Source organism: Neovison vison, chromosome 7 (genome assembly GCF_020171115.1).
Source record: "Neovison vison isolate M4711 chromosome 7, ASM_NN_V1, whole genome shotgun sequence".
NCBI lineage: Eukaryota > Metazoa > Chordata > Mammalia > Carnivora > Mustelidae > Neogale > Neogale vison.
The window spans coordinates 93311944-93455008 of NC_058097.1; the positions used below are offsets into that span (position 1 = coordinate 93311944).

The 143065-nt window shown below is 45.7% G+C and overlaps 3 protein-coding genes and 1 long non-coding RNA gene across 8 annotated transcripts; 2 read left to right on the forward strand and 2 right to left on the reverse strand.

Moving 5' to 3' along the window:
* The first annotated feature begins 3165 nt into the window (after nt 1-3165).
* On the forward strand, nt 3166-27720 carry POU2AF1 (POU class 2 homeobox associating factor 1). 3 transcript variants are annotated; one of them, XM_044257679.1, is made up of 5 exons: nt 3166-3497; nt 21515-21645; nt 22109-22151; nt 22235-22500; nt 25619-27720. In XM_044257679.1, the coding sequence occupies exons 1-5, from the start codon at nt 3482-3484 to the stop codon at nt 25919-25921; spliced, it is 759 nt and encodes a 252-aa protein (XP_044113614.1). In that variant the 5' UTR covers nt 3166-3481; the 3' UTR covers nt 25922-27720. The 3 variants fall into 3 exon arrangements, with proteins under 3 accessions (XP_044113614.1, XP_044113613.1, XP_044113615.1); XM_044257678.1 differs by lacking the exon at nt 3166-3497 and adding an exon at nt 8320-8850; XM_044257680.1 differs by lacking the exon at nt 3166-3497 and adding an exon at nt 20145-20306.
* A 36616-nt stretch (nt 27721-64336) lies between these two features.
* Nucleotides 64337-74853, reverse strand: COLCA2 (colorectal cancer associated 2). 3 transcript variants are annotated; one of them, XM_044260593.1, is made up of 5 exons: nt 74367-74853; nt 72395-72489; nt 68206-68260; nt 66596-66825; nt 64337-64998 (listed from the first exon to the last, which is right to left on the reverse strand). In XM_044260593.1, the coding sequence occupies exons 1-5, from the start codon at nt 74371-74373 to the stop codon at nt 64627-64629; spliced, it is 759 nt and encodes a 252-aa protein (XP_044116528.1). In that variant the 5' UTR covers nt 74374-74853; the 3' UTR covers nt 64337-64626. The 3 variants fall into 3 exon arrangements, with proteins under 3 accessions (XP_044116528.1, XP_044116530.1, XP_044116529.1); XM_044260595.1 differs by lacking the exons at nt 72395-72489; nt 74367-74853 and adding an exon at nt 70201-71623; XM_044260594.1 differs by lacking the exons at nt 72395-72489; nt 74367-74853 and adding an exon at nt 69147-69556.
* On the forward strand, nt 72468-74611 carry LOC122913948. Its single transcript, XR_006385753.1, has 2 exons — nt 72468-72523; nt 74289-74611. It is a non-coding gene; the product is annotated as an uncharacterized LOC122913948 (long non-coding RNA).
* Nucleotides 74854-83579: 8726 nt separating the features above from the next.
* On the reverse strand, nt 83580-117129 carry C7H11orf53 (chromosome 7 C11orf53 homolog). Its single transcript, XM_044260596.1, has 5 exons — nt 117017-117129; nt 107394-107503; nt 88704-88746; nt 85679-85983; nt 83580-84473 (listed from the first exon to the last, which is right to left on the reverse strand). The coding sequence occupies exons 1-5, from the start codon at nt 117024-117026 to the stop codon at nt 84072-84074; spliced, it is 870 nt and encodes a 289-aa protein (XP_044116531.1). The 5' UTR covers nt 117027-117129; the 3' UTR covers nt 83580-84071.
* Nucleotides 117130-143065: the final 25936 nt, after the last annotated feature.

Here is a 143065-nt window from a genome sequence, read left to right on the forward strand (position 1 = left end):
AAGCCTCTGCCTTTGGCTCAGGTCATGATCCCAGGGTCCTGGGATGGAGCCCCGCATTGGGCTCTCTACTCAGCAGGGAGCCTGCTTCCCTTCCTCTCTCTGCCTGTCTCTCTGCCTACTTGTGATCTCTGTCAAATTAAAAAAAAAAAATCTTAAAAAAAAAAGAGAGAGAGAGATGCCAGATTAGAAGAAGAAATCTATATTGAGTAAAACAGATAATATCTAGAAGTTTACATGTAGAATATACAAAGAATTCCTAGCCAACAAGAAAATGACAGCAACCCCACTGGAGAAATTCACAAAGGAATAAAGAGTCATTTTAGAGAGAAGGAAGTCCATAAGGTAAACAAGCATATGAAACAAGCATATGAAGAGAACAAGTATGTATTACTACATATTAGTATTAGTAATGGAGAACAAAACCACAATGAGCTATCACTACACCTATTAGGTTAGCAAAAATTGGGAAGCTGGATGGTGCCAATTTTGGTTGAGACATGGAAAACCATGAAGCAGGTGGGAGTCCTGGAGAATAATCTGGTTGTATTTTGTCAGCTTAAATATGTGCAGACATAGTAATTCTACCTCTGGGCATATAACCCACAAAAGCATTCATGTCTATAAAATGATGTGTCAAACTAGTCATCGATACTTTGATTGTGGAGGGAGAAGCAGGAGACAATCTGATTAAGTAAAATGCCGTGTGTGCATTCCATGGGCTTCTGTGAAGACATCAGAAGAGACAGATGGGATGTCTACCCAGCAATGTGGATGGACCTTAAACATGGTGCTGAATGACAAGCTCAGAAATAGTGCAAGTGCTTATAAATCAACATGAATAAAAAAATCTGTGCATGAAAAAAGGACACATTTTGTAAGGACAGGTACAAATGTCTACAAATAAAGGGATTGACATCAACCAGATGAAAACCTGCTTTGACTGGCATGTGATGGAGTTGAGTGGCAACAAGAGAAAGACTAGGCATGGAAGATGTGGGTAGGGAATGAATGAATGAATGAATGAATGAGTGAATGAGTGAATGAAAGAATAAGAAACCCATGGTGATAAAATGCCATGGCTGAAAAGGATTATGAAGGCCCAAATGGAAAGGGGGAAAATAAGGTCTAGTCTGGATGATGGCACATAGTGAGTACAAGCAGATAAATGCTGAATGAAGGAAGGAATGAAGTCTGTCGTAAATCCTTTTTGCAAAGCTAAGGATTCTTTTGCAGTATGAATCAGTGCTCTTTACTGAATTATTTTAGATGTTTTGGTTCTGATATTTGAAAGTTTTTTTAAAAAATATAAGCACACCTCAATTTGAGACATCCAGAGGCATTGAAAGAATGTTTTCTTCAATTTCTTGAAGCATTGCATACACATGGACACCTCCTTCCCTTTTGAACTACATCATGCAGTTTGGATTTGGATTCTCAGCAACCCCAAATGTCTTCCCAACAAATATTGGGTATTTTGACCAAGTCTTGGTTCCCAAAGACCTGCTTCTATGTAGTCATTGATATCCAGAGTCTTTGCTGGAAGCACTGAGCTGGCATCTGGTTCCCGAGCTTCAAAGCTGTCAGAGGCCACAGGGCTTAGAGTTGGGCATGACGGTGGGCCTATCTCCTGACCTTTGTTTTTTACCTGCTGCTGTATAAGATCTGATTTGTCAGTATACCTCTAGATTTGTCTTCTTTCCAGAGGACAGAGAATTATCCCAGATTTTCCATTGATCTGTTCTAGGTTTTAAACATGGCTGACATTTGGCTTTCATTGCCTTCAACTTAACAAGTATCTGTCAGTGTGATTCTTTTAAGCTCTGGGTGGTCTGACAGCCAGCCTATCACCTAAGAGCCCCGTGACATCGGGCCAGTTAAATTTCCTGAGCATTTGTTTCTCTGAACCATATGGACAGAAGTTTCCTCACAGAGTTGTGGTAACTCAATCAGATGATGTAGTCAAGGCTTTACACAATGCTTGGTGCCTAGTAAGTAGTTGTTGCTGCTTCATGGAAATTAATATGCAAGGCCATGAGAAGAGACCAAGATAAATAAGAAAAACTTCTTAATTTCATAAAACTTGGAGAAATAGGACAAAATGCAGAACAATGCGAGGCAGGACCAGTGAGGCTGCATAAAACTTGGAGAAATAGGACAAAATGCAGAACAATGCGAGGCAGGACCAGTGAGGCTGCATATCCTCTTAAGAACCCCGTGAGACATTCAGAGAACTGCTTCTTCATTTTATAAACAAGGAAACAGAGACTCAGAGTTACAGGACTTGGTGAAGAGGACACAGCCAGTGAGTGGCACAGCCTTGCTGGGAACTCACCCCTCCTATGACCGAGCCAGGGTGGATGGGTGTGCCTTGGTTTCTAGTGGACAGAGTTGTGTCAGACAGCTCTGAAGCAGTGGGGGGGGCAGAGCAGCAAGGGGTCCTGCGCTAGGGGGCCAGAGTCAGGGGGTCAGATGATTGGGTCACTGGGGCCTGAGCATGTGGATTCAGACATGCAGTGGCAGAAAGCTTCCAAACTGGGAGGGAGTCTAACCCCCATTTGCTGTAAAGTGGTGAGCTTCACTACTTTTCCTTTGAGAAGCTTTGTGCTAGCAGGTGGTTGGGTACTAGGAAGGAGGCCCTGTTCATATTGTATCATTAAAGAGCACGGGTGTCTCCTCCTCTCTTCCCTGAGTGAGTTGACCTCTTTCTCCATGGGCGTATGGACCGCTGGAACCAGCATCCCCCATATTTAGGCATGATTAAGCTTCGCCATTTTGGTAGTGGCTGGGGTACAAGGGAGGGACTACTGTGTTTGAAAATGGAATAAACAGAAAAGCAGTATTAAAAGAATGAAGAGGTTGTTTAGTGAGGCTTGAAGAAACGACAGGTGTTTCCTCCTGTGTTGAGAACCAGTGACCCCTGGGAATTGCATTTCCTGTTGAGCAGGGCCCATGGCGGACTGAGTCCTGCTGACCTGCCTGTGGTAGAGAAGGCTGAACGGGCACCACAGGAAACCCAGAGATGTCCAGGGGTCTTTTGGGCTCCTCATGAGTGTGGAGGGCCCCAAGACCTGATACGCGTGCTCGCACAGCTCACGCCCACAGACACGCTCACCCTCCCCACGCGCATCACACTGCACTCTGGGGCCATGTCTGGATGGCCAGGGCCTTCTGCGTTGAGCTGTTGTTCGGATCCAGCTGGTTGGCTCCATGAGTCCAGCGGTCTGTAGCCGGGGGCCCTCCGAGGGCGCACACAGTGGGGTGACAGGCAGCCTTGCTGAAGAAAAAGTGCGCCCGTGCCTGAGGTGGGAGGATGTGATGACGCGGTAGCCCCCGCGCAGCGGGAACTCGGGCCTTTAAAAAGCTGAGGAAACAGCCTGTGAGCAAAGCCGTGGCTACACTGGAGGAAAGCACACCCAGGCCTTACATTCAAGAAGCCAAACTGTCTGCTTCAAAGAGAAAAGGCAACATCCTGTCACAGGCCATGCTCTGGCAAAAACGTAAGTGGTTCGGCCGTGGCTGTCAGAGCCCTGTCAGCACAGGTAGGCGCCGGGAGCTCCCCAGCGAGCCTGGGACTTCTCGGAGAGGATGTGGTCATGATGGAGGCCACCGGGGTCTGGGTCCCCAGCCAGGGAGGGGCAGCTCAGGGGTGAGGTGGGCGACGGAGCCCGATGGAGAAACCAACCTGTCAGAGGTGATGCTAAGTTTCCAGGCTGGAGGGGAACGAACGAGTGTTCCAAGGTGGGACAGCTCATCGTGTCTCCGCCGTGAGGCATGAATCACCGTGGGGAGGAAAGGCCAGCTCATGATTCACACAGTGAAAAGCCAAATGTGACACCGGTTTGGGGCCAAGAGGGGGAAGCCGTGGAGACCTTTCCATGACTGGCTTTATTTTTCGCAAACAGCTGCTCTTGAACTCGAGGTGCCACTCCTTGGGCCTGTTTCACTCTGGGTTGCTTGGCTTTCTGCTGAGGGCATGATTTGCTGCTGCAAGTGCCCTGGAAAGTTGGCTTCGCCAGGCATGTCTTGGCTCGCTCCATGGCCCTGCCTCTTGTCATTCTTCTTTGTGCTCTGTGGCAAGGCTGGTGTGTCCCCGTGTAAGGGGGCAGCGGGTTTATCTTTAACCTCCGTGTTTATCCCTGGGGTTGGATGGAACAACCGTGAACTTTATTTTCCATTATGTGGGATCAAACAGAGACTCGTGTTATTAATAATTGAAAGCATACAGTGAGTATCTACAACATTCCTTTCTTGAAATAACAAAGTCAACTCAACAGCCTCACGAGACTCGAACGTTTGGGGGGCTCGGTTCTGTACTTCCTCGAGAATGAAATATTACCAAAAATTTCAAAGGGGCTTAGCTCTTTAAAATGCCTTTTAATGAGTTTATGTACACCCTGCTTCAAGCAAACTTAATGTAAAAAAGAATCTAGATTTACAGAAAAAGATAAATTGGGGAGTGTTTATTTTAGTAAAGGATATTCTCTTGGGGGCCTTCAAGTTCTGAAAATATACTTTCACTGATTAAAACATAACTTACAGCCTCTTTATCACCAACTCATTGTTTCCTTTATTTCTTGTGTAAATTCTCTGGAATTAAGCTTGTTAATATATAATTCCAAGGAGCGATTTCAAAATTTCTCCAACTGTGAAGTCTCTTTGTTTGATACTGGCAAGATGCAATTTTTTTTTTTTTTTCATAAAAAGAGATGAACTTTAATTTGGGCTTGAGAGCTATGGACTCCTTCCAAGAGAATCAGAGATACACTGACACGGGCAGTGCACACGGCTACCTGAAGGAGAGGGGAACAGCAGCCAGCCCCAGGGAAGTTGGGGCTGAAGGCAGATGGGCACTCCTTTCTTTACTGGAAGCTGATGAGAGTCCATATGCCCTTACCCTTAGCGCTGAATAATGGTGGGATTTATGTGAGCTCTTGAGGAACTTTTGCCTTGGTTCCTACTTATTCAGAGCAAGTCACTTTCCTTTTTTATTTTTATTTTTTTTTAAATCTTCAGGTTTCACATGAGTAAAGTGGGGTAAAAATTATACCCATTCCTCAGAGCCACCCTTACCTTGGTAAGCTGAGATGCCTCCACCATGGTATGGATGGCTTTGGTTTCCTTCAGTGTCTGAGATATACCAGCTGCGTCCCTGCCTTCATGAGCTACTGTGTTCCCCACTCTTGGTTATGCACTACATTCTTCCTTCCTTCATTCCTCTGAAGAGAGTAGCAGTTGTTTTGTTTTGTTTTGTTTTGTTTTGTTTTCAAAAGAGATGCTGGAGGCATGTTTCCTGCTCACACCCTGGACGCCAGTCGCGTCCAGCAAATCTCCATCCTTGGGAGACCACGTTGTAAGCTCATCTGTGGAATAAGTGGGGTGAATAGTTCTACACATTCAGATGCACACTGTCAAAATCCTCTTTAATTGTCCTTTGGCACCTCAAAGGAAATTAGGAAAGGGCCCCGGCACTGGACCCATCCCCTTACCCAGGATCCAAGTAAAACCCTTGGTCAGGGGCACTGAGGGGACCTGGGTGCCTGGATCCTGTGGGGAACCAGTAAAAAAGGGAAGCATCGTCAGCCCACTTAGAATCACCTGATGGAAGGGCACAGTTTGAAATCAGACGCCAAGAGTGCTGAAAAGGCACTTTCTTTTTTGAGAAAACACCCTCGGGCCATGATCTGAAATGACTGTACTATGGCGTTCTGGAAAGGGTTAAGAAAACACCCACTTTGTAAATGCTGCCTCCTCCCTACCTGGCCCAGGATCCCTGTTTGTGGACTAAACGTGAACACTGACTTTGATTCAGAGCAGCTCAGACCTGCTGGCACACAGAAGTGGAAATCTGCAAGCCCCATTCATGGTTCTGAGCTTTGCTTCACTGGCCGGCAGATTCTCCTTCTGGGTCCCAGACTTGGTCCTGTAGGCCCTGCGTGGATGTGAAGGCACAGCCACACCAACCAGAGGCCCTTGTTCAGGACAACTTGTCACAGTGCAGTAGGAGCGGCAGGAGCGAGGGTGTGAGACAGGTCTGGGTTTGAAAGCCGGCTCTGCAAGCTCATTCAACCTTTGCTGATTCTGAAAAATCTGCAAAATGGGGGTTTTCATGCCTGCTTTAAGAGGTTTTATTTGGAGCGAAAGTAGGGAATGGGGTAGTGTCATCAAGTCTTTGGAGAGTGGGGAGGGTGCACCTTCCATCGTCCGGCACGTCTCCTGTGCCCATCTAGAGGGATCAGAGTTCTGCTAACTTCCTTCCGGTCTATGCTTTTCCAAACACTTTGATTGGAGCCGTTAAAAAGGCCTGATCAAAATATTCTTGAGTGATAGAATCTTTCAAACGGTGTTCCAAGGGTCTAAATCAGAGGTCTGCAGACCACAGTCTGAGTGCCAAATTGGCCCCATCACCCATTTTTGCAAATAAAATTGTATTGGGACTTGGCCATCTCTCTTTGTTTGAATATTGCCCAGGGCTGGTATTCCTACGTCAGAAGCATTGAGTAGGTGCTACAGAGAATATATATATGGACTACAAAGCCAAGAATATTCACTATCTGGTCTGTTAGAGGAAAAAGTTTGCCGTCCTCTGGGCTAAATGATTTGGGTCATACTTTACCTGCTATTTCCTTAGGTTTCTCTGTATCCTATGCACAGGGCCAACACCAGTGGGAGATAAAACCTGCAGTCCATTGATTAAATGATTTGCATAAAGCCATAATTTGATCTGATGGACTTCTTCTGTAATAGCTATGGAACTGTGTACAATAAACTCAACACATTTCTAACATTTGTTAGAAAATGAATGAATCACACCTTGCTTTTTATTGTTGTTATTTGTGTAAGGGAAAGACGTAATGTGATCATGAAAGGTGGGCTGACTGATTTTCTCTGAATTGGCCACTTGTCTTGATGTCCCGTAGACGTGGCTCCAGTGTGCAGGGAGGGAGGCACGACAGGAACACGAAACAGTTAACTGTTGAACGCTCACAGCACAGATGTGCCTTTGCTCCCAGATGTCAATGGAGTAGAGGTTCCCGGTCTCAAAATTCTCACAAATGTAGAGCTCTGGATCTACTCCAGGGTTCCACTGAATAGCCGATTTCTGTAGGGAAGCTAAAAAACCAGTTAAACCTAAGGAAAACCTGTAATAACCCTGTAATATCTGAAACCCCATCTATTGCAGAAATTCAGGAAAAAGTAATACAGGTTTTGTGGAGCACTGCTCACATTTCTGTTGTGTGTCACAACCTTTGTCCCCTTTGTAAGCATCTTTACTTCTCACCAAGTTTATTTACTGACTCAGTGGTTCTTGCTGGTAAGAACAAGTCAAGTCTAAAGGACAGACACAGACTCATAAGCCCAGAATAAAGTGAAATAAGGGACAAACATCTACCAGGCACACAGATTAGTTGGTAAAAGAGCAGTAATTTTCAAGGTGGACCCTTTACGTCCTTCTCCTTCTATTTGCTAAAGGAAAATGCCAACTTTGTTTTTCTCTTATCTCCGACTTTGTTTTTCTCCACAAGTCAGAGGTTTGGAAATCTTTCTTTCAGTTCATATCTGCAAATCCGTTCTATGGTGAGGAACAAAGAAGAACTAAGGTGGTCTACACTTACTGGCTAAAAATCTGCTCATTTAATTTGTTTAGAAGTTCTGTGGATTTTTGCTTTTAAACCTTTCCGTTACAAAATAAAGGTATGAGGTTCTTTCCCCCAACCCTGACTTCTTTAAGAAGTATATTTTCCTACTATGTCCACCAATTTCTGACTTTGATCCATCCAAAGTTGGCTGATTGATTATCAACGTAAGTTTCACAATTATGAAATAGTTATTGATGTTCTAGTTTTCTCATTTTTGTAGAACAATTGTTCGATACGAGCGGGCCTGCCAGGGATAGAGAGGCCTTTACTGGAATCTTCTTGTCCTGGTTGTATAATGCTACAGACAAAACATTGTTGTTGGAGGCAGGAGATATGGAGTTTACTTTCCAATGTTATTAGGTGCGGGGCTCCCAGCAAACCACCTAGCCACTCTGGGTCTCAGCATCCTGGCTGTAAAAAGGGAATTGCCTTTACGTGGCTAAGAGGCAGGGAGATTGAACTTGACCCAAGTTCTTTTCCAGCTATAACTGCAGAGCTTTCATGAAGGCTTATACAAAATAAATCCAAGTTTCAAACACTAGTCTTTAGTCTAACAGAAAGCATTCCTCCCACTGCACAGAGCAGTGCTTTTCAACCGTGGCGACAGGTCGGAGTCCTCTGAGAAATTTAAAAAATACGAAAGTCCAGGTCCCAACCCAGAGGTTCTCATTTAAGTGCCCTGGGCATTAGATTTTCCAGTCTTCCCAGGCAATCTGAATGAGCAGCCAAGGTGAGAACTACTGACCTAGAAGTTGCAGGGAACGGCTTCTAATATACCTTTGAATGGTTTACCTATGCGCCCAGCCCTTTCTATCCTTTCCATGGGGACAGTCCCAGCTGTGGGGCACGAGCACTCACTTGGCACTCCACAGGGCACCGAGTGATCTGTTGCATCGGTCTAACAGCATTTGGTTGCTAGTGAAGAGACCTGAAACAAGATGGATTTAAACAAGACAGCGGTGCACGTTCTCTCACACCGAAGTCTCCAGTAAGTCGGGCGGGACTGTGTGCAGACTTCTGTCTTTCTGGTCGGCTGTCCTAGGCATGGGGCTCTTGCTCTCCAAGTTGTCTCGCAGCTGCCACTTTAGCTCCAGCCACCACATCCATGTTTTGGACAAGGAAGAAGAAGAGCAAAGAAAGGCAAGGACGTCACACCTCCTGCCACCCCACTACAACTGCCGACACCTAACGGCCGCTTGGATCTACAAGGGAGGTTCGTGTCATTGTGTCGTGGGCACACGGACACCCACCCCCATACTGTGGGGTGCAGTAGTAAGAGAGGTGAGGGCTGATGTGGGGTGCGGCAGCTGCCAGTGTGTACCACACTTGGGATGGATTCTCTCCTTTAATCCTCTCAGAGCTCCACGAGGTAGGTTCTGGGCTAGCTCCATTTCACAGATGGCAAGATGGAAGCTTGAAGATTAGGTTACTAAGTCAGCCTGAATATTGTCTTACAAAGCTGTGCCGTGTCTCTGCTGTGGGCCTTGGCTCACCCCGAGGGGTGGGAGGGTGCTCTGGGTGAAGGCACAGGCCTTCCACGTCAGGTAAAGGAGCGGAAACCCCAAGGTTCTGGGGCCTCCTTCGCAGACTTGGTCTGACACTTCACATTGCTTACTGCAAGGAATAAGGTCTCTGCGTCTATACCTCCTCTACTGGGCTCTTTTGCAGATTTTTCAGCTGTAGTGGGAGGGCATGAAGGTGAGAGAGCAACTAGACTCTTTCCCCCCAAACCCAGCCCATCTGGCAGCCTGAGCTGGGACCCCTCAAGGCTTCTGCCTCTGTGGTGCTTCTTTCCTTCTGAAGCGTCTAGACTTTGGAAGAGTCAGACTATCCCTTCACACATGTGCCCAGGTGTGTGCATGTGAGTGGTGTGGTGTGGAAAGCAACATATAGATAACAGGGGTTTATTTGGAACCATAAAGTGACGGCTCTGTTCTCTCTGTGCCGTTAGTGGTTTAAAGCTTAGCCTCTGGGGGAGGCGGATCCGAGTCTGAATCCTAGACCCAGGCCTCACTGGTCGTATGGTCCGACAAGCCCTTCTGCCCCACTCTGCTGCCACTTCCTAAATATGTAACAGGACCACAGTTCTTAGTTCTTTGCTTCATGGGGCTGTGGTAGGTCCTTACTACTGCTCTTCGCATGAAGTCAAGGCTCAATAATAAATATTAGGTACTATTCTTATTTTCCCGCTCTCTCTCTCTCTCTCTACCTCTGAGAATAACACTTATGCACCTAATTATAGATGGTGATTCGTGTGGCCTCTGAGTTCTGCATTTCTTGTGAAACAGCACCGGCACACATTTCCAGTCTTGTAACTTGTGGTGGGGTTCGTGATTAGGGCTAAGGCTGATGGCTGAGATGGCCATTCTGGGACCAAACCGGGAACTTGGGCCGCCATTTTCTACCATGCCTCATTAGGCAGCAGGCTCATACTGACTGACAAACTGTGTTTGTTTTCTTTTAATTCACAAGATTGGACTTGAGGTTTATAATCTAGCTGTCAGGAGACTGACCCTTGAATTTTGCAAGAAATAGCACAAATGATACTGAAAACTGAAACAGCAATGTGCTGCCTTTCTTAGTAATGGTTTCATTAGTATCACTTTCTGGGAAGCGCCGGCAGCCAAAGAATGATAAACCAGAGTCATTCTCAGGCCAGGTGTTGGGACCAAAAAGGATTTGACCACCCTTAAGAAAAGCTGAATTACTTTTTAATCCTCTAGAAAGACTCTTAGATTTAACAGGAAGATAGGAGTGTGCAAAGATTGCTACCACTTCCCTAGGACTGCTAAATGTTGGGGAGATAGAAAAGAGTTAAAAAAGGGAGGAAGGAGAGTTGAAAGCAGGAGCAAGTTTTAATGCTGGATGAAGGCAACACTGATTCAGGAGAGAAAGACATAGAAGGAAAATCGATCACCCCTTTGTTGTCCCATGCATGTGTGCAATGACCCGATAATGGAATTATTCTTAGTAGAGAAATCAAGCAGTGACATACATTATCTTCAGTGGGAGGAAGGGGAAGATGGAATCAGGGACGGTATCTCGAAGCATATAGCATTGGATATAGACACTCAAGAATAAATGACAGTTAGACTTCTTGCTTAGATTTTGGGAGATGAAGAGGCATGTTAGGACATAACATACGAGCATTGGGAAGGAAACCCAAGGATGTCTAGGCTGGTGTTTACATTTTTTGACACAAATGTCTTTATTCAAGCCAAACCTGCTGTAGAACTCCAATACGAAAATAAAAATGGAGCAGTTTTGGGGGGATTCTGAAGCTCTGATTGCTCACTGACACCCAGACTCCCCTGATTCCTTCTCTTTATTGGCAAGTACTGGTGCCTCCACTGTATTCCAGGGTTTTTAGATCACAGCTTGACAACCGTGACCCAGGCCAGTCCTCTACTCCTTCAGCCAGATCCCTGATAGCCGGTCACAGGTCCTTGGTTTAAATGCTTCTGGGGTCAGGACCACACTCCTGGAGCAAAGTGAGTCACCGTGAAGCATGTCGTATTGGGCTCCATAAAGCTACGAAGCTGTGAAGGTCATGTTTTTAGTCTATTTCAGTATCTTGTGAACAAAGAAAGGGGTATGTTCCTCAAAGATTGACCTGGTGACTCCTTTCCCAGGCTTGCTAGTCTAATAACTTCTTCACAGTCCTTCATAGGGAAATGTCCCCACATCCTGAGACCATTGGTTAGTACCCAGAGACTTGGCAAAAAAGCTCATCTTGATTGGCAGTTTATCTCACATCATGAATCACCTACAAGGGCTGACTTCACTCACATAGTCTATGCCCAGGTCGCCACAAACCTTGGGGCTGGAGCACTTAGATCTGACCCTGAATATAGGCTGGTGCTGGGTCTTCTTCTTCCTCCAAGGAATTGGTACCAGGAAAAGTTGATTTCTTTACTAAGAATCTCTTTGATATGGAAAATCCCAAACTAGATATTGTTTAAATCAAGGAACAAATAAGTGCGTTTCTTCTCCTTCAGCTGCCTGACCATAGGTTTTTCCTGTTCTCGATCAGACTGGCAATTCTAGATTCAGGCTCTGGGTCTTAATCTAATAAGGAAAGATATTCTGTCTCCTCTGCTCAGTGTCCTCACCCTGGTGCTAACTTGCTATAGAATTTGGGTGGGCACCTTAGGGTGGGCTCACCCCCAATAAGGTCTTTTTCTCTTAGTGTAGTCTGTCTCTTTCCCCATTCTGATCCCTGCTGCTCCTGATAAAGGAAAGCCAATGCCCAGTATATCAGCCAGAATTCTGCCTTACTCAGATGGGTGATAAAAATTCCCTCCCTGACTGCCAAAGAGCCTTCCTGTGTATACTGCCTTGTTCCATCCCATATGGGATATGTGCTCCTAGGTTTCTAGGCCTTTGGAGAAGTACCATGACTATGGCCTCAGTCATTGCTCTGTCCCTGTCCTTTGGGAGATACATAAAAGTTCCCTGAGGGGCTACATCTGAGGTCAGGGACAAAGGCATGCCATCTTACTCTGCCTCTCAAAAATCTCTAAGTTGCTCCTACTTGGAGTTGCCCTTTAAAAACTTAACTCTGCCCCAAGCCTACTCCTCTGCTGGCTTCTAAAGAAAGAAGTCCTTCTGCTCAGTTCATGATATCTCTGTAAGACACCAGTGCTAGGATTCTGATGTCTCCTGTCCAGGCTTGTCTTGTTTGCAAATGAGGTCCTTGACTAGTTTCTCTGCACCATCATGGGCCCCCTGTTTCCTAAACATGGCTGTCCTGCTGGTTGGGGACACCAGGCCCAGGCCTGAGGGATGACTTCTAAGAGCACAATGAAAGAAGGCTGAGACAGGCCTTGCTGGTAGCAGAAGGCTCTGGGTTTGCTGATAGGGAATTCAGTATCAGGATATAGCAGAACAAGGGTGAGTTAGAACCCCACCAGGGCTAGCTACTTCTCTGATGAATGATAGGCTGAGATCCTAGGAAATACACCTGTTTGGTGAGTACCTGTTATGTACTAAGTGCTTAACTATGTTAGTTTAAAAAAAAAAATCCTCACGATCATCCTGTGAGATGGATATCATTACTCTCATTTAGTAAACAGGGAAACTGAGGCACATACATGCTAAGCGATTTGCCAGGGGTCACACAGTGATAAGCTACATAGTAGGCTTTCCAAACTAGGTCTGCTTGAGTCCCAACAACATTATACCACTTTTCAATGCCAAGGATTTTAGGGTTCCATTAGATGCTTTTCCCCACTCCCAGTTGAAATAAGTCCACCCTTAGATGGAGGTAGGTTCTTACTTCCCTGAGAACAGTTGTAGCCTGACTCAAATGCTCCTACAAATATGAATCTCAGGAAGTTAGATTTGAGACAGTATAGAACTCCTGGAGACAGCCGATTTCCATCTTGGAATTGGAGTTCCTAGGGCTGGTCTTCCTCTAGTGGGCTAATTGGCCAAGATAGGAAAGGACGAGCTGGTGAAACATCTCTGGGGTTCATTTAGGGTCCCTAGGCTGAGGGTGAACCCTGAACATCCGGGACTGCTTTGTATGTGTTGGGCAAGACTTATATTCATGGTGTGGGTTGAGCCACCCCCAGACCAGACTCCCTGCATTGGGGGTGGAGTGACCGAGCCTCGTGCACTCTCCTCTTTATGAAGCCCCCACAGACTGGGGAACCCCTGCTTGCTACTCATGTAAGTCTCACTGAATCAAGTGGAGGTGGAAACCAGCCCAACCTGCCAGGACGCTTGAGCCATGAGGTAGATAGAGTTCTGTCACAGTTTGTGATTCTAGGTCTGCTGATGCATTTATTTAATTAATGTGTATCTCCCACTTGACTAGACGGTGAGCTCCATGATGGCAGGGACCTGGTTGACTCTCTTAGCCAGTATTTGTTCAGGGCACGTTCTGCCAGGGCTCTCCGAGTCTTGTCCCCTCGTCTGGGAGTCAGTGTATCTCAGATGGGAGATTTTTCTGCTCCGGTGACCCCAGTTTCTGTAAGAGAAGGGCAGATGCAGCTGGTTTCTCAGGTGGACCTATCCACTGTCATTTCAGTCAAAAGTACCAAAAATAAAACTTTGCGGGGAATTGCTCAGGTCTCTCAGTTCTCGTCACTCATGTGAGCAGACTGCTGGTAACCTTCTCAGTGACTTCTTTTTCCTCTCTCGGATGGGAAATGCTATTTCTTGGGGAAACTGGCAGTCAAGGGAGAGGGGATCAGGGTGGTCCAAGCCTGGACTCTGACATGAGGAATGAGGGTCAGAATGGGGCAGGGGACATTTGTTTATTGATCTCTGGGGTTATCCAGAGAAACAAAGGGACTTGCCCAGGCTGGGGTCAGGCAGGCAGTGAGGAACTGAGCTTAGAATCAGAGGTCTTGGGTTTAGCTGATGATACACCTGTTTACGAGTGTGGACTTGGGTAAGCCACTTAACGTCTCTGGGCATCGTGTTCCTCATCGGTGGAAAGGAGGGTGAAGACCTCCCCTGCTGATTTCAGAAGCTGTGGCAAGGCCTCAGACGAAATCATTCATGTCGGTCATAGAAAATTGTGCAAAGCTGAGTTCCTGGGGGTTAAGGTTGTGACCAGGGAAACACGGGGACCTTCAGCGTACATGCATTCACCATGCCCGAGTCTTCACGAAGAAGAGGCAGAACACGGACACTGTCCCCGGGAGTAGAGAGAGGAATACAAGAACCTTGTGTGCCCTGCTCGCTCTGCATGAAGTCTGGAGGGAGGTGGACACATGGTACGGAATGCACTGAGAGCCCCTGGGGAAAAGGCTGTCTCGGCAGCAGTGCCCATGAAGACAGTCTGAAGGCTCTGGTTCTAGTGGCCTTTTGGCTAACCTCACTTGATTAATCCAGGCAATCCTGAGGCTGTGGAGTAGAAACTTGGTGGAGGCAAGTGGGGTATAAGCAAATTGGCTACTTAAGCCCAACATAATCCGAGAGGAGTGTGTGACCACCCTGGGTGGCCATTCCAGGCCGGCTGGGACTTCCCTTAAACAGGGATCACTTGGCTCCTAGACCCTGTGCTCTGGGGCTCTGTGGTTCTAAGACTGAACAAGCCTCTGTGGTCACCCCAGATGTACTTTAGGATCCTCCCCTAGCTCTTCTTTCTCAGGTTGTTCCCTTCAGGCCCACCCAGGTCTGTAGCTCTTCTCTATCCATTCCCAGTGACCACCTGGGATCATGGCAGGTCAGTCACTTGATGGTTCTAATCAAATGATGATTGATCAAATGATGGTTGACACTGAGCTCCTTGGGGCTGACAGGAATGTGCCTCTTAGGATGGGGCCAAAGAGGGGAAATGTCACTACTTTCCCCTTCTCTTCTCTGATCAAACCAGAAAGTCTGGGATCACCCGCCATCTTGGAGCTCTCCTGATGGACATACCAGTCTACATATCAAGACCCCGTGGCTTGTTCCTTTTTGGCTGCCCCAGCAATGTTACAAGCAACATCAAGTTGTAATTCAGTTGAGGTTCCACTTTCTTGTATCTTCTGAGCACCCTCATCTTTTTTTAAGATTTATTTATCTGATAGAGAGAGTGTGCATGCACCAGTGTGCGTGCACAAGAGGGGAGATTAGCAGAGGAGGGAATCTTCAAGCAGACTTCCTGCTGAGCATGGAGATGTCCAGGGGCTCGATCTCAGGACCCATGAGATCACAACACAAACCAAAATTAAGAATCAGACCCTTAACCGACGAGTCACCCAGGCACCATTCCTCTGAACACATTTAAAGGCACTTTTTTGTTGATCTATCTTTTTCCACTCTGCCCTGGGTGTTATCCAGATTGCTAGAATATATGAGTGACGTGGTGATACTTCCTGGCCGCAGAGCCTTTGCAGCTCAGACATTACTGGATGGAAAGCCTGCATTTACATGCATATGAGATCTCTTTGTTGGCCTCCATTAAAAAAAAAAAAAAAAAGTAAACTGCAATCTAGTGTAAATAGGACGGGAGAGCCTTTCTGTAGCGTGTCAAGTCCGGTCTTTGGCCAAAGCCCAAGTTCTTTCTTCCTGTCTGGAAAAAAAATCAGCCATTGTCCACAAATGCAAAGAACAAATTTGAAAACTCTGAGATCTTTAGCAGAAGACAAATGCTCATATCAGTTTTTCAGTTAAGGATGTGGATAATCCTTTGGCCGACCTGAGCTAAACTTTCCCAGGAGCCCTCAACTTTCTTGGGCCGAGAACACAAACAGATTTTACATTAAAGTGAAAAGTGTCAGCAACTTTTATGACTTTGCTTTTAGTTAGAAGCTAGGACAAGTTTGTTAGCCCTAGGCTTGAATTCCTATTGTTCAATTATTTGTTTTTGGTTTTGCTACACATAAAGAGAAAATTATTTGTTTTTCTCCTTAGAGTCGTGGTTTTTTTGTTTGTTTGTTTGTTTGTTTGTTTAAATAATACTGAAGTTTCAGCAGCAAAAGAGAATAGTATTTACTGTGGTTACGTGGAGGAATCCACAGTGTCTCATGTGTCCTTCTGGGCTATAGGAAGGTTTTGTCTTTCAAAATGGTCTTTTGTGGCTTCAGGCTTGAGCTCACCCAGTCAGTTATAAATGGAAATCCTTTTCAGTGAGCTAGATTGTCAAGATGGGTGACATGGGTGCCTCTTCCTGGCTCCCTGAGGAGAGAAATGCAGGTTGTATCCTGAATCCCAACTAGCCTTTAGAGCAGGGATTTTATTTTATTTTATTTTATTTATTTATTTGACAGACAGAGATCACAAGTAGGTGGAGAGGCAGGCAGAGAGAGAGGAAGCAGGCTTCCTTCTAAGCAGAGAGCCCAATGCGGGGCTCGACCCCAGGACTCTGAGATCATGACCTGAACCGGAAGCAGAGGCTTAACTCACTGAGCCACCCAGGTGCCCCTAGAGATCTTAACTGGTGTTCACCTACTGCCGGGCCCTAGTGGTTCATGGGAAATCTGCAAAAGGACAGCGGCTGGGAGAAGGGTCTTCTTTCCAGAGGATCTTGGAGGCTGTTCTAGGTAACACCCATCTGAAGAGGCTCTCTGAAAGCTGCCTGGAGAAGTTACAGTGAAAATGCCCGAGTGTTGGCTCCACTAGGAGCCATTAGGAGGGACATACATCCTTAGCTGAGTAGCTCCCTCACTGTGGTGTGAATGTGGTTTGCATGGGGTCATTAAATAAACAAGTGCCGACAATTTTGCATATGTGCTCGGTGAAATTTGTTATATCTTCTTCAAGGAACTGGAGGGCCATGTTTATTTAAATCAGTAGAATCCATACATTCCCTCAGCTCGGTGCAAAGACGCACAAGCAGAGTGACCAGTTGGCTTGGTCTGTCATGGTCTGTGCTCTCCAGAAGAACAACAGCTGTTGGACTCTTATTTTTGTGATGTGGAGCATGTCTGGGTGTGTGGCAGGGGGAACTGAAATGTCTTCTGCTGACTTTTTATACCTTCAGATTTTTTCGTCGCTCGTTTTGAAAAAGGGAAACCCTCACTGGGGCCAAATTTATAGGTTTTTCTGTAAACGAGTTTTTTTTGTTGTTGTTTTTCACCCAAACTCCACTGGTGACTGACTTCCAGTGGTGGGAAGGTAATGTGGCTGAACTTCTTGCCGTGATAAAGGAGATTCCTAGCAAGACTCACCTTTAGGTGGAAAGACTTCTTCTCAGTGGCGGACACTTGGATGCTCCCGGGAGACTTAATGGCCTTCATACCACAGGAGAAATGGTGAGGAGGCGTCAATCTTGGAGGACATGCTACCTGGTGCTGCAGTTTGATGAGGGGCTGTTAAAACCTCCGGTCAACTCTGCTCTGGGACACTGGGCTTTCATCCTCTCTGCGCGTGTATTACCACTTTGACCTTCTGGTTTATTTTCTTTGCCTCTTATTATTACTTTGAGAAGTTATTTTAAGAATCTTAAATTTTTTCTTTGAAATATTCTAGTTTAGTTTTCTGTAAGCTAGCTCAGCTCAGGGATCCAGAAGCCCCGAGGCAAAGCAATCATCATTTCAGACAAAGTTCTTTTCCTATTCCAAATGTGTATCTGTGGACTGGTGGTGGTAGGGAATACAGTGTTTACTGTAGAATTAGAAACGTTTATTGTTGCTTCCCAAAGGTCGGTGTGCAAGGCACTGATTCCAAGTTTTGGCTTTGCAAATACACTTGGCCATGGGGGTCCTTTGGGAATTGTCCTGAGGCTTCTGATTCCAATGGGTTATGGCCACTTTGCAAAGACACTGTCGGAAGCACCCTCGCTCCGGCCTGCACACTTGCTGTCAGCTGCAGGATTCCCTGACAGTGGGTTGTGCACTCACAGGTGGGGAGGCAGGAGATCCTTGAGAGCTGTGGGAGTTTTGTGACTGCAGCAGGAAGAGGTGGGGACTTAGAAACTAGTCTCCATATGGCTGTTGTGCTGGGCACACCTGTTGACACTGTGGGTTCTGAGGAAGTCCAGACATCAGAGGCCGATACCCTCTGCTTGCAGCACCTCCCCCAAGCCCTCTTTGTTCATTGATTCAAAAACAACAGGAGGCAGGAAGCTGACACTTGACAAGATCCTGGAAATGCCCAGCTGGGCCCTTGGCAGCCGAGTGTTTGATGTGTCCACTTCATGGGAGGGAGTGGGCTCGGGAGTCCTGTGGCCCTTCCCCAGAAGTGTACATGCAAATCAGAGGGGGTTAGCCTCGTACTTGTTTTTGAGCTGGTCTGAGGTGCTTGCCTGTGGGATCGAGCCTTTCTTGTCCCCCAGCTGAATCAGGAGTGTGACCACACTGCGGAGACCCCCATATAACTCTGTTCCTGAGTTTCTCCCAAGTACAGCCTCAGGCTGTGCCCCAATCGCAGGCACACAGCTGGAGTGATTCGGGTGTGAACGAAGCCGATGTGGCTGTGCGCGACTGAGAATGAGTGAGCAGAGTGTGGGAGGGCAGGTCGCCCTGTTCTCTGGGCCATCAGGCCCCACCTGGGTGGGCTCTGGGGCCAACGCTGGGCATCCACGATCAGGAGGGGAAGTGGCACATGTTCCATGTGCAGGGGTGAAGCACCCAGAAAGAGAGTTACAAGGATTCAGAACATGTCATTAAGAAATAGCAGGAAGGATGGCATGTTCATTCAGACTCAACAGGAGACCTGGTATCTGTCTTCAGATGCTGGACAGGGATACTACTACCAACATGAATGATAATACTAGCTCGCATTTATTTAATGCGTCCTCAGTGCAACTCTGTGTTAAGCATTTACTCTAACTGGCACGTACCTTTAGGATCCTCCCTGTGCAGATGAGAAGGCCGCAGACAGATTATGAATGGTGAGCGGCATCAGAAGGCAAATGCAAGGAAGAATGGTGTTTGTTACCATGTGGCAGGTCAAGTCCGCAGAAGGGCTTCCAGATGGTGTCACTCCCCAGAGGAAGGCAGAAGTGGCTAGGGGCAGGGAAAGAAGAGAACCTGTAACATAGGTGGACGTGGCTTTGGGAGCACCTCCTGTGTTATGGCAGTGTTTCCGAGCCACCACTGTGGGACATGAATGAGCGAGGCCCAGGGGTATTAAAAAATCATCTGAGACCTCTCTACCTGTAAGTGACGGCCTGATTTGAATACAGGCTATTTTAGGCTCTCGAGTCCATTGTTAATGCTACTTGTAGGAATACCTGCTCAGAGGTGGTCCTGGGGCTCTCGCCCCAGGCTGGGTCTCTCAGCTCCACATTCTGGCATCCGTGTCCATTTCACGCACCCTCACAACTGTTCCATTGCTGTCTCCCCCAGTAGATGCAAGAGGCATGCAGGCAGGGCCCACTGTGGTGCCATTCAGTAACGTGTTCTCAGTGCCCTAGGATAGTTGAGAGAATGAATGAGTATCGGTAGAGATCCCTTACAATGGGGGAAATCAAGAAGAGGATGGATAATCAATCTATTAGGATGTTAGAGGGGGATTCTTGTATGAGATCGGAGATGAATCATCAGTGGTTCTAACCCAGCAGAGCTTCAGAATCTGAAGGACTTTGAAAATAAAGATTCCGAGGCCACGTCAACATCCCCCAGAATGAGAACTCCCTGGAAGCCTGGGTAACCGCATTGTGCATGCCTTCCCGGTCAGGTCTGCTGCTCGCCCGGGTCAGGAAGCCGCCTTGCACGCATCTGAGTCAGGGGTTCTCTGCATCGTGTTTCTCTAGGGCTCTGCACACCCCCTTTCCCTCCTCCTGCTGCCTGTCTCTGCCTGCTAGGCTTCCAGGTCAGGTTGTGCGTGTGCCTGGAGCATGGCTGGGGGTCTGGTGCTGGGTCAGGCCTGGGTTCTTATCAGCTGGGTATTTACTAAGCAAAGTTCAGCCAGAGCCGCACTGTGGTTCCGGGTTTAATAGGTACCCAGGCTTTCAGGCTTTTGATCAGAGCCCAGGTCCCTGGGGCCCTTATCGCTGGATGATAAGGGACTCCCTGTGTGAGTCCCCTGGGCCAGTGGTACTCACTCTTCTTGGCTGACCCAAGCCTGCCCTTTAAAGGCCCGGGGCCCTAGACTGTGGGCCGTCTGGGTGGGTAGACGGTCACTGCCCAGCCATGACCGCTGCTGGCTTGCTCTCCCTGGCCAGGAGGTACCCTGTTCCGGCCCAGTGCTTTGGCCTCCCAGCTTTGATGACAAAAGGCACAGCGAACCTTCTCACAGCCGCAAGGCTAGACACCTTCTGGTCCCAAGTATGTGGCTCAGCATCGGGTATGTGTCCTCTGGCCTGTGGGCTACAGAGAACCCCAGGAACCAACCACCATAGCCCATTCTAAAGGTCTGGGCACATTCTAAAGGGCAGCACATTTCAAATCACCATCCAACCCGTTAATCAACAAAGACCTTACTGAGATTGCTATGGACATGCTATCTGGGAGGTTATCGAGAAAGAAGGTATAATAGCTCACCTTGACAAGTTCATAATCTAGTTAGGGGCATAAGAAATTTACAACCAAAGGGTTACTCATTATTATACAGCAGACTGCAAACTTATTAAATGCTCACTCTACACCTGATTTTATACTAAACACTTACTATGCTTCCCATTTACTAGGCCAGTGACTCCTTATGACATTCCTTTATGGAAAATCGCAGAGAGGGTTAGTAACTTGATGGAGTCACACAGCTAGAACGTGGCAGGGGCAGACCTCAAGGCCTATACCATAGGGACTCAGAATGTCTGCTCTTAGGCCAGCCTCTAGAGCCCCCTATGCGGACCTCCACATAGGTCTAAGAGGTTGGAGGAGGAAGCCACTTCTGTGGGCAGCCAACCCCCAGGAGGGTTGTGCTAGGTCTTCAGCCAGGACCGGTCAGGAAGCTGAGAAGTGTAAGCAGGAATCCTGACCATGGGAAATCTCAAGTAAAGACGAGGATATGAGGGGCGCCTGGGTGGCTCAGTGGGTTAAGCCTCTGCCTTTGGCTCAGGTCATGATTTCAGGGTCCTGGGATTGAGCCCCACATCAGGTCCTCTACTCAGCAGGGAGTCTGCTTCCCCCTCTCTCTCTGCCTGCCACTCTGCCTACTTGTGATCTCTGTTTATCAGATAAATAAAATCTTAAAAAAAAAAAAAAAAAAAAAAGACGAGGACATGAGACATGCAAGGAACACGAAGAGAAGTCGGGGTTCATGCCCGGCCAGAGTCAGGGTGTATGTAGCACTTCGTGTGCAAACTGATTAGAAAATGGGTTGAGCTAACACAGGCCAGGACTTTCCATTGCACATGAAGTTTGCAGGCCTTAATCAGTGGGATGAAAAGGAGCCATAGAAGGTTTGGGGCAGGAGGAGGGGTGATACTGGGGGAAACTGTCCAGGAAGTCTGGTGGGTCCTCTGTGTTCAGGCACAGCTGAGGGCAGCGGGCGCCCTGGGGTGGGGGTTTGCCCCAGAGGGACATGAGCTCCAGTGACATTGCTTTTCACAGCCACAGCTCCAGAACAAGCCCCAGCCCCGCCCCGGCCATACCAGGGCGTCCGCGTGAAGGAGCCGGTGAAGGAACTGCTCCGGAGGAAACGTGGCCACGCGAGCAGTGGGGCGGCTGTCACACCTACGGCGGTGAGCGGGCCACCGCGGCCAGTGTGTGTGTGCACACGCATGTGCGGCTTCGTGCCCCACAGGGTGGGATGGGAGCGTGTTTCCCTGCGCTATGGGATGCTCTCTGAGGCCAGGCAGCTGACACATTACCATGGCGCAGCTGATGAAGAACAGACCCAGGGTGGAACGGGTCAGGGATCCCCGTAAAAATAGGAAGAAGGGGAGGGGCTGGCTGGCTCAGCGGGGGGCGGGGGGGTTGGGCGGGGAGGAGAACTCCCACAGTTCCAGCCTGAGCTGGTGGCTTCCCACGGTAAGAGGATCCTGCCAGTTCCCTAAGTGCACAGGTTCTTGCTAAATGGAAACACGAATGCCCCGAAGTACGGGGGTGACAGTTGGTGGGTGGGTTTTGCTCCTCGAGGCAAGTTTTCCGAGGAGGGCCGGTTGGAGATAGCTGAGCTGATCCCGTCTTCCCTTCTCCCTCTAGGTGGTGCTGCCCCATCAGCCCCTGGCAACCTACAGCACAGTGGGTAAGCGCTCCCGCAGCCCTGGGGACGCCCCGCAGGCCCGTCCGGGGGACACCTGCACCTCTGCTATTTCCTTCTTCCTGCAGGTCCTTCCTGCCTTGACATGGAGGTCTCTGCTTCCACGGTGACCGAGGAGGGGGCCCTGTGTGCCGGCTGGCTCTCCCAGCCTGCCCCGGCGACCCTCCAACCCCTGGCCCCGTGGACACCCTACACGGAATACGTGTCCCACGAAGCTGTCAGCTGCCCCTACTCGGCAGACATGTACGTGCAGCCCATGTGCCCGAGCTACACGGTGGTGGGGCCGTCCTCCGTGCTAACCTACGCGTCGCAGCCGCTTATCACCAATGTCACGGTACGTCTGACAGGCTCAGGGCTGCACCGACGCAGGCCAAGGGCCCCCATGGGACGCGGGCTGACTTCCTGACCCCAATCATTCCTGCTACTGACCTGCAGGATAATGGGGTCGTCAAGCCCACCCTGTCCTGCAGGGAGGCCAGCTCCTGTTCCCAGTGGCCTACAAGAGCTGCCACAAAGAAAGCTCAGGGCCACCCCGTCGTCCCTCAGGCACTGCAGGGTTGGGGTGTTCTCCAGCTATTCTGCCCTTTATCTCCTCTGCTGCCCCCAAAGCAGCAAGTCTTGGTTAGAAGTTCAAGTTTCAGTGAATGGGGTATCAGGGAGGTGTGCACGGGGCCTTGGACCAGAGTCTGCGTTCTCGTTCTATTCAGGTAGCTTGGGCGGGGGGCGATTGTTCCCTCAGCAATGAGATTTTCCAGGTGAGCTTGAGGCTAAGTAACAGGTGATACAACTTTTCAGAAAACTACTTTTTTTTAAGATTATTTTTAGGGGGACTCCTGGGTGGCTCAGATGCTAAGCGTCTGCCTTCAGCTCAGGTCATGATCACAGGGTCCTGGGATTGAGCCCTGCATTGGGGTCCCTACTTGGCGGGAAGCCTGCTTTTCCTTTTTCCCTCTCCCATTTCCCCTGCTATGTTCCCTCTCTCACTGTGTCCCTCTCTCTCAAATAAATAAATAAAATCTTTGAGAAAAAAAAAAAAGATTTTTAGAGACAGAGAGAGATTGCGCATGTGAGTGGAGGGAAGGGTAGAGGGAGAGAGAGAGTCCTCAAGCAGACTCCTCGCGGAGCACAGAGCTCAGTGGGGCTCGATCTTAGGACCCTGAGGTTAAGACCTGAGCCAAAACTGAGTTGGATGCTCAACCAACTGAGACATCCAGGGACCCCAAAGAAAACTACTGCTGATGAAGTCAGACCCACCCGCAGGACAACGTTTTGAGTGCTGCCTCTAGCTTCAGATTGCCTGGGTTCGTATCACTGTGCTTTCACTTAGGAGCTATGAGACCTGAGACTGAGTGACTTAATTTCTCTGAGCCTTGGTGTCCTCATCAGTGAGTTAGGAATACTAACAAGAGGGCTGATGTCAGGATCAACTGGGATGATACTTATGGAGGACTTAGCATCATCCCTGGCATACAGAAAACATTCCATAAATGTTATTATGATTGGCTAAGGTCAGGCAGCAACATTAACCGAGGGCAGCCTCCAAGTGCCAGATGGGAAAGGAATGAAGAACGCATGAGAGATATTTTTACGTGAGTGGTACCTGTTTGATCAAAGGAATGGGAATCCCCCAAGTGTTGAGAGGAGAAGAGGCCTACAGGTACAGCTGTATCCAGCTTCAGTTCAGGGAAGACTGGGGCAGGCAGACTCAGGAGTAGCTGCAAAGCCCACATTGATGCGGGAGCTTGCTTGGGTTCCCTGCCTCCCACCCATCTCCTTCAAGGGCTCAGCGTCATTCTGACGCTCCTGCCTTTTCATCACCATCCAGGCAAGGGCCCCCAGAAGCCCTCCTACCCCATGCCCCCTGGCTACCCAGTGAACCAGTTGTGGGGCCTACATGATGCTGGTTAGGAAGGAGTGAATTCAACACCTTTCCCAAGCAACTCATTTCCGTATCAGGAGCTGTGGGTGGGGGTGGTAGGCGCCATTTAACTGGTCCCAGTCATTTCAGTCCCAAGGATCTCAAGGATTTCATTATTTATCTTTCATTAGCCCCAACTCCTACTGTGAAAGGCTCTATGTATCTCTATTTATTAAGAAATTATTTATTTGTTTTACTGCTTTGTAAACGAATTCATCAAAGCTGGTTCAAGCTACCAGTCAGCACTCGTGATGAGCAGGAGATAAGACCTTGTGTAGCACTGGGTTGACGGAATTCCATCTCTGAGCCAAGAAACCATGCTGTTGCAGTGACCTGCATGGGTTTATGACTCAAAAGGATTGCCCTGTGCATTTTTGAAGTACTAGAAACAGTAAGGCTTTGTCGGGAGGCTGGAAGGCCTCAGAGATGTTTCCCAGCTCCAGCATTCTCTAGGAAAACACCCTAGAGACTTGCTACTCACACTGCAGCCCGTGGAGCAGCCACACTGGCATCACCAAGAATCTGACTGGACATGCAGAGTCCCAGGCCCTACTCCAGACCTCCTGGACCAAAATCTGCACTGTCACAAGATTCCCAGGAAACTGAAATAAGCTCGTCCCATTAAAGTGAACTCTAATGGTTTGTTCTCAGAACACAGCGGCCACTGGACAGTGGGAACTAGGGGCAGCAGGGGGAGATCTGGGCCTCGCTCACATCATTTCATGCAGGGACCTTCCTTTTCCACCTGCTTCCTCAGCTGTAGGAGACAGCAGGAATCCAGGCCCTGCCTCTCATGCAGGCTTGACCTCAGGTTGCTGCACAGGGGAGAGGCACTATTTGCAGGGCACCTGAGAAGACGGCCCTGGGACAACCAGGGGGTGCCCAGCTCAGAGACAGAGGAGGATGAGGACATGGAAGGTGCTAGAAGCTCTAAGGAAAGTCTTGTCTACTAATGGAGTGGTGCTTCCCCAGCACCCAGGTCTGGCTCAGAGCACAAAGGAGGGGCGTGGAGCTGTGTTGGCCCAGGTGGACTCCAGGATATCAGAACTGCCGTATGGGGCCAGGACTGTCTTTGTGTCTAGGCAGGACAGTGACCACTTTTGGGACACAGCTACTATGCCATAGGACAGGCTCGTTTTCACTGATTTTTAAGATGTACATGTCCCCCCACCCACATTTTAGTATACCTGAAGTTGGGATGGAATGTGTATTCAATAAAATCTGGAAAAGTGTCTCTAATCAGCTCGGCCCTATGGGATCAGTCTTATTCATAACTCTCTTTACAGAGGAGAAAATGGATGCTTGGGGAGGTAGCATGAGTGAGGACGTAGCTAGTGAAGGACAGAGTCAGGGACCCAGCTGAACTCTGTGTGGCTTCTCCCTTGGGGGAGACTCTGAGCGGGTGGAGACAGAGCCCCTGGAGGGAGACAGCAGGCAAGGGGCATGGAGAGACCCCCATGAGGACAAAGACAGTCAAGGATAAGTGGGTTGCCCCACTTTGCTAACCCTCGGTCCTGTGTCTTCTCCGTCACAGACAAGAAGCGCAGCTGCACCCACAGTAGGGCCCCAGCTGGACGGCCCGGAGCACCAGGCACCTCTCACCTATTTCCCGTGGCCTCAGCCCCTGTCCACGACCCTGCAGTACCAGCCTCCGGCCCCAGCCCTGCCTGGGCCCCAGTTCGTACAGCTGCCCATCTCCATCCCTGAGCCAGTCCTTCAGGACATGGAGGACCCCAGGAGAACCATGAATTCCCTGACCATCGACAAGCTGCTTTTGGAGGAAGAGGATGGTGACGCCTATGCACTCAACCACACGCTCTCCGTGGAGGGCTTTTAGGGTATACTCCTGCCTGGGAATCCTGTTTCCTGATGCTGGGATTTAAAACAGGATTCAAAACAGGGAACAGGATTCACATCTGTTTGGAATGGTCACATTATGACAGTACTTGGCACCCCCAACTAGAGTGAGAGACTTTCCCTCCTCCCTCCTTCCCTTCCTTCCTTTCTTCCTTTTCCCTTCCTCTCTCCCTCCATCCCTCCCTTCTATCCTCTCTCATTTCTTTATCCATTTCTGTTTCTTTTGGAGAAGGAATTATAGGGATTTTAGTGATGATATTGATGCCACTGTTGCAAACCTATGACCCAGATGCTTTTTTTTTTGCCTCATTTCATTCACTGGAGCAAGCAGCAGCCTGGCTGAGCTGTCCTCAGGCCTGTGAAGCCCTGTCCTGCCCTCTGTCATTTTGAGATGGAAGGGGTGTCCTATCGTACCTCCATGGGCAGACCCCTGCCAGAGTCCTTGAGCTGTCCATTCCCACAGCTGCTCCTTCGTTTGCGGTTCTCAGGGCCGGCCAGACTTACAGTCTCAGGCAGCAGAGTCTCAAGGTCTGGGGCTCAGGGAGGCTGGGGAGGTAGTGGTCCTGGGAGAAAAGGGAACGTCAAAGTGGGTCAGGGCTGGGTCAAGGGACAGAGGAGGGAGGGGAAGAAGGTGTGTCTATATGGGGGTGGAGGGCAGGGCTGGGTTGGGTTGAAAGAAGAGGCTGAGGACCCATTTAGCCCCAGATTACTGGGTTATTAAGTAGAATAAACTCAACAAAAATATTGGTTTAATGGACAGTTTTGCTGTTCTCCTTGAGGACACCTGCAAGGAAAGCTGGGCTCCTGTAACCAGGATGCACAGGTCTGACTGCCTCCTCCTATGGGCAGACCCTCTGTGGTGCTTGCTGGGCAGGGAGCCAAGACCCACCAAAGCTCAGGGGTGACTGCGTCCTTGCTGCCTCACTGTGCTTCTTGTGTGTCTAAAAAAAACTCCATAAGCCACCGTGATGTGGAGCCAAGGCCTCCTTCCTAAGCACCGTTCTTCCTGGGGCCTTCTAGAGCCTCAGCTGGAAGAACAGCTAGGTTTAATTTAGATTTTTATTGTTTTGCTGGGGAATTGCAGATCTGCAGGTGCTTGGGCACAGGTGTCGCTGGGGGTACAGGGCTGCTGACAGGCACTGTGCTTTGAGATCCGGCACATCCGTCTGCCAATACCAGTGTGAGTGTCAGGCAAACACGCTAGTTGGTGGAGTCCATGTCTAAGTGACAAACTTTTCTCAGAAATGATGGCTTCATGGGCACATTTTCTTTCCCATCTTCAGTAAAAACTCCAGAAAGCTGCCTTTTATTGGATTTTTTTCCTGCTTTGGGATTATTGGGACCCACATTTCTCAGCATCTGCCTTTTAAAATCCTATTACAAATATCTTGACTTGTTTGTATTTGGACTTAATATTTAGATTTAAAAGGTTAAAATTTTCAATACCAAATTTACATCTTTGTTAGTAGTGATGTTGAGTAGACAAAGAAGAGGAGGTCTTAGGCCCATTTCATTTCCTAGAGAAAACACTAGGCAAGATTTTTCAGCTTATTGTTTAAGGGTTTGAGATAACAGAAGCGATCTCCATGAGGGAGTCTCAGCTGGGACAAACTAGCATAGAAATAAAGTACTTTAAGTATTTGCTAAGATTTATACGATGACTTTTTTTTCCTCCTTAGCTTGGGGTACAAGGTCTTGGTTGTAATAGTTTCTCTAGGTTTCTTTCTGGTTTTTCCTGCTAAGATGGAAACATTTTAATAAAGATTCGCTCAGACTTTTCTTTGCTGGAGTGTATTATTTCTTATCAAAATAATCCCTCTTAGCTTGCAGTCCCACGTCAGGCAAGGGGAGTGTAGGCAGGAGCCTACAGGAGTCTTGTTGACTTTGCAACTTGATCTACGGCAAGGGAAGATGGAACCGGCCCCACTTGCCCGCTGTTCGGTTCCTGGGGCAGAACACATGCGGCCAGGAGGCTGGGTCTCCAGGACAGCAGGGATCTGAGGCAATGAAAACTATTGCCCTTGGTGCTATTCCTGTTACATGTGTAAAGTCCCATGATGCTGGGTGTACAGAGGGCAGCTCAACCACTGGTGTTTCTATCAGAACCTAGGGGCCTGGGACACGGTGCAGAGCCCTATGCCCAAAGGAAGCTGTCTCACAGGGCCAGTCATCACAGTGAAATGGAAATTCAAGAAACCTGGCCGTCCCCTCTGATGTGAGTCCTTGCAGTGAGTAACAGTTTGGAAAGATCTCCTTTTCCTGTGATTTTCTGAGTTACTAACAACTTCTGAGTTCACTGCCTTCAATGTTCATTCCTTTTTTTTTTTTTAATAGTTCGCCTTTTTTTTTTTTTTTAAATATATTTTATTTGAGGGAGAGAGAGAATGCACAAGCTGGGTGTGGGACTAGGGGCAGAAGGAAAAGCAGACTCCCCACTGTGAAAGGAGCCTGATGCGGAGCTTGATCCCAGGACCCTGAGATCATGACCTGAGCTGAAGACAGACGCTTAACTTACTGAGCCACCCAGGTGCCCCAGTAGTCTACTTTATTTTGCCATGTATCTTGTTTCCAAATTTTGAGGGATAATAGTACATCTAGCTACTTAGCTCACTTTAGATTATCTTCATGGTTATCTTCTTTCTTACTCTCATGTAGATCATAATCCAGAAAAAAGACATGAAAGTAGGGTACTTTTAGGGTCCCCCCCCCAGTTTTACCAAGGAGGATCTTTTAAAAATGCATTTTGCATTTCTTACCAGCTTTCATGATTGAAGTGTGAGCCACTTGATCTGCAGTACGGGAGATGAGGCTAGCCTGGTCTTGGTGGGAGCTCTGCCAGACGGTGTTCCACAAAGCTGCCCATTTCTAGCCGGAAAGAAACAACAAGGAGAGGATGAGTATGTGCTAAGACAAAGAAGCTGGTCACCTACCAAATAACATCCCCAAGGGGCTCAAATTCTCTGATCCTTCCTCTAAGTGGAAGTGAGAGACTTATTCTAAAGCTAAACATGACTTTTTTTAAAACGGGAATTTCTTAAAATCAGGAATCATAGATAACTTATTTTGTAGTAACTTCCTTTGTGAGTCAGATCTGAGGCACTCAGTAGTTCCTCACTGAATTGAATTAATGACATTCCGTTGAAGGAATACGGATATGGATGAGACAGTGGATTACAGTGAAGCCTCCTTTCTTAGACTCACAGACATGTGATGCATCTCAGATGCCTTTTTCCCCCCGAATGCTTGCGTAGAAACTTTCAGAAGCTGGTGTTCTTAATCTATTTGTTAGTTCTTCCATGTACCACTATGGCTTCTGTGGAAGGGCTTTAAAATTTTTCATTAAATTAATTTCATTAAGAACACTCAACATACTTCCAAGCGTATCATACAGTATTGTAATCTACAGGCACAATGTTACAGAACAGATCTCTAGAACTTGCTCATCTTGCATAACTGAAATTTATACCCACTGATTAGCAACTCCCTTTTCCCCCTCTACCTAACCATTGGCAACCACCATTCTATTCTTTGCTTCTAGGAGTTTGACTAATATAGGAAAAAAACAAACAAACCTATAAGTAGAATCCTACAGTATTTGTCCTTCTGTGACTGGCTCATTTCATTTAGCATAATGTTCTGGAGAAAGAGAACTGGCATATACATACAGTGGGTATTATTCAGCCTTAAGAAGGGCAATCCTACAATACATGACAACACTGATAAAGGAATTCATTTACTCACTCACTGAATCCACATTGAGTTGCAACTCTGGGTTAGGTAGTCGTCATGAATTGTTGTAGATGTCTACTCTGAAGTAGTTGACAAGACCAGTGATCTCTTTCTGGTATGCATGTCTATTCCTACACATGTATATATAGTTATTGATCAATTATATCTCTGCATTAGTCTATGAGTATCTGCTATAAAATGGTCACAATAACAGAAATTTTAAAGATGAAGTAAATATAAAATAGATAATATTTTAATTATTTTCATTTATTACAGGTATAAAAGTTCTTTTAACCTCATTAACTATATTTAGAAGGAGAAGTACTGTTGAATATGTCTAAATTGATTTTTTACATCTTTGCAATACTCGAATTTGAAGATCTGGGTCTAAGTTCAACTGACTTAAATACTTTGAGTGGATGTCATAACTGAAAAAGATACTCTGCAAAGATTCTGAGATCCAAATAAAAATAGTATATTGTTGGCTATGATAAATGAATTACAAAAATCATTTCTTAACTCCTTCCTTTGGTTTTGCAAAATATTTTTTTATTTTTGTTTTTTTAAGATTTTATTTATTTAACTGACAAAGAGTGAGCAAGATACTGAGAGAGAGAGCACAAGCCAGGGGAATGGCAGGCAGAGGGAGAGGGAGAAGCAGGCTCCCTGCTGAGCACAGGGCCCGATGCAGGGCTCAATCCCAGGACCCTGGGATCATGATCCGAGCCAAAGGCAGATGCATAACGACTGAGCCACCAAAGCACCGCAGTTTTACTTTTAAAAAATATTAATTATCTATGCCCCTAACATGGGAGCAGCCAACTACATAAGCCAATTAATAACAAAATCAAAAAAAACACATCAACAATAATACAATCAATAATAGTAGGGGACTTTAACACCCCCTCACTGAAATGGACAAGATAATCCAAGCAAAAGATCAACAAGAAGATAAGACTTTAAATGACACACTGGACCAGATGGACATCACAGATATATTCGGAACATTCTATCCCAGAGCAATAGAATACACGTTCTTCTTTAGTGCACATGGAACATTCTCCAGAATAGATCACGTCCTGGGTTACAAATGAGGTCTCAACTGGTACCAAAAGACGGGGATCAGTCCCTGGATATTTGCAGACCACAATGCTCTGAAGCTAGAATTCAATCACAAGAAAGTTGGAAAGAACGCAAATACGTGGTGGCTAAAGAGCATCCTACTAAAGAATGAATGGGTCAGCCAGGAAATTAAAGAAGAATTGAAAAAATTCATGGAGGGGCACCTGGGTGGCACAGTTGGTTGAACATCTGCCTTTGGCTCAGGTTATGATCTCAGGGTCCTGGGATCAAGCCCCCCACTGGGCTCTCTGCTCAGCAGGGAGCTGCTTCCCTTCCTCTCTCTGCCTGCCTCTCTGCCTACTTGTGGTCACTGTCTGTCAAATAAATAAATAAAATCTTAAAATAAAAAAAAATTTTAAAAATCTGCAGGTAGCTTATTTTGGGCAGTCAACTCATTAACCACAAAAGAACAGAAAATTTAGTATGGTTATATTTTTTAAAAATATATCATTTCTGAGACTTCACATTAGAACCACCTGAGGGGGTTTAAAAATCCCTGCATCAGACCGAGACTCCGCCCAACTCAAACAATTGCTCGAAGTGGGCACCAGACCTCAGGAGTTTTTAAAGCTTGCCAGGTGATTCCAACATGGCGCCAGACCTGAGAACCGTGGCTCATCTAGCTTTTACCCTCCAGTGGTTTGGGGTTCATTTTCTTGTCTGAATGCTGAAAAGCAGATCTCAGCTGCAATGTGTGTGTGACACCTAGGACCAACGCTCTTCTACTTATTTATTTATTCTTATTTTTTAAAGATTTTATTTGACAGATGGAACACAAGCAGGGCGAGTGGGAGAGGGAGAAGCAGGCTTCCCGTTGAGCAGGGGGCTCGATCCCCGGACCCTGGGGTCATGACATGAGCGGAAGGCAGATGCTTAACCACTGAGCCACCCAGGCGCCCCTATGCTCTTCTATTTAATTGGAGCCGGGTTTCTACCAAACCAGGCAGTGTTACAGGTCATACTGCATAAGCTCTTCATTAGATAGGGAAAGCCCAAAGGTCTTATCACCACAGCAGCCTTCTTGAGTGGAAAGGCTTCGTTGAGAGATAGCAGCTAAGGCCATCTTAAATGTCAATTATTTGACAGCCGGAGACTTTCTCTGTTTGTAGACCCCTAAGCAAATGCAAGAATGAAACATAAAGGCAAGAGTAGAATGTTTGGAGCCTTCTCCATCGATCTCACCTGGGTACTTTTTTAAAATTAACACATAATGTATCATTTGCCCCGGGGGTACAGGTCTGTGAACTGTCAGGCTTACACACTTCACAGCACTCACCGTAGCACATACCCTCCCCAGTGTCCGTAACCCCACCACCTTCTTCTTTCTGCTCTCCCCACCCCCCAGCAACCCTCAGTTGGTTTCCTGAGATTAATAGTCTCTTATGGTTTGTCTCCCTCCCCTGTCCCATCTTGTCTCTGTGCTACTATCCAAACCCTGTGGCTTTTTGCTATGAAATGAGATAACACCATTTTGGATGTGTGGTATATACACGATGTAGATAGATAAATGAATGGATGCAGACTTACAGAACTAAATATATTTCACGGGTTACACAGACCCAAGCCAGAAAGCTTACCCTTTCGTACTTCTGTTGGCTCCACGAAACTTCATCCTTCAACTGACCTACGTCAGAGGGGTGTGTATATGCAACATGGGGCGCGCAGACGCTGTTTCTCAAGGGTCTTGAGTGTCAAAGTTGCCGTCACGATTCGGAGCCTTCCATGGCTCCTGTGGGCCCAGATTTTGTTTCTTCTCTCAGTCTAGGGGAGTATCATTTCTTAGGGTGAGGAATTCTGAGGATTAGTAGGTTGTGGCCGCAAGCCCTCTACACAAGCTTCTGCGTGGTGCTTTCTCAAAGCGAAGGACGCTATGATGGTTCATGTTCATTATGCTCCTTTTTGCATTCGTTTTGATGGAGTTTTCACCCATTCAACAGGTGCTCTAGAGGGTTCGATCCCGTTACTCAAGTCTGACAATATCTACCTGGAGATAGCTTGGATCCCACCAGTTGAGGGCTCAGTCCCACAAGAATGCCCCCCCCCCCCCTCAGATGCCAGTCCTAAATTCTGACCCCAGGGGCTCTAGTTTGGAGTCCAGCGTATTTTACTTAACCGCAGTTGGAAGAGGTGCACAAAGCAAAGGGGGGGGGGCCTCACCCTTCTCCCCAAACCTTCAAGTGTTCAGCAATCCAGAACCTCTCCGAACCCCACCTTTTTAAAAAGAATTATTTAGGGGAGTGCAAAGGGAGAACAAGGCCCACACGGAGCAAGAAGACTGATGGGGGGAGGGGCGAGATCCCAGGACCCGGAGATCTGACAGGAGCCCCAGACAGACGCTTAACCTTAACCGACCGAGCCCGAAGGCGCCCCCACGCTTTTGTCTTTTTGTGGAGGCTCCTTAAAGATTCACTGATCGACAAAATCATCCGCCCTGGCGATCAATCCAACTTCCTGCCCTCTTCCCTTTCAAGAGGTTCTAGCGGCCAATCACAGGTCGGTTCCTCCCTCAACAAGCCCCTCCTCAGGTTACCTAGGGAGCGGTCCTAAATCACTTCATTAACAAAACAAAAAACACCTTATCCTGCTCACTCAGGAAATTCCAAGGGTTTGGGGAGCACTATGCTGTGGATAGGATTAAGGCTGAATTTCTGTTTGTTTGGTTTTTTAAAATCACAGTATTGTAGTGAGTAACTTGATAAATCAAGAATTTCTTGCCTTTCTTGTTTCCTGGCATAGTTAACATAAATCAGAATATCTAAGAGGCTAAAATTAAATGTATTGAACACCTTGGTCAATTTCAACATATAATTCAGTTCTTGCAAATTATGAGTACCCTATCCTGTAGATTTGATTTAAAAAAATGCATTTCAGAGGGAAGAAAGACGCGGTCGGTATGGTGTTTTTATGAGATCATTCAAAATAGGGATTTCCCTTTTGGTGAAGGGGATTCTGTTTTGTTTTGGACTTACATATCCACATTTCCCCTTTGAAACAGAAATCTACATGCCATTTTACTAAACGGAAAAGCCCAGAAAGAGCACAAGGGCTTTGGGGAAAGACGCATTAACTTAACTACCCACTCGCCATGGCAGACTTGTATTTCTGTCTTTCTGCTTAGGGAAGCAAGTCAGGATAAAGATTTTTTTCGAGTTGCGCATTTGGCCCTCTTGACCCCGGGGGGAACACTGGCGCTGGTCTATGAACTTGAAGACAAGGAGGCAGAGAGGAGATTCCCATGATGATGAAGGGGCTTTTGAGCTAATCTGCCAGCTCACCGCGGTGACTCAGCAACAACTCACAAGGACAAGTTCCGAGTCTCTGCGTTCCGGGCTGTGTTCTGATTAGATGCACTTTCGAAATGGAATAAGAAACTCTTTCACACATGGAAAGCCATTGTAATCTCATGTGAGGCAGTTACACAGTGAAAAGAACAGGCTAGAGCAGACAAAACTAGGTTGGAATGGGTATAATATATGTAATAATATAATTAAGTACCCATTGTAATGTCTGACATTTCTATCAGAAGCCTTTCATAAATGTTCATTCCTCCTGAGTAGAAGGTGAGAAGATCATCTTTCATCTCACACTTAGCATTTTAATACAGCTCACAGGTATGCTAGGCATACTTCGTAAACAAAATTTAAAGGTAAATTAGCTTTCTTCTAGCTGATATTAAAACAGAAACTCCTGGTTACAAAATAATTTACCTTACTGTTTATAGCAGTTGCTTATCATCAGTTTTAGGTCTGACGTGAGAGTATCTTTCATGTACTTAAATAATGTAGTTGTCATAACCCTAATCATACTGGTGAACCCAGTATTTAAAATTAAAATGTATGCAAAGACTTACCGGAAACGCGGTACATTATTCTGGAAAAGTTCAGTGCCGTGACACGGATTCATCAGAATCTCTATCAAGATAAAAAACGTTACTATCACTCCCCAATTCCCTCCTGCCCATCTCTGCTGCCACTTCCCGGGAGGAAACCACCAATCATTTTTCGGCATAGATTAGTGTTGCCTGTTGCAGAATTCACATGAGCGGGGTCACACAGCGGAGGCTCCCTTGGGTAACTCTCCAGTCACTCAGCAGGATGCGTTTACATTCATCTACATTGTTGCAAATGTATGTACCTTGTTTCTTTGAATTACAGAGTAGTTAGTATTCCATTTATGGAGTAGTTAGTATTCCATTGCAAGAACATACCACAGTTTGTTTGTCCATTTTCCTATTGACCGACCCCTGGGCTATTTCCAGTTTCTGGCTCTTATGAATACACTGGCTAAAAATATTCTTGTACAAGTTGGTTTACTTTGTGTATGTCTGTGTGTGTACACATACGCTCTTATTGATTTTGGGTAAGTACCCAAGAATGAAACTACTGTATCATACAGTATGTATATGTTTAGTTTCATAAGAAAGCCGCCAGATCTTTTTCTAAAGTGGTTGTGCCATTTTATCCCACATCCTTGCTAACATTTGGTGTACTTCTCTTTGGTCTTAATTTGCATTTTGGGGGGCTCCTGGGTGGCTCAGTGGGTTAAGCCTCTGCTTTCAGCTCAGGTCATGATCTCAGGGTCCTGGGATTGAGCCCTGCATTGGGCTCTCTGCTCAGCGGGGGAGCCTGCGTTCCCCTCTCTCTCTCTGCCTGCCTCTCTGCCTACTTGTGATCTCTGTCAAATAAATGAATAAAATCTTGAAAAAAATTGCATTTCTTTAATAAGTAATGATGTTGGGCACTGTCTGACACGTATTTATTGTTCATCTTCCTTTGTGAAATGTCTGTTCAAATCTTTTCCTCATTTTTCAAAAGGCATTTGTCTTCTTACTAAATTATAGGATCTTTATGTGTTCTGAATACAATTCTTTTGCCTGATATATGTTTTGTGAATATTTTCTCCCAGCTGTAACTTCTGTACTCATTTTTCTATTACTATCTTATGATGAGTATAAGCTCTTAAATTTGATGCAGAATTTTTTTTAAAAGATTATTTATTTATTTATTTATTTGACAGACAGAGGTCACAAATAAGCAGAGAGGCACACAGAGAGAGGAGGAAGCAGGCTCTCTGAGAGAGCCCCATACCATGTGGGGTTTCCATCCCAGGACCCTGGGATCATGACCTTAGCCAAAGGCAGAGGCTTTAACCCACTGAGCCACCCACGCACCCCTCAGAATTTTCTTTTATGGGTATTTATTTCTGTGTCTTATCTAAGAAATTTTTGCCTAACCCTCCGCCATCCCAAGCTGTTAAGATATCCTATTTTCTTCTAGAAGCTTGGTAGTTTAGTGTTTTATATTGAAATCTAAGATCCATTTTTTGGTGGGGTATAAGATAGGAATCAAGGTTTTTTTTCTAATACCATTTGTTGAAAAGCCTTTCTTTTTTCCATCAGATTTGTCTGATGTTTTTGTTGAAATTGAGTATCTTAGAAACCATTCAATATTTACCATTATGTATGATATTGGTGAAAGATCCCCCCCGGGGCTCCAAGCACCCCGGAATGGACCCCTTCTCAGGAGGAGACCCCCGGACCCAAAAACCAAGCCGAGTCCACTGATCAGATGCAAACAGCACGAGGTTTATTGAGTTGACACAGGTACCTGCGGGCGATCAAGTCTTAGGAAGACTCGCGCGCCAGCCCTTTGTTCAGGGCCTTTTTATGGGGTTTGGGGAAGCGAAAGCATACGTACAGAAGCAGAAACATAGTTACAAGGTTCTTATTGGCTGGTTTGAATGTAAGGCATACTCGGTGTTTGTAGATTGGCTTTGAAGGACCCCGGCGCGCGAAGAGAAAGGTGGGGAGGGGGAGTGAGGAGGGGGAGTTGGACCTTATTACTCAGCAGAGAAACATCCTGCCTACGTGACTAGGCCCACGTACCTAGGCGACCCCCCTTGCCTACATGACTATGCACATAAGGTATCCTGTTTAAAAAGGAGACCAGTATCACCCCCTAAAAGCCAAGTGGTTACAGAAAGGCAAGGGAGTGGTTAAACAATTAACTGGGGGAGGGGTCTAACAGGGGAAGGGCGAGCTTACAGAAAAGCCAAGAAGCAGTTAGTTAATCAATGGCTGGGGGGGGGGGTGTCTATATGCGGAGTCTTTCATTCCCCCCTTTTTCTTTATCATGGATAGAATCTTATATCCATTCGCTCTGGTCCTGTACCAGGTCAGTTTGGGATCCGGTCTGTCGAATTAGCTGATATTGCTGTGTCACCAGTGGTTTTGCAGCCCCAATAGCGACAATAAAAGTGGGATGTCCCACTACAGTAGGTCCACTCTCTGGGTCTGTGAAACCCGGGGCATACATAGAAGGTAAGTGTTCTTAACATACTTTGTTGACTTCAGTCCCCATAGCTTCCCCAAGGATTTAACCCGAGTCGCCCCCGGGGGGAATGGTTGTGAAGGCGGCTTTTGTAGGTCAAAGTAATTTTCTACGTCCTAATTGGCTGGAGTTCCCATTGCTAGCTTGCAGATGTTAGGGTGTACTAGCTGCAGGGCTTGCAGATGGGCTTGAGGAACTGAGTTATGTGTCTTTGGAAATTGGGCTATTGATAAGGTAACTTCTTTGTTGTAAATCTCAAGGACATTTGCAAACAAAGGGAGACTCCTGCCTTACAAGACTGTGATCTCTGCAATATAAACATTTGTTCTTTTTTTTCAGGGCAGTCAGGGGTGCCTGTGAAATGTCATACATATTACCAAGGGGAATGGATGGAGAGGGGGTGCAAGGCGCCAGCCCTCGCTCCCTCTTCAGCCAGCCTCCTGAACAATTTTGACCCTTAAATCTTTAAGGTGGTTGAAGGTGGAAGGTCTTATCTTCTGTAACTTCTTCCTGCTGAATAGGGGCGTAGAGCTGTCCCTACCTACTCAGGTCAACATTGATCAGTGGAGGAATGTATAGGGGAGTTACGAAAGGTGGAGGCAGCTGAATCCAGTGCTGACAGTGAAAAAGTATCTTTGCGCATGGTAAGGATCATCTGTCGTGTTGAAGTCATTGCAGCGATGGAGTCTCGGCACCAAGTAGAGAAATAGCGAACAAAGCAACATATTAAGGTTAATAAGGCAACAAGAATGAGAAGCCCGAAAAGGAGATTTGGCCGCAGTCCTCCTCCAAACCAGTAAGCTTACCAATTGCTGAGAGAGAGAGAAGGATCTTGTAGAGCCTTAATCTGGGCATTCTTATCCTTTATTAATCCTGTGACATTTTTGTGATAGTCTGGGATGTACACACAACATTCTGTCTTGATAATTGCACATATGCCACATGACATCCTCTAGTCCCAAAGATGGAACAAAAATGGATGCTAAGTGATTATACCATTTAAAAAATAGATCGCATCCATCTTTGTTTTAAGTTGGGGAGATTAGCTGGAGTTGTAATGGTTTTAGTAATGCGCCCATGAATCCAGGCAAATCCTAAGGTACAGCGACCTATCCACCCTGGAGGAAGCCAGGGCCACAGGTTTGTTTCACATATCCACTGGGTTCCATTTGGAGCTGGCCATCTAATGCCAGGTCGCCTTGCCCAGTCAGTAGCAAACCAGTCAGTGGCCTGGAGTACTATTACTTGGGAACACATTTCTAGTGATAGCCATCCCAGATATCGTGCGTTCTTTGCCCAAGTATCACTCATATGATTCTTTTGTTCCCAGCATAAAACTGCCTTCTGACTGAGCCGTCCAATCGTGGGTGTAGGCCACAGATATGTATCCCAGATTTGATATATACCATCCTTAGTATAGCGATAAGGAGGGTTCTGTAACTTAGGCTCATATTTGATTGGGGAGTTATGGCTTGATAGCAATCTCCTTTCCTTCCAAATAGCTCCATGGGCATGTAGTACCAGGAAAGCATATTTGGAGTCAGTATAAATATTAATTCTTAGGCTTTGGCAATTGGAAAGTGCTAGTGAGCACTACGGTATACCTAGCTTTTCTTATTCTTTTTATGAAAACTACTGTTATCAGAAAACCAAGTGTCATTCCTATTTTTAACAGGGGCATCTTAAATCTGGCCAAATAGAGTAAGCAAGATCAATAACCTCTGAACAGTTTTGCTCTATAGAGAAAGAAGAACAGTGGTCAGGTTCAGGCATACAGGTAACTAGGTTTAAACTTTGACAAGTTTTAAGTATTATTTCTGGCATATCTGTAAGTATAGCCCAGTATTTAATAAGTCGGCCTCCATCATCTATTAGTGGCCTTTGGCTTCTAAGACAAATCTGGGCCTGATGTAAAGTCATCACTGTCAGGGACTGTCCCATCGTGAGCTTTGAGGCTCTTTTATGAGGGCTGTTCTAGGTTTCACTAAAGCATCTATTTGCAATTGCACCTCAACAGAGGTGGCCTCTAGGATAAATATGACTAAGGGATGAAACCAATAAGAAAACCTTTGAGTGGGCCAGCCTTAACAATATCCTGACTACAGAGGATCACTGGCAAGTGAGAAAACTTGTCAAGAGATAAGGGGAGTTCCCCATGCATCATTCAATCCACTCATAAAGAAAGTGGGGTCATCCATTATCTCCATAAGTCCATAGTTAATCCTATGGGGTGTGGTATGCTGGCTTTTAGGCAATTTCATTATTTTAGCCACACACAAGGTGTTAGTTAAGTTATACAATTGCAGGGGAATCAATCCCATTTTTCCAGTTGTTTAATCATGTGCCGTGGGGTCTGCTAATATCCCCACAAAATAAGATCGACTATTGTGCAACTTCTCTGAAGCTTACCTCAAATTGTTTAGCTTAGGTAAACATTTAAAGACAATCAAATCTAGAATTTAACATTCATAAAGGTGTGTTACTGAAACCGAATTTTTCTCTCTAAAATAACCCTCATTTCCAGAGATAGCCAAATCAGGACTAATTCACTTGTGAAACAAGTCCAGTTTTAACAAACTTGGCCCATTATTTACATAAGCTCAGCAAGAACAGTGAGTGTGATCAATAGATCTTTTAGAATCTGCTTTGCTGGAACTTTTTGTAAGGAATCTCTAGGTTGAATTTTTAGTAGCCTCTCCCAGCCAGAAGCCAAGCCCTGTACTTGCCATCAGGTGTGCCTGCAATACCTGTCGATTTGGGCGAATTCCTCTTCTGAGACTGCACCTACCAAGGAGTGACATTCTTTACTCACCTGGTGAGGCTGCTGGGAACTCTGTAAGCAAGGTATCAGGCCAACTGTCCCAAGGGCCTTTATGGCTCCAGGTTTTATAAAGTCAACCTTAGTTCCTTTAAACTGTCTGGTCATATCTGAATCTTTTCAAATATGACATCCCAGTCAAAGCCTTGGTAAAATAACCAGTTTCCAATACTGTCCTGTTACAAGGAGAACAGATTCTTATTGAACTTATGCAAATGACTGATAGCCATGGAAGAAAGAATACTTAACTGAGACCTTTTGGTTTCAGAGGGTTCAGATAGAGAGAAAAGTTGAATGCTTTGAGCACTTTTACAAATGAGCACTTTTACATCTCTATAAGTTACAGATAACTAAGAGGAAGTATCCCTAGTCTGGAAGAACAAACATTAGAGAGAACCAGCAATGTCTAAAATAAGAGACACAACATTATAATCTTTTAGTTCATTTAGTTCCATGTTACTAATTCTGGTGAATGCACCTTTAGTTAGTTTTGGAAATTCTTACCCATTTCAGTTTTAGGATTTTCAAGTATATCAAATATCTGTATTTGTCCTGGAAGTCCTTTATATAAATCTCCTTGAAGATAAAACTCATTTTACAAAAGAATTAAAACAATTACAAATGACAAAACTCGGAATGGATATGGTTAGAGCTGATGAGACAAGAGTTTACAATTTAGCTGGCAAGGAAATCAGGTTACTTCTGTGACATATAACATTTCTGTAATTATAATATCAAGCGATGATCTTTTAAAACATTTAAAACTTTAGGAAATGTATAGAATCTCTAGAATAATTATAGCATTTTCCCAAATGTAACCCAAGGTTTATCATTGGTTTAAATCTTGTCAACAATTGCTAAAATCTTAGAAAGTTTTAAAGCACATGCCTAAATATAATTAGGGATGTTAAACACGTGATAAAACAAAACATAGAGACTGGGTTTTCTGGGCTGGCAAAGAGAAAACCATTTACATTCTCTTATCTGATCAATTAATCTAAGAAAACTTTGTCCTTTTAAACAAAGAAAATCAGCTTTTTTTTTTTATACCAGTGTCTTTTCCCTTTTTAATTTTATTTTTAAGTGTGCAGTCTTAAGATAGGAGTTTTCTGGGTTTTTCTCCCATCATGAATGATGTCGCAGACAAGGGAGGGGGATCTTTCCCCTGCTGTCCTGCTCGCATTCCCCACAGGAACTTAGGAGCGTTTTAGCTAAGGCCTGTCCGAATAAACCCTAGACCAGGCTACTCCGTGGAGTAGATGACCGTTCTGCCATATGACGCCCTGCGAGACTCAGGGTGCAGCCCACTCAGACTCCGTAGCCGAAGCAGTGAAGCCGTACAGACAGATTTACACAGTCAGGCACTCTTCAGATTCAAACAGGTTGGATACCCTCCCTTTTGGGTATCTCTGGCTAATGGGAGGTGATCAATCTCCCTTTTTACTCTTTACAGATTAGAGTGAATTTCTATGGTTACAGGCAATGGAGGATGGCAACCGGGTGTTTTCGCAGTCTCTCAAGGTTGGGCTGCTTCCTTAATCTCTCAAGGCCAAATGGCCCTTATACTTTACTTGGAAGTATAATCTATGTGGAGGCAGGTCAGGAGAGTATTAAATCACCTTGGAGGCTGTTTTTCTTCCTTTTTAGTCTGTCCTGACCATATCTAAAATTCCTTTTCTGAAGATTTCCCTTCACAAACCTTTTACATCTTTCCTTTGCATTCAGGTTTTGTCCCAAGCCATTTTCTTTCAGACAACCATTTTATTGAGGACAAAATTACCTTCCCTAACCTTCAACAAAATGTATTCCCATTCCTTAAATCTTTTTTACATATCACCTACTTTTTTATAGAGTTTTCCTTATTTCCATCAGTTTTAGTTACACTAAGCAGAATTTGATAGTCTTAGAAACCCCTTAATCTCTAGTTAAGACTAAGTATTAACCAACTGTGAACTGTTACAACAGAATTCTTCAGATGTCAAATTTGTGAAACAGTTAAGTGCAAAACACGTTTACCAACAGATTTAAATACTCTTAGTTTCTTTGCAGTAAGAAGTCAAAAGCATAAACCTACATCCAGTAATTAACGACTTAGCATTTTATCCTTTAAGACCTAGATGTCCACAATTTAATTCCATTTGTCATCCAACCAAAACTTTAAACTTTCAGGTTACCAAAGACTTTGAAAGCTACTTCAGCAATTACCCATTAGAACTTAGTTTAGTCATTTCTTTGCTAACAAATTTTAATAAATAACACAAGCTTATTTGACCTTCAATAAACTTTGATAGAATAAAGGCTTCACATTTACTGCTGTAACTTCAAAGACGCATCTTATCTTAACAACAAACTTAACTTAGTTCCAATAGTGATTTACGTTTCACCTGGGCCCACTCCACTTTGAATGTTTACCTGAGACATGCATGGGAAGATCTGGAGTGGGGGTGCGTTAGGTCCAGGGGCTGCTCTTCTTGCTCCTTGACAGTGGAGAGAGAAGGAGCCGTGGTGCATGATCGAGAGGCTAGTCATGCAGGCTGCACGCACGTTGGTGCAGAAACACGATAAGGGGGAAACAGAAGAAACAAAGTGCTGCCAGGAGGCAGAGAAAAGATTCCCGGTTTTAGAGCTCATAAGCCCCAACAGAGGAGCAGATGCCATGCTTTCCCATCAGCAAGGAGGGAGGGGTTAAGCAGTCCAAGTCGGGCCAGAGAACACAGGGAAACTTCCCCGAAACAAAGAGAGTTTCGGCAGCTGCTTGGGAATATTCCTTATGGTCTCTGTCTCGAGTTAGACCAACCCCAGTTGGTTCCAGTTATAGCCATTAACACGGGAAGTGAGTGAGGGAGAAACCCCCACATCTATTAGGAGAAACTCAGAATCTCTTCAGTGACCTAAAGTGAGACTTAAGGGGGTGGTAAGTGTTTGCCCCATTTTAGAGTCAAAGAAAACACCAAGGACAATAAGTAAGACACACAAAACAGTTAACAAGAAGGACGCTGCGTGATTTCGGTACAAAACCGAAAGCAAAAACTCAAGCGGAGATCCCGGGGGTCCGGATTCCCCCTCTCCAACCAAGGCCACGTATCTCTCTGATACAGGCTGAGCTCCAAATGCCCCGCTGCACCGGGGCCCAAATGTCCCGAAGGACTCAAATGTCCCGCCCGGGAGGACTACAAACGCCTCTGGAACGTCTTCCAGGGCTGCGAGGGAGAAGTCCAAGCCCGTCAGCTCCTTCTGGCCCCCGCCAAATACAAATGGATCCGATCGAACCCCAAACCAAACGCATGCGCAAATACTCAAATGTCCCGCCCGGCGGGACTACAAACGCCTCTGGAACGTCTTCCAGGGCTGCGAGGGAGAAGTCCGAGCCCGTCAGCTCCTTCTGGCCCTCGCCAAATACAAATGGATCCGATCGAACCCCAAACCAAACGCATGCGCAAATTCACAAGTAACAGGTTCAGACGCAGCCACAGACGCAACGAACAGACACAACAAATAAAGTGCTGGCCAGCTTACCTCCTGACAGTGGGTCGGTGGTCCTTGGGTGGGGGGTCTCGTATCCCGGACGAGCCCCCAAATGAAAGATCCCCCCCGGGGCTCCAAGCACCCCGGAATGGACCCCTTCTCAGGAGGAGACCCCCGGACCCAAAAACCAAGCCGAGTCCACTGATCAGATGCAAACAGCACGAGGTTTATTGAGTTGACACAGGTACCTGCGGGCGATCAAGTCTTAGGAAGACTCGCGCGCCAGCCCTTTGTTCAGGGCCTTTTTATGGGGTTTGGGGAAGCGAAAGCATACGTACAGAAGCAGAAACATAGTTACAAGGTTCTTATTGGCTGGTTTGAATGTAAGGCATACTCGGTGTTTGTAGATTGGCTTTGAAGGACCCCGGCGCGCGAAGAGAAAGGTGGGGAGGGGGAGTGAGGAGGGGGAGTTGGACCTTATTACTCAGCAGAGAAACATCCTGCCTACGTGACTAGGCCCACGTACCTAGGCGACCCCCCTTGCCTACATGACTATGCACATAAGGTATCCTGTTTAAAAAGGAGACCAGTATCACCCCCTAAAAGCCAAGTGGTTACAGAAAGGCAAGGGAGTGGTTAAACAATTAACTGGGGGAGGGGTCTAACAGGGGAAGGGCGAGCTTACAGAAAAGCCAAGAAGCAGTTAGTTAATCAATGGCTGGGGGGGGGGTGTCTATATGCGGAGTCTTTCATTGGTTGTAGGGTTTTAATGGATGCCCTTTGATTGAGGAAAGATTGAGGAAAGTTTAAAGAAATAACCTTTCATTTCTAATTTTCTGAGTTAAAAAAAAAATCACAATGGTGCTGAATTTGTCATATGACTTTTTTTTAAAAATTAACATATAATGTATTATTAGCCCCAGGGGTATAGGTCTGTGAATCGTTAGGCTTACACACTTCACAGCACTCACCACAGCACATACCCTCCCCAGTGTCCATATGATCCATTGAAATCATCATCCAGTCTTCTTCATTCTGTCAATATGGTGAATTACGTGGGTAGGTTTCTTTGAAATTTAAATTAACCTCGTATCCTTGGAATAAATCTCACTAGGCCAAAATGTAACTTTTTTAGTAAAAGTTTTCGTCTATATTTATGAGGGCTATTGGCCTGTAGTTTTTATACACTCTCTTTATCAGGTTTTGATATCAGGTCATGCTAGCCCCAGAACATGAACTAGGAAGTGTTTTCTTTCCATAATCTTTTATAGTTTGTGTAAGATTGGTGTTCATTTCACCTGAAATGTGTGCTACAATTTACCAGTGAAATTACCTGGACCTATAGCTTTCTTTGTGGGAATGTTTTTGATGCCATATTTAATTGAGGTTTCTCAACCCTGGCACCATTGACATTTTTGACTAGATAATTCTTTGTGGTGGGAAGCTGTTTGATGTTTTGCAGGATGGTTAGGGCCAAAACTAATATCTGTCCATTAGATGCTAACAGCTCTCCTTCACTCAGCTGTGACACCAAAAATGTCTCCAGACATTGCCAAATAACCCCTAGGGAATAAAATCACTCCTGGTTGAGAATTATATTTGATCTATATTTTAGAGGCATATCCTAAGGTCATTGAGTTTTCTTTTAATACCTTTTTAAATATATATATTTCTCTATAAATTTTCCTTTAACACTACCTTAGCTGTGTTTTGCAAATTTTTATAAATTGCATTTTCATTACGATTAAATCAGGGATATTTTCTAATTTTCCTTGTGATTTCTTCCTTGGCCCATGGGTATGTGGATATGTTCTGTTTGCTTTCCAAGTATTTTGGCATTTTCCAGATATCATAATATTACTGGTTTGCCTTTTAACTCTATTGTGAGAGAATATAATCTGTGAGAGTACAATATTTTCAAATGTATTAAGACTTGTTTTATGGACCACCATTTGGTCTTTCTTGGTGAACATACCATGTTCTCTGGGGGAAAAAAATCAAATTCTTAATTATTGGTTGTTGTATTCTACACATGTTATTTCAGTTAAGGTAGTTGATAGTATTGTTTAGGTCTCCTATGTTTTTTTTTTTTGCCCAATTCTATCAACTGCTGCAAGAGGGGGTGTTGAAATCTGCATGACTGTGAGTTTATTTATTTCTATGTTTAGTCCTGTTGACTTCTGTTTCGTGTATTTTGAATTTCTGTTATTAGGCGCATACACATCTATGGTTGTCATGCCTTCTTTGCAAAAAGATTCTTTTATCATTACAAAATATCCCTCTTTGTCTCTGGTCATACTGTTTGTTTTGAAGTCTACTTTATTTCATGTTAATATAACCACTTCAGCCCCTTTGTGCTTACTGTTTGCTCAGTATTTACCCTCCTTTGTAAGGAGAACTAATACTATAGCATTTTATATTTATACTGCCTTATTTCTGAGTGGATTCAGCTTTTACATTCTCCTTTGATCTCCACAGCAGTCTTACAGGGAAAATGATGCTGTTACCTGCATTTTACAGAGATGAAACTGAGTCGGCAGGAATTAAGTGACTTTCCTAAGAGCATGGTGGTCAGTGAGTAGAAACAGAACTGGATTCCTATCTTGCTCCAGTGTCTGACTCTTGGCTGCTATGACATGCTTTTCTCGTAGACGAGGTGGAAGGAGAATTGGAAAAATCCAGTGTGGCATGCCTCGTGATAAGCGAGGGCAAATGTAGGAAGCCTATACTGAGGACGTGGTCCATTTTCTAACATCTAAAGACACGGATGCCCACAGTTCCTCTCCAAGGCTCCAGGCTGACTCTAAAGAAAAAGCTTTTGGGGGTGGGAAGTTGGGGTACCAGGTGGTGGGTATTATAGAGGGCACAGTTTGTATGGAGCACTGGGTGTGGTGAAAAAATAATGAATACTGTTTTTCTGAAAATAAATAAATTGGGGGAAAAAAAAAAAAGAAAAAGCTTTTGGTTATAAAGGCAGTGAGATGTGGTCACCATAGGGTGAATGGAATCATTAAGATCTCTGGGCCTCAGAGGCGGTCTGGGCTGTGAGCCTCACGGTTCCAAGATACATTTGAGGAGTGTCAGCTGTGTGTTTGCATTTTGTTATATGTAGTACAGCTTGGCCTGGAGATAGATGGAGGGATCAGATGCTCTCTGCTTGGTCTCCTGCCTGCTCTAAGATTCTCTGACTCCTCCTTGTGGAAGCCATCAGAAAAGCTGATGTCTCGAGCTGCCCCCCTCACAGGTGGACCCTGACCTTCTCTGAAGGAGCCTTTCCTTGCTTCTCACCTGGCAAACTAAGCCACAGGTGGCCAAGCTGTTGGTCCTCCTGGGGCTTGTCTGCTCCAGCTGGACTGGGGAGCTCGGCTATGCAAATACCACTTATGAGCTTGAGTTTGTGCCGACCTCATCTTTTGCTTTGAAACCTCCAATGCCCACATGCCTGCCTGGTGAAGGAAATCTGCCTAGGGAATGTAGACAATTGTTTGTTTGTTGGTTAGTCATTTGCACAAGTGGTGAATTATATAACTCATGGACATGAGCTTGTGATTCTATTAAATATTCCTAGCTTTACAGTGATTTCTATAATAAAAAAATGCACTCTACCTTTGTTTGCCTCCCAGTCCACTTCACTTCAGTCACTTGCTGTTCTTAAACTGTAGACCCTTCTGCTTCTGTGTCCTTGACATGCCCTTTCTCTCTGTTGACTCACCTCCCATGCCCAGTTCAAATACCACCCTCTCTGAGAACTGCCCCCAGCCTTGTCAGTCAGAGTAAATGACTCTGAGCCCCTAGGGCCGACTGTAGGAATCCTCCCACTGGAGGTGATCCCCAAGGATCCCCTGGAGGAAGAACATTCCCTTTCAAGAGGTGTGGGAAGGCAGAGTTTGGCCTTCAAAGCAGCTGCAGGGCAAACCATGCAAACGGAGGGGATGAGTGTGCGCCCGTTACACCCGTCCTGAGCGGTCCTCCTCTGCTCACCTGGCTTGTCAAGTCCTGAAACTGTGCATTGACAGTATCTGTTTTCAGTCTGGAGCTGGATGGAAAGGGTGAAGCAGTCAGGCAAATCCCCCGTGGCTCAGTAATTTCTGGAGAGTCCTGGCACAAGTCATTTGCATAATGCAGACTTAGCTCCCGAAGGGAGCTGCAACCCCGATGCAAACAAACTCCAGCTGTAGTAACATGCCAGGCTCGGGGTTGGGGGGCTGATGGCGCCATTGCTGGGAGCCCCGGTGGGAGATCACTCTTGCCCTTTCCAGCCCCAGGGACAGTAAACTATAAGTGGAACTTCCTGTGTCAGGGGTGGGGATGGTGCTGGGGGCGACTCTCACCTCCTCCTCCCCACGTGGGGCTGGGGGTACAGGCAGGAGTCTGAACCGGGCAGAGAGAGCTGGGAGGCTCTTGGCTCCAGTCCCATGACTCCTGCACTTGGGGCTCTGTCCTGGCCACACGGATGCTCAAGGTCATCTTCTCCCGTGGTCCCACAAGACTTGTTAATTAATAAGGGCTCGCACGTGCGCACTATGTTCTAGACTCTGCTCTAAGAACTTCACGGTTATTCATTCGTTTCATATTCTCGTAACCACCGCAGTCGTGCCGCCTGGTTGGCTAAGACCAGGGTCTATGGGGTCGGGTGGATCCAGTTTCAAATCCAGATTCTGTCCCTTCGTAGCCATGTGACCAAGGGCCCGTGGCTTGGTGCCTCTCCGCCCTAGCTCCCCCATCTGTAAAGGCGGTTCTGAAAGGATTGCCGCATAGAGGAGGTGATGCAATATGCTCAAAGCTCTTAGCCTGGGGCCTGGTGTCTTGAGTGACTGCCGGCACCCAGAAGTGTGAGGAAAACCCCATCTCTCAGACGTCCCTCTCTGTCGCCCATGGGCTCCTCTCGTGGGATCACCAGAAACATTCTCCCGTGAACCGAATTCCATCTTCAGGGTTCTAGAGACCCGCGTCCCCTCTCTCACTGCACCCCGAACTCCATCCCTAGGCGACCTGCCGCCTGTGGAGGGGCGAAGCGGGCGGGGGAAGGCAGCGAATCCGCGCTGCGACCGGAAGCGTCTCAGGACGCCGCGTTACTGAACACTCGGTCGTGCGCGTTCGTGCTTCCGGTCGGACGCACCTCTCTGGGGGGCTGGGCTGGGCGTGGGTGAGGGGGGAAAGCGCCCTCTGGCTCACCCCTGCAGAGCAGGGCCCCCGCTTGGGGGGGTTACGAGCGGCCACCCTCCTTATCCTTGTGAGGGGGCGCCCTACGGCCTCCGTCCACAGGAGACCGAGGGCAGGGATCGATGGGATGGATGGGCTCGCCCCTCCTCATCTCCGGGGAGATCTCGCCCCTGCAGCGGGCTGGGTAGGGAGAGGCAGGAGTCCTAAGCAGGGGTCTGGGATGTTCCAGGGAGACAAGGCGAAGACACCCGGGTTCTGGAATAATCCGCTGGCCCCGGCTGGACTTGACAAGCCCAGATCAAGGATAACCTTTGCCCCCTCAAAACGTCACTTCCGGTCTGGCGCTCCGACCCCCCCCCCCCCCCCCCCCGTCACACCCAGCAGGCCCCGGGCGGCCCGGGTGGGGGCGGGCTGCATGGTCAGCAGCCTCAGGCACAGGGAACAGGGATCCTGCCTGTCAGACCCTTCACGACCCCTCCCCCACCCCAGGTCACCCGAGGCAGAGAAAGTTAATGAGTGATTTATTAAGTCCCGCAGGTGACATTCCTGTCATTCACTTCCCAGACCCAGATGGCTGAAGGAGACTTTTATTTCAGGTTTAACGGTCGGAAAACTGATTTTGTCCGTGTACACATTTGGATTTTAAGTATTTGAGTGCAGTTTCTTTGCAGAGATGGGCTCATGAAAGAGTTCTTGGTGTTCCGTGTGGAGGCGAATTCCACCCTGCACGGCTCCTTGGGGACCAGGGTGGCGCAGAGTCGAGATAAGGCAGTAGCACTATCACCAGTATTTAGCCAGGCCACACAGGATTGGCTGTGTAAAGCAACGCCGGGGACCTGTGTTTGTGAACCCGGGCTAAGTGCCAAGGAGAGTGCCCTCGCTTTAAGGGCGAGGTGACCGGGCAGATTTTCCCAAAGGCAGTCTTGGGGATTTAGATGGAGATGAAGCAGCCTCGTTCCCAGAACCAGTCTGCGTCTGACCTGAGCTGGGCTGGGCCAGGCTGGGCTGGGCGGGACAGAGCCTAGGGCTCTAGCCCTTCCTTTCTAGGAGAGGTCCCTTCCGTCCTCTTCCCTGCACCTCCCCGCCGCCCCCCATTTTTATCCGGGTCTGCCCTGTCCCGCTTCCCTGCTCAGCCAGCTCTCCCCAGTTCAGCTGAGTGGTGGACTTACAGGAAGCATTTCTCCTCCTTTCTATTTCCAAATGACTTATACTAGGGATTTGGTCTCCCCCCGGGGGAATCTCCTGCCCTAAGAGCTGAGGGGCTCAGCCATGCCAGGGATAGGATGGTCGATGAGTCCCAAGTCCCAGGACCTGCTTCCATGAACATCCTCTAATCTCAACCGACAAGAACTGTCACTCCTGTTCTCCACCCAGCTCCCTGTCAGCTATCCCTTGCCCTTCTGTGTCTTCACTCCGTGTGTGTGTGTGTGTGTGTGTGTGTGTGTGTGCTGGGGAGGGGAGTTGCAGCATGAGCTATCCAGAGCTCCCTGGTAGAAATCCTGCAGTGCTGTTGGGACGTCTACTGCTCCCCAGGAGACCCCTGCAGCTCCATGGCACAAGTCACACAGGTCTTCAGGAGCAACACGAGCTGCCAATAATGACTGAGCTTGTAGGCTCTGGGAGTAAAGTGCTTTCTCCTTTACATCATTGATTTCCTCACTACAGCTTCTGAACGACGTGCTATTACCAGTTTCATCTTATAGATGAGGCTAATGAGACAGAGAGAGGTTCAGTAAACTTACTGAAGGCCACACAGCTACTGAGTGGTCAAGTCCTCCTGGAAGCTAGGGTTTGTCTGAGTCTACACTGCAGCCTTTAACACCATATGCTACTGTTCCTCATGTGAATATTTAAAGCAACTTTATTTGCAATTTACTATAATTGCACAAGTAGCTCAGGAATACAGAATTCTTGTGAACAAGTTAAAACTTCTCAGATAAGGCAGGAATCCCATTCGCTCAGTATCTCCTAGATTTTGTCACTTTCCCCTCCTCAAGTGGTCATTATTCTCAGTGTGGCTCATGTAATATCAGGGCTTTCCCTACTCACATTCACGTGAGTACATGCATAGATATCGTCAGCATTGCTCGGTACTTGTCATTACACAGAGCTGGGCTCATAACCAGCATTTTGGACCCTCCTTCACTTCATGTCTTGACCCTCTTTCCAGGTAAGCACGGCGGATTCGTTCACTGCTGTCTGCCACTGCCTAGAATTTCCTATTATGGATACGTGCCTTTGTTGTCTGGTTTCTGTGTTGTTTGTCATTCCACAGTTGGTGAACATTTACGTTGTTGCCGAATTTCCATCATTGCGATGTTTTATCCCAAATCCGTGGACGTGGCTCCTGGTGTGCTTTTGTTGAGTGTTTTTCTATGGCAGACAAAGGAGAACAGCTGTGTGCTAAAGTATGCAAATTTAAAACTTTAGTTGATACTGACAAATGATTCTCCAAAGTGGTTGCACCAATAAATTGTTTTTTAACAATGGTTACACCCATGTTGGGGAAAAGTACCATCTCTCCAGGAGGATAGTGCAAGAGAAAATGGGCTTTAGTGGAAACAGCCCAAACGGGCAGCAGGCAATAAGTGATAGCGCTGTGGCTTCACAGCCTCAAAGCTGGGGAGATGACAGTCACTCTGAGTCTCAGTGTTCACATCTGCAAAATGGAGCCAACAATCTCACTAGTTCAGAGGGCTGTTATGAGGATTAATTGAGAGGATATATAAAAAGCTCATAGCATATGGTCATGTACCTGTGAAGAATGGATGACAATGATCATTACCTCCATGGGAAAGAAATGATGATGGGGGGCACTCAGAGCTGTCTTTCCTGGAAAATCCTTAAGTACAGCGAGCTCACACCTGGTCTGGACCCAGGCGCCATCTCCTGGAGGCAGAAGACTGGATGACGGGCTGTGAATGACCAGCCAAGTTCAGAGCAGCGCTAGAAGTCGCAAGCCATGACCTCAACCTTGACAGGCCAGCCTCGGAGAGGGGGAAGGCCATGTAGCGTGGACATTCATCATCTTTTTATGCCAACTAGACATTTACAAGAAATTCTCCTGTGCTTTTGAGTTGTCAACTTTGGCCTTTGAAATACTTTTTTGTTCTTTTTGCCTTTGAAATACTTTGAAATAGCTTTTTAACCCTAACTTCTTTCACATTTTGTGTGGCAAATGTGCAGGCTCCGAGGCCATCGAGGGACTGCCAGTGTAGTGGTCATGCTTTCATTTGGTGGGTTTGACTTTCCTATCAACATGGCACATTCTTGGCTCTGACCTTCACTTGATATGAGTAATGTTGGGAAAACCGTGCAAAGCTTTAAGTCTCCATCCTTTATAAAAGTTGGACGACAAAAAATACCCATGAGAGAAGCCAGTGCTTAGGAACAGTTAAAATGTGCCATACGTAGTGCTTATTAATCCCTTTATATGTGTTATTGGGTTTTTTTTTTAAGATTTTATTTATCCATTTGACAGAGAGAAATCACAAGTAGACAGAGAGGCAGGCAGAGAGAGAGAGAGAGGGAAGCAGGCTCCCTGCTGAGCAGAGAGCCCGATGTGGGACTCGATCCCAGGACCCTGAGATCATGACCTGAGCCAAAGGCAGCGGCTCAACCCACTGAGCCACCCAGGCGCCCCTGTGTTATTGGTTTATTACCTAATTTAATGCTCACAATAAGTAGAAGTAGGAGGTGGTCCCTGGAGACAAATCTGGGTTGAAATCCACTGGCCATGGAGCCTTGGGAAAAGTGACTGAGTGTCTCGGTGACTGTGGAAATTTTGTAGAGAAGGATAATGGACTGATATACAAGACTCCAGAAACAGCCCACGGGATCTTGGTGTGAGAGCAAGCCTCCCAGCCATGATGCCCCTACCAGGTGGCACCCTGGTTATTGGGCTGGAAGTCACGGAGATAAAGGCCTTTGTGACAACCAAGGTAAATACAACCATGAGAGCAATGCTTGACCCCAAGTGCCAGGGCTGGGCCAGCTCTTCTGAGGAGTGAACTCTGGGCTGGGTCGATGGTACCCGTGTTGGCTGTCCCCAGCTCGAGAGGAAGCAGAAGGGCGCATCCTTTCCAGAAGGAGGTGGGGTAGGGGCAGGATTTATTGTAAGAAATTGTCTCATGTGATGAAGGGAGATGGCAGATCCAAAATCCACAGCATGGGCCAGCAGGCTGGAGACCAGGGAAGGACGGATGAGAGTGGAAACTGAGGCACGGAGGGGTGCAGTAACTGGCCCAAGGGCAGACGTCAGTGGAGCCAAAACTTCGACCTAAGCAAACTCTTCTTCAGAGCCTATGCCCCTAACTGCTATTGTCTGTGGCCTTGGGTACGGGGAGGCTGTTACTGTATTTGTTCCCCTGTTGAATTTTCGAGAGGTTCAAAAAAGGCATGTATGTGCATGGTGGCTGGCAGAGAGGAGATGCTCTGTAGCTGAGGATTCTGTTCTCTTTGCTGTCTTCTGTTATTAAAAATGAGGCACGTGGCCGCAGCTATCACTCTTTGAATCTGATCCCTCTGTACGGAATGGATTTTGAGCCAGAGGAGCACGTACTGTATGTGTGTTGGGGGGTGGCAGGGGCTGGCGACCATGGGAGGTGCTCCTGCAGGCCTCTGTGTGTCGCCAAGCCAGACTGGGGCTGAGCCCTGGACAGGCCAGGAGCCTGGAGAGAGAGAACAGGGCTTGGGGCTGACCTGTAAAGCCCGGGGCCCTGTAGCCAGCAGGCAGATAGGGACTGGGGGGCTCCCGGGGCCTTTAGGAGCCTGTCCTTTGTCCCAGACTGTGCCCTTGGCCCACACCCAGCCCCTGTCTCTGCTGCCAGGCGCCAAGCACCCTTGTGAAGAGGTGGAACCGGTCAGACAGTGATCCCTGGGACCATCTCACTTGACCTTCAGCCCTAGTTATCATCCCATCTGACTTTCCACCCAGGAGGGGGCAACCGAGCTTCTGGGTTGTGGTATGTGCAGATAAGGCCCCCACTCACGTCTCTGCAGGCTGCTCACGCTGGCCCCTGCGGGGCAAATGACCCAGTGCAAGGAAGTGAGCCCTAGGGCTGGCAGCCCTGAGTGCAAATCCTGACTCCGATTACTAACTTCGTGATGCTGGTCAAATTGCTTTACTTCTCTAAGACTCAGTTCCTTCATCTATAAAACAGGGATAATATTACAGATCTTGGAACTGCTGGCTGGTTCAGTTAAAGGTGCTCCCATATGTCAGAGGTCGTGGTCTAGAACAAGAGTGCATTCCTCTTGTCTCGCCTTGGAATCACTCCTTGTCTGAGGAAGACGTTGGTCCTGCGGCTACCTTATCTGACAATCTGCCATTGTCCCTGAGCCTACAAGCATCGACGAGGGCCCAAAGCCCCTTCGACTGGCCCCATGCTTAGAGCTTGGGCATAGAGTGACTGACAAAGCCAGGCCAGGGTCCCTGTCCGGCACTCTGGAGAGGGGAGGCCAGACTTGGCTGAGACCCAGACAGCGGTGACAGTCCCTGTGCAGGGAAGTCACCCCATACCCGCTGGGGTGGATGGATTCTTGTGCATTTCAGTTCTCTCCCCTGGGAACATGTCCTGGCTGGCTTTGATTGATTTATTTTGGCTTTCAAGTCACAGCACACGAATTTCTGAATTCCAAAGCCCTCTAGCCAATATGCAAATGGTTTTAATTTGAGGTGTAACAGACAGGTGGAATTAACACTCCAGAGCCTGCACTTCTTTGGCAGTTCCTGCCATAAAGCTGATCACTAAAAAGCAAGATTATTTTTTTCCCTGTAGAAATCATTTGAGTCTCCTCCATCCTGTGGTCCCTTTAGGCAGTTAGGTCCTTTTAGGGGTTAAAGAAGAAAACAAAGAGAAAATTCTAAGTAAGAGGATTTTTCCCCACTGCTTTTGGATATGACACTTTGTTTTCTGTGTGTGGGTTTAGCACGAGTGGGTTGGGGGCTGTTGCTTGGTTGATAGCTGGGTCCATCTTGGACCAGAGAGGAAAATGCCAGGCAACTCTGGGGCTCCCCTAGAACTCATTTTAGTTCTTCCTTTGGTCTATTTTTCCTTCCATTCCTGTGGGTTTCTTTGTGGGACACTCTGGTCCAACAGAATAGACTGTACCTAATTTTAATTAAGATAATAGTTAAGAGCATGTGCTCTGGATTCACATCCTGATTTTTCCCTCTTTCTGTTCTTGTGACTCTGGGCGTTTCATGTAAACGTCCTGAACCTACAGATAACTCAGTTACCTGTAAGACGGAATAGAAGAGCGCCTGTTTCACTTTGCCAGGATGAAATTCCCACCACACAGTACAGTACACCGTACTTACAGACTCTCAAGGAGTGCTTAATCCTTCGTCAGATGTGTTACTGACCAACAGCAGCCCCAAACCACCAGGAAAATAGTGGGTTGTACTGTGGGCGCAGACATAAGAGAAAGGTTGGTTTTGGTTGCTTCTTTTCGTTTTTTGTGTGTGTGTTTTTTGTTTTGTTTTTTTTTTGCGGGTTTTTTGTTTTTGGCTCTAAGGCAGTCTGGGAGAGACAAGACTTACCTAGGACTGGAGAAAGATGACAGATCCCAGCCAGTGTGTGACAGAGCAGTAAGGTGATGAAAGGAATGGAAATGCAGGGAAGAAGTGTCCCCAGGAGGAGGGAGGAAACGCTTCTCCTTTACTGAGCACTTACTATGTGCCAGGCTCCATAGGGCTGGACTGCTCTGTCCCTGTCAGAGCCCTGGGAGGTGAACATGTTCACTCCTGCTTTATTCATAAAAAGGCACCGAGGCTCAGAGGCATGGAATGACCTGTCCGAGAGCACACGGCCAGAAGTGGCTGGTTGGCACTGGAGTCTGTACCATGGAGGGCAGGCTTGACCTTGAAGGAGGGGTGGGGTTCAGAGAGGTGGAGGCTTGGTTTGCTGCTTTCTGGGCTGTGGAAGTGTCCCTCACTAGGAAGCCCTTGAGAATGCTGCCTAAGGCTCAAGGAGCCCCCTGGGGACCCACCACTGGTCTTGTCATGCCTGACGGCTGTGGGCATCAGTGCCAACCAGTCCGGGCAGGTGGAGACCACGGGTGACTCTTGCCTTGCCACAGCCCAGCAGCGAAACCTGACTCGCGCCCTGGGTGCATGAGGTGCCAGGCATTTGCCTTCTTATCAGGCTGGGCACATTCCACGGCCAAGTGGCCACCTGGGGTGTCTCGGTTAGGGCTGATCCACTTGGAGTTGTGTACACATTTGCATCCTGTCCATCCTTCGAGTTTGCATTTTTGAGAATTTGGCCTGGCTGCAGGGGTGGAAGGTGTGCTCGGGGCGATGCCTCGGAGGCTGCTTGCTCTGTAGCACCAACCGGGCTTAGGGCCTCCTGGGACAAACCTGGTTCTGCTGTAAGAGGACCTAGATTTGAATCCTGCCCATCTTCCCCCGTTGTATGTCCTTGGGCACGTCACCTCGACTTCGAGGCCTCCTGTTCCTTACCATAACATGGGACGGATAAAAGTTATTGACCTTTAGTTTCATTTTGAGTATCAAATATTCTAGAGCCTGACCTAGTTGCCACATGCTCCGTAAAATTAATAATCACCATTTTCAGTGGTTTCAGCTGCTTCTGGAAGAGTGAGAGTTCCGAGCTCTCAAACAGTGCTCAGAGAGGAGGATGCAGAGATGAGTAGGAGAGTGTGCTGGGGGCTTGATGCTATCTGCCTCGTTCACGCTTGGAGGAGCCCCAGCTCCAGGTCCGCAGCTGCCCAAAGCACTGTGTGCTGAGTCTGAACAGGTGGAAATTCTGTGCTTTACCGAATTGCTCGGACAGGCCGTGTGTCTGTGATGCAGCTTCACCCCTGAGAGGTCACCGCTGGGCTGACATGGGGCTCGAGGGGGGGTTTAGCTCACACATACGACCCAGCTGGGAACCGTAGCAACCAACAAGTGAAGATGCCGGCGGGTGATTCTTGCCCATCGTATCCAGGGCTTAGTGGAGAGAACTCAATGTGTGTGGCCCCCCTGAATTTAAATGCAACTCGCCACTGTGGGATCTTGGGCAGGTTCCTTCCCCATTCATTTTTTTTTTTTTAATATTTTATTTATCCACTTGACAGAGAGAGATCACAAGCAGGCAGAGAGGCAGTCAGAAAGAGAGGAGGAAGCAGGCTCCCCAGCGAGCCGAGAATCGTTTGCGGGGCTCCATCCCAGGACACTGAGATCATGACCTGAGCCAGAGACAGAGGCCTTAACCCACTGAGCCACCCAGGCACCCCTCCCCACTCTTTGAGCCTTGTTCACGCTAGGAGGCCTGTGTCCCTTGACCCCTCCTTTCCCCTTGGCATTTGTAGGAGCCCGGTTAGGTTGGCGTCATTAGCATTATTATCCCGGCGAACAAATGAGCTCAGTCCACTTAGGGGACTTGCCCAAGATCACTTCCAAGAAACCCAGCCTGAGAACAAAGTGTCACATCGGGATGGAGCCTCCTGTGTTGCAAACCTCAGCCAGGACCCCTGGGACCCTCGCGAAGATGTTCTGGGCCAGTGGAGACCCTGAGCCCATCCTTGGGCTTCCTAATCACTGTGTTTTTCCAAGCTAAATTCCTGTTCTCAGGTGATACCGGCTGGATATTTGCATAGTGTATCTCTGAGAACAATCTCAGGCCAAAAGTCCGACGTTTTATGAGAAGTTGACTAATTATATGAGGCACCCCTGGTCTCCTGCCATGGAGCAGGGAGGGTGCCTTGATGATTTCAGAGGGTTGTAAAACTTCTCTGGACAGTTATTGCCAAAAACAAAACAAAACAAAACAAAAAACCCTCAAGGGACTGCGCGATGTTTTTATGAAGACATTTTTTGGGAGGTTGGGTCTGGCTTTAGGGAGAGTCTCTAAAAAACAGTCTTCATTGGCCTGGGGGTTTGATTTTGATCAGTTCAGCCTGAAATCAACTTTATTCCCAAACCCCTGGCTGGCCAGCCTGCAGCTCCAAAGCCCTAGTCAGGTGCACACAACATGGAGTTGCGTGGGAGACTCGGGGGGTGGGGGCTAGCTCTGGTTCACTCGTGGTTCTCCTCTGAGTTTCAAAAAGCGGACTGACCCCTTCCACTTGGTGGTCTAGTGGATCGAATTTTTCTCCAGCAAACGGTGAAAAAAGTCAGTGTGTCTGGAGAAGCTGTGGCTTCTAAAAACCAAACTTAGCACTGTTTCCTCCCGTTGGCCTTGCACTTGTCCGCACAAGCACTTGGAAGCTGATTGTGGTAAGGTCTGCCAGAGAGCAAGGGCCTCCTAGTGGACCGCATGGGACCAGGAGGGGCAGATTCCTGCAATCAGGCCTCGTGGAGGTCTGAGACCTCGGCTTACTCTTCCCATGCCCAGCGGCCAGCTCTGAGAGCCACGGAAACCCTGCACCCCTCCGCGAGAGGAGGTCACGGAGAGGGTGAGGCAGGGGGACAGTCACACGAACCAGGTCCAGGGCTGGGAACACGGTGGTGGGATTGGCCCTCTCAGAGGCATCCAGTGGGGCTCAGGAGCTGGCTGGCTCTTCGTTCCAACCCTCCAGCCCTGATGGGGGTGTCATCCCCCTGACCTTCACAGGCGGAAGTAGAAGGAATAGAGGACAAAAAGAATTTCTCAAAGCCTTCCTTTAAGGAGAGGTAGCCCATCAGAAGGTACAAACTTCCAGTTACAGGAGAAATAAGTCCTGGGGACACAGTGCCCGGCATGGTGCATATTTGAAATTTGCTGAGAGTAGATCTTAACAGTTCTCACCCAAGAAAAAAAATTTTTTTTGGTAACTGTGTGCTGTGGATATTAACTAGACTTATCATGGTGATTGTTTTGCAACATATACAAATACTGAATCATCGCCTTCGAAGCCTGAAATGGGTCTGTTATATGTCAATTACACCTCAAGAAAAACAGAAATGCAGCGGCTCAGTCCCTACCCCAAACCTATTTAATGAACAATCATTTTTAACAAGCTCCCCCCTCAGGTGATTCATATGCTCATTAAAGTTTAAGCAGAAAGAAAAAGAAAGGGATAGGGAACCCGGCCTGCCCTTCCCAGCACAAGCTGCCAAAACCCATCATGTCCCTCTGAGTGCTCCTGGGTCCCCCCACCTGCGGTGTCAAGGTCCCCTGCGGAGGAGGGGGCTACTGCATGCCCCCCCTTTCTCATGCGGTGGGAGGGGGTTCCTTTCCCTGGAGGCGTCAGGGTGCACCCACCAGGGGGCGCTCCAGCATCCCCACGTCTGTCCTTTCTGTCCTGTCTGTATTCGGCCGTTCTCGGAATAGACTCCGTACTCTTTCTCTTCTTTCCCTCCCTTCCTCATCCGCTTTCTCTTTCTCTCTCCCTTCCTTTCTTCAACTTCCTCTGCCTCCTCTATTTCCCTTTTTTCTAGCTTCTCTGTCCCCAGCTCTCCCCCTTTCTAGACATTGATTCTGGTCCCTACCCCTGACACCTTGCCTCCTTGACAAAACTGTGGGGTTTGCGAGGCTAGGGACCATGTCTGAACTCGCACCCCACCGGGCACACGCAGGGACTTTCTAGAGGCAGGTGTCAGCCTCGTTCTCAGTGAGGCCGTGACCTTTGTGGCCTGTGCCTGTGCTGCAGAGATCAAGGCAGGGACCCCGCTGTGCTCCCTCCACCTCTGGGCTGCTCTCCTTGGCTGTGGCTCAAGCTGCCGCTGGGGTACCTTCCACAGCTGATGGCTGCTTGTTGCCGCCCTGGATGGCTGGTCCTGTCTTCTACGCCTCCTTCAAATAGTAAATCGAGCTGAAACCAAATCCCCGGGCACATTTCAAATATCTCTCCCACTGAGCTTCCCCTGTTTTCAGTCTTAGCCTTTCCTGAGTCACTTCCCTGGAAGAGGTCCTTGAAAGTGCAGAGCTCAAGAAACGCCTTTAGCCACCTGCGCGCACTCACCGTGGGGAGAAGGAAGACGGCTGGCTGTCACTAAATGCTTCTCCTGCCAGTCCGCGGCACTTGTATTTCTGTTATGTTTTTGTTTGGCACTTCCATGATTGCATCTCTTCTGGCTTATTTTCTGGAGGAGAATTTTACACTGGGAGGTTTTGTTGACAAGGACGTGTCTTCATGGCCTTTCCTCCTGCGGAGAGCCTGGGGCAGCATTTTACACACAGTAGCTGCACAATTAATGTCTTTGGAATGTGGAAGAGTGACTCCAGGCTCTTCTCGAGAATGCTTCCTAAAGGGGCCTTCTGATTGCGCTTTAGGACATTTAAAATAACAGCTCCGAGGAATCACGTGAAGCGGAGCTATACTGGAGCCGTTTCCGCGTAGAGGCCCCGGTAATCTGACCAAAGTCTGGGTTGTTCTTCTGTTCTGCATGTTTCCAATTCAGCATTTTGTTGCCAGAATCAAAGATGTCCTCATTCTGCTGATGGACAATGGTGAACCTGGATGGAGATCATCTTCTTGGACACCTGAAACAGGGTCAGCAGTGCAAACTCCCCACTCAGGAGAATTCTACTCTAGGAGCATCTAGGACCTCCACTGGGGGACGAGGACATAAACTGTGGGATTAGATGGATTGTGCTTGAATTATGGTCTTCTCACTTACTGACTTGGGCACTTGACTCCAACTCTGGATTTCCGTTTTCTTGTCTATAAAATGGAATTAACAATACTCAGTCTGTTGGTTGATGGGGGGGGCCAAGTGAGACAGGGGCAGAGGGGTGGTCTGGTGGACCCAAAGTAGCTGGGGAACCCCATCTGTAGTTGTGACCCACTGATGTCAGCAGAAGCATGATTTTCTCCTAAAGTGCAGAGAAAGCATAAAAGCCAGAAAGGCAGGAGAGGCTTTCCCAAAGGGTTGAAGATGACCCTTCTTAGACATCTGTGCCCTTGACGGTGTTCCTAGAATCCCCATTCTAACAAGAAGAGATGTACTAACAAGAAGAGATGGCCCTTGTGTCAGTAACTTAGAGGATTTGGAAAGGTCTTGGAGGGCCTGGCCATGCCACGTCACTGGACTCCCTGGATGATGCCTGTGGTGTGAGCCTCTTGTGACCAAGGAGAGTAACAATCCACCAGTTATCCCCAGGACAAAAATGAGAGTAGGTTTCATTCCCAGTGATTCGTGCATTTTGGTCACTAAATTGTAGCCCAAAGAGGTTAAGGTCCTTGTCCAACATTACAGAGCAAGTAAGTGGCGGAATCAGGATTCATACTCAGGTCTGTCTGGCTCGAGGACTCTGAAGTCTGGGCTCTACTGTTTTGTGTGGAGACGATGGGGTCAGTGTTTGGGAAGCTGGACTCCTACTCCTCCCCTTTGGGCTGCAGGAAGGGGCTGCGCCTTCCCCCCACTGTGGGATGGGAGGGCAGCCCCAGGCTCGGGCTGCCTGTGGCGGACCAGAGGGGAAGGCTCAGTTACGTGCTCTGCAGATGGCCCCTCTCCAGTTCACTGTGGAGCACTCGCTTCTCCAGTCATTTCCACGAGAAAGAAGACAAGAGTCCGAAAAGGGCAGGCAAGCCCATTGTAGCTTTGCTCCTTCCTTTGGCCCCTGAGGAACGTCGGGGGACAGACCTCATCCTCTTCATCTTCTCATTCACAAAGTTCAGCTGCGAGGAGCGCCTAGAACCTTCAGCAGAGAGACTGAAAGCAGCCGCAGGGAGACCTCTGGGAGGGCTCGTCTGCTTCTGCTCGCAGAGTGTGCCGCGTGGGACACAGGGAGCAGTTGGAGGCTCACCGCATGGGAGCAGGCAGTGGGCAAAGGAGGAAACATCTTTGTGCCTTATTCAGGCCAAAAAACACCGAAAGTGGAGACACCAATCGCCGCAGAAAGTAGGCAATCTCTCCCACCTGTCCAGCTCAGGGACAGAGGACAGAGACAGAGAAGAGGTGGCTTTAAGTCTGGCGTGTGTCCCCAAACATGCAAAGTCCCTTTGCAGCACGAAGAAAGGATGAGGCACGCAGAGAGAAAGTCGAAGAATGTCCATGTGATACCCACCCTGCGGTTCCTTCAGGTCGGAGCCCATTAATGATAATAATGAATGTGGGGGGATGTGGACTATTGTCCGAGACCATGCTTTTGTGAAACAATTGCCTGTCAACAACCTGATGAGGTTGGAAGAGCTACCCAAGGTTGTGTTTTGCATGTGTCCCTTAAAGTGACCTCAAAAATGAGGCACATGCCTCTTCCTCTCTTGCTTCAACCCTAAGACAATCTGCTCTTTTTTATAACACTCTGTTGACTTGTAACAACTGCACGTACGGTAAAGATCTTTGGACTGAGAAAGTTCACTGCCTTCTCTGCTGAGAGACAGTGGTGTCCTTGGACAAGTCACTTAGCTACTCTGGGCTCCATTTCCTCGCCGGTGGAATAAGGATCGATTGGACAAAGCCACTGGTTCTCAGCCCTGTCTGTGTATTAGGCTCTTCTGGGGGAGGGGAGTTTAAAAAATACTGATGCTTATTCACAGAAACTTCCAGACATCGACAACATATAAATGCATGCTGTAAAGAAAATGATATCCATGGTCTGGTTAGCATCGTACTAACATCACCCTCCTGGTATTGATATTATACGATAGTTATTCGAGGCCCAGTCACCACTGAGAGAAGCTGGATGAAGGTTATGCATTATTTTTGTAATCTCCTAAAATTTCAAAATAAAGAGTTAAAGAAATCCTACTGGACACAGACTTACTGAATCCTCCTTTCTGACTCTGAGGCACAGGCATGCCTGTGTACACGGATTTTCTGCAGCCTCCTGGGTACACGGTGATGAGAGCCCCTCCGGCTTGTGCCAGCACTGCGGGTGACGCTCTCCCTGCTGCTGTAGGGCTCCGAGCTGCTCGGTGTGAGCACTAGTGCCTGGGAGACCGGCGGGCCGTGTTCACTCACCTCCTCGTGTGCGGTCGACCTGTTGGCCCAAATATCTGGTCAGTTCTTCAGGACCAGTTCAAGGTGTCGTGAGCTATGTTAGCCCGTGTGTCACAGTCTTTTTTGAATCTTTTTCCAAACTAGATTTAGGCCAACACTAAGGGACATACGAAGAAAGAACAAGAAGCTCCGAGCAAGCAGTCCCTGTGAGATACGCAAGATACGGGATCCGGAAGGCTCAAGACAGAAGCAGAGAAAAAAAAAGAAAGAAAGAAAGAAAGGGAGGGAGGGAGGAAAGAAGAAAAGAAGGAAAGAAAGAAAAAGAAAGGCAGGCAACAGGAAAAGGATATTTTTGTGTCAACCCTTGGTCATCTTTGGGTTCTCTGCTCTTTGTCCCTTGGGACAGCTGGGGTGGGGTGGGGCAGATGGTATGCCGTGGTTTCCGTCTGTCCCAACAGATGTTTCTCGATGCCAGGCCCATTTCCATTTAGTTGGAAACTCTTAAAAAAAATTTCATTTTATTGGCGTTTCAGAAAGGCAGCGATTGTTTTATTTCCTGGGCACAACTACCCCAGGAGGCAGGTTGCAACTTGTTCTGTTTGCCCGAGCCTTAGTGGAGTCCCTAGGGAGGTGACAATTAGGCATGTCATTTTGAAAGCCTATCTGCTTCCTGACAGAACAAGGCCCACAGAGGGGGTTGTTTGTCAGCTTCTCTCCCTCGGTCCCCAGAGTGGGGGCCTCAGCTCTCGTGCTTGGCACCTTCGTATCTGTGAACAGTCGGCCCTTCAGGAGAGCTCTGACTGGCTGTGTGTGGGACACACCTGTGTTTGTAGGAGGAAGTGGGAGTTTCATGGGGTGGGGGGTGATTTCACAGGTTCCAGAGCAGTCTTCCACCAACGACGGCTCAGACTTTTCACCTCCAGAGAGTGAGTACAAAGCACAACTCCAGTGTTCTTCAGACCCAAGCCCGGGTACTTCCTGACTGGGTAACATCGGGTGGGTGACTTGACTTCTCTGAGTCTCAGACTCCTGATTTTGCCATCAGTGTTGTTGTGGAGCTTGCGTGAGAGGAGAGAGGACTGAGAAAACCCGAAGACAACTCTGATGCTCAGGGAGGGCTCAGAAAATGGTAGCCATGGCCGGGACCAATGGTAACAGTATGGCCGCCATCATGTGGAAGCTTGGGACATGGAAAACGCCCCCCTGACTGCAGGGACTCACTGCAGGGATTAGGTCCTCTGCTTCCATGCTCTCAGCAAACAGGATGGAACAGTATACTCTGACATGTGTGACTTAAGTAACTCCTCTTTACCCTGAACGATGGTTGGGCTCATTCAAATGGATTCATCAGAGGCAGTCAACTCTGAAATTCAGTCACGAACAATGTGGTCAACGGTCTCAATCAACCTATCAAAAACGAGTAACAGCGCATGTTTAAGGACTTATCGTGGAAGTTTGGAAATCTGAAGTAGCAACGAATTCCAGACTTTGTGGTCCATCAACAACAGCATGGTGGTTCTCAAGAGAAAAAAAGATCAAGTATTTGCCCAGAAAGTTTACAAAACAACACTTTGGACATGAAAAAGAATGATCTATGGGTTAATATTGCTGTAGGCAAGATGTGCCTTTTGGACATATTAACATTTCGTTGACTAATGTTAGATACAAGAAGCTAATGATTCATAAATGTCTTTCTCTGATGTGGCTCCAAGATGTACACCCTCGTTTGGAGGTGAGGCTGCCTCTCGCTTTCGGCCATCACAGCTGTGTCTAACCTCTGTCCCTATGACAGCCCAGGCAACTCGCCAAATTAAAGTAATTTAAAATTCATGAACTAGTGAGATTAAAATATTGGGAAGTAACTGGTGATTTCCAGAATTAATTGGCATTATTCAAAGCAACGGGAAACTCTCATCAGAAAATTAAAAATAAAAAAATAAGCCAACGTTTAATAATACAAAATTTATTAGTTAAAAAAATTAGAATTTGTTCGTTACATAGAAAAGGAAAACTGAACACTCCCTACAACAATTTTAACTGTCAGCATACAAAGTAGGAGCGGCACGAAGACCAGATCTGACGACTTCGCACTAATGCCTAAGCGAGCATCAGAACATTGGAAATGTGACATGGGAATGGGGCTTTGTGATACTTTGTTAACAAGCTGCGTGTTTCACGTTGTCATTTGGTGTGGCCAAAGGACCGAGATACTCACGCCGTGTTCCAATGTAATGTAATTGCTATTAACTATAGCAGATGTCCCAGTTTGTTCCCCTCTTATAGAACTCGCTGGCCACAGCTGCGGAGGGGGCCAAGTTCACATAGTCTGTGCTGGGGTAGGAAAAGCACTCCGCCGCTCTGAGGGTGTCCACGTGTTCTGCCTCACAGGACGCACAGTAGCAGACCGAGGGGCCGGCGGAGGGGAAGCAGTCGTACTGAGTGTAGGAGGGCAAGTGCGAGTAGGAGTACTCTTCTGAGGAATAGCCACAGTTTCTGGGGTCCAGAGAAGGGGAAGAATTGTAATTCTCCGGAGCACACGCAGGTAGCTGAGCCAGCGAGTAACTGTAGTCTAAGGAACCAGACAGAGTGGAGGAATCCGAAGACGATCCTGGGGTCTAGAGAAAGCCAGGGAACAAAGAGCTTGATCAGTTAGATAGGATTCAAAAAGCTGAATAGAGAGGATTTATTAACTCAAGAGTAAGAACAGTAGGGAGGGGACAATGCAACACAACAAAACACCCAGCCCAACCCAGGGCTGCAGAAGTAATTTTATTTGCTGACTGCATGATTTCAGGACACCTTAGTCTATATTTGCCTTTTTCTTCCCCAACAATAAATCGCCTTGCTTCACTGGCTTCCTTTGTTGTAACCCTACTTTAAAGGACGCTTTGTTCTTAAACCACAAAATCCCATTCTGCTTCAAGTCACCTGCACGTCAAATCTTGCTGTGGGCCACAGTAGAAGCTGCAGGTGGCACCTTGGATGTTCCTCCACACCTTTAACGGTGGAGAGCAAAGCAAACCAGACTCAGGTACCACTGGGCTCTTCAGTGCGCCCGTGTCTGGCAGACTCCAAGACGCACAACTACTCTCACTGAAGTCTTATTCCCAGAGGAGAAATGTACCTCTGCTTTCTCTTAAGCTGGTCTACAATTATTACTGAGAAAGCCTTCTTTGGAAGCCAGAAGGGAGCTTGGTGACTGGGGTCTGGTGTGTATTTTCTTGGAGTTAATTTCTCACATTCTGAAAATTTAGTCTGATACCTACGTGGACTTTTGACAAACCAAAAGAAAAAATTATGTACATTAAAAAAAAAAAACTTGCTTTCTACGGTTTAAAAAACTACAGGAGTATCTAAAAGACATCTCAAACAACTGGTGTCTACTAATGGAAATCTTACTGCGTTTAAATGATACCACATTTTCAAACATGTGAGGTTCACCAAGAATAGAGAATCCAAATTCTCTGAAGTAAGAGGGCTTCTTTTTTTTATTAGCAGTCTCAGACTCAAATGAGTTCTCATGCCTATACCAGACCCAAAACACCAGTTAGTGGGACCAGCTCAGTGCCAAAACAAAACAAAAACCCGTTATCGGGATGACAGTTTGGTACTTTGTTGACAAAGCCTTAATGTCCTTTTCTAGAACTCGAAGATCCAAGGACCATCACTTAAGTCAATGATTTCCAATTCACAGATGCCTTCACTACAGTTTAAAAACATTCAATGGGGGCGCCTGGGTGGCTCAGTGGGTTAAGCCACTGCCTTCGGCTCAGGTCATGATCTCAGGGTCCTGGGATCGAGTCCCGCATCGGGCTCTCTGCTCAGCAGGGAGCCTGCTTCCCTCTCTCTCTCTGCCTGCCTCTCCGTCTACTTGAGATCTCTCTCTGCCAAATAAATAAATAAAATCTTTAAAAAAAAATGAAAACATTCAATGAATATTGCCAGGAAACCTTTTTATGGGCACACACCACTTTACTCGGGTGTAGCTGCCTTGGGAGATCATAATCGTGTGTACCCAAAGGTTTGCCCCGTGCCATGTGTGGTTACTCCGACCCCCACTGAGTTTTAAGTAGCTTCTGGGCTGTTTCCTGGATGACTTCTTAGTTGACAGGGTCTGTGTGATTTCTCATGAGATGATGAAACCCTCTTACAAAGCCTTACTACCCCAGAGGAGGCAACAATCAGGTTTTGCAAAGAGCGGAGATAAATTACCAGGCTCTGGTTAAAGCAGAAAGGGGCAGCTTGGAAGCTGTCAGGGAAATAGGGTGACGTGCTCTGCGTGGAATTGAGCAAGGGGTCCAGGTGTGTCTCTGTCTGAAGGTAGGACTCAAACACCTGGTCGATACAGCTCATATTTTCTTCACAAGAAACACAACTGGAAAATTCTCGGGGTTGAAAGGAATTGGATGTGGAAGAAACCGGTTCAGACTCCAAATACAGCCCTAGAAGAGAAAGGGAAAAAGAGATATTTTGTTTGTTTGTTTGTTTGTTTAAAAGTTGCACTTACGACTTTGAATAGAATACTGTATTCTGAATACTTTACCATGTTAGGGGCTTAAGAAGTTCTAGAAAAGTAAACAGGCAGGCAATTTGGATGTTTTTTGTTGCTCTAGTGAATCTGAGTCCCAGTTGCTCAAATCTGGTTAATAATGTGGAAGGTGGCTATAAATATGACCAGGGCACAAATAAAAGAATGACAGTCCAACCTGTGTCTAATTGTCACAGTCAAATAATGGCTCAAGACTCTACTTTCTTGGACTATAAGGTATCAACATCCCATCTGTGGTTCAAATAAGTCTCACCTCTCAGAAGGAAGGCTTTAGGAAAACATCTGAGGTCATGGGAAACAAGTCTCTTGATTTAGGTTTGTAGCTTTGCTAACCTTTTCATACTTTCTCAGTAACTTAAATTTTGAGGAGTGATATAAACGGCAGCGCAAATGATAAAAATAGAAGCCAAGAATGTAAAGTGAATCAGTAGTGCTTGCTATAAAATACAAAAAGCAAAGATGTGTCCTTAGGAAATATTTTCATATGCTAAAGGAGCTAAAATAAGTGAGCTACCCATCACGCAGAATTCTGAAAACGAGACTCCTCTTCTGTTTTATTATAAATAGGTTCGATTTCTGATCGCCAGCCTTAAAGGCTCAGAGAAGACAGGTTTAGAGTGTATCCATTAGATGACACTAGAACACTTGAACCTTGAAGTCTCAAGGTTCCTTAAGGTAAGAGAAAGTGGCACGTTCGGGGTGAGCACCACAAGCACAGTTTTCCTTGTGTGCGAGCTCCTGAAACACCTACCTGCTGGCTGGCGTAGGTAATACAGTTACTCGAACTGGGCTGAGAAAATGTGCAGTTGTTTGAGTTGCTTCCCAGGGAGAGAGGGAGGAAGGGGAGGGAAGCCCCTGCCGGTGGCTACACACTAAATCAACAGGAGCAAAGGCATTATTCGAGAACCTGAGGGTGTCCTGTATTCCATCTGACAGTCCCATAAAAAGGACAACAAGTTTCTGAACATAATTCCGATCTGTTAGTCAAGTTCAGTGACTTGGCGATGAGAAACTGGAGCAAATGTAAAGAACTAACTCTCAGGACAGACTAGGAAGCAGCAAATAGACGTTTCGGGAAAGAAGGACAAAAGTGTGCCCTTGTTGCCTTGCTGGGCTTGACCTGGCCTCACTATCCCTGGTTCCCCTTCTGATTGGTTGGATTCCAGTTAAATGGTGGCGTCTACCTTTACCCCTGAATCAAGCACTGAGAGACTTTTTTGAGATGGACTTTTGAAAGAGGTTTTGAGGGAACCGTGACACGCGTTGTACTGACCTGCTGAAGATGGCGGGGCTGGGTCTGAAAGGTGGACGCCGTTGCCTCCGGGCAGCTGCCAAAGCAAGAACATGACCATGGACTCAGTGCTCTCAGGAGAAAGTGAAGACATTTTCCCATGAACATTTCCCATTTCCATGTACTTTGGTGCCTTCTGCTCTAAGGTAAGCCAGATTCTTTTTTCTAAAAAAAGGTGGTTGTCATTACATATAACCAACTTTATTTCCATTCAGTTTTATGTTTGCTTGGGTTTCCCCCCCGCAATAGATTTTCCCACTTAAATTTTAAATTTAAGTGTAGATAAAAATGAATTCAAATGATTTGTACATTACAGAGGAATGGAATAGTTTGAGTATGCCCAGTAAACAGCCTTTCTATTAGACAATTTAATTTAAAAGTAATAAGAGCTAAACTTATTTAATCCCAACCCTCTGTGACTTAGTCCATCCTTCTCTTCAAAATCTTCATATACTCTCTGGAGGCTTAGCCTAGGAATTTGTTCTCCCAAAAGGACACAGTTCCTAACTTTGCTAATCCCGGGTAGCTAAAAGTAGGCACACATGCTTACTAGCTATGAAATGTTACGATAGAAAATATGTCCTTAAAGCTGTCGTCCGTGAGCTGAAGCCTATCTACATTCTAGGTAATGCGCAGTCTTTCAACTCTGTGTGAGTTGCTTTTTTTCACTATTCTACCCGAATACCTGAGATTTAGTGAAATTTATGAGATTATCCCTTTTAACTATTTAAAGTAAAGCAGCCTGTACCTTCCAATTGAACTGGTAATTGTACTGAGTAATTTAGGACTTTAAAAAAAATTTTCAGATGGTGCCTTTAAAGTTTAAAGGGACCAGCACTGCTCCGTGATCTGTGCTGGGAAGCCAAGTTCACCGCACCTCTCTCTCTCTCTCTCTCTCTCTCTCGGATTACAGGCATACTTACTCCCATACAGCGTGCCTCTGGGGCTGTCGGCCGCTGCTGAAGCAGGAGGTGGTGTTAATTTTGAAAATGATCCATGCCGTAATGTCATGAACCAGGAAGCTGGAATCCTTCACCAGCTCTTTATGCAAATATTTGGCTGCACCTTGAGCTGAAGGACTTGGAAGGAGTGGGTTTTTTAAAAATCTGCTTTATGGCTGAGCTCACATTAACCCCATTCCTCTCCGGGAATGGTCTGTGTGTCTGCCTACCCGCGTTATCTCCCTCAGGTCTGTTTACAGTCTCCTGCTCGATATTATCTCTCCAGTCATGGGTTCACTTTCTCCTTCACCCCAAGAATACAAAGAAAGGCACCTTTCTCTTAGGTTTCAAAACGGCACAAAAATCCACTCTACAATTTATAAAAACACATCCAGGCTGCTTAAAAAAAAAGGGGGGGACATCAGGCTCCCAGCTCCATGGGGAGTCTGCTTCTCCCTCTGACCTTCTCCTCGCTCATGCTCTCTCTCACTGTCTCTCTCTCGCAAATAAATAAAATAAAATCTTAAAAAAAAAAAAAAAAGGGGGGGAATGGTTAAAGAAGGGTAATGTATATCCTTTCATAAATACTAACTCAAGTTTCCCTTTCTCCTAAAGGTAAGAGTGTGTGTGTGTGTGTGTGTGTGTGTGTGTGTAGGGTTGTTTACAAACTGATCTGGTCGAAATAAGTTTTTTTTTTTTTTTAAATCAAACTTAAAAATCTGACATGCACACCTTTCTCCTGGCACTGTCTGTCACCTGCCATTCGCTTCAATCTATGACTTCCCTTCCTGATTGCCTTCAAGATTTCAAATGGTGGGTACAGCTGTGACTATAACAAATTAAGATAAATACTTTCCTGCTTTATATAGTTGATATCATTAACCCTCTCCTTGCCTTGAAGCTTCCTAGAGGTGTCCTTTGATCATTGAACAAATTGGAGATCATCTCTGCTACACCAAGTGGTCTCTACCGGGAAGCAGGCATATCGTCCCCTGACAGCCGCCGTCCTGTCCTTGCCTGCCGCGTATACCCTTACCGCTTTCCTAGAATCCCAGATCCTTCTGATGGTTCCGGTGAGGGGGTTTTATAGCTGGTTCTCATGATTCAATCATCAGTGTTACTTCCCTGCGCCTGTGAGGGCACTTGGGCCGATATAATCTTCCAGGAAGCCGAGAAGGGTGAGCTTTGCTGTACGTGTCCCCAAAAGGTATTGGTTCAGAAGGACTGCTTTATTAGTTCTTGGGGGTGGTGGGGGAGGGGCTGGTAGCTCTCAGAAAAAAACTTAGATAAATCACACAGCTCCAGGAAACGGATACTGGTCAGATACACAAGTGAAATGTTTTATCCTTTGCTTTCATTCCTGCAGTTAGCTCGCAGGGGGACGGTGGCCAAACCAACCTGCGAGAGGCCAACAGCCATAAAATCATCATGCTCAAGTGGGACTTCTCCAGGTGCATCGAAGCAGAATTTTACCATTTACCGAAGCTCCTTAATGAAAGATTATACTTTGTTACGAACATCCTGATTTTTTTTTTTTTTTTTTGGCATCAGAGGCGTTTCCCAGTTCTCTTGTTCCTGGTTTTATTAATTTTATAACCATCTCTGAACTGAAGGAATTAATGGTTGAGACTACCAGAAGGATGAATTTAGGGAACCAATAGGTGGGAATGTGTTTTTGTTTTTACACGAAGAGTTAAGAAGAACCTGGCCATGTTTTTAGCTCTGCCTTTAAAGTGACTGTAAGACTTTGAACTTCAGCTGGACTAGAAGCATGCAGATCCCCATCTGTCTACCTCACCTGGTTGTTATAAGAACTAAATGAGATAAGGAGTGTGCAAAAGTGCTGTCTTTTAACCACTGCACAAACCTTCTGCAAATGGAAGGAAGCTTTAAGTTAGCTAAAGTTATGTACTAATTTCTCCAATGAATGTAAAAGTTGTGCTGTACAGGCTGAACCACAGCACGCTTGCACCTGAACTTGAAACTCTGAGCAAAGGGAGTGAATGGACATGACTGGGGAGCTGGCTTTCGGTTCTTGGTTGTAATTTTAGTTGCTTTTCACAAATCATGATACTGACAGCTCTCATTTATGGAGAACTTGCTAAATGGAAAGCACTTGTCCAAGTGCTTTATATGCCATGATTCATCTAACCCTCCTAAAATCCTATCGTCTCCAGCTTAAAGATGTGGACACAGGTGATGACCCCGAGTAATTGCTCCAGGATCCACACGTACCACAGAGGAGCTGAGATCTGAACCCAGGCCACTGGTTCTAGAACCTGTGCTCCCCACCCCTGTATCATTGGCCTCTTCCCACAAAGACCCATTTTAAGTCGAATATTGCGCACAAACAGCACCAGCCTCCAAAACCACTGCAGGGAGGACACCAATAAGCTGGAGACGGGACGGGTCCTAAGGCTGGTGGTACGGGCTCCGCTGTCATATCCCGCAGGCGCACAAGCAACCCACTGGCAGAAGTACGATCAAGGGCTTTCAACAATGAATTACCCTCTGTTGGAGGAGAACCCCGCCTAGTTTATTTGGTTCTGCTGCTGCCCTGAGCACTCATGGCAGCTCCGTCTGCTTGAGAAAGTACAAAAAGTGGCAGGGCACCCTTAGGACTACCCACATCACCTCCTGATAACCGGGACCGGCTTAAGGCTTCATTCAAAGGAGGTGATTCTACACCCCGAGCTGTCTCTTCTGCAGACACATGGCCCATTTCTGCTGGGAACCTTCTATGCCTGGTGACTTACAGATAAATGACCTCAGAGGCTGGGTTTCATACGAATGAGAAGCAGGGGGCATTTGCACCGAGATTCTCTCTTGAAGGGCTCGCTAAAATGACATGAGTTTCTCGGAGAGACTTTCTTTGCACGTGTGAGGGCCCACACACTGTCTGCCTACCAGCGTAACAACCTCCTTAGCTGCGGGGGGGGGGGCGGGGGCTCCTCTCCCAGCACCAGGCCAACAAGCTGTTTACAGTCAACTATGATCAGTGAGGGACGAGCTCCCTGCCAAATCCTGAACCCCCTGACATTCTCTACCTGTTCTTTGGGGCTTCCGGTGGGGGGGATGGGGGGTAAGGGGCAGAAAAGTTATAAAGACGCTGAGGAAGGCCAGGTCTGGGGACGGTGACTGCTCTTAGTGTGGCCTCCAACACCTTTCCAGACACACGGTTAAATGAGGCCGAAGGCAAGGTGGGGAGCCCGGGAAGGGTTGATGCTTACGGTTCCCCCTGAGGCCGCCTGGTGCGCCCTTCTCTGCTGCAGCAGCTCCTTCACCGTGATCTTGACCCGGACACCTTGATACACCTTCGGTTTTTCTGGGGGAAAAGCGACTGAGTCAGTGGTCCGATGGTAGGTTTGGATGTCAGACTGGGATGTGGGGGAGGGGTCCTCGTTATAGGCTATGACGCAGGAGACCAGGTTTCTAGGTTTGAAGAATGCAAAGAGAATGCTGAAAGACAGGTGGGAAAGCACCCCACATTTCTCCAACTTCAAAGGATGAGGAGAAGCTGGGCAGGTTTCAGGGCCTTAGTGGGAACAGAACCTATGGGTATCTGTGGGGCCACCCATCCCAGCTAGGCCCTGTCGCTAGACCAATAGCACACAGGTTTTTCTGCTCAGGAATGTGGACAGCAGCCTAGGGAAGCTCACTACCTTGGCTCAATTAGGGGAACCACGGGCTCTGGGACCAGCCTGCCTCGTGGGAGTGGGTATTACGGGCCTGAAAGGGGCCCACCGCGCAAGCAGGAGCCCCTGACAGCCCACCCCACCGTGATGCCCCCACCTTGCGGAAGAAGCTCTGCGTCCCGGCTTCACCAGGCCAAGCAGGCTTCTGGGGAGGCTCTAACCTCTACATGCCCTTGGTCTGGAAGCCAGCCCTGGGGAGAGCGGCGGACAGGGTGGGTGGGGGTGCGCGTTGGAGAGCCCTGTCCTCGGGCCGCTGAGGAACTTGCTAGACCGACCACAGGGAAGGGACCATGCCTGGGGCACTCCCACCCTCCGAACTTCTCTTCTGCCCTGTCACCCTCGCCCCCTTTCTCCGCCTTTCCCGCTCTCCATCTTTTTCCTCCTCCCTCCTCGGGCCCCCGCTCCTGCTCTCCCTTCCCGCCGCTCCCCACCCCCTCCCTTTCTGGTGCAGGCGGCTCTCGGCGGCGCACCGAGCCTCCGGGGACGGTGCAGCCGGCGGGGAGGCCGCCGTCGGGGCTGGCGGGGGCTCGGCCGCACTGCCCGGCTCGCCGGGAGGCCGAGCGGCGCCGGAGGGTCGGCGGGGAGGGAGGCCGGGCGCGCCGGGAGCGGGCGGCCGCGGCCCCGCGCCGACCCAGCGGAGCCGCAGTGAGCAGGTGAGACTCGGCGGGCTGCTGGGCCACGCGAGGCCCAGCCGGCGAGCTCTCGCCATCTGGGGTGGCCGCGGGCGCGCCGGCGGCTCTGGCCCTGACCTCGACCCTGGAGTGAGCGCCAGGGCGATCGCGCGGGAGGGGCCGGGCCCCGCGTCTCGCGGCGGCCGGGCGGGCTGTCCCGGAGCCTGGCCCCAGTGCAGGGCCGCCAGCGCCGCACCTGGCCACTGCGGAGAGCGCAGCCGGGCAGCAGGGAGCCCCCGCGCCGGGTCGGGGGAGCGAGGGGGTCTCCCGGGGAAAGGAGGCGGTGCTGTTCGGCGCGCAGACCCGGGGAGCCCCGCGCCTGGCCCGCCAGGCCTGGGCTCCGCGCCCTCATGGCGGTGCCTTCTCGCCCACCCGCGCTCCCCGACCCGCCCGCGGCTCGGGGGGCAGGGGGCGCGGCCCCGGGGCCGCAGAGGGGCTGCCACCGCCCACCCCTGCGCGGCCCGCGGCGCGTGCGGCCAGCGTCCCGGGCTCACCGTGAGCCTCTAGCTCCCCCCGCCGCCGCTTCTGGGCACGCCGAGTCCGCAGCGCCACATCCCAGGGTCACAACCGTGGCCAAGGGGAAGGGCGGCTGGGGGATCGGGGTACGCGGACGTCCACAGCGGCCAGGCCGGCCGATGGGCCTCTGCCCTGGCGAGCAGGCCCCGAGCTGGGAGCGGCCACAGCGTGGCCCGTGCCCTCTCGGGATCCCCGGCTCCTACTTGGCAATACCTGACTTTGTGCCTCTCTGTTCTATGCAGGAAAAGCTGTGGAAAGGCACCCGGATCGCAAGGCCCCTGGCTCGCGTGACCCGACCCCAGGAGAAGCAGCCCAGTTACCCGACATCGTGGTCAGCAGCAGCTGGGGCGCTGGCTGGGTGCTGGAGCTCCAGGCACTCGGCGCCTCCCAGGGCCCCTGTGCAGGGAGAGAAGCAGAGATGCAACATTTTTAAAGTTTCACAAAGCATCCAGCTGCACCCAGATTCCCGGAGCAGGAGACAAACAGAATTAATGTTTTATACCTTCGGGTATAGGTTTGAGTTTTTCCCCCCTCATGCCAAGTATTTAAAACCTCTAGAAACCCATGATTTGACAATCAATGATTGCGCGATACTTTCAATTTGAATATTCAAAGGCTTAACAAAATGGACTATCTTCTGCAGAAATCCTGCACACAGACACCCCACAGACAGCCCAAAGAAACAGGGAGTGAGACCCCTTTGTGTCCCGGGCCTTGCTTTTATTGTATTTTAAACATTTTGCCCACCTTTCCACAGACAGAGCAGGAGTCCTCAAAGATGCTCTGTATTTCTGCCTCAAAGGCAGCTCTGGGAGCCCCGAGTGACTTAGGGGGCCCTTCCTGACCCCTGGAGCCAGGCTGGCCCACCAGGCTGATTCCTGGATCCCTAGTCTTCAATTTAAGGGAAAATCTCTGGTTTTGGGGAGTGACCTTGGCAGCCAGTAGGTACCACACAGCAGGGAGTCCCTCTGGCCCCAGGTTGCAGGCCGCAGGCCCCGCAGAGGCCTCTGCCTCGTGCCTCATCTCCTCCTGGCCCAGCCTGGCCACCAGCGGCTTGCTTGCCTTTGGCCGGCTCTCTGACTGGGCCCCAGACCCTGCTGGTTCAAGACAGAATGCCTGCCCAGTAAGACCCTTTGCTTGTCCACCAGGAGCTGGGATGTCTGTGCGGCCTCACCCTTGAGATTTTCCGAGGCTGGCATTTCTTGCCCTGGGAAGCTCCCCCTGCTCTCCTCTCGCTCTGGCTCGAGCCATCCCTGCCCTTTTTGCTGCACAAGTATGGGTTGAGAAACCTTGATCTTGGTTCTTCCTCATTTTAGCTGAAAGGACATGGCTTTGTGTTCAGGCCTTCACACTCTGCGTGAGAGGTGGGAGATTCCGGACACGGGGCTGCCGGGCTGGGGAAGCTGAGCCCCTCCCAAACGACTTAACTGTGCTGGGTTATGTTCTCCAAGCACGTGTTGTGTCTCTTGTGTGATTTGGAAACTCAGGAAACAGGAGTGGTGTCCAGAGAGGAAGTCAGTGCCAGGCCAGATCCCTTTCTAGCCCCTGGGGGGAAGAGAGAAGCCCCAGAAGACAGAGAGGCAGGAGGGGGTTCCCTCTGCAAATAAGCCAAGACACTCCCAGGATGCCAGTGCAGGCGATGGTTATGGGCCCTGTTCCCTGAGTTCTGTGCAATGCCAGGAGTGGGGCTGAGCCCCGTAGGCCACCAGAAAAATAATCTGAATTTCCTTGAGTGTGTCCACTGGACGGTAGGAATGGGGGTCTCCGAGGTGACAAGGCACCGGGAGTCTGGGATGGGGAGGAGCTAGTCTTGGCAGGGGATCTGGGCTGGGAGCACTTGAGATGGCACTTGGCCCTGGAGGGCAGGATGGGGTGTGTCTGTCTCTAGTCCCTCTGGACTCTGTCAGCCTCTGCAGTCTCTTTCCACAGAGGCCTTTGAGCCTGGATCCTGTCTCCCTGTTGGGCGTCGGGCCTGGGGACCAGACTCGTGAGGAGGGGAAGGACCCTGGGAGTTCAGAGAGCCCCTGTTTCCTGTCTCCCTGCCGGGCCCGGTCTGGGCACTGCTCCTTCTGATGGAATAGCGAACAAACCTGGGGACAGGGGAGGGTCTCTTGTCCTCAAAGCTTCGTTCATTGTTTCTTTTCTCTTTTGCCTTCCTCCTTTTTGTTTTCCACCTATTTTTGGTTTGCTTTTTAAGATCTTTCTTTTGGACTTCCTATTTACTTTTTTCCAACTTCCTTCCTTCCTCACTCCCTCCCTCCCTTCCCCTCTTCCTTCCTTTTTTCTTTCTCACTTCTTGTCACTGCCTTCCTCCATTTCTTGCCTGCATTGCTGTTTTTCTCCCTGGCCCCGAGTCTATTCTGGGGAGCTTTCTCATGTTTTTGGGCTTCCTTTCCTTACTAACCTCTCGTTTTGCTTGGAAATGGGCAGCGGTGCTAGGAGGCCGCTGAGTTCCCTCGGCGACATCCCTGGGGCTGAGGCTGAGATTCGGCTACGCGGTATTTGCTGAAGGCAGGCGGAGGTTGGTGGCCGCAAGACGCGAGATCCTTGGGAGTCACAGGGTCTGTAGAGACAGTGAGGAACGCTGCCCCTTCCTTGAAAAGACTCTGCCTGGACCATGGCAGCCTTTCTGGGGGTTTCTGTGTTGGGAGGGATGTTCAAGCGCCAGCACTAGCCAGCAATTTCAGAAAGCTGGGTTTCCTCACGCCTCAGCTCTGTTTTGAGAAATGCGTCTCCCAGTTTTTACCTCTATATAAAAGAGTTTGGGTTGCTATAATTTGTATAATTGCAAAACCCCAGCACAGATATTTAAGATCCAATCATCACACTTGTGGGTGAAAGGGAGAGTCCTTTCTAGAAAGTCCCATCAGTCTTACCTCCAGATCCTCGTGGGTCACGAGGCCTGGAGCAACCAGGTCTACCCCGGGACCCCATGGAGTTGGATGGTCCTCCCAGGAGACTATTTTTTTTTAAAGGTGTCATTTAGTGAGTGTTTATTGGACATGAGGCACTGCTTGTACAGTATCCGAGAGCATTTCACAGATGAGGCTCGGAGAGTTAAGCGATGCGCCCAAGATGCTTGAGCACATAAATGGCAGGATTGAGTCTCAAACTCTGGTAAATCTGAGGCTAACTCTCTCTCTTAACTCTCAGTGTTGTCTTCCTGATCCTTTATAACAGAGGCTTGCAAACTTTTTGGACTTCAACCCACGATAATAAATCCATTTTATATGTTCACATACTATGTAACAACATTCACATGCTTATTTAACAAGTTCCTCATGCAACAATGTACACCTACCTATACTCTATCCTATCTTTTCCATTTCATTCTATTTGTGAAAAATATATTTGTGAGAAATCTATGCTGGGAGTCAGGAAGATCATTTGCTGAGCCACGAATGAGTTGTGACCAGCACTGGAAAAATTCTGTGAGACACGCAAGCACACTTGCCCCCAAGGTGCATGTGGAAGTGTTTTGAAGTGTTCTTGGTGTTTCTGTCAGGGCGTGCGAGGAGACCAAGGCAGGGTGGTGTACTGACGTGGAAGGATTCTGTAGAGATGGGGGCACCAGAACCTCTGAAGGGGAGCCTGGCTGGAGGAGAGGGTGAGCTGCTCGTTAAGGTAATTAATTACAGTTTGTGCTTCTCAGACTAGGGACTCTTCCCTCTCGCTGAGGGCACTGTCACCTCCAAGGTGTCTGCCCTGAAATCCTGATAATCAATCTGGGGTTTTAATAAAAGACGGAAAAAAGAAAAATATTATGAGCTTTCAACAGGTCTGAACAGGCTCACTTGCTTCAAAACATAACACAGGGTCCTGATGTTTGGATGTTGAAAGGGACCTTTGATAGAGTAAATAAAATCAAAAATTTTGTCTAAAAAAAAAAAAAGAAAGGGACCTTTGAGATCTGAGAGAGACTTCGATTCTTCTCCCAACATTCTAGCCTCTGGCTCCCTCCACTGCTTGGCTGAGCTCCTGGCCCATGGGGGACATACGTGGAGGAAATGGGAGCTCTGTCTTCATAAGGGACCCCATTCCGCCATTTAAATAAAATGATCACTGATTGAGTCAAAACCCAATGAGGCATTAATTGTGCAACTACTATGGATTGAGCATGATATCAAGCATCTGGCTTCTGCCATCAACTGCTCTGTAAATAACATGGGATACCTGTCTTCCCCCTTCCATTCCACTCTTTCTCCACTATGGGTTTGTCTGGTTCATTCACTGATTCACTCTTTTAACAGCATATACAGATCACCTGCTCTGGCCAGGCCCCATGCTGAGCTTAAAGAGGTCATGCCCAAGCCCCGCCTCTGCCCTGAGCCATTTCTTTTTGAAGCTCATTATCTGTAGTTTCTCTCATTTTTCACTTATTATAGTTTTTCAGGTCTCTGAACCACTGAGCTCAGAAACCCTCTAGTTTGTCACTGACCTTCTTAGAGTTACTGAGCACCCAGATTAATGGGAAGAGAATACATTTATTTTGAAAGTTTTAAATGGAATATTTAACTGAATTTTGGGGGCAGGATTTCCTATGCAAGTGGCACCACAGAGCATTATGTTTTCCCCCCTGAAGTAGGAGATTTCATGAATATGAAAGATTTTCAGTATAAGGAGAAAGGGGGAGTTTATTTCCTCCAAATTTGACTACGGCTCTAAAATTCTCTTTATTAATGCAAAGTTCCATTGTCATTTTGACTTTAGGACAGTGTTACCAAACCTTGAGGGGAATATCAAGTTCCAGAAACATGGCAGAAGCAAGTCCTTCCTGGGCCCAGAGTGAATGTTTGGTCCGTAGGAAAATGACCAGGAAGACTCACAGCTGGAGGTTGTTTAATGATTTGTGGTAACTCAGTCTCTTCCCATAAAACATCTGAAGTTTTAACTTTCCCTCGAGAAGCTTCTGTAGGGAAGAAGCATTTGATCATTTATCGTTCAAATAAGGAAAATACTGTCAGATACCGCTTGACAAGTTCACCTTGAACTTAAAACATTTTCTTGTGCAATATTTGAGATATATAAAAATATATAAAGATGACTGTGATAAAAGCCTATGAATATATTACCAAGGTTAAGAAAGAAAAGAAAATCGAGTGACCTTTCATTTAAGACTAAATTAATTTATTGAGCATTAAACTTTTGGATGATTCCACTCAAGATATTTCATTAGGAAGAAGGTCAGTAGGGATATTTATCAGTTTCCCTAATGCAGAAGAGTTCCTTCTTAAATATTGTTTTGTCCACATTTTCTTCCCTTTGGAACTTGTGAAGATTTTTTACTGTCCTCCTCTTTGGCCTGTAATACGCTAACAGTGATAGTGCCAACTGCAAACCCACACATCTTATTTATCAGAGGTTAAGAGCAGAGGACATTTCTGTAGCAAAGATCAAAGATAACATCGTTTTGGGGCGCCTGGGTGGCTCAGTGGGTTAAGCCGCTGCCTTCGGCTCAGGTCATGATCTCAGGGTCCTGGGATCGAGTCCCGCATCGGGCTCTCTGCTCAGCAGGGGTCCTGCGTCCCTATCTCTCTCTGCCTGCCTCTCCATCTACTTGTGATCTCTGTCTGTCAAATAAATACATAAAATCTTAAAAAAAAAAGATAACATCGTGTTATCATCTATAGATAATATTAGAAGATTTCCTTATTATTTCTTTAACCTGATCTTCAGGGATTCTGGCTCTGTATCTATTTGTCCTATTTGTCTTAATTCCAGCAGAGATAACACCCAACTTTGAATATCTTTTATTTGTAAGATTTCTTAACAACCTATTATAGTACATGTAGCTACTAAATGAATATATAACCATTTTTATATGGTTATATATAGCCTATGTCGAAGTTCAGTAGTATTCCTTTTTGGAGATATTTAAAAATACTAAGCCAGTCATCTTAAATATATTACACTGCTACTATCAGCTTTTGCAGAGACGATGTCTAATGGGAAACACTAAACGTGGTAGGGTTTTCCCACGTATCAGTCCCAGAGAGATGTAACCCATAGAGTCAAGGTCTAAAGAGTGAATCTTTTTTGTGGTATAATTTTAAGTTCAGTTTAACAAAGATTTTGCTGAGCACCTAGAACATGCTGGGCTCTAAGCTGGGTGCTGGGGACCCATGGCTGAGCCATTCCTAAGTCCTGGCTGGATGAGTCCAGTCAGAGACTCACTTTTTAGCTATAGTGGCTGATTTCGCATTTAGGCTCCCTAGAGTCAGTACTTACTGAATATGGCTCGTAAAGGAACAGTGTAGTTTTTTTTTTTTTTTTTTTAACACAAAGGATACTTGAGACAGAACCCAAAGATAGGACCTAAAGAAAGTATGATTTTGGTGTAGGGTTGGTAGAATCGCTCTAATGTTAAGGCGACTTCAACCTTGGATCCATCCATTGTAGTCATTTCAGTTTTTTAAGGGTTGCTGATGTTTTATTTCTTGTGAATATATTATTTAGATTGACATATTAAAGAAAGGAGCACAAAGATGCTAGTAATACTCCTTTTAGAAAAGATTTTGTTTATTTTTGTGTGTGAGAGAGAAAGGGAGGGCGAGATTGAGAGAGCACAAACCCGAGCAGGAGGAAGGGTAGAGGGAGAAGCAGGAAGCCAGATGCAGGGCTCTATCCTAGGACGCTGGGATCCTGACCTGAGCCAAAGGCAGACGCTTAACTGACTGAGCCACCCAGGTGCTCAAATAATAATACATATTTATGTGTGTGCGTGAGTGTGTGTGTACACATCTGTACATGGGTACCTGTGTATTTTACTTTAAGGGTTAGGAATTCTTCTCCCTTTGTGGGGTTTCGTGTTGAGAATGCTAGTACTTCAGAGTACTAGAGTATTTCCTGACCTCCCACAAGAGTACCATTCTATCCCATTATTAACTGAGCTGTAGCAAACCATACTGCTCATGTAAGAGCATTTATAAAACAAACGAAGTAAAGATGTGGTTTTCTTTCATTCTTTGGGGTTTGCATAACATTACAAGAGGAACACAAACATTCTCAACTACACGCTGTTAATGTCCATTTCCAGTGATTTTGGGGAGGACTGTGTATCACAGTTTTTGCAGGGAGAAAATTCACTTTCTGGTTCTTCTTGACATTATTATCTAGCTAGCTTTCTTGGGTGACTTGAACTTGCCATCATCATCTCCGCTTACTTTCAACCTTAAAGGACCTAAAAGAGATCGTGTTTTGAACCTGAGTTCTCTGTTTTTCCCTGCTTTCCCCAGCAAAGTTATGAGCTTGAGGATAGCAGATTTAAAGAAGCAGAGGGAGAGGAGGATCTATATATTTTTTTTCTGATGCTGACATCGTGGATTATTGTGCCCAGATGCAGTAAGTCTCCAACGTGCAGAGGGACGGAGAGCACACTCGAGTGGGAAATGGGGTAGAGTAATGGGATTCAGTTCTGTGTCATAATTTTGTAGCTTGGTTTCACTTTTTGACAAACTATTGTCAATCCCCAGAACAGTAAACCAGAACCAAATCGAAATATATGTAATAATATAGAAACACATTTTCAAACTAACTAGAATGCCTAAAAATCATTAATACTTGGAATTACTAACATCACTTCCCACACCTCCATCCCCTTTAAACCAGGTAGATGAAATGGGTACTAGGTGCCGTACAGGCCCGTGTATGTTTCCTTTCTTGTAAATCAGTTTTGCGAAGCATCGTGAAAGGCTGAGATGCTTTAAGAAGAATGTGCGTTGCAGTACATTTCCTGCATTTCCCTCCATTCTGAGGTCTGGCTGCTAAGTTTTCCTTAGGGAAGGGCCAGCGCGTCCTTAGGTTGTGAGATGAACATAATCTGTGAGAAGACAAGTGCAGACCAAGGGAAGTGAGCATGTCTAACATTTAGCTTTACGACCAAACCCAAGTTAAATCTAATAAAGTCATTCTGATGGTCTACCCGCTGGTATTGTGCTGTGTGCTACTCTGTAACAACAATCAGCAGCAGGTGGCTGGAACTATTATGAAGTGTATGCAACCCATGTAGAGAAATGGCTCTTCATCTCTTCTTTCAGGTGCAGGGACCTGGATGACCAATGGCTCTGCCGAAGATCCCAGGACCAGGACTGAGGCCTCAAGTCTCACTGGACTTAAGAAAGAGCAACTTTCTTGGCCACAGTAGGAGTTGCCCCTTTCTAGTAAAGAGCTAATATGGAGAAAAGTAAAGATCAGGCTGTGACACCGTGTGGTGGGAGGGAGGAAGTAGGGCAGGGGACCCAGGAGAGGGCAGCCCAGCATGTGGGGACTGTCAGTGCTCCTTCCTGATCTGCTCCTTCGGGGATGCTTTCCTGTGGGAGGCTCCGTACCCAAGCATTTCTGTGGGCACTCCATAAGTTGGAAGAGTAATTGCTTAACCAGAAAATAGACATGAAGGCACGGAGAAGGTAGAGTATCAGTCACTTCTAAATGTGAATCAATGTCCTTGTTTGATGGTAGAGCATGGGACACTGTAACAGAGGGTGTGATGGAAACTGTATTGAGTTGCTTTAGACAACCGGTGGAAATGAGAGCAAAGGGACCCCAAGAGATGGAAGAAAAAGGTGTTGGGCCAAGAGGCACCAGAAGGGCCAGGAAAATGTGATAAGAGAATATAGAAAGGAAGGTGTCAGGAAAGTAGTAGAAGGAGTCGGGGTGGGACCTGTGGGCCTCGACTCACACTTTGCAAAGTCAAAGTGTGTGTGAGGCTTTTATGACTGGCTTGGCCTGCAGCCAGGCCCACGGCTTGATGGGAATAACTTTGTGAACTCAACTGGCGAAGCAATGTACCCCGATCAAACTTACATGAGACAGAGGGAGGCGTCAGATGTATTTCTTCATTTATATATGGTAAGAGCTGAACATTTTGGACCAATGAGCCATCAACAAGGTCTTCCTTCAAATGGTTTGCGTTGTGTATCATGCTGCTGGTGCACACCTGGCCATATGTCCTTCTCCAAGGCCCCTGTACATCTTGGTGTGTTGTGCTCTGCTGTTTCTTGCCAGCAGCCCAGTTCTGCTCTCACTATTTTCCTTATTTATTCTTACTTGATTACAGGATGTCCATTTTATGAATCCACTCTGACGACTATAGGTTTTTCCACCAGAGAAACAATGTCTTGCTTGATTAAGGCTACCGCGGATCAAAGAACATTTTGGGCTCGTATCATTTTTTGGATGAGACTCATTTTTGGACATCCCAGACTTTAGGGCAGAATCAAAGCTATTTATCTATGAAGCCATAGTCTTCTGCCCTCATCCTGTTTTAAAGACAATAAAACATTTGTATGTGGTGCTATATTTTTACAGGGCCTTCACAAGTCACTAAGGAAGAAATGTATATAATATTTTTCTCTTTTATTATTTATCATTTATTTATTATCATTTATTTATTTAGAAAGCGGGGAGGGCAGAGGAAGAGGGAGAGAACTGAGTACAGAGCCTGATGTGGAGCTCGATTCCACGACCTTGAGATCACGACCTGAGCCAAAATCAAGAGTTAGTTGCTCAACTGACTGAGCCACCCAGGTGCCCCAATACTTTCCTCTTTAAAAGTCACGTGGCATAAAATGGGTTTTGTTATATGTGCCCTAATCTATATTATGTCCTATGCTTTCTCTCTTACTATAGAACACACTTAGTTCATAACTAAGAAAAACTGAAGTTTATTTCATGATCTGCATAAACTTTTTAATGTAATTTGAGAAAAATATGAGTGCTAATGATGATATTCAAAGGTAACAGAAATTTGGAAATGTGATGGGTTACTACGGTTCCAACGCCACACGCGTAGCCTGTGTCTCACTAGAATATAGTCCCTGATATCCTGAATTAACGTGAGGCTGTATCTCAGTGGGGCTGTGGGAGGGAGGTCTACGAATAAATGCCGTGGCCCCTCTACAAACGGTGGCACGATGGCCTGTTCTGGACATCCAGTTCCAAATGAGCTGGAAAGACCCTGAAAACAATCTGCGAAATCCAGAAGCCAGCTCAGAGGACAGCACGGCCGGAGTCCGGTGGCACACGCCTCAGTAAGCTCTACGGCATTCGTACGCCCCCCATGCCATGCTCCCGTCTTCCTTGGTCCATGAAGAAGGGTCCTGGAGGCCGGCCGTGTCTGCCCCCTCATCCGGGGAGAGGGGCACCACCTTGTGTGGTAGGTCGTTAGACATGGTCACGAGAGGGGTGAAGGGATAGGGGGGTGGCGTGGGGTACCCTGGCATGTGGTACAGATCCTCTAGCGCGTGCAGTGAGTAGGGCTGAGCCCCGGCCAGGGGGGCCCCCCAGCTGGAGCTCCTGTGCGGGGTGGCGCTCCCCGACTCCAGCTGGGAGAGGCAACTCACGCTGGGCGACAGGGTCTGCAGGGTGTCGGTGGGCACGGGGTCGGGCTGGCTGAGACCATCGGGCACTGTTTGCTCCCACGAGTCCCTCTGAGGAGAATGGAAAGGTGCCTGGGGTTAGTCACCAGGGGACACTCGGATGCAGACAGATTTCCTCACCAACACTGGCTGCCGGCAGATGCGGCTTCCAGGGCGGACTCGGTGTCCCCTCTCTGCTGTTCCAGCCTCCTTACCAGGCAGTTCTTCCCTCTGGGGTTTGACACCAGCAGTGTCTGACTCTAGCATTGGACTCCCTAGATCTATTACAGTCCCTTTCCCCAGAAAATAACATTAAATGAGTAAAATGAGAGAACAACAGAACGAACATTTATACAGCATTTTACATTTCCAACATTCCATGTCTTGCATTCCTTTAGAGCCTCACAATACATGGGCTCCTAATGCCCTTTCCACCCTGGGGAGGCCCTCCATGAGGGAGGGGGGCTCTGAACCATGTGGTGGGCTTTTGCTCCTACCAAGAGGTAGGAGCTTCCGTAGGCTTGGAGCTAGAAAGGTTTGGGTTCCGTTCCTGACTGTGCCCGTTACTCCGTTCCTGACTTTGAGTACCTCACTTTGTTCATCTGTAAAATGGGGCTTAAGTAAGTCTATCCGGAGTTGTTGCAAGTGTTCAATGAATAGAGGCACATGGAAGTTCCTGGCTAGAGCAGGTATTCGATGATCGTGTTAATTACCACCCCCCCTGCCCCATTTAGTCCCATTTTTAGAGATTCATTCCTGTAGTTGAAGACTTTAGAGCTTTCTCTAAGATGGGTGTTAGTATTCTTCAGATCTCTATGAACTCGCCTCTTTGTTAGGATTGAGGGAGAACAGGATTCTATAGGGTAGAAAGATCGCTGGAGGGGTGACCTGGGGACTGGGAGGGAAAACGGCCTGATGTGCCACCCTGACGGGGTACAGCCTGGTCTGTGGGAAATGGGACCTCGGTGCTCTTTCCTTGTGTGCGGGAGGAGGATGGGCGAACATCTGGCAAGATTAGCAGAGTACTAACAAAGTGGGTAGAGATCCTGCCGTGTGGTCGTCCCCTCCCGAGCCCCAGGATGGACCCGCTCGGCATCACGGTGGGTGTGGACCTTTGAGGGAGTCCCCTCGGAGCGTGTCCCGGCCCAGCAGCCTCAGGGGTGTGCAGGGCGAGCCAGGGCTTGCTTTCACCCGGTTCCCAGGCACAGGGACTGGCCAGATGCGCGCGATCCTGGGCCTCGCCTTGCTCCCGAGCCGTGAACCATGGGCATACTCACAAGCACGAAGTGCGTGCTGGGGTCCCCGGCGAAGGGCGGCGGCAGGAGCGGTGGCAGGGGCGAAGCGCCAAACAGAGAGCCGGGGCTGGGGGTCAGGCCGGGGGCCCGGTGGTCTCCGTAGGGCTCCGGGAAGTAGGAATCCAGGAGGCCCGGGTGGCTCTGCCCCGTGGGGACCTCGCAGGCAAAGGGCTTGGCCGCTGGGCCTGAGCCGCAGACCTCGTTTGCGAGCTGTCTGGTGTTGTGGAAGTCCGAGTCAGAGAGGAACGACCTTCTGACCCCGTAGTAACCCGACGTTACCGGTGAACCTGTTGCCAAATGGAAAACAAACAGTCAAAAATGTCCCCATGGGAAGTCTGGGCCTATCTGTGGCCGCTGAGACTCTCCACGAGGGAAATGGTCTTTTTTTTTTTTTTTTTTAAAGATTTTTTAATTTATTCTATCTGACAGAGAGAAATCACAAGTAGATGGAGAGGCAGGCAGAGAGAGAGAGAGAGAGAGAGGGAAGCAGACTCCCTGCTGAGCAGAGAGCCTGATGCGGGACTCGATCCCAGGACCCTGAGATCATGACCCGAGCCGAAGGCAGCGGCTTAACCCACTGAGCCACCCAGGCGCCCCGGGAAATGGTCTTTTTAATGCGGGCCGGATACCAGGGCAAACACTGAAACAGAGAGAGGTTTTTGGTTTTTTGTTTTTTTTTTTGTTTTTTGTTTTTGAAACAGAGAGAGGTCTTGAAAAGCATTAAATATTGCTGCATTGCCTCTTCTAACCCGTCCAGCCCATATAACCGATGTGTTTCGGCTTCACTCTGCCTTCGGAGAGCAGTTCATTGGGCGTGGTGTGGAAACTCTTCTCGCTCACTCACTCAACACACTGTGCATTTCCTGTGTTCCAGTTACTGCTCTAGGAAAAGTCTGGCCCTAAAGGGAAAAGAAAATGTCTTTTTCTCAGCGTCTGAGCTCTGTCCCCGCATCACAGGACTGTTAACAACAAGCTGCTTCCGGGCGTCTGTAACCCGGCGGTGCTGTAACCCCATGCCACATCAGAGTACCTCCTACTCCTTTGTGTACTGATCTTCTGACATGTGTCTTGTACCCGGCAGGCAGCATGATGGCTCACCTGCTTTGGGATGGTGGAGCATCTGTGCCACGGAATCGGAGGACTTCAAAAAGTGTGTTTTCTGACTTCGAAGAGTCTTGTGTTATTTGCTGCCCTCTTGTGTCCATGCCGAGTCCCTGACTCAGTTCACCTGGGCTCTGGGAGAGTTGGGGAAGAGAATACCTCGCACGAGAAGGTTCCCTTGGTGAAAACAGGGGAAGGAGCGGAAGCTAAGAAGAATCTCGTTTATGGCAAGGCCAGTGGAATTGTCCCATAAAGGAAGAGAGGTGTTTGCCGCAGTCTGCCAGCCCAGCAGCTCGGCTGTAGCAGGAAATACACGACCATTTAGAACACGTTCAGGGACATAGACTCTAGCTCTGTCAAGTGGATGGTTTGATTATTCCAGCTGGTGGTGGATGTGGTCTGATTCACTGGGATCTACACCCCAAGATCACAGAAAGGCTGAGCTGGGAGACGATGCAGGTGCCTTTCTGACCTTCCCCCAAATAGAGCGGGCCACGTGCAGACTCTCTCCCCGCCCACTCCACTCTCTCGTCCACAGGGAGAGAAGACCCTTCTCCCAGGTTGCTGGGACGTAGTCACACATCACTCTACGCGCACGACTCTTTGGCCCTTGCCACGCGGTGCTCACTACTCCCGCACCGGAGTTACAACCCTCTTTCTAAACCACCTGCCACCTCCATGGGGCAGAGCTTGTGTCTCATACATTTGCTGCAAATCCAGGAGGATAATACTGGGTTCAGCAATTATATGTAAATCTATTCTTTTACTCAGAGGAAATCAAAACTCCGTGTAGAAACTTACATCAAATTCTACTCCTCTACTCTCCTCTTAAATTCCCTAACCCCAAACTTCTAATCTGCTCGTGAATTGGAAAGCTGCGGTTAGGGATTTCATCATAAGCATAGTTTCACAGAAGAAAAAAACATGTGCACGTGGAAAATTAATATCAATAGAAAAAATTCTGTTTTGTGTCATGAATTTATATCCATGGGACTCATTAAGGCTGAGGAGAGAATGAAGAATAGGTAAATGAGGCTTCCAGGATCTCACGTCTTCACTTCCAATTTCCGAATAAAAACAAACACCAAGAAAAACAAAACAAAACAGAACAAAAAACCCTGTGCTCTCTTCAGCATATATTTTTTTCTCCTTAAAGGGGAAGGATAATTTGAGATAGTAAGAAAAGCTGCAAAAATGTCCTTCTATTAGAAGGGAGCAGATTCCAGGGATGGTAACCATGATTGGGAAACACAACATGAGACAGTCAGATAAGCGGCATCTCCTGTGGTTCTCATTCCTCTTCTTACCCAGCTCTGAAGCTTACGGAGATTGCTGAGAAAACCTGTGCCACTTCTGAAAGGAGTATGTGTGTGTCTGTGTGTGCGTGTGCATGCATGTTCATGGGAGTCCCCAACCCTATCACTAAGAACGAGAATGCCCCTTTCCCATCCCTGCGGGAGGATGTAACGAGACAGATGCCCTGAAATGAAGACCAGATGCTTATGTAAGCGCCTGACCTCTTGAGAGCACCCAATAAATGGTAGTTCCTCCATCTGCCCACCGGCCTCTCTCCTGTTTTAAAGCAGGTGCACAATCTGTCAGATCAGGGTGCTGGAATTTTACACATTTTAAAATTGTATCAAGGGCCTCGTGGTTATTGTTTCTGCTCAGTAAGCTTCTGCTGGACAAGGAATGGAAAGGCTGCCTTCAAGACAGAATGAACTCTGAATTCAGGAATGACTGAATTAAGTCTGTCTTCACTGATTTTACATTTTAAAAATGCCTGGTTTGAAAAAGTAAAATTTCCAAAGTACCATAAGGCAGTTATAAAAGAACAGAAACCCCAGAGCCTGACTTGAACGCAAACGGAAATTAACCACCTGCTCCTTGAGCTCCAAGTACTCACCGGGCATCTGAGTGAACGAAGACTGGGGGTTGCCGGCACCGCTCTGGAAGGCAAAAGGCAAAGAGAATGCAAGTGTTTTCTTTAGTTGTTAAGTTTGAATTAAAAAAAAAAGATTAGGGATACATTTTATTTGCTTTATTTTCTGATACTAAGAAAGATTATTTGGGGGTTAAATTGGGAGGGCAAGTGAGAATCAGAATTCAAGTGTCCAGAGGTGCGGGGGGGGCTTAGCTGAGGGCCCAGCTCTTGAATTCCATTCAGGTCCTGATCTCAGGCACTCGGCGGAGGGCGGGGGGAGTCTGCTCGGGATCCCCCACTCCGTCTGCATCTCCTCCTGCTAGCATGCTCGCTCACTCCCTCAAATAAATAAATCTTTAAAAAAAATTCAAGTATCAGGGAACCAAGTTTTACAAGAGATGAGAGAAACCAAAGTTAGAGTCTGGAAAACATGCCAAAAAGCACAGGCTAGATGAAATGGACTAATCTGTCTTCTGTTTTTTATTGTTCATGGCAATATCACATGTAGATCAAGTGATGTATATACATACAGGACCTTTGAAAATATAACCGCATTAAGATGAGGTCATACTGAATTGGGGGGGGACCCTAAATCCAACATGACTGGTGTCCTTCTAAGCAGAGGAGAAAGACACACAGAGACACAGACACAGAGGGGAGAAGGCTACGTGGAGATAGTGGCAGAGGCCTGAGGGATACGACCTCCAGTTACGAACCAGCAACCACGGGCGCCTGAAAGAGGGGGGAGGTATGCCCCCCTGGAGACTTCGGAGAGAGCTGGCCCTGCTGACAGATTTTGGACTTCTAGTCTCCAGATGGTGCAACAATACCTTTCCATCACTTTAAGAGCCCCGCCCTCCATTTGTGGCACTTGTTACTGCAGCAGTAGGAAACCTACTGTAACTGTCAAGTTACTGATGATGAAGCAGTCAAGGCAGTGTTGTGTGGGTAGTGTTGGGGTTGGGGAAAGACGGAGTGAGCGGGGCACCTAAGCTGGGATCAGTGGGGTAGGGAACACATCCTGGGGCGGGGAAGGGGAGGTGTTGCCGAAGCTGACCTCTGGAGGAAGGGTATCCAGGTGTGCTGAGTCCTAAAATACACAGTTGCAAATTCTAGCTCCACGATGCCCAGGAACAAAGTGAAACAGGGAAAAAATAGAGTCCTCAACATCTGGTTCTTTGGATCTGCACTCCTGACCCTCACAGAGCTATAGATTCTCAAAAGTTGGAAGAGATTTTATAGAGAGCTTCATACAACCTCCCACCAGGGCCCAAATCCAAAGCCCGCATTATTAACACTGGTGCAGCTAGCTTCCAGGGCTGCGGAGCCCAGCGCCCACTCTGAAAGCCCACTTCTTCTCTGGGCACTTCTGACTGTCACAAAGCAGGCAGAAAAGAATCACCTTCTTTCTCATCTTTTTTGGTCCATACACAATTGGGTTCATCCCTTCTTCCATATATGGCTCTTCAAATATTTGAAGAGAACCCATTATTTCCCTAAATGTCTTCATCAGTTTGGGCTGCTATGCCAGATACTGTAGACTGGGTGGCTTGAACAGGAAACATTTCTCCCAGTGCGGGAGGCTGGAAGGGTGCCCGCGTGGTCGGGGTCTGGGTGGGGACCCTCTTCCTGCTTTACACACAGCTGGCTTCTCACTCTGCCTTCATGTGGGAGAAAGAGAGATCATCTCTCTCCTGTGTCTTCTCCTCGGAAGGCACTAATCCCATTCACCAGGGCTCCACCCTCACAACCTAATTCCCTCCCAAAGGCCCCATTTCCAAACACCATCACATTGGGCCTTAGGGCTTTACACATGGATGCTTTTTTTTTTTTTTTTAAAGAAAGGTGTTTTTTGTTGTTGATTGTTTGTTTTTTTGAGATTTTATTTGTTGACTTGATAGAGCACAAGCAGGCTGACCAGCAGGCAGAGGAAGAAGGAGAAGCAGGCTTCCCACTGAGCAGGGAGCCCCATCTGACGCTCGATCCCAGGACCCCGGGATCATGACCTGAGCTGAAGGTCGACCAACTGAACCACTCAGGCGTCCCTAACATGAATTCTGAGGGGACACAGACATTCAGTTCATAGCACTAAACTGGCATTCAGTCTTTACACTGACGAAATCCTTAGAATGTTAACCCTCACTATGCATCTCCTAACCTACATGAGAATGTGTTCTCTTGTATTTTAGCTCGTTTCTTTATATTACATCTTCCCAAGTTAGATGTCATAATTGTCACCATCTTATGAAGTAAATCTGTATTAGATTTACTCATATGTTCATCATTTTCTCTGCTTACTCTTCTTCAAAACTTTTTTTTTTAAGATTCATTTTCCATCTTCTTAAAGTAATCCTTCAGAAAATTCCTTTCCTGTAGGTGATGTTGGTGGTAAAATGTTTCAGTTTCCATTTGTCTGAAAATATCGTGTCTTTTTCTCTTATACTTGAAATATAATACTGCTAGGTCCACAATTGTAACTTTATAGCTACTCCTCTTTCCCCATTTCTTTTTTTAAAAATATTTTTAATTAAGATTTTATTTATTTATTTGACAGAGATCACAAGTAGGCAGAGAGGCGGGGTGGGGAAGGAGGCTCCCCGCTGAGCAGAGAGCCCGATGTGGGGCTCAATCCCAGGACCCTGAGATCATGACCTGAGCCAAAGGCAGAGCCTTAACCCACTGAGCCACTCAGGGGCTCCCTCTTTCCCTATTTCAAAGGTACCCCCTCACTGTCTTTTGGCTTCCAAGATTGCTGTTGACCTTGCAGTTACACTTTGGACAATTTTTTTTTTCCTTTCTGACTGCTTTTTTAAGAAAATTGTTATGGAGGTATAGTTGACACATGATGTTATTACTGGTTAGATGTACAACCTGGTGATATGTCAGTTCTGTACATCCCTCAGTGCTCAACCGTGGTGAGTGCAGTCACCATGTGTCATCATATAACGTAACTACGAGATTGTTGACCGTGTTTCCTGTACTGTGCTTTCCATCCCTGTGACATTTATTTTGTAGCTGGAGGTTTGTACTTCTTAATCTCCTTTACCCATTTTACCCGTTCCCCCATGGCAACCGCCCATTTGTTCTCGGTAGTTAAGAGTCTGTTTGTTACTCGCTTGGCGTTATACCCTCCAGCTCCATCCATGTTGCTGGAAATGGCAAGATTTTATCCTCTTACAGCTGAGTAATAGTCCACTGTATATATATACACCACATCTTCTTTATCCATTCATCTACTGAAGGACACTTGGGCTGCTTCCATAAGTTGACTACTGTAAATAATCCTGTCATAAACTGGCTATTGTAGCATGTATGTCTCTGAACTAGTGTTTTTGTATTCTTTGGATAAAGACCCAGTCATGGAATTACTGGACCATAGGGTAGCTCTATTTTTAACTTTTTGAGGAAACTCCATCCTGTCTTTCACAGGGGCTGCACCAGCTTGCATTCCCACCAATGGTGCACGACAGTTCCTTTCTCTCCACATCCTCGCCAACACTTGTCGTTTCGTGTTTTTGATTGTAGCCATTGTGACAGGTGTGAGCCGGTATCTCATTGTGGTTTTGATTTACATTTCTCTGATGATAAGTGATGCTGAGAACCTTTTCATGTGTCTAATGGCCATCTGTAGTATTTTCTTTGGAAAAAAGATTCTATTCAGGTCTTCTGCCCATTTTAAAAAATCTCGACTTTTTAATATACTCCCTTTGTCTTCAATTTTCTTCAAATTAACCTCATTATACCTCTGCAATTTTTCAACTTACCTCTCTTTAGATATAGCCTTGTCTGTATCATCACGATTCTCTCCTTCCAGCACTCTGTTTAGATATATGTTAAACCTTTTACCTTTATCCTCTATATCCCAAACTTCCCAATATTTTTCTCTATATCCATGAGTTTCTGTTTTGTATTTTGCTATAAATGGCTACAGACTTCTTCAGATCTACATCCAGTTCACTAATTCTTTCTTCAATGTAGTTAGTTGGTTGTTTACTCATACACTGTATTTTAAAAATGATCAATGAATACATATTTTTTCATTTCTATAAATTCCATTTGATTTTTAAAAACCCTGATTGACAATTTTTGATAGTCTCTAGTTGACTGTTTGCTATTTATTAAGTTACTGTCTATTTTGTATTTGGTAATTCTACTATCTAAAAGTTCTAGGAATTTTAATTTGTTTAATTTGCTTCCTTATGCATTTGGTGGTCTTTGGTTGAAGCTTATATCTGATGAACCTTAATCTGTAAAAATTTGGGGTCCTAATTTGAGACTGCTTCCCCCAGAAGATTTATGTTTATATTTCTAGGGAGCCAATTCCCTTCTAGTTTCCCCAGGTTGATCCTGGAGTCCCAAGTTCAGCTCCCCAACCTTGGTTACTGTTCAAGGACCAGTTCATGCATAAGGCTGATTTGGACACCTGTTCTCAGGGGAACTTGCCTTTTTGGTGTGATCACCTTCTCATCACTCAATGGCTTAATTTCTGATCAAACTTTTCTCCAGACTCCCATGCCAACACTTCTCCCCCAGTGTCCCCCTTGCTTCAGATATTTCCCTTATTTCCTGCCAGGTCAACAACTGATTAAAATGTGTTTTATGCAATACCCAGTTTTTTTTTTTAATTTTATTTATTTATTTGACAGACAGAGATCACAAGTAGGCAGAGAGGCAGGCACAGAGAGAGAGGAGGAAGCAGGCTCCCCGCCGAGTAGAGAGCCCGATGCGGGACTCGATCCCAGGACCCTGAGATCATGACCTGAGCCGAAGGCAGCGGCCCAACCCACTGAGCCACTCAGGCGCCCCTGCAATACCCAGTTTTGCTGTGTGTGAGATCTCCCCACCTCCAGACCATCTAGTCTGACCAAAACAATTGAATAGCTAAATATTGCAACTAGATGCAGATATCTTCCTAGCATAAAAGATTCTATTTCCTCATAATTTCTGAATTCTCTCATAGGGATTTAAATTATAACAGAAATAATTCATAAACCCATACTTGTTATTTCATAAGCAAACTGTTAACCACATGCCCACATGTATTATACATATTATCTCATTTAATAATCACCACAATCCCCAAAGATAGGTAATATTATTCTCAACTTAAAGATGAAGGACTAGAGAACAGAGAAATAACCCACGTTGTTTAGTAGGTGGACCTGATAGTGATAGTGGTGGGTGAGATCCAATAAGCATCTTTGGAATTTCAGAACTCATTTCTTAACTAAAGCATCATGCTGCCTCCCATGCATTTTAATATCTCAAAAACAAAAATACGAACATATATATAGTTTAACTTTTTTTTTGGTATACATGAGATTTAAGGACAAGAAGACTCAGTGAGATTGAGCCTCTCCTGTCACACACACACACACACACACACACACACACACACATATTTATGAATATACTATTTTGGGGGATCAGCTTTATTGAGGTACAATTTACATAATTAAATTCCCAAATTTTAAACATACAATTTGATGAACTTTGACAAATTTTGACAGACTCCTATGACCCACTACTATAATTATGACATAAAATATTTTCATCAAATTATTAGGTCTAATGTGTCCTGCCCTCTCTCTGATGGCCTGGGAAATATTTAGGGGGGTAAATATAAAAGGCAATGATAATGCATCATGTCAGTTTGCCTCACAGAACTACAAGGAATTGAGTTCTAAAGGCCCTGGGTAAGTACTGGGAAGAACTTCACTGGGAAGATTTCAGAGCTGGTGTTCATTCCATCTCATTCTCAGATTTTATAGGTTGAGAGAGAAGAGCCTAAAATATGAGTCTTTAGCATGTCACTAATTGTCGTTGCACATATAAAGGGAAAACTTACATTCCTTTCTTCCTTGTTCAAAATATTATGTTCATACATTTACTTCTTATCCCATGAATCCTTCAGGAATAATATTGAAGAAGCCATAACTTTTGACCAAGCAAGATGGTATATAGTTTTTATTTTGCATACTGCAAACAACAGGATCCTGCAATGTCAGGTAGCCAAATTCAGAGGTTTATATTTGAATGAAATTTGCCAGTCTGCAACTTCCTGTAGCTAACACAGCAGCCTCACAGCTGCCCCAAAGCCCCTCCATGAAAATGAGTTAATTTGAACTAATGGGTCACCAAGGTAGTAAAGTGATAAGATTAGGAGTTTCACCTTGACTACATTTATCATCATTTTTATGACCATATAATATTTTGGGTGCCAGCCTATTTAAAGAAATATCTTGAAATGTACTAAGGAAAAGATCCCTGATTGGCGTAAGGCTTTTCATCCTGGTATATGGTGTATTTTTAAATTCTAATGACATAGTTTAGAAAGCGTCTCTTTAATTTTTGCTACTAATGCTAAAATAATAATCATAGACCCTTATGAATAGCTGGGCTCCCTTTTAAAGGAATCCGTAGCACTTTATATATTTAATATCTCATTGTCTCTACACCTATGGTCGAGAGACGGGTCAAGCTGGTGATACTATACTCAACATTCTAGAGCCATGTTTGTTTGTTTTAGATTTATATATTTATTTGAGAGAGATAGAGAGAGAGAATGAGCAGGAGGGAAAGAAGAAAGAGTCTGAAGCAGACTACACACTGAGTGCAGAGCCTGACGCGGGTCTGGGTCCCATGAGTGCGAGATCATGACCTGAGCCAAAAACCAAGAGTTCAGACGCTTAACCAATGAGTCACACCGATGCCCCTAAAATCAGGTTTTAAGATCTGGATTTAGACCCACCATAGGTCATGTAATTTTCCTTCAACTTTGAAATGAATATGAAGTCAATGCTGGAGGTAACACAGTGAGTCCACGGTTATCCATGTTAGGTTGGAATACCTTTTTCCCAGGAGAAAATGGGCACGGAGAATCAGATGCCTCTGTTAATGTTAAAGTATGTGGTAGAAGCAGGGACATCTGACTGGTGTGAAATCTTATACTATGAATGAACTATGCCAAATTTTATTCATTTTGCAATGTTTGAGGCAGGTTTTGATTTATGGGCCACTTACTGAGCTGCATAGTAATTTAACCATAAATAAGAAAAACAGTCCATGATGAATAGGAACTACAGGTGGAAGCATCTATCTACCATGTGTCAGGTCCTTTATATGAGGTTATCTTATTATAAACTAGATATTATCATCTCAGGTTTACGAACAAGGAAACCAAAGCCAAGCATCAGAGAAGTTAAGTACTATGCTCAAAATTGCCCTTCTAGTAAATTCCAGAACCAGATTTCAACCCAGAATCTCTGACTCAGTGAAGTAACAAGCAAGTTACATCACTTCCTGGGCACCTCTGATGGGCGAGGCGTGGGGCTGAGTGTTGCAAGTTGGAGACGAAATGCAACTCCAGAACTTAGATTGGGATCTACTTTGGGAGACAAGACGTTTGTGGTAGATTAACTATGGCCACCATGCTTTGCAGCCTCTCCCACCCAGAAGTGGAGTCTGTCCCTCTACCTCCTGAGACTAGGATGGTTTTGTCACTTGCTCTAACAGAATGTAACAGAAGTGATGTGGTGTGTACTTCAGAATCTAGGCCTCAAGAGGACCCTTGTAGGTGTAACATTCACCTTCTCCTGCTTGAAATCTCTTATCATCTGTTCACCCGCCTTATCATCTCTTAAGGAAGTCAGTCTCAACTTCTGGAGGATGACTGTGGAAGTGAATTCCAGTGCTCCTTCTGATGGCGAGTACCAACTGCCAGACATGTGAAGGAGGCCATCTTGGACTCCCAGCATGGATGAACCTCCAGCTAAGAGCCACTGTACGACTGAGCCATGGGGAAACCATCAGCCGAACATCCAGCCAGCCCACAGAACTGTGAGAAATATAGGTAATAGTTATTGTCGCCTACTAAGGTTAGGGTGGGTTCTCACGCAGCAGCAAGTAACTGGTGCAGACGCACCCAGGACAAAGTCTCTCACAGTGCAGAGCTCATGAACTCCAGTGCAGGCTAGATCGTATGGTGGAGGTGCAGGCTAGATCGTATAGTGGGGGTGGGGTGGAGTGAGTTGCTGCCTGGGGGGAGGCAACTGAGCATATCATACAGAGGGAGATACTGGAGTCCATGCACCCATGCACTAGAGTGTGGCCCACGCTCTACACACTCTGGAAGTCAGACAAGGGGGGAAACTGAGGTATAGAGGGCTTAAAATGGACACTGAAAGATGAAGGGGTGCAGGCAAGAGAAAGGAGGCTCCCAGGTGCGAGGGGGGACTGGGGGAAGACGGCTGAATACACTATATTGTGGGAGAGCTAGGAGTCTGGTTTTGAAGGATGAGAGGAAATCAGGAAGCAGACAGGGTATGGGCCATTGTATCTGAGGAGAAAAGCCGAGGCTGGAATGCGTGGCCAGTGTGTCATGGACATGGAAATGGCAGGAAGCATGTAGACAGAAGGCTGAAGAGAAGTGGTGGAGGGTGTAGGAGCCGAGTGATAAAGGGTTTTTATGAGCCATGCTGAGGAGCTTGGACTTTGCCCTATGGCAGGCAACGGTCTTTTAGAAACTCATTAGCCGTGTGGACACAGTCGAATTGGCATTCCAGCAAATTTAATCTGGTGACTATGGTGGGTCAGGAATGGATGATGGATGAGTGTAGGGGCTGTTGCAACTGAACAGAGATCCAGTGATGAGGGGGTCTGGTGGGCTGTCCTTGGGGCGGAGTGTCAGGAGGTCAGCATGTAACGTTTATATCAAATTCGAGGTGGCTTTGTTTTAGAGCCTGCCAAGGGCTGACACGCTGTGTGAGTGCCGCTGAGGGCTGGGGGCTACCTGTTCCAGATGTACCAATTCCCAGGGCTCTTTCTGTCTTTTCTTCTTTATCACCAACGTCCCCGCTGATGCTTGCGTGTGAAGAGGGGACTGGCATGTCTCCCTCAGATTATACTATTTACAAAGAGAAAACACCTACATTCTGAAATGGTTTAATAGTATATTGTATAGGTCCAATAAGCATTTGTGAGGAAGGAATATTGACACATCTATGCTTGAAAACATTTGCCTTTTGTCTGCAAAGCCCTAGATTGCCCAGGATTTATCTCACAAAGACATCGCTCATCTGGTTCTGTGCCCTTGGTTTTCATTATCACCAGCCTCTGGCAAAGTAAGTACTACACAGTTGATATAAAACAGAGACATAAAAGGGTTAAATCATTTGCTCATAGCCCTCAAATGTATAGAGCTAAAACTAAAGACCTCAAGTCTTTAGACTCTCTTTTGGGGGAAGGGAATTTACCACAAGAACGTGAATTTATGCATGTTTGTAATAGTGTGGGTAAATATTGAACATAGATTTTGATGTTCATTGACTTGTTGGTACAACAACATAATTTCTTTTTAATAAAATGTCATAGCGAAATTCTGGAAGATTGTACATAGAACTCAGTGTTGTGACCCTGGGAAAGTAGGACAAGGGGATGAGTAAGCATTTTACTATGGAATTTTACTATGCATTCTTTGGTAATTAAAACAGCTCCTTAATAAAAGTTAAAAAAATAGAATTTAGGGCATATCTTTATGGTAAATCTCAAAATTAAAAAACAAACTATGATTCCGAGTGTCTTACATTTCTGGTGTATGAACTATGTTATGTCCTTTGGAAAGCTAACACTGTTACAGAATTCCAACTTTCTGACAGTTTCTTGACATTTTACTGTTAAAACTCTCCTGCTTGGCACGAAATGACGTCCAGGCTGTCTCTGTGAGAAAGTGATTTCTGTTGCCTAAGTTACAAAGTGAAATGAATTTCTTTTACCCCGGGTGTGCCTTTGGAATGCTATTTGTATTTCTGTAGCTAAGTAAGGACAACAGGAGCCACTAGCTACTTGGGGACAAATGGTCCTGTGTACTGCAGCTGGAACAGCATATGCAGAAAGTTCAGCCTGGCCACGTGGACTCGCCGTGGCTGTTTTACCGCAGAGCATGATGATTTTTGCAAGCTGCGGGAAAGAATTCACCACCAGGAAATATTTTAGATTTGGTGGTATTAAAAAAAAAAAAAACCTACAGAATGACTAGAACAGCTGAAAAAATAAGTTGCTTGCAAAAGGTTCGCCTTTATTATTATTATTTAAAAAATTTTCTGGAATTGTGAAAGAGCAGGTGGTTGGGTGGGGAACGTGGAAAGCCCTGGAAATGTGGTTCAATTCTATAAACAAGGCAGGATAGTGGGCTAATTAAAGTCAGACAATGGGCTATTTTGAAAGGCATAGATAAAGCGTCCATTCAAATGAATGCCAAGGACATAATATGTACCTCTGTATTCAAACATGGGCATTTTGAGTTGACAAGGCATTGCCTGCTCAGAAAACGTTTTTTTTTTCTTTTTTAATTCTTTCTGGGCTCATAAAGGGGGTTAGCTGGCAACCGTAAAAAGGATATGCAAAGCCCTGAAATATAAGAGGGAGCAAAAGGTGTGGGGGAGACACTCCCAGGGTAGACACTGATTCCGTTGAAAACATTACAAATAAGTAGGATCCTTCTGCCGGCAATTCAGAAAAAAAAGGAACATGTACCTATTAAAGAAAAATAATAGTTTTCCTAAGAGGTTTAGCAATCAAACACAGAGGGACAGTTACTTCTGAAAAAATACGAAAAACAAAACACTAGCACAGCAGGAAGACACACACTGGGTCAATCGATGACCATCTGTTGAGTGCAGGCAACCAGGAAAGTCATCATCAAGCCAAATCACGTGGTAGGGTGGGTTCAGTTTATAGAGTTGAGGCAAAAAGTGATCTTTATAGCAAATTTTAAGAAATCAGAGAAGAGCATGGGTGTTTCTTGTAATGGTTGTACAGGCATTTTTGCACTTGTATATCTTCAGAGCTTGGGACCACTGCCCAAATCTTATCCTTCTTCTAACTGTGGATTCAATTTCACTTACAAGTGCTTTGTTCTTCAATTCGACAAGACAGTCATGGCTACAACGGCTGGGATTTCTTCCTTGAAAAAGGAAGGTATGGCTGACTCCCTAAATTTAAAGCATGGATAATCATTTTATAGTCTTCTTCTTTTAGCCTCTTCATTATTAAGTCACCACCATTAGAATACCAAAGAGAAGTAGCACAACCTATACATTGTCCAAGTTTCAGCAGGTTTTGGGGGGTAATATCTTGATTAAAATCAGTAAAGACTGCTTTTGATATCCGCATTAGCATCAGAATTAGCATCGAACACTAAAAATTGGCTTAGTGTCTAGGAAATGAGACCATTGGTGGTCTACCTTGTTTCATCTTTTCCCAACATTTCATGAGAAGTTAAGAGCATAAGGAAATTACTCTTCCTTTCCTTAGTGGCTGTTATATGTATCAGGAATATACATATGAGTCTGATAGTATGTGAAGTTATGAGAGAATGCTGGACACCATGGAGACTAGGAGAGCATATAAGAGGTGAATCACCAGAGATAGCAGGTCACCTGACCTGATAAACTCTGCATTCCCTGGGCTCAGGGTCCTGTCTCTTCCAGCCCTCGAAAGGGAGCCGATATGCTCTCTGCCTTCTTAAGGGCGAAGTGACGTTCTACATCCATTCCCATGGAGTGAGCCTTGGGATACCAACTTCTCAGGTAGTTAGGTAATATTAAAAAATGAAAACATACTTTATCAAAAGACACAGGAGAGGAAGCTACAGGCAAGAGGAAAAGGGCAGTGAGCAGTAGGCTGGGTGAGGTAGGTCCTTGAGATCTCTAGGAGAGCAGCAGAGAAGAGTCTGCAAGGTCAGTGTGGTGTGGTATGACTCTGGTTCAGGAAGTGTTTTCCTCTTTTGATAAAGAGGCCAGGTGCCATGGTGAGCCCAAGAGATCAGAGGTCCAGGAGTGGTGCAGAATGACAGAGAGGAACGGCAGTCTGGAAGCAAGTTCTAGGACAGAGCTAGAGATAGGTTCTAGAAGGACATCAAGAACTTTTTGTGTCTAGTTCTTCTAAGGATGTCTGGGCATCACAGACACAGAGGGTAATGGTTCTAACTGAGACAGGGTGTGGCATCATGTAAACAACCTACAAGAACCACTGCAGGGACAGGAGGGCTGAGGTCAAAAGTCATGACCCACCATCATGCCTGGAACCTGAAGGGTCACAAGAGCACTGAGTGGAGGGCCTGAGACAAAGTGGTTATTCCAGTGCTAGTCCTTCCTTGGACCAGAGATGTAAATTAAGAAGCAAAACAAAGGCAATCCAGCAAACCTGGGTCAAATCTACGCTCCACTGCTTTCTACCTGATATTTATTTTCCTCATCTGAAGAAAACTATTTTTCAGATAGCACAACGGATTCTCTCAAGTCCTCTTAACAACCCTCTCAAGTCCGTTGCGCTTCCTGTTGACAAATGGCGTATGTTGTAAAGTATATAAATGAAAACTCATAAGTTCCTCTATCAGAGTCTAATGATAAATGATAACTATCATTAGTAAGAATTCTTATCTATCCCAGAGAGAACTGAGGTGACAGGAGGAGACCCAGGCTTCGAAGTCATCTCTGTGGTGCCACTCACACCGTCTTCGACTAGACGTTAAGTTAGTGTCAGAACATTTGTGCTCTCTGTAATCGGTCTTGTGCTTTCTGTGATTTCTCTGCTCCTTGTTTCCCTTGAAAACTCAATCTGCAAAGTTCTACTTGAACTAGCGGAAAGGCGACTCATCTTTCTCAGAACAGAAAGGGCTTCAGCTTGGCCTTGGAAGTTGGGGATAGGGTTGGCAGTGGGTGGAACATGTTCTGAGGTCAGGAAAAGCTATCAAGGCAAAATGAACCCTGAGATGGGAAGAACCTAACTCTCTGCTTCTATTCACAAGGGCTCTGAGGCCCAGTGAGAAGAAAGGAGCTGCCCATGATCACTTCAAGCCAGAAGGAAGGGTTAAAACAGACTGAGAAAGGAGCCTTTACTTTTGGTGCAGAAGAAATGTCTTGCATGTGTTTTTCAAAGCTTCAGAAGAATCAGAGCACCTTGAGCTGCTATAATATACAGTTGCCAATTGCCTTACTTCTTTTAAACGCTTCACGAGAAATCCAAATGCAAATTGCAGATACGGACATCACCATGTTTGCACTTGGTGGTGACTGACGTGTGCCTGTGATTGGAGCTGCAAAACAGCAGCTGGGTATGTAACCAAACAAACCTGTAGCCAGCAGTGTTGATAGAGAGGCAGACAGTTACGGACGTAGCTAGGCAATACACATCTGTCTCACAGTGTTTCGCCATCTCTCAACAAAGATCAAACACTTTCAATTACTCTAGGCCATAAATGCACTATATGGCACCCATTTACCTTCTGTTCCTCCAAATTCTTCCATCAATAGTTACTGTTGTCATGCTTATTTCTGTGTTTACAATGTTTTCCTTCCAGAAATAATTAGGAAATATTATTAACCAAGACACCCAGCTGACAATATGGCTCTATTTTATGTGTTCTTGGCATGGAGATTTCAGCAGCTAATTTAAGTGTAATGATTTAGGAAAATAGAGAAGAGGAAAGTCGTTATGACTTGGAAAGCAAACAATTGAGGTTGATGTAAAAGAATCGTGACAACGGAAACAGCTAACTTTTGGTCTGTACGTGTATATAATATTTGTAATTTAAGACTGATATAATCCAAACATATTTCCCACTTGGGCTGTCTCGTCTTAACATGTTCTTCAGTTCAGGCCTTCCCAAACAACCTAGAAAACTTCATGTATTTTCCTTCCTGTTTATGTAGAATATTAATCTCAAATAACTTTCCTGTCTATTCCTTATTGTTCCTCACTATAGCATTTTGATGAATGGGCAAGATAGTTATTAGCATGCCCATAAACCAATCAAAGAAACTGAACAACAGATGCTGATTCCAGGCTCACTGGTATGTCCTCCACAGTGCCCTGTAAACCCCTGTGCTGATAATAATTTTTACTCCAGATTGATCTCCATTTCCTACTTTGTAAGTTAAAATTTCTACCCTCATGCCAGCTGTTGTGTACTCAATGATTTTAAACGAATCTTTATGATAGCTTAAGAAAAACTTGATTAGAAAGCTCAAGAGCCTGCAAATCATTCACTCAATTTCAAAGCAAAATGAAAAAATTGTGGCTATTAGCCTTATTGCTTCCTCTTGTTATCCATTTTTGTTCTTTACTATAGATAACCGAGAGTTCACTGAATTTTGTGATGTTATTAGACTTTTTCAATGATTTGCTTTTATGAAGCCCAACTGAAATCACGTAATTGAAAAAAGCATGTAACAAAAATCTACATCAAAAGTCTAACTAGGGGACGGACGCCTGGGTGGCTCAGTTGGTTGGACGACTGCCTTCGGCTCAGGTCATGATCCCGGAGTCCTGGGATCGAGTCCCGCATCAGGCTCCCAGCTCCACGGGGAGTCTGCTCCTCCCTCTGACCTTCTCCTCACTCATGCTCTTTCTCACTGTCTCTCTCTCAAATAAATAAATAAAATCTTTTTAAAAAAAAAGTCTAATTAGGTATATACACATATATATTTTTGGTACTAGCTGTGGGTGAATGGCTCGTATTTTAAATATTCTGATTGAAGATCGAGTAGTATGGTAAAGAATAACACAGAAAAAACTGAGAAAGAAAGAGAAAAACCACGACTTAAAACCAGATGTCCACAGTAATAGTGTGAAACCACAGGCTCATGGCGAGGATGTACAGAAGTGGTTTTAAGTCCAGTCTTTGGTGAAAATCTCTTTGGTGAAAGGGATTTCTCTCCTTTTGATTCCTACTGCAAAGATGTGAAAAATATTTCATGGTATCAAAAACAGATGTTCTGGAAGGAAAGTGTGGTAAAGATGCATTAGCACAGCCAGTGTAAGCTTGTCGAAGTGTTGTCACAGAGAGTAGAGCACCGACTTGGGCATCAGTAGATACTTCCTCAAGAAGACGTATCCGGAGGGACTTACTTTCCATCATATATGTGTGTTGACTTCCTAGGTCTCCTGTGAGACATTGCCACAATCCAGGTGGCTTAAAGAAACTGAAATATCTATCTGTATGGTTCTGGGAGCCGGGAGCCCAAGTCACCATGTTGGCAGGGCTGTGCTCCCTGTGGGACTCAAGGGCAGTGTCTACCCTTTGCATCCTCCGGCTTTCTGTGGCTGCCCGCATTCCTGGGCTTGTGTCTGCGTGACTCCAACCTCTGCCTCCTGACTTCCCTGCCCCTTGCTGTTTTGTGTGTCTTCTCCTCTGTGCCATTTATGTCTCTCTCTCAAAGCCTCTCTCATGAGGGACAGGTGCTAGCATTCAACGTAAGGCAAGGTAGTACCTCCTTGGATAAACTAGGGTAGGTCCCTCCTCTGAAGTTCCTTAGCTGAATCATCGACTTTGCCATAGAAAGGAACATGTACAGGTTCCAGGATTTGGGCCCTTGGCCTAGAATGCTCTATGTATGGTAATATAGCTCTGGGTCTCCAGTCTCCTCAAGCTGGCCTCTCATTTGTTATTACCCGAACTGTCAGTAGCAAAGTTTGAATGCCTAAGGATGGCTTCCCATCTGAATTTGTTTAAGACATACAACTCACTGTTGCCTGGACACTGGCATGAAAAAGAGAAGGGAGGTTCAGTATTACCCATGTGATTAGAACCCCGAGTGCCCCCCAGCAACCTGATTCTCCATGATTTCTGCTCACCAGGTTGCACTTGCACAAGGATGGAAACAGGTCTTCCTAGGAATATGGTGTCCTTCTTGAGATATATAGATCTTCTAGAATAATGGTTAACAGGTGGACGGTAAAATCAATTTATAATGGAGACACTGTAAGCCCAAATAACCATATTTTGGGAAAATATGCATTTAATTACCTGAATTTAACAGGGCATTGGAGCAAGGCTGAGAGTAAGACATGAGTGCTGAGATCTCAGGTAATATATATGAACCTGTAGACAAGGCTATGTTCATGTTGCCCATGCACTCGGTTCCCGAGAATGAGTACCATAGTTAGGGTGGGTTTGTACCTTTCTTATTCTGGAAGTTCTTTCCACACGATATCTTTTCCTGTGTTTTAATTTCCTTGTTTGCATGGGCTATGGTCTGAATGTTCATGTCTTTCCAAAATCCATGTTGAAATCCAAACCCGGAGCATGATGATATTAGGAGCTGGAGACTCTGGGAGCGGAGTAGGTCATGAGGGGAACCATCATGAATGGTATTAGCGCTCTTATGAAAGAGCCCTGAGGGAGCTCCTTAGGCCCTTCCTCCAAGCGGGGGTGTAATCAGAAGTCAGCAGTCTGCAACCCAGAAGAGGGTCCTCACCAGAATCTGGCCATGCTGGCCCCCAGAACTTGGACTTCCAGCTTCCAGAGCTGTGAGAGATAAACGCTCGCTTCTTAGAAGCCACCCCATCTGTGGTATTTTGTTATAGCAGCCCAAAGGGACTAAGGCAGCATGAATCACAGATTGTTCTACACAGTCCGCATCAATCTGTCCCTTTTAAAGGAATATTGAATTGGGAGCCAGAAGACCTGCCACCTGCTAACTGTGCAACCTGAGAACCATCACTTCCTGCCTCTTCTTCTTCTCAATGTTTCCATCTATAAAATGGGAAACCGTGTAAATATCAATTTCACAGGACTAGTGTGTCCATCCAATGAGACAACACAGGGAAGTGCACTTATGCAAATAGTACTGTACTCCCCATATCACATGGCTGTGCTGCCTGGTCCTTTGTCTTTAGCCTAGAGTTTGTTATGCGGTCTTGTATTTTTTGAACACAGATTTTGGTCTCCTTTTCACCATAACATTGTCAGTGTCACTGGGCCCACAACAGTAGCTCAACAAACTGTGATCCGGGTAGAGATAAGAACGTTGGCTGTGTGAGGCTTAAACCTCTGTTCTTCGCTCTCTGGTCAAGTTCTCAAACTCAGATGTGCAAAGGAATCACCCAAGGAGCAGGTTAAAAATGATCATTCTCTGGCTCCCATTCAAAATCTCTACATTAATAAGACACGGAACAGAGACCTAGAATCTGCAATTTTTAAAAAAATCAAACAATATGGCCTATTATGAATTATGTTTATATTGTTACATCTCTGAAAGAGTGAAATGTCAAAAAAAATAATGAAAACATACTATGTGATAGTCACAGATCTTAAGCAAAAGATGTTAGGTAATTTTTCAAAGAAGAATATAGTTATAGCTCCCATTTAGAAATACTATGCTTTCTTGTCTTTTTCTGTAATTCTGTTTGGCCTTGTGCCTTGTCACTGAATGATGTATTGACAATGATGCCAAGGGGTGAGTGAGAGCTCACTCACACTGGGCAGATACAACATCTGTTCCTTGACTACGACTTTGATCTGTGATTCTTGCCTTCCCCATTGACAACATGACTGGAACATCCTTAGATCTCACAATTTTGGCTGCAGCTGTGGCCAATCCACGTTACTTCCACAGAGCTGTGGTTCCTTTGGAATAGCCTCTGAATTCCCTCTCTCAGGTGCCTGGGATCAATCCCTGTGCCAGGTGGTTAAGCATCTGCCTTTGGCTTGGATCACGACCTCAGGGTCCTGGGATCAATCCCTGCAACGGGCTCCTTGCTCATCGGGGAGCCTCCTTCTCCCTCTGCCTCTGCCCTCCCCCCCTCTGCTCATGCTCTCTCTCTCAAATAAATAAATAAAATCTAAAAAATAAGTTTGAATCCCCTCCTTTCTCTCCCTCAAGAGACCAAATTGGTATGGATATTTGAAACGCAACCCCCATGACTTCTGAGCGGACAGAAGAAACACTGTGCTAGGAACAGACAAGGAGCAAATTACTCCAATTGTATTTTTATCAACTAAGCTCCATTTGTTGAACTAGAAGAGAGGAGGTGCTTTAAAATAAAGGAAGACAGGGGCGCCTGGTTGGTTCAGTGGGTTAAAGCCTCTGCCCTCGGCTCAGGTCATGATCCCAGGGTCCTGGGATCGAACCCCGCATCGGGCTGTCTGTTCAGCAGGGAGCCTGCTTCCCTTCCTCTCTCTGCCTGCCTCTCTTCTTACCTGTGATCTCTGTCTGTCAAATAAATAAATAAAAACGTAAAAAAAAAAAAAGGAAGACAGAAGATGTGCAATAAAAGTTCCTGGGTGGGAGGAAATAGAATCTGGAGTGGGTTCACTTGAAATGCATCCCGGCAGTTTGATTGTGGAGTGGTGTTGAACCCTGAGCCCACATTCTGAGCAGAGCCACCTGCCCTCAAGAACCATTGCCTTCTATGTCAGCCCCTGTGCTCGATGCTGTACATGCTTACCATGTTTGCTCTTGTGTCCTGCACCCAGCAGCACGCGACGACACACAGCATTCATGTGGCTATGTGTTATCAACAGACTAAGCAATCACAAACCCATCTTGGTAGCCAACCACTACTCCCACTCTAGAATCAATTTTGGATATCTGGGTGCAACTCCTGAAACATCTGAAGCAGGGCGGAGCTATTTAGGAAGACATGGAGGGCAGGCAGAGGCTTCAGATGGAAGATGTCTGCAACTAGAATGTTTTAATCCGATTTTGCATGCTACAGAGAGGCTTTTTCTAAGCTGTCTCTACCAGATCTAGAATAGCATGTCGATGACATTTAACATCAGACTGGAGAAGGGAGACCCGGTGTCTAGAGAAGGGAGAGGGGAATAACTAACCTTGAAAGAGGACTTCGGCTCACAAAGACTTCAGAATGAATTAAATCGAGACTTACATTAAATCTTGAGTTACTTGTCTGCCTGGATCGTTTTTCTGCCAGTAGATCTTTGACTGTGTGTTTCACTCGTACGCCTTGATACACGCGTTTGCTGTAGTCTCCTGGGACTTAAGCAAATGGAACCAATGATCAAAGGTGGATGAAATGATAGGTTAACCTCCCCAAGGGATGTATTCAAGGGCTCATTTTGTGGTGCAGTTTGCTCATTAGAATGACAGACTTCTTGAATCTGAAGTGGCTTTAGTAGAAGTCACTTAGTCACTTTCTTTGATAGAAACTTGGCCAAGCTCTACTTACCTGGAATACCCCCACCCCCTTCCACCTTCTACACAACAACTCTTCAGATGTCTCTGTTTTTGTATCCCGATTTGTCAAGATTTATTCCAGGAAGGCTTACAATTTATGCTTCAGTTGCAAGATGAGGAATCGGATGCACCTTGAAATAATGCTTCTTACTACCTGATGCAAAAGTTCGATTTGCATGATTCAGTTTGCAGAGTGACAACATTCCTGCCATATCATATTCCTACCTGATGCGGGTGAGCTGGTCAACCAGACTGATGAGGGTGTGCTGGTCAACCAGATTGCGTTAAGATTATGTTCCTAAGAGGAAAGCCATCTGTTTCTGTTTACTGCACCAAATTAAGCAGTTTTTAATTATTGAAAATACAGTCTTTCTTTTTCTTTTTAAAAGATTTTATTTATTTATTTGACAGAGATCACAAGTAGGCAGAAAGGCAGGCAGAGAGAGAGGGGGGAAGGAGGCCCCCTGCTGAGCAGAGAGCCCGACATGTGGCTCGATCCCAGGACCCTGGGATCATGACCTGAGCTGAAGGCAGAGACTTTAACCCACTGAGCCACCCAGGCGCCTGAAAATACAGTCTTTCAACATGGAGAGTTGCTGCTTTGAAACTAGGCTAAGGATAAGGGAAGAGGCATTCATGACTTAACAAATATTTATTGAGTACTTATCAAACATACTAGTATGCTTATCAAACATACGGTATTATTTCATTTGATCCATTTTATAAATGAAGAGACTGAGGTCTGGGGCTGAATTATTTGCCACTGTCTCATAGCTGCTAATAAGCAATGGAGTTGGGATCCAGATTTAGGTTGGATTGTAGCTCTAATAACTGGGAACATTTGCTATTTTGACCGTGATGAAATTAACAGAGAGATAACAGACTATAGAGAAGAAATTTTCCCCAAGATTCTGAAATTGGCAACACTGCTCTTAGGGATGGTGCGTTCCTTGTCACGGAGAACAGTCAAGCAACAACAGGAGAACCTTCTGTTTGGACAACTACAGAAGCATTCAAGCACTGAATTGCAGCTGAACGGCAGGAACTAGAAGATACTTTCTAACTCTGAGATCATGGTTCCATAGTAGGTTGGATGGTTTCAGTTCATTTTAACTGAGCTGTTGCACCCACTAGCGATTTCAGCTGGTACAGAATTCAGCATCAGTACGCATGGCGAAAGGTAGTCACACGTATATGCGTGGGCATGTTACCAAAAAAATTCTTAAATCTGGTTAAATTTGTGGATAGTCTAGGATATATTTGACTTCTGAGTCAAACTTCACTACAAAGAGAATAAAAGGCAAGAAGAAAGGAAAGAAACACAGCCCAAACCTGAGGCCGAGGAACCCATTGGAGGGAGGAGGCTGCTGGCTTAGCGGCCAGTGCCTCCATGACCATGTGTTCCTCTGTGCACGGATAGGAGAGGACCACAACCTCTTAGGCCCAGCTTTTTTGTCCATAAAATCTCTCTGCAGCCTTTTTAAAGATAACCATGTGAAAATATCCTAACTACCAAGTTTTATACAAGATGCCTGAATAAAATGAAAGAGGGGAAAAAATGGCAATGTATTATTTAGCTCAAATAAAGCCACACAGAAACCTGATTTCACAAAAATAAAGTTATTTGAATGGTCCCTTGGGTCTAAGTTCAACAGGACCTAATTTTGGTCTAAATTTCTTTTAATGAAAGAATGAAATATCTTTTAATGAAAGGCCAATTCTTTCAAATTGGCCTCCAGTTTAAAGCCCGAGGACTTTATGTTTGTTCTGAAGGAATCTAGGTGCTGCCTCTAGAATGTATGGGATACTTTCCTTTTTGGAGAAGCCTAAGGCCACATTTACCCATCGGTGATTTATCAAAGTATTTTCTATGTGTCAGGCGTGGTGTCCGAACTGGGGATATGAAAGAATTTGCTATCTAGTGGGAGGAGAGAGAAACTTAGGAGATAATTTCAATGCAAGGGCGCTCAGGGCAACAACAGAATTATGCCTAGGACATTCTGAAAAACATAGACGTGTCAATTCCCTGTGAGGGTGGGGAGGGACTGGGGAGGCTGATGGTAAGGTGGGCAAGAACATTCTAGTCATCGAGGACCTCAGGGGCAAAGTCCTGAAGGCAGAAATCAAGCAAGATGTGTGATGGAGGAAGTGAGGCTGAAAGAGGAAACAAATAGGCTCAGTCGTGGAGTTTCTGGTGGGCAAAGGAGTTTGGACTTCATCCTGTGGGTAATGAGTCACTGGAAGCTTTTAAGTCTCTAGTGTGGTTCGATTTGCATTTTAGATAGACTTTTCTGGCAGCTATGTAGGGGGTGGATTTATGAATCACAAAGCCACAAGGAGATCAGTCAGGAGGGTTCTAGAAGAATTCATGCAAGAGATAATAGGTTCATCTTTGTTGTCGTCTTTGTTTTGGGTTTGTTTTGTTTTGTTTTTTTAGAGAGGGAGGGATGGGAGATGAGGGAGAGAGAGAATCTTAAGCAAACTCCATGCTGAGCACAGAGCTCAATAAGGGGCTCAGTCTCATGACCCTGGGATCATGACCTGAGCTGAAATCAAGAGTCTGATGCTTAACCGACTGAACCCCTGAACCCTCCCCACTGCAGGAGATAATGGGTTCTGAGTAGTGGGAGGCAGGAGGGCAAGGAGCAGACATTTGAAAATTATTTCTGTGTGGGAGAGAAAGAAAAAGGAAGATTTAAGGGTGATTCTCGAATTTTCCCCCATGGAATTGGTCTGGGTATGTAAGTTTTGGAGCCAACATGATGTGCTGGCAGTGAAACCAGGAAAGAGGATAGAATTACCTGGGGGAGTAAAGGTTGGTCACATGATGGCACACATAGGAACAATACCAGGTGTCTGGTACACTGGAAGAAGCAGGCCAGGCTGTTCCCAAGGCCCCAGCGGATCGACATCTTGGGAACTCCTCTAACGCCAACTCCCAACACACTGGTTGGGGAAGCTCTGGGGTAAAGATGGAAGTTACAGATGAAAGCCTGGGCAACTTCCACATTTGAAGCATTGTCAGAGGAGGAAGAGAGAAATGAAGAAGATAATGTAGAAGAAACAGTTGGAGAAGCACCAGGAAAACCCAGCAGAATAAGGCTTCCACAGAATTCAAGGGAAGAGATTTCAAGAAAGAAGGGAAAAGCATGAAAGGCAGGAGCGAGTGGTCCAGGAAGATAAGGACAGCAGGACTTCCACTGCTTTCAGTTCAGTGGTTGATGTCAACTTTAGCAAGAGAAACTTTGGAAGTGTAGCTAGAAGCCAGGTCAAGGGTCAAGACAGGGATAGAGATTTCTTCTTGATGCTTGAATGAAAAAGGGAAGCAGGTATTGGATGATAATTGGAGAGAGCTACAGGGTCAGAGAGGTTTGCTTATATTTTTATGTCTCTCAATTTATGGATGGCAGGGACTTGAGGATATTTGAACAGGTCAGAGGAAGGAATTAAAGATTTAGGAAAGGGGAGAGTTTGATGGAAGGAAGCTGAAGATAAAGCAAGAAATTGCGGGCAAGGGCATAGGTTGGCCCTCAATCCCTGAGATGAGGATAAAGAAAGACCAGAGAGCTGCGGTGGCCAGGTGGCCTGATCCATGGCTGAGACAGCTCCCGTGTGCCTGGAAGCAACCTGTATAGGAGAGTGACTCAAGCACTAATAGAATAAGACAGGTGGCAAAGCCAGAGACACAGGTCAAAGAGAGAAGGCACCCCGGGTATCCTCACAGTGTGATCCCTGGACCAGTAGCACCAGCACTGCTAGGAACTTGCTAGATGGGTAGAGTCTCACGCCCTACTCCAGATGTACTCAGTCAGAATCGTCAGGGCTGGGGCTCAGCAAAGCATAGTTTAATAAGCCCTCCAGCTGATTCTAGTGTTTTCTGAAGTTTGAGAACCACAGGTACACATAACAGGGAGGACTTCATAGGGTTCCTGTTCAGGTGGGGGCCAACTCTAACGTGGGTATGCCTGGTGGAGTGAAAAGTGGGAACAGCTGGTGATTGACGGTGGGCATGGGTACAGGTCTGAGAGAGAGAAAGGTGGGGGAGCTGAAGAGGTCCAGCCCAGATCCCTTGTCTGTCTCCAGACAGGCTTGGCTTCACTTTTCCCCCGAAGGGCTTTTGAGTTGAAGATTTCAATCTGATTCATCAATTCATACTTTGTGTGCATGCCAAGAAGCCTAGGAGAAATATACCTATTTTAAATAAGTTTAACAAATAACCACATGGTAATTGATAGAGGGATAAAGTTTATGAGATGGCAAATAACCAGATCAAAACTTCTTAAGTTTTGTCATCAACAATCAGTCTTATGTACCAGTTGGCACCAACTTGGTACAAAGTATGGGCCAAATGCCACAGGGGATGCAAAATAAGATGAGAACATATAGCAGATGTCCTCAAAGAGATCCTATTTTCAGGAGAGAAATGAGATATTCACATGTGAAGGGGAGGGGAGGGGAAGAGCACACTTTGGGTGGTCGATGTCAGTTTTGTGGGAAGGGATGGGATTCAGGTTGGACGCAGGAGGATGTAGATGTGTTAGGAGCAGGGACAAAGGTCTTGCAGACATTGGGCATGGCATGAACAAATGCAGAGGTGGGAACAAGTATAAACGGAGTTAATGGGCTTAAATGCCATCTCCACGTACATGAATGTCAAATCGATATCCTATAGCCCAGACTTGAGACTTAGATACTCATCTTCACTCCGATGTCTAGGAGACATCGAAAACTCCTCATGTCCAAACCCGAACTCTATTCTCCTCTCCACGTTTGCTTTATCTGGAAAGCTCTCTGTTCTCAGTTGGTGGCATCTCTACCCTTCTAGGTGCTCGGTCACAAAGCTATAAGCGTCATCCTGGGTTTTCTCTTTCTGTCCCGCTTCGCAAACTATTCTTTAGGAATTCATGATGGGGCTACCAACAAAATAGATCCAGAAGCTGCTGACCCTCCTCCCCATCCACTGCTGGTTTCGGGTCTCGATCCTGGGTCATCTGTCATGTAGATTACCTCAGCCCTCTTCAGTCTAGACCCGGTCTCTGGTCAGCCCCGCAGCCAGACAGGAAATCACAACTGTGTCACTTTTCCTCTCAGAACAATACAATGATTTCCTATTTTGCTCAGGGTCAAAGTCAAACTCCCTAGAATGATCCGTGATCCTGCCGAGCCCACCTCCCCTTGCTCACGGTACTCCCACCAGTCTCTGAAACGCACCAAGCACCCCGCTTCTGCCTTTGGACCTTTGCATTGGCCGTCTGCTCCATCCAGATTATTCTGCCCCCAGTTATACACAGGGCTACGTGCCCTTGCTCCCTTCCTGTCTTGGCTCAAATGTCAAACATATTTAAAGTTGCATCTTTCCCATAACATTCCTAATTCCCCTCACCCCATTTTACTTTTTCTTTCTACATAGCACTTGTCACTTCATAATGACCTAATAATTTCCTTATTAAGCTTCATTGCTTGCTGTCTGTCTGCTCCTTGCTAGAATGTAAGCTCTATGGGGGTGGGAATATCTGCTTGTTTTCACTCACTGAGACATCTCAAGTGCCAATGCCTAGAATGGGACCTGGTGTATTTATTTGTTAATTATTTGTTGAAAGCATCCTTTTGTGTGTGTGTGGGTTGAGATTAATGCACATGCTGAAGATTAAAAACCAGAGGGTAAAAGTTATGATTTTTCAACTAAACATTTTGAAGAGGAGAGTACTGTGTCTTTGTCATTTGGGGGGAAATCTTAAAATACCGTTTCAGAAGTTTAATCTGGGGCTGGAGTCCTAGGAAGGGTTGGGGATGAGGAAGTGGGGAGGACAGGAAAAGTAAAACAGAGGCTAACCAGAAACAGTGGAAATGACAAGGAAAGCACAGATTTAAGAGAACTTTCAAAAGAAAACACACATACACATACACATACATACACACACGCATACACACAATAAAAACGACCTCCAGGATTAAGAAAAAAAGTCAAGACAGGGAAGAGAGCCCGTTTTCATGGGGAAATAGGAGTTCGGTTTCGAGCGTGTTGGCTTTGAGGTTGTGGGGGGCGTTATCAGACTCAAATATCCTACAGACAAGATAGGGGCTCTGACCAGCACTTCTAAGAAACTCCTTTTAAACTACTGTAAATAGAATTATAAAAATAAAGTTCTCTAAGGAAGACTTTGTGGCAATAGAAAATTAGACATCCAAGCAGGGAGCCTTGGAAGCCGCTACAGTTCTGATGCCCACGGGAAGGTAGACTGGGAAGGTGGGAGCGGGGCAAGAGGTCGGAAATGGAGGTATGGGGGCACCTGGGTGGCTCAGTGGGTCAAGCCTCTGCCTCTGGCTGATGTCATGATCTCGGGGTCCTGGGATCAAGCCCCGCATCGGGCTCTCTGCTCAGCAGGGAGTCTGCTTCCCCCCCTTTCTCTCTGCCTACTTGTAATCTCCATCTGTCAAATAAATAAATAAAATCTTAAAAAAAGAAAGAAGAAATGGAGGTATGTAATGTATCAGAGCATTAGCATCACAGAAGTGCAGAAAGACAGCATAGAAAAAGGAATTATTGATGTTGTCAAGAATCCAGCCCCTTGTACATGCTTGATAAATACTTGTGGAGTAAATAAAATGACTTACAGGAAAATGAAGGCACAGAAAGACTATAGGGTTTGGAAAAGTGGAGATACTCAGAATGTGGGGTACAGCATTTTCATAAGAGGGATGGATGAAATCCATTCTCTAGGGCTTCATGAGGGTGTGGGCGGTAAGGAGATGGGGACACAGGGACGTCAGTGTCCTGCTCTGAAGCAGAGCTACAAAGCTACAAAAAAAGCAAGTACTTACATTTGACACAGCACGAAAAAATGAATTCCAAGCACGTTTTAATTAAGCAATGGAGCCCGGTACAATTTCTTTAAACTATCACCCAGAGTATTCTTTATGCTTTGAGAAATCTGAAAGTTCTTTAACCTGTCCTGTCCTCCCTTTATAGAGAGGAGTTAAAAATTCTACAGTATTCCTTTCCCCAAACATTTCTTTCCGCCTGTGCATTGTGTCTATTTGAAGAACCCACACCTGCATAAACCAGGAGCTGCTTAAGAGTTTTTATTCAAATACTCTAGATACAAACTAGCATTCTGATCAGTTGTTGAGAAAACAAAGACCTGTGTTTCCGGAGAGAAAGCACAAGCAAATTTATTAAGAAGAATCAACTTATTCTTTAGAATTTGGGAAAAAAATTTTGTACTGCCGTGTTGTGACTATGTACACTCAGGGAACTGTCTCATTCACATGCTCTCCTTTCCACTGTTTATTTTGATAAAGAAGTTAGCCCATAGTATGTTTACAAGTGCTGTTGCTCTATTGCTTTTGAAAATTAAATATTTTCTCCATCACAGCAAACCCATATCTTCTGAAATAGAATATTCTTTAAAAGATTTTATTTATTTATTTGACAGACAGAGATCACAAGTAGGCAGAGAGGCAGGCAGAGAGAGAGGAGGAAGCAGGCTCCCCACTGAGCAGAGAGCCCGATGCAGGGCTTGATCCCAGGACCCTGAGATCATGACCTGAGCCGAAGGCAGAGGCTTTTAACTCACTGAGCCACCCAGGTGACCCTGAAATAGAATATTTAAAATGTGGGCAATTCATCAGCTGTTTCTAGTTATTAAATTCAAATACACTTCCTTGCATTTCCTAAGAGGGTGCTTGCTATCTACGGTAAGGGAAAGGAGAGAGCTGGAAACAAAAAGAGAATAGAACCAAAGACTCTCCCACAATAGAAAATAGGAAAGAGCAATTCATGTTTTGAGTTGCATCATTTGACAATGGAAAAAGTAAGATAATAGGTGATGTCTCTCTGAATTGTAGTCCCTCATGGTATGGATTCACACATTCCCACTCAAGACGGATTAGAATAAAATCCTGAATGACTGGTTATTGATGGACAGTGTTCATGTTTGTTCCATGTCTTGGCCTGTCAGGGAAGGGCCAAGAATGAGGTCCCAGATGGTCAGGTGTCAATATGGTGTGTTGGCTTACCCCCCCCCCTTGCCCAAGGGCCCCTCTCTGCCCTGCTGACCAGCTCAGCCTGCCTTGCTGGGGATGAGAAGGGAAGCAGGTGCCCCCATAGGAATACAAAGTGCTCGATCTGCACCTGCTAGAGGCTTGGTGTTTGTGGTTCCACTTCTGACCTGTGGGGTAGATGTCCTACTAGTTTCAGTATGGGAGACCTCCAGGAGAATACCAGGAAAGGCAAGTTCTGCGATTAATAATAAAATGTGCAAATATTAATTATTAAGCAGAAAATAATATATACTATTTATGAAAGTTTCAACTGGAAAGATTAAACTTTTTAAAGTGAGGTCAACTAAGTTAGTTAAGTGTGTTAGGATCCTGTGGGGGTTTCGTCGGCTTGCCGCAGGCACCCACAACGCCCCCCCCCACCCCACCCAGGGCTACCCTCCCTCCACCTGAAGTCTCACAGCTGGATCCAAAACTTAGCACTTCGGCCATTTACCCACTCCCGGCCGCAGGGCACAGATGCTCTTATGTGATGGCTCTATCGTCTTATTTTTCAAGATCAGACTTTGAAGAGCTGGGGCATTTTAAAAAATATTAATTTTTCTTTCAAGTTCCTTTACAAGGCATTTTTGAAATATTCGGTCATTATTTATTCACACTGAAAATTCTCATTTTCTTTATCTCAAATTTGTTCCTGAAGGGGTGGGCTTTACTCTATGTTCACGCTAAAACCTGTATCCTCAAAGTGAACAAATTGAAAAAGATCTATAGACATGAAATTCTATGAATTTCGTGAAATGACAGCCGAAGCTCTTCCTTATCCCAGGCACGTGGGAAATCCTTCATTCTTAAACTAAGAACCTAAAACAAGATGCATGAATAAAAGGTATTTCAGGTTCTACATTTATATATATTCTTCTCCTGCACTTCCCTTGTAATTGAGAGCTTTCCAGAAGTTCCATTTCACACAACATTTCACCATCATGGAAAGGAATGCTGCAATACCCAAGTTTCTGTTTTATAAAAATAACATTCTGTAGAATTGATCTTTCAAAATAAATACCTGCCTAAACTCTAGGCAGCAAAAGTAAACCCAACAATTAGTAATTCAAAGCGACTAGAATTATGAAAATGTTACCAAGAGTCCTAAATTGTCAGTCTCTGGTCTGTGTTTTTATAGTTCTGCATGTTCTAGCCAGATTTTAGGGGTATTTGTTCTTGTTCTTTGCTTCACGTTATGACTTTGGGATGTCAAAAATAAACACAAGGACTATGAAATTTTTTTAAACATTGTAATAATTGACATTGACTCACCACTTTCCATTCTGGATGGTTCTGGTGAATTTCCTTCTTAGCGGGGACGTCGTATGTGAATGTCGTGTTCTCCTTGATAAGGGATCCTGGTCTCTGGTCAGGTAAGCCTGATCCTGATGGGAAAGGCTTCTGTACATGGTTGTGATGCTTCTGCAATGACTTGCTTTAGATTTGATTACATGCAAATCCTCTGGTGTCTGTTTCTCTACAATTTGCATCCCCGATGTAGATTATATATAAGGTACTTTTTTCCTCTCCAAGAAGATTTTTATTTAGTAACAATGAGTTTCCATTAGGAACAGACTCTCTTAAAAGTTTATTATGGAAACAAGGAATCCATTATTTGTTTTGTGAATAGCAGTGGCATTTTCTATTTCTTTAATTTAGAGCTAGGTTTAAAAAAAAACAGTGCATATGAGAAAGCTCTTACATCCTGGTAGGAAATATAGGTTCTATGCCTGTAATTTGCAGATTGTGGGTATATAATTTTTAAAAGCTATGTATCTCTCAGATATAGAAAGAATTCTAGGAAGAAAAAAATCAAAATGAATACAAAATGAATACATTGTAATAAAGTTGGATAACCTTCTTGTTATCTATAAAACATAAACATCTGATCTAAACCAGAGGCTCCTAAACCTGGAAGTACCTCAGAATTAGCAGTGGATGTGGTAAAAATACCTATGCCCGGCCCCAGCCAATTCTAATTCAGAAGTTTCTGAGATACTGGGACACCTGGGTGGCTTAGTCACCTGAGCATCTGACTCTTGGTTTGGCTCAGGTCATGATCTCAGGGTCATGGGATTGAGCCCCATGTAAGGCTCCCTGCCCAGCACGAGATTCTCCCTCTCATAAGATGAAATCAGAAAGGGAGACAAATGATTAGAAAGTCTTAACTATAAGAAAGATACTGAAGATCGATGGAGGGGAGGTAGGTGGGGAAATGGGGTCACTGGGTGATGGGCGTTAAGGAGGGCACTTGATGGAATGAGCTCTGGGTGTTACATGTGACCGATGAATCACCAGATTCTACCTCAGAAACTAATAATCCATGATATGTTAATTAAATTGATTTCAAATTTAAAAAAAAGATTCTCCCTTTCCCTCTCACTCTGCTCCTCCCCCTCTAAAAATAAAATAAAAAAACCCTTATTAATATTTTTAAAAAACAGTCTTTTTGAGGAATATTCAGTGTCATGAACTCCTTTAGAGTAAAACAAAAAACAAAACAAAACAAAACAAAAAAACAAAGCAAAACCAAAGACAAAAACCAAAACCCCAAACAACCAAACTTTAGGTACTTTCTGACACTTCCTTATTCATCTTCAAGGACCTAGAATTGCTGCTTAACCTAACTTTGGTTCTGTCTCCCAGTCCTGAACAGTTAGTTCAGTCTGGGTTGGTCTGGGACTTGGAATTTCAGGGCTTGAAATCGCTATTGCCTGTGGTTCTCCGCCCTGGCTCTGCCTCACAGGCTCTTACCCCATTTCGGATCACTGGGATCTGGAGGTCCCCAGTGGTCCAGGGCACTCAGGAGGTCTGTGAAGTGTAAACCAATTTCAGAAACTAATAAATTTTTTGCCTTTTACTCTCTCATTCTCTCATGAATGTACGGAAGAGTTTTCTAGGGGCGAGGCGACTTGGGATATATGAATGGAGGAACAGATGTGAGAGTCTAGCTGTTTTCTGTGAAGCCAGACTTTCAGGAGGGATTTGCTAAATCATAAGATAATGCCACTCTTCTCAATAAATTTGTTTGTTTGGGAAGCATAGTTATTTTTAATTAAAATGTTTTTTTTTACATCAACATGTAATGGTTCATTATTGTTATTTTAAATGAATAGTAAATATCTTTTCTTAATGCTTAAATTTCCAATATAAGATATATATATATATGGATATAAGTCATACTTTAAAAAAGTATGTATTTGTAAGAGAGTAAAGGAGTTCCGAGACCACATGGTTTGAGACCACATCCTTTGGAAGAGCACCTGTAGTATAAATGAGTTTCTAGAGTGTTCTAATACAGAGATATGAACTTTGTATCTGTGCTTCTCTTATGGACAGAATACACCTCTCGGGGTCTCTATTTCTAAATCAAAACCAAGAGGACAAAATCTGTCTCAATTCCCCAGTGTCTAGCACCTGTTTCCTTTACTCCTTTAAGTGAATGAGACGAGGAAGAGCCATTGCCACATGATCCTACAGCCCCGCGATTTGCCTTCTTTTCCAGGCAGGGGTCACCCCAACTCATTCTTTCTTACTCCTCTAACCGAATAGCTCCATAGTAACATAGTAAAATAAAGTAAACACTCTTAAGTGAACTCTACTATTTCTGCAATGAATTCCCCAAGCATGTTGATTCTTGTCAACATTGCACTGGAAGCTTTTAAACCTTTCGAGTAGGATGGAACCATTTTCAAACATGGCTACGACACGCCTTGCTGATAGAGCCCAACCTTCTCAGCACAGCATTTGAGGCTCCCTAGGAGCCGGGTCCAGCCTAGCTTTTGTTGTATCTATCACGTCTGCATTCCTCACAGTCTCTACCCCAGTGCTCAATGGGGATCTTGGGCCACCTGCCTCAAAATCACCTGCAACGCTTAGAAAATGTAGTCTCTCCTAGATTTGTTGAGTTGGAATATCTGACAATCAGGCCAGGCCATCCTTCGTGTTAAGCGAGCTCCCTGCCCCCATGCGATTCTTCATAAATACTGAAGGTTGGGGACCCCTGCTCTCACTATAATGGTCGGTGTTCCAATAAGTCATCGGCATTTCCATTTGTCTACCTTTGCTCATGGTATATTCTCTCAAATCCAAGCACCCTTCCCTCACTTAGTGTGACTGAAATTCTACAAATTTTTCAAGATTCAACACCAAGGCTACCTTTGCCAAGACGGATTTAATGGCTCATTTCATGGTGCTTCTCACTTGAATCTCTCTAATGGCACTGATTTCATGCTGCTTTCCATGCCAGTCAGTGGTTTGCATATTCCTCCTTCATCCCCGACCAGGCTGTCTTTCCCTTCCTCTCCATATCCCCACGGCACTCAGCTGTGTAGATGGTGAGTGGTTGCGAGGGTAGGTCGCCGCTATGGTAAGTCTCGGCCATGCAGAACCCGGTTGTAAAATCCATCAGAAACAACAGTTTCTGGGGACAAGCAGCAAGGCAAAAAACAGAAAGTGTATCAGAGGGGATCCCCTTATTTTGCACGGTCAAGAAATGTCACTACGAGTACACTTCTCTTTTTCCATGAGCTGAACACACCACTGGAGTTTGAAAACATCTCCCTGTACGGTGTCCCATACTCATAACTCAACAACATAATGATTTTCTAGAGCAAAGTTCATGTAGAAATGTCCAGAATCCTGCAGGGGCATTTCGGATATTAGATATCATTGGAAAAGCTAGAATGCTTTCTTTTGCAACAGATACTTGCTTCTGCTTTAAAATACCCTTTATTTTGGACGCTTGCTGTATTTGCATACAACTCCAGAACTGTTTACATAGAATTAAACACACTTTTTAGAAAGTTCCCAGAAAGGTTGTTTTCTTATTCCGAGGAAACAAGTCTTTGCAGATTGGAGTGGATGGTTGTTGCTGGAAGGGTGTGGGTTGGCGATAAGCTTTTTCTGTGTTTGCTTCAGTTGCTGGTGGCTTCAGAAACACGGCACGGACATAAGCAGGTTGTTGGGTCAAAGCGAGGTCTGATGATGGTCTGGGGTGGCCCGCTAAGGGGGGGTGAAACAAGGGTATGTTTTGGTAGAATAAACACAAATCCACATAGCACAGGCACGATTAGTATTTGTCTCCTTTATCTTGTATCGGGAACACCCCTCAGATATTCCAACCACAATGTTTCTGTATCAGCTTTTTTATTCACTCCAGGGCTGGGCACCTGCAGTGTGGTTGGGTAGCTCCTGACAACTTGGCAGGGATTTTGCTGATAAATTTGCTATAAGGTAGCTCTGGTGGGTGTATGTGGCAGGTGTGAGGGACCCCGGAGCAGGCAGGCCAGAGTGGGGACCAAGGCACCCCCTCTTTCCTATATTCCAGGACTTCCCTATTTCTCTGGCCTTTCTTTGAGGGATGGTTGAAGGGAGCAGGTGATTCAGTGTTCGAGCTCCATTGACATAATGCATAGGAGCCCGGGGGCCCCTTTATTACAGGGGCCAGGGAGGCTTCTACTGGGAGACAGAGGAGAAATGTGCTAGCAACACACGCCTCTTAAATGGAGAAAAAAAAATGGCACTGTGACATAACGCGAAATATGTATTTGGTCCCTGGCCCGGGTTCTAACACAGAGCTCCTCAAACCTTTGTAATTTCTTGAATGACAGGGGTGCTAGGAGCATTTTGCTTTTTTCTAATATTGGTCTTTGATTGCAGTTCCTGGCCTAGAGCTCCTAAATCCCTTGGAATTTGCTGGATGACAGGAACATCTTTTGCTCTACTTGAGGTGACACTTGGTGGCCTCCTGCATATTCTCAGGATGGGGACTGGTCACTGGGAAGACCAAGACATGATGAGAAGCTTGGAATTTTCAGCTCCACACTCCATCCTCTGGGCAGGGGAGAGGGACTAGAGACTGAGTTAATAACCCGTCTTGCCTACGTAATGATGTCTCCATGGAAATCCCTAACTTACGTGGTCCGGGAAGCTGAAGGGCTGGTGAACACATCGAGGTGCCCGGAGGAGGGGACCGCAGAGCGGGCACAAACCCTCCCCACTCCTCGGCTCATGCACCTGTTCCATCTGACCGTTCCACAGTTGCATCCTTTACAATAAATCAGGAATGGCACTTACGCTGTTTCCCTGGGTTCTGTGAACACTTCTAGCAAATTAGTAAATCCAAGGGTGGGGTCATGGGAGTTCCTGATAGATAGCCTGCAGCGTGGAGAAGGTCTTTGCATCTATCTGGACAAAGTATCCTATTTCACTGAAGCTAAGCACCAGTGACTATAAGACACTCCACGATTTTGTGTGTCATTGTGCGTTCAACCAGTTGCCAGGTCTTGTCAGTTCCGCCTCCTTTGTGGGTTCCCTTCCGGCTCCTTCTCTGTACCTTTAGCCTGTTTTAGCCCGTTTTCTCCTCCCTGGCTGTTGTGTTGGCTTTCTGGGTGTTTCTCCACCCACAGCTTACCCCTTCACTCCATCGATTTCAACCAACCTCAGAGTTACAATCATTCATCCCCAGCCTCAAATCCCAAAAGATACCTAATAGCTCACCAATGTAGGACAGGTTCCTCATCCGGTCTTCTGCAGGGGCTCTGCCCTCCCCCTTGGAATCTTGTTGGGTTTGGACCTTAAACTCTCATGCTCACTGCTTCCTGGTTTTTCCATGTTTCATTACCTTTGAGCTTTGTCTCCCCCTGTTCTTCCCCTGGTGACATTTTGTTCTCCTTTTCTTTATCTCCTGAGATTTTGTATGTCCTTCTAATCTCAAGCCTGTAGGCTTCCTCAGTGAAGGATTTCCCATTGCTCTGATTGGAACGTGATTCCTCCCTCCTTTCATTCCTACAGATTTTACAAATTCTACAGATTCTACAGTTTCTCTTTTCTGAACACACTTCTTCATTGACTAGCTTCGTCATCTCATTAGATCATGAGTTCTGAGGCTCACACTGTGTCTCCTGCAGAATGTAACCCAGCACCTTTTAAATAGCAAGTGCTCAAATATTTATTGAATCTGTAAGAATTCTCAAAAACATGGGGAAGAAATAAATTAGAAGAGTCCTCAAATGACTGTGTGCAGCAAACGGCTTGCCACTTTTCTGAACTGTAACAAGAAAGAGAAGCGAACTTGATTTTTAAGCCAGTGGAATTCAAGATCTTTTCTACAGCACTTCAGTCTTTCACACAAATCCAGGGGGGACCATATGCAAGTAGGTGATGCCATCGACCTCTACAGAGCAAGTCTCATCCATTCGCTGATCTCAGGGGATGCAAACCAGCTGTGCAGGACAAACAGATGATGGGCTTGGGGTAACTTCTCAGGTTGGAATGAGTTTAGGGAGCTCTTTGGTTGTCTCAGCCTTTGCAATAGTGAGAGACGGTGGTCTGGCAGCTGTGGGAGGGGTCAGATGGAGATGGGAGAGGCTCCCGATGGGACATCCCTGACCAGTAAGGCCACAGGACCACTGGTGAGACTAAGCCCTGAGCTCAGCTTAGAACAGGAGGTGAAGAAGCCACGCTTCACCCAAGTGATAGAAACAACACTGAAAAATGAAAATAAAGGCGAACCAAAATAGATGAGAGAGAATGGGGTCGGGGGAGCCTGGAGATTCAGGAACTCCAGCAGAGAGAGTAACAGGAAGGTGAAGGGTTGGATGATGCCAGTTCAGCTGTGCCAAAGGGCAAGAACTTTCAAGGCTCAAATAAGGGAAATATTATCCTCTGCTTAGCTGTGAGTCTTGGGCTTGTCCTGGGGTACCTGAGAGTAGGTATATATAATAAAGCCCAGGGACTAAAATGATCATTTGGAGGCTCATCCTGAGAAAATGTACCAGAACCTTAGGTCCTGTGAGTCAAAGAGTCTATTATACCAAGCTCAGTGCTAACCTAAATGGCCCTGGGACTAATCTGTGTAGATGGACCATTGCTGAACCTGGCATTGACGGACACTGCATTCGGCTGCTTCCTGTGGTCTGTGCAGACCTCTCCTGTCTGATCCTTTGCTTGCTTCTAATTTCTCCATCCCCTAAGTTTCTAGAGGCAGGGTGGAGGGAGCCCAGTCAGCAGGCTGGTTTCCTGGGCCAGGGCCCTACCTCTCTGCACTGATTTCACCAGTTATCAGCCTTCGCTGTACCAGGCACCAAATTGGCATGGACACTGCTCAGTGCTCTAGAAGATGTTCCTATATCCCATTCCCTCAGACCAGACCTCCAAGTTGTCCCTTCTTTCCACTGCCTGATCTACACTAGAGCTCTGCTGGGGGCATTGAGCTGACCTGCCAAACCCTCTCCTGCAGGGGCGTGTGGGCAGCCGTGCTCCCACTTGGTCTGGTCTCCTTGGAAAGCTCCTTAACATGTGCGAAGTAAGGGACAAGGGATGGACACCCACTAATAAGTCCTGGAATGACAAGGAAGGAGGGTCCCTCTTGCAGTAGTGCCCTCTGCTCTCCCATCTGTCACTTGGAGGTTTCCTCCCATCTGTGATTTGGAGCTTTCTGCATAAACTCGGGAGAAACTCTTCTTTGAGAAGAAAGAACCCTCTCTTTCCCATGTTCCCTTTCTTTCCCAGCTCCTTCGTTGTCACTAACCTCTCTACTGAGTCTCCGCCAGATGCTGAATGCGACCCACAGATGTGCGGGGGCCACGGTCCTGGGGAGAGATCTTAGGAGACTCAGTTTTCCCATTTGTTGGACAGTAAATGGCCAAGGTCTGGGGTTTAGGTCTCCTGGATTCTAGCTCTTTCTTTTTTCCCAATATGCTGGGTAAACCCTTGCACAGGCTGGCAAAAAATTGCCTTTTAATGATGTGTGGCTATGGGCTACAGGGAAGGCAGAAAGTCTTTGAGCGGTGGTGGTTTTTGCTTTCTAGTTCCCTTTTCCTTCTTGGGACAGATCACGGTTTCCCTCCTTGCCTCTGGTTCTCAAGGGACATCCTTTGGGGGTATTTTCAGTTTACGCCACTAGGTGGTGCTTCAACCCTATCAGTCACTCACCGAAGGGCTGGCTCTAGCTGGGTTTATGCGCAAGGATTTTGGGGGGTGGGGTGGAGGGGTGGGCAACTGCGGGGAGATGGAAGGAATGCTATTCTTTCCTTCCTGAAAACTCTGGAAGTCAACCTATATATTCCTTCCATGACTGCCTGGAAGAAGGAGACCATTTCCCAACTTCTCCGTCTTTCCCCTCCGCCCAACTCATTCCACCTGCCCTTAGGGACTAATGGGAGTAGGAAATAGCACATTCAGGAGGAGCCCTCTTTCTTTGGGTGGTCCCCAGGGTGGGAACTCTTCCCTTGTTCAGGACAGAAAGCAAAACCAAGTGGTTAAGAGCACGGGCTCTGCATTTATTGGATCAGATTTAGACCTGACTCCACTTAAAAACAATGTAAACACGGGCAAGTCACGTAACTTCTCCCTGTCTCAGTCTGCTCATCTATAAAATGGGGATAAAGAAAGCGACCTGCTGTAGGACTGTGACACTGCGGTACTGTAGCTTTTCTTTATTAACACTGTCTGGTTAGGTACTAGATCAAACCAAGCAAACTTCAGTTTTTGGTAGCTTCGATCTGCCAACTTGCTGGCTCTGGTGAGAGATCTTTTCCAGTCTTTTCTCCAAGAGGGGACTTTGGTGAGCCTCCTGCTCCTAGGGCTGGGCGAGCCCTACCTCTGAGCGCCGGGCTGGTGGAAGACAGTGAGCCCGCTCGTTTGCCCTTGAGCTTCTGGTTGTCTGTGCCCTTGGAGGCAGAGCACCCAGACCATGGGCCACGGCTCCAGCTCAAGGATGGTCCTCCTGCCCCTGTCAGCCAGCCCTGGGCACTTCTCTCTGTGACTATTGTGTATCTAGCTTGGTATTTTTCTTCACATTTTTGGGTCCTCTGGTTGATATGAAACTTTTGAAGTCAGTTTCATTTAAAAACATTTATTCAATGGCTCTTTCGGCCACGTACTGGTTAGTGTGTTTTCTAGCTGTTGGAACACCATTCCTGGAGTGTGTGTCTTCTAGCCACCCTCTGCTCCTAGTGAACAGCAGGGAAAGCAAAGCCATCATCAGTGTCCTCCGCGCTTTGGGTGACCGTGGGGATGTGGAGCCGTGAAGGGAGAGGACCGGCCTCTCACACACCAGCCCTTTCTTCTCTCTGTCGGGCTATAAGATAAGACCCATATCGCCTCAGGGGTCTACTCTGAAAATCACAGAGGGAATATCCTGTTCTCTATTGATAATGATTCTCCTTACCTCAGACTTATCTGAATTGTCTGTGTTTTATGTCCTTCGGATTTGTCCTCCAATTAGTGGCTTATCCACCGAATTTGGGTTTAAGTGGAGACTGCAGTTTGAGGAGAGATTGAATTCTCCATGGGCTCAGGAATTCCGAGCATGATCTCCCTCGGGTATCAGAGGAGGCACGGGAGGGTCCTGAGGCCCTGGGGGTCTGTTCCCTGTCGCCAAGCAGCTGTTTGGCTTCTTGAGCTGGGCACACAGTCCTTCCTTCCTGACTGGCTTACAAGACAATGACTGTTCAGGTAAGAGAGGATTTCTGCGCTTACACGAAAGAAAAAGACGCACTGTCCCTCTCATCCTTGACAGACAGATTTGTGCCTTGGATTCTGTGGTGAAAATATTGTGTGTGTTTTGTTTGTTTGTTTGTTTTAAAGCCTGTGCATTTTTCTGTTGAAGGCTGCTGAAGTCTGTGAGCGATCTTTTTGCTGATATCCCGCACGGGAACTAGGGTCCACAGCTGACAAGAATAGGTGAGAACTATCCGCCATTGTGGAGAGAGCCACCAACTTGTGGAAGCCCCTGGAAGCCATCTCTAGGCTTACTAGGAAGCAATGAATAGTCCCTCCACCACCAGCCACTTGCCCCGCAACCCCCACCTCCCGTATCCACATGTATACAAGAACACTAAGAAGTGAAGAAAGAGAGAACAGAAGCCATAGCTGGGCAGTATTTGTGTTGAGAAGTGATTTCCTTTCTGTTCTCTGGGCAAGAGAAGGAGGACTTGTATGCCACTCCCCTCCTCAAGCCCAGTGACACGGAGGTGCCCAGGAAATTACCTGTAGGAGTTGGAGAAGGGGAGGTGGGCATCCTGGTCTCCAAGCGGGTGACTCACTGATGGGCACTGGCTGGTCCCATCTGATCTCACTGGAACAGTGGAACAAGGACTGGGAGATGCGGGTGCTGAGACGTACGGCCATGGTGAGGACACACGTGCCTCCTGTGGGCCTGGAGAACACCCTGGAAGGCAAGCGTGCTTGCTTCACTTAAAAGAGCTGCCTCTGAGAGGGGGGCATGGCACTGTGACAGGGTCTGCTCGTCCTCTGCAGGTGCAAGCTGTGGGTGGCAGGGGTGGGGATGAGGGAGAAAAGGGGCGGGGGTAAGAGGTGGAGGCAGGGTCGGGTCTCCGGAGTCAGCGGCCAGAGCTCCCACATGGGCTTTTTGAAGAGCAGGGGTTTGCAGACCAACCACATGGGGGGGTGTTTACAGCTAGTGGGTGTCACCCCAAGAAAAGGAACAGCCTTTGAGGAGAGGAAGCACCGAGACCAGTTCAATGACAGACCCCTTACTCTGCCTCCCTCCTGCCAGCATACTGCAGAGGCCACGCCCCGGAGGGCGGCTTAGTGCTTCCCAGGCCCTCACCTTGGGTCTCAGTTAAAACCATGCTGATAGGCGGAGATGTGATATGCAAATCAGTTTGAGGTTAAAGTTGAGGAAACAGAGTAATATATTAATTACAAGCCCTTTACAAATGGTTTGTCCTAAAAGAGATAGAGGCATCTCTAAGACAAATATTTAGAGATGCCTTTATTAGCAGGAAAGGACAAAATTTTCTGTTATAAGACACAAAGTTTTCCTAACATCAATATCTTAATCAAAAGCAAATTATAAAAGGCCACTTGGTTGGGGAGGGGAAGACAGTCTCCAGGTCTTAATAGATTTCCACACACTTTGAGGTAAGAGTTGAGGGTTAGGATTAAGGATTATTGATTGTGTGTCAACTGTACTGCAATTTAAAAAAAAAAAAGGATTATTGGCCTGAACTTCTCTTGTTAGAGTAGGCTCAGCACCCACCAAGCTTCTGAAACTCATGTTAATTAAACATTCCTCAGAGCAGGCTTATATTATCAGAACATCTCTGGAGTTATTCTAGAATCTACATCCATTTGGAATGGTTCAGTCCAAATACTCGGGATCTAGGGCTTCAATTCGTTCTCTTAGGACTAATGATTACTACAAAACTTGAGTAACCATCCCTTAACCCTCGCGACCAAGTCAGGAAAAAGGCACATACCTTGTGTTGGTCATCACTTTTGCCTGGACACTTGGCACACCTTCTCTCAGCCTATGAGGCTTTCCTTGCCTGGTCATTGGCCATCAGTTTTGACTTGAGTTCTGCTAGACTAAGATTCCCCTTCTCATTGCCCCTGACCGTAACCTCAACTTAGCCTAATTTACTAAATACCCCTGTTAGGCCGAGACCTTTGCTCTGCCTGTTAGGCTCTGCTGTCTGCCTTGGTGAAATATTTTCACACTGTCACGGTTTGTTTTCAAACCATTTTGCTGTTTAAGGACACAGCACGGGAGGTGACTAGGGAGAGCGGACTTTGAGAAAAGGAAAGGATACTAGTCGGAAAGCATTTATGGCAGGGCTAGATCTCACAGTGTTAAATCTGTGTTTTCTGATATAAATTCAGTGTATCTTTTTCCCTCTGCTCTCTCACTGGTGCCCTGGGGGCTGTCTTCCCCTCCCCCTCCCACACAGAAGCAGAAACAAAGATTAAAAGAGCTGCTGGCCTATTTCAGGAAGAGGAGACTCCCCTGCAAACTTATATTTAGCTAGAGTTTCCACCCGCAAAGGCAAAGTAAGCCTGGAGGCAGAGGAAAGGGAAGAGGAGGTGGAGGGACTAGGCAGATTAGAGAGTTAGACGGGTTTGAAAGGGGGAGGGGAAGACACCCAGGTTCGGAGAGCATTCTGGAGGGAGCCAATGGTTGGTCTTTGTCATCCATGAATCCGCCCACTGCTTACGCACAGCCCGTGGTCCCATAATCCTGCATCCTGCAAGCCTTGTGAACAAAAGGTGAAGAATTTGGGACATCTTGTGAGAGAAGGGGCTATAAAGGGAAAACTTCATCCCCCACGGAAGAGGAACTGTTTAGAACCTGTTGGAGCTCCCTTTGACCCAAGGAAACCAAGATGAGCTGGTTTGCTAACTTGTGGGTGAAAATGATGCATTTCACCTGAGTTTTAAGTTCCGCGTCTGCTAATTCTAGAGGGGCTAAACTCTCAACTAAAAATGGTAATGTTACAGATTATATTTTACAGATAATATCTTACCTGGGTCTTATGATAGTTCTTTGCACGTTCACTTGACTCTGACTGTGGTATTGGTCATCCTGTTGATCTTCAGTGTTGACTGTCTGATCTGGGTCTTTCTGTTAACGAGAGCTGCATTAGCCAATGCCAGCTTTTCAAGTAATCAACCCGTGATTTAGCTGGCAACTCAGAAATTCAAGCTCTGGCTTCAAATTATGTGTCCCAATGACAGACTCAGGCTTGATTGCTTTTGCAGAATTAAGTATACACAGAAATATCATCAACAAGTCAGGTACCAGGATTTATTGAGTCGATTTTGGGATAAAAAGGACATTTCTTCATGCAAGAATGTGTTTGTGTATGTATGTATGCTACAAAGTAGTAGAAGATGTAATTACAGCCCTTGAGGAGCTTTTAAAGTTGACCCTTGAACAACACGGGGTTAGAGGCATCGACCCCTGCCCAGCAGAGAATTTGGTATAAATTTGACTCCCCCCAAATTTAATCACTAATCACCTACTGTGGACCAGAAGCCTTACCGATAACATAAACAGTCAATTAACACCTATTTTGTTACATGTATTATATATGACATTTTTACAATAAGTGAAGCTACAGAAAAGAAAATGTTAAGAAAATCATAAGGAAAATAGATTTATAATACCGTACCATAAAAAATCTGCGTGTAAGTGGATACGTGGTGGATACAGATCAAACCTGGGTTGTTCAAGGGTCAACTGTAATCTGGCTCATGTAAACATATAAAGTTAGCAGGTTTATGTTTAGAATTATCTTATGGATAAATATTTCTTGGCCTATGAATAAGTTCTTATATAAATTGATAGCAGGACATTAACATTGAAGTTTCTACGAAGGCATCAAGATACAAAATGCTGTTTACCAGAATGAGATATGAGAAAAAAATATGTAACTGGAGTCAGGCAGAATATAACCTTTTCACACTGGCTTCTTTCACTTAGTTATATGCATTTAAGATTCTCCCATGTCTTTTTGTGTCTTGATAGCTCATTTTTTCTTATCATTGAATAGTATTCCATTGTATAGATGTTACAAAGTTTAGTTATCCATTTACCTATGGAAGGACATCTTGGTTACTTTCGATTTTTTCAATTATAAATGAAAGTGCTATAAACAGGGGCACCTGGGTGGCTCAGTGGGTTAAGCCTCTGCCTTCGGCTCAGGTCATGATCCCAGGGTCCTGGGATCGAGCCCCGCATTGGGCTCTCTGCTCAGCAGGGAGCCTGCTTCCCCCTCTCTCTCTGCCTGCTTCTCTGCCTACTTGTGATCTTTGTCTGTCAAAAAAATAAATAAAATCTTTAAAAAAGTGCTATAAACATTTGTGTGCAGATCTTTGTGTAGATGTACATTTCTCCAATCAGTTGGGTAAATATGTAAGTGTATGAAAAAAAACTATATTTAGCTTTCTAAGAAACTGCCAAACTGTCTTCCCATGTGGCTGTACAATTTTGCATTCTCACCAACAATGAATAAGTGTTGTTATTGTTCTGCATCCTTGTCGGCAATTGGTATTGTCAGTTTTTTGGATTTTAGCCATTTTAATAGATGTTTGGTTATATCTCATCATTTTAATTTGCAATTTCCTCATGACAAAGAAAGTTGAACTCCTATGCTTATTTTCTATCCATATGTCTTCTTTGGTGAGGTGTCTGCTCAGATATTTTGCCCATTTTTTACTTGGATTGTTTGTTTTCTTATTGTTGAGTTTTAAGATTTTTTTTTCTATTTTGAACACAAAGTTTTTATCTGATAGTGTTTGCAGAGATTTGTTTTCCACAATCTGTGGCATCTCTTTTCATTCTCTTAAGAGTGTCTTTCACAGAGCAAAAGTTTTTAGGTTTAGTAAGTTCTAACTTATCATCAAGTTCTTCTTTCATGGATTTTTGCTTTGGATTCAGTATTTAAAAATTCATTGCCAAACTCGGGGTCATCTAGATTTTCTACTGTTTTCTTCCAGAAATTCTGTATTTTGCCATTTTACGTTTAGGTCTATTCTTGAGTCAATTTTGTAAAAGATGGGAGGTCTGTGTCTAGGTCTGTGTAAAAGATACAAGGTCTGTGCACGCCTTGTGCATGTGTGAGTGGGTGTGTGTGCATGTGTGTGTGTGTGTGCACGCGCGCGTGCATGTACATCTAATGGTTCCAGTGCCATTTGTTGAAAAGACTATTCTATTTCTATCGAACTGCTGCTTGTATTTCAGAGATCAGTTGACTACATTTGTTTGGGTCTATTTCTGGACTTGCCATTCTGTTCTGATCTTTATGTTCTTGTTCCTTCACTAGCACCATGCTGTTTTGATTATTGTAGCTTTTCATTTTTTAGGTGGAATCACAGTACCTGTCCTTAGGAGGGACTAGATGAGTATAAGGTACACGTGTAAGCTTGAGTGGAGATTGAGTATTGGTTAATGTCCTGACCTGGACTCTTATTTTTTGAAATTTGACTGTATTTTGTTAAAGTGACTATGGCAGTGTCTGCTACCTTAGAATAAATACAAAACTCAGGTGACTTGCTGAGTTTTTATCTAGTGCAGAAGCAAAACTTCATTCACTGAATAGTTTCAAAGGGCCTTGGGGAGATAAAAATAAAGTTGAGTTTCAGTGAAATCCCACTAAATGGGCCTATTGAACACATGTGTCCAACACATAAATACATTAGAACGCGTATAGCATTTAAATAGTTATTTCATGCATTTGGGTTAGCGTGGGTCAAATCATGTATGCTCAAACACTGCAAGTATTTCTAACATGTAAATACTTGAAATGTATCATCAAGTATAAAAAATTATAAATGTTATGGTATTATTGGTGCCACACTTAGGAAGGAATTATGTTACTGGTGCCACACTTAGGAAGGAATTATGCTGAATTTCCTTTTCTTAATGTTTTATAGATATAACCCAAATGCAATGTGAGTAATTCAAAATAATGTTTCTGTTTTGTTCTCTTTAAAAGCATATACTTCAGATTTCCTTAATAACATTATAGCCTTTTAATTACCAGCCATTCCTCAGGCCTTGCAATTTTCCCAAATCATGGCTCTAAGACTACATCGGTTATGTCTTACTCTGAATAGAACAAGTACTTTAAAGGTATTTTCTATCTCTTCTCTCACTTCAATATCAGAGACAAAATGATAACATGCAGTGAGAAATAGACACACACACACACCCAGGCTTGCACACTTCCCTCCGAGGAAAGACTCTACCCTGTCAGGAGTGGCTTTGTTCTTTTAGAATACATTACCTAATTTCTTAGTCCTGGATGGATGAAAATCAGCAAATTAGGAAGGGGGAGTGAGAAGCCGTTGCTGGAGGCTGACACCCTGCAAGAAAAGGAGGACATGAGCTTAAAACAGTTACAACAACTCAGACCCCCAGCCCTATAGTCATTTACTGCTGGGACCAACCGTCCTTACACACAGATGGCTGCTATTGTTTTTGGCGATGATAATTATGAAATATGGACAAGATCAGTCAGAAGCATCCTGGGCATCAAGGGGTATTGATATCTGTGTGGTTATGAATAGATGTGACTCAGGCACAGGGAAGATGACCGAAGTCATGGCTTCAGTGCTTATGAACACGAGCAATTTTCTGGAGAAAACACGCTCCAACCATGGGGCATCCCCAAGGGCCACTACCATGTGTAGTTCTGGGAGACAATGGTGGACAAGGGGACGCTGGGATTATATGACAAAATGGGATTAGGAAGCCTAACTGATCTTGACCCTAGGTTAACATGAAAACCTTAAGCATATTCTGTCTTCTGTATTAAGAAAGGGGAGAAAAATCATCCCCATGTGTAACAGCTTTCTAAAAGTGATTCCAATCCAAGTGGTTAAAATTATTCAGAACAAAAAAAAAAGTCTTGGCACTTAAAGGCGTAAAATTATTTGAAACACTTCATTTCACAATGATGTTGAATAAATAAAGCATTGCTCTCTTTAAGTAAGGCCAGGTGTAGAAACAAATTACTTTTTTTTCCCCCGAACCCTTTCAGAGATTTGTACTTGCATAAGATTGTTTCCATATAGTACAAAGTGTGGTGGGGGTTTGACTGCTCTTTGGTAATTGCGATCAATATTAAATACCCAAGAATAAGGGATTCCTCACATGAATTAATTTCATGCAGATTTTAAGCTTAGATGTCTAACACTGATACAATTAGCTGAATAACAGCCAAACATCTTTCTTTCTTCCTCTGTGTAAAGCATTTGTATTGCTGAGCGATTATTCTAAATTCTTAAATCATCTAAGGTCTCCAATCTTGTTGCCAAGAGGAATTGACTGGACATTTTCTCTCATTTTAAAAAATTTGCTTGTTCCTCAGGTTAAGCTGTTTCATGTTTCTCTCCTCTTTTTTAATATAATGAATAAAATATAATAGGTATAGATAAAGACCCATTTGTATGCTTCCCCAGCCACACTATCTCATTTCTTACCGCAGAGATAACCTCCACCCAAATTTCTGTGTTGATTGTTTTGTGTGTGTATTTTAATCGCTATGTGCTATTCCAGTGTACGAATACGCCGAGTTAACCCTCTACCCATCTGTTGATGGCATTTGGGTTGTCATATTGGTATAAACAATAATGAAATCAACTTTGCAATGTTTGTTTCCATGCACATGTATCTAGAGGCATTATTTCTGGGTTTGTTGATCTCCAACCTGGCTTTTAGTACAAAATGACTCCTACTGTGGCTGCACCAATATACGGTCTCCTCCGTGTGCGAAGATTGTCCTGTATCCTCATCTTCAACACACTCAACAGTAGCAGGCTCATCATATCAAAAATGTTGCCAACCCCACAGTGTTGAAACTGATGGGTTTTGTTTGCATTTGTTTGACTATTAGTCACATTGAACAGCTGACCATATATTCTTGCCTCCTCCGTGTGTTAAAGCTCATATGAGACAACAGGGAATGATAATGAGCTGCGGTGGGGGGTGGCAAAGGTTTCCATGGCTAGAAGTCGAATTCTTCAAAAAATGAGGGAAGTGACTACAAGTTGAGGAGATGTTAACAGTGAGGAGAGGGAGAAGGTGTCAGGAACGTCTCAGGATCAAGGATATGGAAAAAGTGGTCTGAGAGGGGGCACCAGGTCACCGGAGGCACCAGCCTCCAGAGGAATGTGGGTCTGCTTCTGGAGGCTGAGAGGGATGGGGGCCAGAGAGTTTCATTAGGACACAGCCAGGTTCTCATTTAAGGCAAGAAAAGAAGTGGAAGGCACAGGGGAGTTTGCTGATTGTTGACTGGAAGATCCAAGGACTGGGCTAAAGAATTTGGTTAGAATTAGTCATAGAGGGAGCAGGATGGAGATGAGATTTGGGGGATAACAGGTATGAAACATGGCAGGATCTTTTAGAGGACGGTAGAAGCCTGTGTAGTGGGATGGTCCTCCCCTGATGGTCCTCCCCAGCTCCTGGGAGAGTGTCTAGGCCTGTTGCTCTTCCTCATGTGTGGGACCTTAAACATGGTGCCTTTGCTGAGCCAACACTTCCTATGCTTTCTATCCCCTAAGAGACCCAGCTATCTATACCCAGAGCCTCAGTCAGAAGCAACTGAAAATCTCTGCTTTTAGAGTGGGTTCACAAAAGGAATTTGGAATTTAGAAATAAAATTCACTAAGATGCTCCCCCAAAAAGAATTTTTAAAGTATTTCTGTTTTAGCTATATAAATATGAATTATTTTGTTTTGAGTTGAGCCTTTATCAGAAACTTCACAGGAAAATATTTTTATTATTTAAACATGGCTTTCCACTGGGATTACATTCTATGCAAACATCAGTTCTGAGTGACCCAGAGATTGTTTGTCTTCGAATACTGCTTAAAGTAGAGTGTGTTTACTTTATGCACATTAATCTACAATTAAAGGTCTGTATTTGGGGAACATCTGTTACTAGGAGTACTTGATGTTTATAAGAAAATCAAATTTTATACATTTTACCAAAATTTGGTGCTGGTGAAAAAATATGGTTTCTGCTGTTGTGTTGTGTCAAATTTGTAACAGCAAAGCAATTGTAGGCATTTGAAAAATAGCCGAATCACAAACCTTCTAAATCAATAGAGTACTCGTAATTTCTTGGTAATTAGTGGAGACTTCCAATTTGCCAAGATTGACTTTAGACAAGGAGTTAAGACTGGAACCCATTTGGCCCAGTGCCCCATGTCACATCAGGTGATGGAAAGGCACATCTTGTTCCCACATTTTGCCTGTCACCATGTGGCCTCTTGTCTTGAATGTCTGCTGCCTTTCCCCAGACTGAGATAACACATTTTTTGTAACTGCATCTATTTAAATACTTAAATGTGTATTTAAATATTTATTTAAATATTCAAACTTTGGTTTAATAAAAACTATTATAAGAAATTAGAGAACCATCATTTGAGAACCGTAGGTCTTAGTCCAATTAATCTTCAGTTCTACCCTTTAATTTTCCTATATTTCTATCATGAAACTGTTTTTTCATTTACAATGTTTCAAAGAAATGACATTTTTCAACTGGAGTAACCATGCATCTAGCTCACACTTTTGGGTAAAGTTGGTCAGTATGCAAGGCCTAGAGACTTAGCCAGAATGGCATGCTTTTCAAAGGCCTTAATTGCTAAGACCCATTCACTCATTCAACAAAAATTCAGTAGATGTTGACTCTATGTCAGCACTATAGAAATGCTGGAGGCACAGCAGGAACTATAGCTCTCACGAATGTCTGCTTTCAAGCTTAAGTTCTACACCAAAATGTATCTGTGCAGAGAACCTGCTTCCTGGTCTTCTCACAGTGCCCTAGTGCTTCCAGCGGTCTTCTCTGGTTAAAGTCTGAGACCAAGGAGAAAGAAATACTTTCATATTATTTACCTTCAGACTCCTGGCACCGACAGAATGTCAATCCTTGAAGCACCCTTGTGAGAATCTCAAGAGGAAATCCCACCTCCAGTTAGGAAGAGGAGTAATGGTTTCTTAGGGCTGCCACAACAAAACACACTTGACCTTGAACAACATGGGGGAGCACTGATCCCCACCCCCATGCAGTCGAAAATATGTGGATAACACTTGACCTTCTCCATAACTCAACTACTAATAGCCTACTGTTGACCAGAGACTTACTGATAACACAAACAGCAGATTAACACATACTTTGTTATATCACATGTATTATATACTGTATTCTTACAATAAATTAAGCTAAAGAAAATGTTAAGAAGACCATAAAGAAGAGAAAATACATTTATAGTACTATCTTATAGTTCATGAAAATCATCCACGTATAAGTGGATCCAAGCAGATCAAACCCGTGTTGCTTAAGGGTCAACTGTACTACGAACACAGTGGCTTAAAACAACAGAAATTTATTCCTTCTAAGTTCTGGAGGTGAGAAGTATGAATGAATGTGTCAGCAAGGCCATGATCCCCTGAAGGCTCCAGAAGAATCTTCCTGACTTCTTTTAGCTTTTGGTGGTTATGGGCAATCCTTGGCATTCCCTGGCTCACGGCACCATAACTCCAGTCTCTGCCTCCAAATTCATATGACCTTCTCTGTGTATCTTCCATGTCTTCAAACCTCTCTCTCCTTATAAGGGCCACCCTAATCCAGTATGACCTCATCTTAGTATAATTATCTTTGCAGAGACCCTATTTCCAAATAAGGTCACATTCACATATGTGGGGATTCAGACTACAACATATCTTTTGGGGGAACAAAATTCAACCCACAATAGAAGGGAGAAGAAGAGACATTGTGAAATGGGGCTGAGGGAAGAGATGAGCTTGTTTATAGTAGGGTGAGGGCTTTATAGAATTAATCAGAAAGGATTAGGCAGAGGATCTGTGAGGGATGACTGGGCAGAAGGCTGGGAGTGGGAGGGGGAATTGCAGCAGCGAGATGCCCATAAAACAGAGCTTGCAAACTTGCATAATTGGAGGAAAGGTCAGCTACTGTCAGGGAGGAAGGCAGGCTAGATGGGGAGTATAATGAATGGACTGGACAGCATGTGCTCATTCTGAAGGAGCATCACTGTGCCGCTCCAGCTGGCTGTCATCACGAGAGACTGGGAATCAGTGTTGCCAAACTGTCCCATTTTCTAAAAAAAAAACAGCACACCAAGATTACGTGGCATGTCCTGAATTTTAAATGACAGCAGCTAATCGACAAGTGTTAATGCATTGTAGAGACGATAAGTCCCTATGCAGGCTGGACTGATACCATGATGGTCAAGGATCCTGAGACTAGGATCGGGGCGGGGGGCATAAGGGACAGGCAGGTGGGACAAAAAATGTAATAGGCAGCTATGGGTTCTCATGGGCATGCTGCCCCTCTCTCTGATTCCATGGTATGCTGATTGTCTGCAACGGATCAGCCCTGGGCCATGAGGGTCACATGATGGTTTTTTGTTGAGGAAGTTGCTGGAAATAGGCCTTCTCTGCTAGAGACGGTCATGGTCCCGGCCTTCCCAAATCCTACTGTCATTTGAGGGGACATCACAGTTGTACCCAAGACGGAAGGTTTACTGTGCAAATCACCTGTGTAGCCAGAGCCTTTAAGGTTGAGAGGATGTAGATCCACAGAAGAGGTGGCAACAGGGTACTCCAGCACGGAGACAAAGGGGTGGGGGGGTATGTGCCGGGGAAGGGGAGGAGCACGGTGATGACCAGGTGTCCAGACATAACAGCAAGGTCTCTGGGTGCTCCAGATTCACTTACTGCCTCACTCTGTGTCCGAAGAGGCTGCCTCCCTGGGCTGAATCAACTAAGCTCCCTTGTCCTTTGGCATCACGTTCGGCCAATGAGAGTACCAGTAACGTGCAACAGAAAGTTGGGTGGAAGAAAAAAAAGATGAAGGTATTTATTCCCGTGGAAGCCCCTGTTGCTGGTCTGTGGGTTGGCAGTGGTTCGACCAGAGGTCAAGGCTGCTGTTGCCCTGGGAAGCCCTCGTCTTCAGCTGTAGGTCTCACTGAATTTCTATAAAGGCGTGTTCTCCTTCCCTGATCAGACCTAGGGGCAGCTCTCTGCTATTGCCAGCTCCAAGGTCCTCACTAAGCCTGGTTTCTCTCAACCCTGTAGCCTTCTTTGTGGATAGTCCTTCACTAAAGTCTCCTCGGTTATCCTGTTTGAGCGTGCCATCTGCTTCCTTCTGGGGAAACAGATAAATAAAAAAGAAACACACACATATGTGTTACATATATGTTCCATCTCTCTATCTCTATCTATCTATCTGTATCACATGCTTTGACCTTAAGATATCTTTCATTAGGTTTAATGTTTAGCATTGTAAGAACAATGAAAACCTCTAAGGAGCTCCCAAATAGAAAGTTCTCCAAATGATTCTTTTTGCTATCAGACAAATGACAGGGGACTTTCCTAGAATTCTACCCCCTTGATTTGTGCCTTTGCATTTCACTTCACTAGCCATGTGCTGCCTGTCCCCAGGGATCCTTGTGCTATAGCTCACTCACACTCAGCCACTTAGAATGTAAAAACTCTAAGTAGATCCTAGGATAAAAGAATATAAAGTTATGATATGTAATCATGGCAAACTTGCACAAGTGAATGCAACAATAAGATCTTTAATGACACCTGTGGTTTTAAATTGGATTCACCTTTAGTATGTTAACCAGATGAGAACTGGAGTACTGTCTTTATTGTTTCCATGTCTGAATAATCAAGGCCTTACCCCCAAGTCTAGTCTGGTTCCAAACCAAAGGCGTGGTCTCTACAGCCTTCTGAGCAGTCAGACCTCTGCTTCCGCAAATTCCTTCTCGGTCACAGAACTCTGGAGGGGTCACTCTTGGCTTTCCTTCTATTTTCTTTTTAGAATTATATATATGTATATATAATTTTTTATCCTTTTATTCATTCATCTACCCAAGTAGGCACTAGGGCAGCTTCCAGAATTTGGCTATTGTAAATAATGCTGCAAAAAACATGGGGGTGGCATATCTTTTCCAATTAGTGTTTTTATATTATTTGCCTATACTATCCAAAACAATCTACAGATTTAATGCAATCCCTATTAAAACACCAAGAGCATTTTCACAGAACAAGAATAATCTTAAAACTTGTACAGATCCACAAAAGACCCTGAATAGCCAAAGCAATCTTGAAAAAGAAAAACAAAACTTGAGATACCACAATTTCAGATTTCAAGTTATACCACAAAGCTTTAGTAATCAAAACAGTGTGTTACTAGAAAAAAAATAGACACATAGATAATAGGACAGAAAAGAAAGCCCAGAAATAAACCCATCTTTAGGGTCAGTTAATCTTTGACAAGAGGCAAAAATATGCCATGGGGAAAAGATAGTATCTTCAACAAATCGTGTTGGAAAAACTGGACAGCTACCACAAGAGAATGAAATTGGACCACATTCTTACACCATACACAAAAATAAACTCAAGATGGATTAAGGGCCTAAATGTGAGACATGAAATCATAAAGATCCTAGAAGAGAGTGCAGGCATTAGTTTCTCTGACATAGGCTATAACAACATTTTTTCTAGATGTGTCTCTGGAAGCAAGGGAAACAAAAGCAAAAATAAAATGTCAGGACTACATCAAAATAAAAAGCTTCTGCACAGTGAAGAAAACCGTCAACAAAACTAAAAGGCAGCCTACTGAATGGGAGAAGATATTTGCAGACAACATATCTGATAAAGGGTCAGTATCTAAAATGTATAAAAAATTTATACAACTCAACACCAAAATCCTCTAAATCATTCAATTAAAAAATGGGTAGAGTACTCGAATAGACATTTTTTCAAAGAAGACATCCAGATGGCCAATAGACACATGAGAAGATGCTCAACATCACTCATCATCAGGGAAATGCAAATCAAACCACAATGAGATAACAGTTCACACTTGTCAGAATGACTAGTATCAAAAACACGAGAAACAACAGGTGTTGGAGAGCTCATGGAGAGAAAGGAATCCTCTTGCACTGTTGGTGGGAATGCAAACTGTTGGAGCCATTGTGGAAAATAGTATGATGGTTCCTTAAGAAATTAAAAATAAAATTACCGAATGGTCCAGTAATCACACTACTGGTATTTACCCAAAGAATACAAAAACACTCATTCTAAAGAATAGATGCATATCTATGTTTTCCTTCCATTTTCAACACAGCCCTGGTTGGAACCAACCTTCAAACTGTACCCAGCATGCCCAAGGTCTATGTTGGCATTCCCAAGTTTCTTTGCTTCCTTGGCATAAACACTGGCATATAAACAGGCAGACATGCAACTCAGATTGCATTCCCACTGCTTTGGCCTCGTTGGATGGGTCTCTCTTAAATTATACAAGGAAACTAGGTGCTGAGACAGGGAATTGTGTTGGCTATATTTAAGTGTGACATGATTTCCATGAGGTCAGTTGTCTCCTCTGGGTCTCAGTTTCCTTATCTGTATAATGGAAGGAACCAGAGAAGTAACTTTTTAGCAGTGTGCACTCTTGTCAAACAAAATGTTGTATGTAAACCACGTCTATATATATTTTCTGTTCACATTTATAATATTTACACATTTTAAAGTCAGTCAAAGACAATGACATTAAAAGACAATTTAAATTGGAAGAGGTGATGGTCGAGAACAGATGAGGGACACGAATGGTGATGGTGGAGAATGGGTGAGAGATTCGAGCTTAGATGAGCCTCATCTAGAAAATGCAATCTGAGATTGCAGAAATTGCCCAGCACTCTCCACAGAGTCCTAGAGTTCTGAGAACACAGTTTGGCAACCTCTAGGCTGGGAGATCTCCAGGACTCCACTGCCCAGAGTGTGATCATGGATAACACTCTGTGATTATGGATAACATCAGCTTCACCTCGGAATTTGTTAGAAATACAGAATTTTGGCCTTACTCCAGACCTACTGAGTCAGAATCTGTACCTCAACAAGATCCTCAAGTAATTTATTTTCCCATTAAAATTTGAGATCTAATTTGGAACACTTTCTCAAACTCAGATGCATGTCGGAATCAACTGTGCTTCTCAAACCTTCAGTCTTTTCAAACCTTCTGAGGTCCTCTCCAGCTCTGATGTCCCATGATTTTAACATCTAGCCTCATGAACTGGGGGTGAAATATGCTTTTGTTAAATACACAACTAGTCTGATCATTTCGTCCTGAACTGTTAGGGTTTTTTTGTTGTTGGTTGTTGTTGTTTTAAGCCAAAGGTTGACAAGTAAACTAGATAGTAAAGGAAGTCTATGTTTCAGAAATGTGTGAACTGCCTTTATTACCTTTATTATATATCTAGGTAATTTTAGGACGTTAAAAAAGGACATCTTGACTCCATGAAAAGATGCTCAACATCACTCATCATCAGGGGAATGCAAATCAAAACTACAATGAGATGCTTCTTCACATCTGTCTGACTGGCTAGTATAAAAAAGGTAAGAAACAACATATGTTGGTGAGGAAAAGTGAACCTCCACGTGGGTTGTTGTGAGAATGTAGATTGATGCAGCCACTGTGAAAAACAGCCATAAAAAATAATGAAATCTTGCCATTTGTAACAATGATGGACCTAGAGGTTATTATGCTAAGTGAAATAAGTCAGAAGAAAAAAGATAAATACCATATGATTTCAGTTATATGTGGAATCTAAAAAAGAAAACAAAGCAAGGAAAAAAAACGAAACAGAAACAGACTCATAGATATAGGGAATAAACTGGTGGTTGGAGTGGGAGTGGGGATGGGTAAAATAGGGGAAATGGATTAAGAGTTACACATTTCTAGGTATAAAAGAAATAAGTCACGGAGAGGTAACGTACAGCAAGGGAATTTAGTCGATAATATTGCAATAATTTTGTATGGTGACATATGGTAACCACACTTATAATGGTGAGCATTTCATAATATACATTAATATTGAATTACCATGTTGTACACCTGAAACTAATGTAATACTGTATGTATTCAATTAAAACAACAAAACTCTTTCAACTGTACACTTAAGGTTCATGAATTGCTCTATATTTAAATCATATCTCAATAAAAAGTTTATCTAAAAACAATGATATCTTGGTAACTTTATGGGATGTACCAAGGAGAAACATCCTCAGTATAGAAGTGTTTTCCCTGGGGGGGGGGTGTGAGAGAATAACGCTGAGTAACCACATCTTCGAGTTCTCACTTTTGTTTTTATTCTCATTAGCTGTCTCAAAGCAGCTATCAGAACTCAACATACTTTATTTCTACATATTCCTTCCCTAACAGTGATGTCTGTTGGTGGAGTTCACAAGGTGGTGATGAGCGGGATGTACCTATCTCATTGCACCTGTGAGAGCTGGTCTCTTCCCCAATCAGGGGAAGCACCTGCAATTGGCAGTCTTTTTGACATTTTTGAAAAGTCCTTGCTCTTTTTTCTTCCCTTACAATTTCTGCCATAAACTCTACTTCAATACAGATGCAGTCTATGAATTTCATAACATCGAAAGCCCCACTTCCCCACATTCTTTCCATTTGTAGAAATTGTATGTATAAAGAAGCTGAGCAGGAAGTGTGATGACTGATGAAAACAGCTATTTTTACCCAAGCCAGAAAGCTGTCTCCAGTAGAACTGCTGTTGGCAAGAAAAATGCACTTTTCTCCAGAGATGTCGCTGACACAGTTGGTATGAGCTGTTGGACATCTTAGGAGGCAGCACATAGTTCCACCTGAATAAAAGGAACCAAGGTCTATCTATCAGGTTCATGGCTAATGGACAATATATTTTTCAATCTGAGTCTTTCATCTTAATCATCAAATGGGTGAATGAAATATAAGGATCTAACTACAAAATGGAGGCTACCACATTCCATAGGATGAGAACTGCAGTGACTGGCTTTTCATTCGAAGGTAGCTTTGTCTTGCTGTTTGTTGCATCAGATCTGTCTTTATTATGATGTTCCAAACATACTGTCCTTCACTGAGGAGGGAATCAATTCTCACTTGCTTTTTGGGTTACAAACTGGTCCTGATCTTATACAAACCAAGGCCAGAAGGTTAAAAAAAAAGCATAACTACCTTAAAAACCCAGAACATTTTGTGTG

What these genes read in the sequence shown, in the direction of transcription:
- C7H11orf53 (XM_044260596.1), bottom strand. An exon ending in TTCGTTCACTCAGATGCCCG is followed by an intron (nt 85,984 to 88,703) that starts GTGAGTACTTGG and finishes ATTTGGCAACAG; the next exon opens with GTTCACCGGTAACGTCGGGT. An exon ending in CCAGCACGCACTTCGTGCTT is followed by an intron (nt 84,474 to 85,678) that starts GTGAGTATGCCC and finishes CATTCTCCTCAG; the next exon opens with AGGGACTCGTGGGAGCAAAC.
- POU2AF1 (XM_044257678.1), top strand. Translation starts at nt 8,682, where the DNA reads ATGGGGCTCTTGCTCTCCAAGTTGTCTCGCAGCTGCCACTTTAGCTCC. An exon ending in CGCTTGGATCTACAAGGGAG is followed by an intron (nt 8,851 to 21,514) that starts GTTCGTGTCATT and finishes TGCTTTTCACAG; the next exon opens with CCACAGCTCCAGAACAAGCC. An exon ending in CGCTTATCACCAATGTCACG is followed by an intron (nt 22,501 to 25,618) that starts GTACGTCTGACA and finishes TCTCCGTCACAG; the next exon opens with ACAAGAAGCGCAGCTGCACC.
- COLCA2 (XM_044260593.1), bottom strand. An exon ending in AGCCCCGCCATCTTCAGCAG is followed by an intron (nt 66,826 to 68,205) that starts GTCAGTACAACG and finishes TTTCTCTTCTAG; the next exon opens with GGCTGTATTTGGAGTCTGAA. An exon ending in TCTGCTTTAACCAGAGCCTG is followed by an intron (nt 64,999 to 66,595) that starts GTAATTTATCTC and finishes GGCTTTCTCTAG; the next exon opens with ACCCCAGGATCGTCTTCGGA.